Genomic DNA, 143,744 nt, shown 5'->3' on the forward strand with positions numbered 1-143,744 from the left:
TGGGGGGTGGGACAAGGGGGCTATCTGAGGCATGTTGAGCAGGACTAGGGGCTCCGCAGTAAAATAAAACAATGAGAGCTGCGCTGCCCTAAACAACAGTATACAAGGCATAGAGCAATCACAGGTGTTGATTGGGAGAGCTAAGACAACGGGTGAGACAACAAGTAAATGGCAATGAATGGGCAGAGAGGGTCAGTTAGCTACACACAGGGCCTGAAATGCTTTGCAATTGTCCATTTTTATATATACAATTATAGGTAATTTAGTAGATGCTCTTATCACACCATAGTGCCAAGACATTCTGATACCATGGCAGAGTGAGAGGGGGCCAGTTGTGAACCACTAAAAATAAATGGTAAAGAAAAGTATTTATTTTGAAAGTATAAATTCACATATACCTACAGCTCTCTAAAGTATCTTGTTACAAAATACATTTGAGTTTAGTTCAGCCCAGTGTACTACAAATGACAAAATACTCAGAATTGAAATTCGTATTTCAAATACAGAAATTTTGCAAATCTCTGCCCCTTCCTTTGGAAAGTGCAAGTCCTGACAAGTACACCTGACTGCAGTGTGCATTTCAGGGCCGGTCTCAATGTGACCCCGCCCACCTTTTTTAGTCCAGCTGAGGTTTGACAGTCACACACTGAATACAAACACGCAAGTTTGCACAAGGCACGCGTTGAATACAAACGTATTTCATTTTTGAAGATGTAAGAAATAATTATACAAAGTGGTACTAGATGTGTTGTAACACGTTTTGCTTCATGCTATACTTTAGACAAGCTACTGATATTGTTGCAGTGAACAGACTTGTTATGTCATGTACTCTTAATTGTGTTGATAAATGTTAACTTTATATTATTTCATTGAGCATACACACACATACAGTTACTACCTACCCTGATGTATAATGCTATTTACTTTCCCAATGAGAATGGAGACAGACTAAACTATATAGTAGATATACTGAATAGCTGAAGGTGCTTTGTACATTAAGTTATACCAGCTCCAGTACAGAGATCAGAGACTCGGGTGACTTCTATGTCATCTTTACTAAACAACATAACACAATTAACAATTGAAACAGCAGACAAAAACAAGGTTTTACTACTCCTCAAAAATGGCTTCACTCCTTCTCCTCAAAAGAGGCAAAGACAGTAATGTTCTTGTTGTCAACTGCCTCCACATAGAACATCTCATCATCTCTCTGGAACATGAATGGTTCCTTGAGGAGAATATTTTCCTCTTCATCCTGGCCATCATACAACCGTAGTTCTTTAAGGATTGTAATGCGGTCTTCCCCGTCCATCCCAATTACACTAGGGAGGGAAACAGTGCCTTTAAATGTTCGCTGCCTCTAGGGTGTCCCTTAGAAGAACATCTGCTTCCTTGAAGAAAAAGGAAGAATAAATATTAAGAGTATTGGCTCATCAAGTCAAATTACACCCTACTTTCACAATACCACCTTGCAAACAAAAGCCACTATTACTAAATGGGTTTTCAATGATATCTATAACTACTCATCAAGTCATCACAACTATTATATCTTGCCATGCATCAAGCCTTCAGCATTACACACAGTAGACTAAATACCCAGTTCACAGTTCGTCGTGTTTTGTTTTCAGTATCGTCTAGAAAGAAAATAAAACAGATTGTGGTCATTAAGTAATGCAAGGGAACCTCTAGGAATGTGTGTACAATAATGCACCTTAATTTAGCTAATAGCCTATACAGTACCTGATCCTGCAGAGCTGGATGCTGATGTGACATGCTGTGACTTCTTGGGGGGGGCGTCTTCTACATCCTCCTGAAATATATTGGGGGGGGACAGTTTGAGTCTTTAAACATTGGTTTAAGACTATACCACTCATCATATCACACCTCCCTGTAGTGTGTTTTGTTTTCACCACCTTTTTCGATCTTTCAACCTCTCTTCTTCAGACCTTAGTGACTGAATGACATGCATTCAATATGAACATGTACTCAGGTCAGTCTGCCTACAGTGAACCAAGTGATTTTAAGGATGCAAATGAAAAGTTTGTATAATGTTCAAGGTTTACGGCATGGGAAAGTTGTGCAGGAGAACTAGGCACCACCGCCGCCTAATTTGCTGCATGTTTTCCTTTGAAAAAGAAAATCACACAATCGGATGAGTCTCCCAAAAAACATTATATACACTAGTGATGAGAATTTCATAATTCATACATACCTCAGTGAAATCACACTGTGCTTCCATTGCAATGTACAGAGCGTACTGTAAATTAAGAAAGAGTAGGTTGTTACGTTTGATAGTTATAACAAATCATAAAAAAAGTAAAGAAAAATAACAATTCAACAGCTTTTTATACTTCAGCATGCATAACAGTTTTGAACACAGTTGGAACTGAATTAGCCAAAGTATTTTTCACAACGTGTATGTATGTTGCTGGACCAGAAAATTTATTTTCGACTGCAAACACACCATTTCTCACATCAATGCACTCACATGCCAAAAATCTTTCCTTGGACACTGTTTCAAAGCAATGTGTATGCTTTCTTCATAAATGGGTTTAAGTTTTTCTTATTTAACTTCAGTTTGCTGTGTGAACAAGTTAGAATGACTTTTCTTGACTTGCCATGCATTTTGGGACCAGGTGATTTAATTATTGTATGTAACTTTACTATGTGTAACTAAGGGAATTGCATCAATCTTACACATTTAGAGGCAGCCAATCACAACAAGGCATACATACAGAAAATCACGATCAAATCAATTACATAACTGTACATGTAAACCGAGTAGGTTTCCTTCATTGTGGGCAATTAGCTAGCTCACGTGCTAATTAACGCTATGCTAACATCAGTGCGGTTGTTGGTAATATAAAAATATACCACTGCACTGGTATAACATGAATATTACAAAGTACATTATGCATAATGACAGTCTCACTTACTTCCATGGTCTATATTTTTATCCATGTTGGCTAGGCTCAATTAAGGTTTGCTTTCGTTGACGTTGTGCCTCAATTTGGGTGACGTTGAAGGAGACGGGAAGCGTTCGGGTTAAACGCGTTTGACTCCGCCTACATTGGGCCCGGCCCGAAATTGCACACTGCCGTCAGGGGTTTCTCAATCCCGATGTGACACACTTTCAACAGTCTCCCAGCAGCGCAATCCCATTTCTAACACCAGTACAGCAATTTTGGGGGGTAGCCCAACTGAGTTCACCCTCTCTCAAACACCATATTCTTTTCATCCTGGTAGTGTTTGTCTTTGTTGAGTTTGAATCGCGTTTGTCTCCAGAGCTGACTTCAAATACATGTGTAGGACTATTTTATTATTTGCTATTTAGATACCTATTTTCTGTGTATTTGAGCATTCTCAAATAATCTGGCCGAAATCAACTACTTCTATCGGAAGTATCCTATAAAAAAGCCTACTTATTTGAACGTATTTCAAATACTTATTTCCAAATACATTATATCAAATACCAAACAGACCTGGATTCAAATGACCAAAAGTATTTATTTATATTTGAAAATGCACTGTCTATTTGAGTATTGTCAAGTATGCCAATACTTTCCAAGTGTATTTACAAATGCATTTCAATATTCAACTACTTGTGTTTTCATTTTTACATTTTTTTAATTCTTACTTTCAAATGTAATTGAAGCGTTCTTAATTGAAATACCCTTAAATAGTATTTTAACTCAGCTCTGTTTTTTCAAATGTGTCCCAATCCACATTTAAGCTGCTCCTCACGAAGCCTCACTTGTCCTACTTTAGGGGCTCATCAAATAGTCACCTTTTCAATCACTGTGTCCCAAGACAGTGACTCATGTTGCACAAACCTGAGCCATGGGCCTTTAGCCTTAATTTTGCAATGTCAGTGGACTTATTGCAGCTAATCAATTGGCATTGGAGGTTTTGATGGCTGCAACTTCAAATGCAGAATCATGCCTTGTGACAGGTTTGTCAATTGGCATGTAACTTGAGAAAATATATGTATAATACTGGTGTATTCCAGTAGAGACTCAGAGACCTTCTCATGAAATGCCCCAAATTACTTTGATTATTGTTGTGTTTTATTTGTTTGATGTTTCATGCAATATTCCAGTAGCTCCACTGCAATCATTACATGAGGTATAATGTAATGGCACAATGAAGTATCACAAAACCCCAAGCCAGTAACTGATAAAGACAATTTATTTACCAAACTCTTAACATGGATTACACATTTGTGTGTAAAGCGCTCCCTCTTGGGGCAAAAGTAGGCCTACATTTCATGATTAAAATCCACCACTTGGTGGTGTCTGTACTTTATGTGTGTAGAATTCACACGAAGATTTCAAATGACAATGTCGTGTGTGGACGGACCAATAATGTATATAAACCTTGGTTTGCTGATGCTGTGTATTGGGCTTTGAAGCCACCAGTCGGCCATATTTTCACTCCCCAGAGGGAGCAGTCCTCCATAGGAATGAATGAAATTCTACAGTATTTCAATTAAATGTTTCAAGGACACAATTACATGTATTTAAGTAGTTTTGTTATAGTGGGGACAGTAACATTAGAAATTTCTCAAAATCACACTTTAAAGAAAATGTTTTTATATATCTTTTCATTTTTAAATGTTTAGCTCACTTAAATATAATTTACAAGTATTCATTAAGGTGTCTGTAATAGAATACAAGTGGCAAAAACAAATGTAGACATTAAGCAAACCAGACGGCACCATTTTTGTATTATTTTTTTATTGACGGATATCTAAGGGCACACTCCAACACATCATTTACAAACAAAGCATTTGTGTTTAGTGAGTCCGCCAGATCAGAGGCAGTAGGAATGACCAGGGATGTTCTCTTGATAAGTGTGTGAATTCAACCATTTTCCTGTAAAAATGTAAGGAGTACTTTTGGGTGTCATGGAAAATGTAAGGAGTAAAAAGTACATAATTTTCTTTAGGAATGTAGTGAAGTAAAAGTCAAAGTTGTCAAAAATATAAATAGTAAAGTACAGAAACCCCCCAAAAACGACTTAAGTAGTACTTTAAAGTGTTTTTACACCACTGAATAGAGTTCACACTGTGGCCTAGCTGAACCCTTAAAAATACAACTATAGTGATAGAATACGCCAAAGACTTTGTGCTTTTCAGTAGTCTGCCTATTATTTGGTCCAAAGTTCCTGGTTTGCTGCTGCAATGCTCTGATTCACATGATCTTACCCAAATTTCAGCCTGCCATTTAATAGTCAAAGCTATTGACAACCTTTGATCTGTATAGTCAAATACAATATGAGGTCCAACTTGAGTGTTGCCAAATAAATTTAGAGATGAGACACCAATATTTTTGTATTTGTATTTATTATGGATCCTCATTAGTTCCTGCCAAGGCAGCGGCTACTCTACCTCGGGTCCAGACACTTTAAGGCTCATCACAAAATAAATAAACCAAACTAAATAAAATAGTACATCATATAACATCACCACACCACTATATATCTACAACACAAACATGTACAATACCACCATACAACAATAGTAAAATGTATATGTGTATAGAGAGTGTGTGCTAGTGTGTGTGTGAGTATGCGTGTGTGTGTCCCTGTGTATCTCTTCACGGTCCATGTTGTTCCATAAGGTGTAGTTTTATCTGTTTTGGTTATTTAATTTCACTGCTTGCATGAGTTACTTGATGTGGAATAGAGTTCCATGTGATCATGGCTCTGTGTAGTAATGTGCGTTTCCCAGAGTCTGGTCTGGACTTGGGGACTGTGAAGAGACCCCTGGTGGCATGTCTATTGGGGTATGCATGGATGTCTGAGTTTGAACAGACACCTCAGTACTTCCAACATGTCAATCCCTCTCACAAAGACAAGTAGGAATGCAATCAATCTCTTCTCTACTTTGAGCATGTCATTGATGTTAGCTCTCTGTGTACATTTAAGGGCCAGCCGTGCTGCTCTGTTCTGAGCCAACTGTAATTTGCATATGTCCCTCTTTGTGGCACTTGACCATATGACTGGACAGTAGTCTACGACCCGTAGAACTTGTTTTGTTGATAGCCTAGTTAAGAAAGCAGAGCAACGCTTCATTATGGACAGACCTCTCCCCATTTTAGCTACCATTGCATCAATATGTTTTGACCATGACAGTTTACAATCCAGGGTTATACCAAGCAGTTTAGTCTCTAAACTTGCTACATTTACACATGATTTATTACAATATATATATTTTTTAGGGTTTAGTGAATGATTTGTCCCATATACAATGCTTTTAGCTTTTGAAATATTTAGTTCTAGCCTATTACTTTCCACCCATTATAAATATGACTGCAGCCCTTTGTTAAGGGTTGCAGTGATTTCACTTGCTGTGGTAGCTGTGGTAGCCCTCTGTGTTATTTTAGACAGGTAACTCTTGATCCACAATATAGCAAGGGATGTGAAGCCATAACACACGTTTTTCCAGCAGCAGATTATGATCGATAATGTCAAAAGCTGCACTGAAGTCTAACCAAACAGCTCCCAAAATAATCTCACTGTAATTAACACAAGTCACCTCAACTGTAAATTGAAATGCCTCTTAATGAGTGAAGAACTGACAAACAGGAATGGAAGCCAAGATCACACAGCATATGTAAATATGAAAGTTATATAGTCTTTAAAACAGGTACTGGATTTTTCATCATCCATACATTAAAATTAAATGATGTCCTCTGAACTCAGAGGGGATTTTTTTTACATTGAAATGTTTTGCATGTTAACACACTAGTACTGTACATACCAACATACCAATTTTTATATATACACTGCTCAAAAAATAAAGGGAACACTAAAATAACACATCCTAGATCTGAATGAATGAAATATTCTTATTAAATACTTTTTTCTTTACATAGTTGAATGTGCTGACAACAAAATCACACAAAAATTATCAATGGAAATCAAATTTATCAACCCATGGAGGTCAATGGAAATCAAATTTATCAACCCACTACAGGCTGATCCAACTTTGATGTAATGTCCTTAAAACAAGTCAAAATGAGGCTCAGTAGTGTGTGTGGCCTCCACGTGCCTGTATGACCTCCCTACAACGCCTGGGCATGCTGCTGATGAGGTGGCGGATGGTCTCCTGAGGGATCTCCTCCCAGACCTGGACTAAAGCATCCGCCAACTCCTGGACAGTCTGTGGTGCAAGTGGCGTTGGTGGATGGAGCGAGACATGATGTGCTCAATTGGATTCAGGTCTGGGGAACGGGCGGGCCAGTTCATAGCATCAATGCCTTCCTCTTGCAGGAACTGCTGACACACTCCAGCCACATGAGGTCTAGCATTGTCTTGCATTAGGAGGAACCCAGGGCCAACCGCACCAGCATATGGTCTCACAAGGGGTCTGAGGATCTCATCTCGGTACCTAATGGCAGTCAGGCTACCTCTGGCAAGCACATGGAGGGCTGTGCGGCCCCCTAAAGAAATGCCACCCCACACCATGACTGACCCACCGCCAAACCGGTCATGCTGGAGGATGTTGCAGGCAGCAGAACGTTCTCCACGGCGTCTCCAGACTCTGTCACGTCTGTCACATGTGCTCAGTGTGAACCTGCTTTCATCTGTGAAGAGCACAGGGCGCCAGTGGCGAATTTGCGTATCTTGGTGTTCTCTGGCAAATGCCAAACGTCCTGCACGGTGTTGGGCTGTAAGCACAACCCCCACCTGTGGACGTCGGGCCCTCATACCACCCTCATGGAGTCTGTTTCTGACCGTTTGAGCAGACACATGCACATTTGTGGCCTGCTGGAGGTCATTTTGCAGGGCTCTGGCAGTGCTCCTCCTGCTCCTCCTTGCACAAAGGCGGAGGTAGCGGTCCTGCTGCTGGGTTGTTGCCCTCCTACGGCCTCCTCCACATCTCCTGATGTACTGGCCTGTCTCCTGGTAGCGCCTCCATGCTCTGGACACTACACTGACAGACACAGCAAACCTTCTTGCCACAGCTCACATTGATGTGCCATCCTGGATGAGCGGCACTACCTGAGCCACTTGTGTGGGTTGTAGACTCCGTCTCATGCTACCACTAGAGTGAAAGCACCGCCAGCATTCAAAAGTGACCAAAATATCAGCCAGGAAGAATAGGAACTGAGAAGTGGTCTGTGGTCACCACCTGCAGAACCACTCCTCTATTGGGGGTGTCTTGCTAATTGCCTATCGTTTCCACCTGTTGTCTATTCCATTTACACAACAGCATGTGACATTTATTGTCAATCAGTGTTGCTTCCTAAGTGGACAGTTTGATTTCACAGAAGTGTGATTGACTTGGAGTTACATTGTGTTTTTTAAGTGTTCCCTTTATTTTTTTTAAGCAGTGTATATATAATAAAAAATATATACATATATTTTTTAAATGGTATGTATATATACAGTTGAAGTCGGAAGTTACATACACCTTAACCAAATACATTTAAACTTCAGTTTTTCACAATTTCTGATATTTCATCCTAGTAAAAATGTGATATCTTAGGTCAGTTAGGATCACCATTTTATGGTGTGAAACGTCAGAATGTGAAATGTCAGAATAATAGTAGAGAGAATGATTTATTTCAGCTTTTATTTCCTTCATCACATTCCCAGTGGATCAGAAGTTTACATACACTCAATTAGTATTTGGTAGCATTGCCTTTAAATTGATTAATTTGGGTCAAATGTTTCGGGTAGCCTTCCACAAGTTTTCCACAATAAGTTGGGTGAATTTTGGCCCATTCCTCCTGACAGAGCTGGTGTAACGGAGTCAGGTTTCTAGGCCTCCTTGCACTTTTTCAGTTCTGCCACAAATTGTCTATAGAATTGAGGTCAGGGCTTTGTGATGGCCACTCCAATACCTTGACTTTGTTGTCCTTTAGCCATTTTGCCACAACTTTGGAAGTATGCTTGGGGTCATTGTCCAATTGGTTGACCCATTTGCGACCAAGCTTTAACTTCCTGACTGATGTCTTGAGATTTTGCTTCAATATATCCACATAATTTCCCCACATCATGATGCCATCTATTTTGTGAAGTGCACCAGTCTCTCCTGCAGCAAAGCACCCCCACAACATGATGCCGCCATCCCCGTGCTTCACGGTTGGGATGGTGTTCTTCGGCTTGCAAGCCTCCCCCTTTTTCTTCCAAACATAACGATGGTCATTATGGCCAAACTATTCTATTTTTGTTTCATCAAACCAGATGACATTTCTCCAAAAAGTACGATCTTTGTCCCCATGTGCAGTTGCAAACCGTAGTTTGGCTTTTTTTATGGCAGTTTTCGAGCAGTGGCTTCTTCCTTGCTGAGCGGCCTTTCAGGTCATGTCGATATAGTACTTGTTTTACTGTGTATATAGATACTTTTGTACCTGTTTCCTCCAGCATCTTCACAAGGTCCTTCGCTGTTGTTCTGGGATTGATTTGCACTTTTCGCACCAAAGTACGTTCATCTCTAGGAGACAGAACGTGTCTCCTTCCTGAGAGGTATGACGGCTGCGTGGTCCCATGGTGCTTATACTTGCATGCTATTGTTTGTACAGATGAAGGTGGTACCTTCAGGCGTTTGGAAATTGCTCCCAAGGATGAACTTGTGGAGGTCTACACTTTTTTGTGGAGGTCTACAATCATGGCTGATTCTTTTTGTTGATTTTCCCATGATGTCAAGCAAAGAGGCACTGAGTTTGAAGGTAGGCCTTGAAATACATCCACAGGTACACCTCCAATTGACTGAAATTATGTAAATTATCCTAACAGAAGCTTCTAAACATAATTTTCTGGAATTTCCCAAGCTGTTTAAAGGCACAGCCAACTTAGTGTATGTAAACTTCTGGCCCCCTGGAATTGTGATACAGTGAATTATAAGTGAAATAATCTGTCTGCAAACAATTGTTGGAAAAATTACTTGTGTCATGCACAAAGTAGATGTCCTAACCGACTTGGCAAAACTATAGTTTGTTAACAAGAAATGTGTGCAGTATATATATATACATACATATGTATATACATACATACATACAGTGCCTTGCGAAAGTATTCGGCCCCCTTGAACTTTGCGACCTTTTGCCACATTTCAGGCTTCAAACATAAAGATATAAAACTATAAATCAACAACAAGTGGGACACAATCATGAAGTGGAACGACATTTATTGGATATTTCTAACTTTTTTAACAAATCAAAAACTGAAAAATTGGGCGTGCAAAATTATTCAGCCCCTTTACTTTCAGTGCAGCAAACTCTCTCCAGAAGTTCAGTGAGGATCTCTGAATGATCCAATGTTGACCTAAATGACTAATGATGATAAATACAATCCACCTGTGTGTAATCAAGTCTCCGTATAAATGCACCTGCACTGTGATAGTCTCAGAGATCCGTTAAAAGCGCAGAGAGCATCATGAAGAACAAGGAACACACCAGGCAGGTCCGAGATACTGTTGTGAAGAAGTTTAAAGCCGGATTTGGATACAAAAAGATTTCCCAAGCTTTAAACATCCCAAGCAGCACTGTGCAAGTGATAATATTGAAATGGAAGGAGTATCAGACCACTGCAAATCTACCAAGACCTGGCCGTCCCTCTAAACTTTCAGCTCATACAAGGAGAAGACTGATCAGAGATGCAGCCAAGAGGCCCATGATCACTCTGGATGAACTGCAGAGATCTACAGCTGAGGTGGGAGACTCTGTCCATAGGACAACAATCAGTCGTATATTGCACAAATCTGGCCTTTATGGAAGAGTGGCAAGAAGAAAGACATTTCTTAAAGATATCCATAAAAAGTGTTTAAAGTTTGCCACAAGCCACCTGGGAGACACACCAAACATGTGGAAGAAGGTGCTCTGGTCAGATGAAACCAAAATGGAACTTTTGGCAACAATGCAAAACGTTATGTTTGGCGTAAAAGCAACACAGCTGAACACACCATCCCCACTGTCAAACATGGTGGTGGCAGCATCATGGTTTGGGCCTGCTTTTCTTCAGCAGGGACAGGGAAGATGGTTAAAATTGATGGGAAGATGGATGGAGCCAAATGCAGGACCATTCTGGAAGAAAACCTGATGGAGTCTGCAAAAGACCTGAGACTGGGACGGAGATTTGTCTTCCAACAAGACAATGATCCAAAACATTAGAATGGCCAAGTCAAAGTCCAGACCTGAATCCAATCGAGAATCTGTGGAAAGAACTGAAAACTGCTGTTCACAAATGCTCTCCATCCAACCTCACTGAGCTCGAGCTGTTTTGCAAGGAGGAATGGGAAAAAATGTCAGTCTCTCGATGTGCAAAACTGATAGAGACATACCCCAAGCGACTTACAGCTGTAATCGCAGCAAAAGTTGGCGCTACAAAGTATTAACTTAAGGGGGCTGAATAATTTTGCACGCCCAATTTTTCAGTTTTTGATTTGTTAAAAAAGTTTGAAATATCCAATAAATGTCGGTCCACTTCATGATTGTGTCCCACTTGTTGTTGATTCTTCACAAAAAAATACAGTTTTATATCTTTATGTTTGAAGCCTGAAATGTGGCAAAAGGTCGCAAAGTTCAAGGGGGCCGAATACTTTCGCAAGGCACTGTATATACATACACACACACACACTACCGTTCAAAGGTTTGGGGTCACTTAGAAATGTCCTTGTTTTTGAAAGAAAATAATATATTTTGTCCATTAAAATAACATAAAATTGATCATAAATACAGTGTAGACATTGTTAATGTTGTAAATTACTATTGTAACTGGAAACGGCAGATTTTTTAATGGAATATCTACATAGGCATAGAGGCCCATTATCAGCAACCATCACTCCTGTGTTCCAATGGCACGTTGTGTTAGCTAATCCAAGTTTTTAATTTTAAAAGGCTAATTAATCATTAGAAAACTCTTTTGCAATTATGTTCGCACAGCTGAAAACTGGTGTTCTAATTTCAAGAAGCAATAAAACTGGCCTTCTTTAGACTAATTGAGTATCTGGAGCATCAGCATTTGTGGGTTCGATTACAGGCTCAAAATGGCCAGAAACAAATAACTTCATTCTGAAACTCATCAGTCTATTCTTGTACTGAGAAATGAAGCCTATTCCATGGGAGAAATTGCCAAGAAACTGAAGATCTCATACAATGCTGTGTACTACTCCCTTCACAGAACAGCGCAAACTGGCCCTAACCAGAATGGAAACAGGAGTGGGAGGCCCCGGTGCTCAACTGAGCAAGAGGACAAGTATATTAGAGTGTCTAGTTTGAGAAATAGTACCCGCAAAACACCCGTCCCAACGTCAATAGTGAAGAGGCGACTCCAGGATGCTGGCCTTCTAGGCAGAGTTGCAAAGAACAAGCCATATCTCAGACTGGCCAATAAAAATAAAAGATTAAGATGGGCAAAATAACACAGACACTGGACAGAGGAACTCTGCCTCGAAGGCCAGCGTCCCGGAGTCGCCTCTTCACTGTTGAAGTGTTTGACAGTGTTTTGACTAAAGGGGGCACTGTTTTGAAGCTAGAGCGCCTCCATCATGGCACTCTGTGAAACATATTTAGGAAGCTATAGAAATGCATTTGTTAATATAAGGAATTTGAAATGGTTAATACTTTGACTTTTGACCCTTAAGTACATTTGAGCAATTCCATTTACTTTTGATAGTTAACTATATTTAAAACCAAATACTTTTAGACTTTTACTCAAGTAGTATTTTGCTGGGTGACTTTTACTTAAGTCATTTTCTATTAATTAAGGTATCTTTACTTTTACTCAAGTATGACAATTGAGTACTTTTTTCACTACCGACTCTAATCCATGCACATAGCCTGGCAAACAGATGGCAATGTTGAAGAGAACAGATAAGAACTTGTGAAACTAAATGTAGGAACATTTTCTTTGTGAGGAAGAGATGCACCTGATTTAGCTTGCCTGACATTTTGTGACTGTTGGTTCAGTGTTTTGCACTGGCAGAAAACGAAATAATGCCGAGTTCAAGAACAACTGGGTACTGAGAAATCTCCGACTTACAACTTCAGTGCGTTCAAAACAACTGGGAACTCGTAAAAAAACAAGCTTCCGAATGGGAAAATCTTTTGAACGGTCATCCAACTCGGAATTCCAAGTCGGAAACCTGGGCATCTTTCTACAGCTCCGACCTGAAGCTCACTGACTTCATGATTTGATCTGGTTGTTTTTTCGAGTTCCCAGTTCAAAACAACTGGGAACTCGGAAAAATACGAGGTCAAATCATGACGTCAGTGATCTTCAGGTCTAGACTGAGGCCAGAGTTCTCGAGTTGGAATTCCGAGTTGGATGACCATTCAAATAGATTTTTCCCAGTCTGAGCTCGTTTTTTTCTGAGTTCCCAGTTGTCTTGAATACACTGAAGTCGGAAGTCTGATAATTCCGATTTCCCAGTACGGAGTTCCCAGGTGTTTTGAACATATTACCCGAACTCCGCCCACAATGATGCCTTGTTCAAGGCGCCAGGGAACTCGGAATTCTCTGACTTCAGTGTGTTCAAGACAAATGGGGACTCGGAAAAGAAATGTGCCCCCGAGATGGGGAAATTTGTTTGAACGGTCATTCAACTTGAAATTACAAGTCGAGAACTTGAGCTCTTACGTTCCGAACTGAAGATCACCGAAGTCATGACTTGACCTCGGTTATTTCCAAGTTCCCCGTTGTCTGGAAAGCATCAAAGCTCACACGCCTCCTGGTAAAAACAACAGCAAATGGGCAACGATGCCTGTTTATTGGATATTCAAATAGGAGGAGTGGTCACCTTCATCGACTTCATGAAACCAACACAGGAAACAAGGCTACCTGAGGAAGAGTATATACAACAAACTACATGTTTTAAATGTGTTATATTTGTATAGTCTAGTCATTCAACTGTACGAGAAATAAAAAGTGGTTGCAATCTATAATGGATCCTAACGATTTCAACAGTGGTGGGCGATCATCAACTTTATCCGACAATGGACAACAGTCACCTGGTCATGGCCACTCGCTTGTTAGAAAATCGGTCTCCGAGGCATCCATGAAAAGGCAAGCGGTGAAGAGACATCATCATAAACACAATCTGAAGCATCGGTATGAATTTCTTGAAACTCTTGGAAAAGGGACTTACGGAAAAGTGAAGAAAGCAATCGAGAGATCCGGTAGAATGGTACGTTTTTTTTTTAATGCTTATTCTCATTTTCAAATGTGTAATGAGTAGCCTTTTTAAATATTTCATGATTTTTCATTACAGTTTCATAAAATGTTTAAGGTTTAGGCCTTTAATTAATCTGTTGGCCTACTTTGTTGGTTTAATTATGTAGACTGTTGTATTATTTGTACATTATACCTATAGCCTACATTCTGCGATAAACTACAAAACCAAAAGTATGTGGACACCTGCTCCTCGAACATCTCATTACAAAATCATAGGCATTAAAATGGAGTTGGTCCCCCCCTTCGCTGATATAATAACATTGACTCTTCTGGGAAGGCTTTCCACTAGATGTTGGAACATTGCTGCTGGGACTTGCTTCCTTTCAGCTTCAAGAGCATTAGTGAGGGTGGGCACTGATGTTGGGCGAGTAGGCCTGGCTTGCATTCAGCGTTCCAATTCATCCCAAGGTGTTCGATGGGGTTGAGGTCAGGGGTCTGTGCAGGCCAGTCAAGTTCTTCCACACCGATCTCGACTAACCATTTCTGTATGGACCTCCCTTTGTGCACGGGGGCATTGTCATGCTGAAACAAGAAAAGGCCTTCCCCAAACTGTTGCCACAAAGTTGGAAGCACAGAATCTTCTAGAATGTCATTGTATGCTGTAGCATTAAGATTTCCCTTTACTGGAACTAAGGGGCCTAGCCAGAACTATGAAAAACAGCCCCAGAGCATTATTCCTTCTGCACCAAACTTTACAGTTGGCACTATGCATTGGGGCAGGTAGCGTTCTCCTGGCATCCACCAAACCAAGGTATGTCCGTCGGGCTGCCAGATGGTGAAGCGTGATTCATCACTCCAGAGAAAGCTTTTCCAGTACTCCAGAGTCCAATGGCGGCAAGCTTCACATCACTCTAGCCGACGCTTGACATTGTTCATGGTGATTTTAGGCTTGTGTGAGGCTGCTTGGCCATGGAAACCCATTTCATGAAGCTCCAGACTAACAGTTCTTGTGCTGACGTTGCTTCAAGAGGCAATTTCGAACTTGGTAGTGAGTGTTGCAACTGAGGACAGACAATTTTTACGCAATACACTCTTCAGCACTCGGAGGTCCCGTTCTGTGAGCTTGTGTGGCCTATCACTTCGCAGTTGAGTGGTTGCTCCTTGACATTTCCACTTCACAATTACATCACTTACAGTTGACCAGGGCAGAAATTTTACAAACTGACTTGTTGGAAAGGTGGCATCCTATGACGGTGCCATGTTGAAAGTCACTGAGCTCTTCAGTAAGGCCATTCTACTGCCAATGTTTGTCTATGGAAATTGTATGGCTGTGTGCTCCATTTTATACACCTGTCAGCAACTGGTGTGGCTGAAATTGCAGAATCCACTCATTTAAAGGGATGTCCACATACTTCTGTGTATATAGTGTATCTGATGCCATGTCAGACCAAATTGTTGTGTTGAACAGAGGAGACTGAAGCAAGCACACGTAATTGTGTATGTTCTGTCATGACTCACTCAAACTACAATGACACAAAACAATGACACACTGTGAGTGGTTCACCAGGAGCTTGAATAGACTTTCCTTTTAAAAACAAAAACAGGTATTTCCATTAGCACACCCATATCGCCTTTACACTGTAGAAACTCCTAAAGGTGGGTGTTCGCCTGCTGGTGTTTATAGGCCTGTGTTATTTCACCCATACCATTAGCTGTGTGCAGCCTACATTAGAAAGAGAAACATGTTTTGATGAGACTTTATAAACCGGTAGGCTACAAAATCGGCAATAGATTCATTCTGTGATCTTTTCCACACTGTGACCTACCCTTGTTTGGTTGGATCTACTTAGACTAAACATGTCCAGGCTATTGAGCACCCAACATGTCAGAACAAAGAGGCACCAAACTGGCCTGTAGCCTATTCTGCAATGCCTGCCTGGCAGTGAATAGCTCTGTGGGCAGACAGTTGGCAATTTGACACTGGTATCAGAGGTTTCTGGGAAGGCACGCCACTTTCTATTTACCCTCAGTTTTGGAATGTGTTGAGTAAAGATTTAGACAAATGTATGTTTGAGTAAGAGTTCAACGGTTAAGACAACAGGACATGCTCTGGGATGGTTCAGTACAGTCCAATATACCTCCCACATATCCAGACCATAACAATGTATGTGCACTTCTTATCTGTCCTAAAGAACATCTCCAAACAGTCTGAGCTCATTCACCTCTTGGGTACGTTGTATACAAGAATGAGTTATAATGACCGACTACTTGGCAATAGATGCCAATGACTATGAATGACCAGTACTGACAATTGAGAGCCATACTGGAAAAACACATTGTTATTGAAGTTTCAAACAGGGCATTAAAAGTGTAGTTCTCATCTAATCAAGCACAAGACTGAAATGTGCGTAACATGTTCCTGTGTCAAGGGCAACCCACCTCCAAATACAATTTAGTGATCCATCAAAATCATCTTTAGACTTGACTGGGGCAGTTACATACATTTAATGCAGGGGATTTGAAATGCAGGAGTTGGGTGGATAACAACCACTACCTTGTAGTTTACTGACATGTGGGTTAGCAAAGTGGAAGTCCATGTCCCAAAATCTCAACACTTTTCAAGTCCCACATAATCCTGTCCTCATGGTATTTATTATGTGTAAAATGTGACACCGAGGTGTAATCTGTAACCCAGATTTGTCCTTGGAAAGGACACTGGAGTTTTGGTGTCTCCTGATGGGGTGGTAGTTGGTCATCCTAAAATGGCTCTCTAATCTAGGCCTACCTCTCAGGTATGGAGAAGGGACAGCTGGGTAAATTCCCACCTGGCTGAGGTGCATTCCTGTCCTGTAGCCTAGGGGGAAAAAGGGAGGGGGATGGGAGAATGAGGTTTAAAAAACAACAACATTTACTTGTGATTATTCACAATTTGTTTGCTGACAAACATCAAACATTCAGTATGTAATTTGTATGTTCAAAACAAATAATATATTTGTCAGTATTAACCTCGGTGAACAGTTGCAGCAGTTTTGTAGCCAAAACTAGGCAACATTGGGTCAGAACACGATGCCTCTATGGTGTAACCTTGGACTTCTGTCATATTGATCAGAAGGAGGGGCTTAGAGTGGGAGAGAGGAGGGCAATAGTCTTAGCTAAAGAAAGTTAATTTATTTGTCTCGGAGAGATTAATGGACTGCAACCCTGCATCCTGACCAGTAACGGTGATGTTAAACATCAATATTCAGTTTCACATTTCATTACACTATTCATCATTTACCATTAGGGAAGAAGGAAACACAATTTGTAGGAAAGAACACGAGGGGTTTTTATTTTGGGGTTTCCTTTGATGTGGTCATAGTAAAGGATTGTTCCGTAAGGACATGTATATATTTCCCTTTAGGGCAGTTCCACGGTAACAGACAGATGCTCACACCCCTCTTGACTGTGGACATGCACAAGCACAAAGATGCAGTATATCACTCATTATATTTTGAGATCGAAGCAGGGAGAAAACAACAGTTGAACATTCTATGCTGACCTTCAAAACATGCATGTGCTGTGGTGTCTAAAAATAAGTTTGGTTTATTTGTCCATGAAAGTCCATGCTAAATCAGCTGGGGTTGGGCCCTTTCCAAGCAGTGTGCTGTTAAAGGTTGGGGAAACATCCTGAGAAAATTGAAGAAAGTGACGATTGGAATTCCCCTCCCAAAACTTCTGTATAGACTTGGAAGATAAAAGTGTCGTGTCTGCATACCTGGCTGGGCTGGCTGTATCATCACACACGGCTTGTTCCATCTCTTCCAGTCTAATGGCACAGCGATGTATAACTCAATGCTGGGAGTGACCTTTTCATACAATGGAGGGCATCATTTTGAACTACAGGCTCTATTATCATTGTGTTCTGCTGCTCCTATCCCTTTGTGAAATCCTGTATGTTTCATATTACATAATCAAAGGAGCTTCATCTTCAGGGGTAGGCCTTCATTGTAAATAAGAATTTGTTCTTAAACTGACTTCCCTAGTTAGATAAATAAATACAATTGGTCCTTGCCACAGTGTTTTACAGAGCCAGTATTTGGTGGCTATACTCCACCTGTATTGAGGAATAACACACTAACATGACGTTAACACTGGCTCAGTGTGACTTGAGCATTAGTTTGGCCATGAATCCAGTCAAGACACAACAACCTCAGGATTCATCCTGAGGTAAGTAACATTGATAGGAGAAGACGTATCCAGACTATGACTCATAGGAAGAGGCTGTGAGTGTGAAGGTCTTGTCTGGTATTCCTCCTCCTGTCAGGGAGTGTTTCTGTGGTCTTTATTAGGGTGAATGTGAAGGGCTGAAGAAGACCACATTCTCTAACCATCGGCTGCCCCTCATCACCCCCTCTTCTCTCCTTTTGATATACTTTTACGCACTCTGAGTCGGTGTGGAATCCCATACATCTAAACAAGCCTGCATCACATGGGCTAAGACGCATGCACACTCCTTCATGTACACATGGATAGAGTGCAATCTATTATACATACAACAATATAAAAGGCATATAGGTAAACATTAGCACCAATCACAGATAGCATCTCAACACACATGTTTCACACAGGCAACCATATACACACAGATATGCTGACATTTAGTCCCACCCTGATGCATGTGTGCATTTAAACTCTGTCACTTCTATTCAAATGATCTAATTCTGTGGGCCTCACTGACGTCATACGAGACAATGCATTTCATCACAGCAGCCAGTACACTGTCCCTCCTTCTACTGCCCTGTCACAGTAGCACTATGGTGTTTTCAGTTAACACTTTCAGCCCAGTAATCCTCAGGCTATGGAAGGGTAAAGCTAAACTACGTTTCTGATTGCTCCTTTCATTTGAATAAATTGTTTCTAATCTACATGTTGCCTAACCTCTTCCCCAGGCTACATGTTGCCTAACACACTTGACTAAGTTTTTAAAAAAACAAACAATTACTCACTTTGTTTTAGTTTGGTATTTTCTTTGTAAACTCGGCAAAGAAAGAAACGTCCCTTTTTCAGGACCCTTTCTTTCAAAGATAATTAGTCAAAATCCAAATAACTTCACTGATCATCTTTGTAAAGGGTTTAAACATTGTTTCCCATGCTTGTTCAATGAACCATAAACAATTAATGAACATGCACCTGTGGAACGGTCATTAAGACACTAACAGCTTACAGTCGGTAGGCAATTAAGGTCACAGTTATGAAAAGTTAGGACACTAAAGAGGCCTTTCTACTGACTCTGAAAAACACCAAAAGAAAGATGCCCAGGGTCCCTGCTCATCTGCGTGAACGTGCCTTAGGCATGCTGCAAGGAGGCATGAGGACTGCAGATGTGGCCAGGGCAATAAATTGCCATGTCCGTACTGTGAGACGCCTAAGACAGCGCTACAGGACGGACAGCTGATTGTCCTCGCAGTGGCAGACCACGTGAAACAACACGTGCACAGGATCGGTACATCCGAACATCACACCTGCAGGACAGGTACAGGATGGCAACAAGTACTGCCCGACCTACACCAGGAACACACAATCCCTCCATCAGTGCTCAGACTGTCTGCAATAGGCTGAGAGAGGCTGGACTGAGGGCCTGTTGTAAGGCAGGTCCTCACCAGACATCATCGGCAACAATGTCTCCTATGGGACCGTCGCTGGAGGGACCGTCGCTGGACCAGACAGGCCTGGCAAAAAGTGCTCTTCACTGACAAGTTGTGGTTATGTCTCCCCAGGGGTGATGGTCGGATTCATGTTTATCGTCGAAAGAATGAGCGTTACATCGAGGCGTGTACTCTGGAGCGGGATCGATTTGGGGGTGGAGGGTCCCATGGTCTAGGGTGGTGTGTCACAGTATCATCGGCCTGAGCTTGTTGTCATTGCAGGCATTCTTAACACTGTGCGTTACAGGTGAAGACATCCTCCTCTTTTCTCTGCATAGATCAATGATGTCGCTCTTGCTGCGGGTGACTATCTGATCCAACTCTACGCAGACGACACCATTCTGTATACTTCTGGCCCTTCTTTGGACACTGTGTTAACAATCCTCCAAACAAGCCTCAATGCCATACAACACTCCAACTGCTCTTAAATGCTAGTAAAACTAAATGCATGCTCTTCAACCGATCGCTACCCGCCCGCCTAGCATCACTACTCTCGACGGTTCTGACTTAGAATATAACTATAAATAGCTAGGTGTCTGGTTAGACTGTGAACTCTTGTCCAGACTCACATCAAACATCTCCAATCCAGAATTAAATCTAAAATCGGCTTCCCATTTTGCAAGAAAGCCTCCTTCAGTCATGCTGCCAAACATACCCTTGTAAAACTGACTATCCTACCAATCCTTGACTTTGGCAATGTCATTTACAAACCAACACTCTCTACTCAGACTGCATCCAATTTGCTATCACAGTGCCATCCGTTTTGTCACCAAAGCCCCATATACTACCCACCATTGTGACCTGTATGCTCTCTTTGGCTGGTCCTCGCTACATATTCGTCGCCAAACCCAATGCCTCCAGGTCATCTATAAGTCTTTGCTAGGTAACGCTCCGCCTTATCTCAGCTCACTGGTCACCATAGCAACACCCACCCGTAGCACGCGCTCCAGCAGGTATATTTCACTGGTCATCCCCAAAGCAAACACTTCCTTTGGTCGCCTTTCCTTCCAGTTCTCTGCTGCCAATGACTGGAAAGAATTGCAAAAATCACTAAAGCTGGAGACTTCTATCTACCTCACTAACTTCAAGCATCGGCTGTCAGAGCAGTTTACCGATCGCTGCACCTGTAAATAGCCCATCTGTAAATAGCCCATCCAACCAACTACCTACCTCATCCCCATATTTGTTTTTGTTTTTCTGCTCTTTTGCCACCAGCATTTTAACTTGCACATCCTCATCTGCACATACAGTTGAAGTCAGAAGTTTACATACACCTTAGCCAAATACATTTAAACTCAGTTTTTCACAATTCCCTGACATTTAATCCTAGTAAAAATTGTCTTAGCTCAGTTTGGATCACCAATTTATTTTAAGAAGGTGAAACGTCAGAATAATAGTAGAGTTTATTTATTTCATCACATTCCCATTGCGTCAGAAGTTTACATGCACTCAATTAGTATTTGGCAGCATAAATTGTTTAACTTGAATCAAACGTTTCTGACAGAGCTGGTGTAACGGAGTCAGGTTTCTAGGCCTCCTTGCTTGCACATGCTTTTTCAGGTTTGCCCACAAATTGTCTATAGGATTGAGGTCAGGGCTTTGTGATGGCCACTCCAATACCTTGACTTGATTGTCCTTTAGCCATTTTGCCACAACTTTGGAAGTATGCTTGGGGTCTTGTCCATTTGGAAGACCCATTTGCGACCAAGCTTGAACTTCCTGACTGATGTCTTGAGATGTTGCTTCAATATATCCACATACTTTTCATGCCTCATGATGCCATCTATTTTGTGAAGTGCACCAGTCCCTCCTGCAGCAAAGCACCCCCACAGCATGATGTTGCCACCCCCGTGCTTCATGGTTGGGATGGTGTTCTTCAGCTTGCAAGCATTCCCCTTTTTCTTCCAAATATAATGATGGTCATTATGGCCAAACAGTTCTATTTTTGTTTCATCAGACCAGAGGACATTTCTCCAAAAAGTACGATCTTTGTCTCCATGTGCAGTTGTAAACCGTAGTCTGGCTTTTTATGGTGGTTTTGGTGCAGTGGTTTCTTCTTTGCTGAGCGGCCTTTCAGGTCATGTCGATTTTATAGAACTAATTTTACTGGGAAGTTAGGCCTTGAAATACATCCACAGGTACACCTCCAACAGGCTAATTGACATAATTTGAGTCAATCAGAAGCTTCTAAAGCCAGGACATCATTTTCTGGAATTTTCCAAGCTGTTTAAAGGCACAGTCAACTTAGTGTATGTGAACTTTTGACCTACTGGAATTGTGATAGTGAAATAATCTGTCTGCAAACAATTGTTGGAAAAATGACTTGTGTCATGCACAAAGTAGATGTCCTGACCGGCTTGCCAAAACTATATTTTGTTTTCAAGACATTTTTTGAGTGGTTGAAAAACAAGTTGTATTGACTCCAATCTAAGTGTATATAAACTTCTGATTTCGACTTTAACATCTACTTGATTAACTGTCTTTATATTGTGCTGTTTGGTTTCTGTGACATTCCCTTGGCAGGACTTGCTACAATATTTAGTATATTGATCGTCTTTGAGAATAAACAGATTAATGTTTAACCTGTCAGTGATGGTGGATGCTTTATATCAGGCGTGTCAAACTCATTCCATGGAGGGTCTAGTGCAGGGATCCTCAACTAGATTTAGACGTGGGAGGATTTTGTTATTTATAACTTTTTTTCAGAGCGGATGGTCGAGGTAATAAGTCCCTGTTCTGATGCATGACACAACCCTAAGACATGGTATATTGACCAAATACCACAAACCCCTGAGGTGCCTTATTACTATTATAAGTGGGTTACCAGTGTAATTAGAGCAATAAAAAGAATTGTTTTGTCATAGCCATGACAACCGTATACCACGGATATCAGACAATCAGCATTCAGGGCTCTAACCACCCAGTTTTTTTTTATTGTATTTTTTATTTCAAGTCATTTGTAGATTGCAAATTGACTGCAAGAAGGCCAAACACGTTTGACTAAAACAATCATTTCAAATCTCGCTTACATTTGTATACGATCATGTGTCTGTTATTTGTGGGAATACTTGGGAAAAGATTTCTGAGAGAACCCAAATGTACAGCCTTTTATGTCCAGCAATAATACAATTTTGCTCAGAAAACTTGGGGGGGAAATCCGTCTCGCCAGTTGAAAACCCTGGCCTGGTGTCTGCTGGTTTAAGTTTTTTTCCTTTCAACTAAGACCAAGACAACCAGGGGAGGGGGAGTTCCTTACTAAACAGTGACCTTAATTCTTAATGTTCTTAATTCCAGTCCTTTACTTTTTAGATTTGAGTGTATTGTTCGATATTACTGCACTGTTGGAGATGGGAGCAAAAGCATTTTGCTACACCTGCAATAACATCTGCTAAATATGTGTATCGGACCAATAAAATGTGGGAGGAGCGAAACCCTGCAGACACTACGCCCTCTGTGGAATGAGTTTGACGTGTGCAATTTAAAGTAAACACAGTTTGTTCTAATGCATACCTTTCACAAAGCCTTATTTTATTGTTCTTCTCTTTACGTTTACCCAGGTTGCCATTAAGTCCATCAGAAAGGAGAAGATCCAGGATGAGCAGGACCTAGTGCACATTCGCAGAGAGATTGAGATCATGTCCTCACTCAATCACCCCTACATCATCACCATATATGAAGGTACATACGTCTGTGTCTCAAATCCCAATGAGGCATTTTTTATTTAATTTGCCCTTTTATTTAGACAGGGAAGTCACATTGAGACCCAGGATGTGGTCAGCCCTGTTGATTTTACAATAGTCACGCACAGATACAGTACTAAAACTTATCGGGAACAAAACAATGAGATGTGATCAAATTGCATATGTGATGAAACGTGACACCTGAATAAGATGTTTCACACTGAACTCTGTGGAGCAGAGTCTGGTCACGGAAGACTTTATTTGACATTGAGCCGTTATTGGTTACATAACCCGCTGCAGTGCCATCCGAGCTTCACAGTTCCCCATCACCACTGACGTGTTTTCCCTGTAACAACCCATCCCGCCTACGTTGCCGTGTACCTTTTGTTTGACTGTTTTCCTGTGTGTGGCCTCGCAGTGTTCGAGAACAAGGACAAGATTGTGATTGTGATGGAGTATGCTAGCCGAGGTGACCTTTACGACTACATCTCTGAAAAGCAGAGGATCTCAGAACGCGAGGCCAGACACTTCTTCAGACAAATCGTGTCAGCTGTACACTACTGCCACAGGGTAAGGCATTGCATCTCTATTAGTCTGTCTTGACAGAGTATGTGATTTGGTTCTGAGATTAGCCTACATCTCTGTACACTTGTTTCGTATTTACCAATAGAGTGGTCTCATATATAATTACAGCCATCTTGTTTTTCTTAAATCAGCTGAAACAAAGAACAGACCACTGTTAAATCTCCATCAGTGCCCACAACATGCTGTACCTCATGGGCATATTTGTGACTGGGCACACATGGACAGTAAGTAGGCAGGGAACCCCACTAGCCTGCCCACTCATCAGCCTCCTCCCTAGAGTGCTGGCAAAGCCACCCTGGCAGTTACATAATGGGCATCATTCACCGTCGGCCAGCTCTGTAGGGTGAAATGAACCGTTAGGTTTATGGCGAGCCAGCGTCAGGGCCAAAGGCCATTCGTCTCAACACAATCACACATACACACCCTCTCTCTGTCTCTCTCTAATGAGGATGCGAGGGAACAGACAGGCTCTGTGAACACACATGCACACACAAATCTACTCGTTACTCCCCCAAGGCCCAAAGTAGTGTTGCAAACAATCACTGTCTCTAGAGTACTTGGTGTAATAGTATACTGTTTTTCTGTACATTACAGTAAGAACCACTTAGGCCTGTTCTCTGTGAGGTAGGAAGAGTTTAGTACCATATAAAACCGACCTGAGTTGACAAAGTGGAGGAAATGGGCCGGTAAAGGCTCTCTCTCTGCTATCCAGCTGTCTATTCTGTTTGTCTTTTGTCAGACATGTCAATATTTGAGGTACTTTATTGCTGTTTGAACTGTATGAAATTGCTCTTAGGCTGGTTGTTTCGTGGTAGAATATTGTTGGTCCAATAGAATGTGGTCCCTCATTAAGTCAACTATTTTGTATTATCAATTTGATGTACAGTACATTTAGAAACAAATGTATATCAAATCAATAAGTAGTGTGTTCTGAACCCTTTTACAGTTACTAAAAGCATTATTCTATGTTCACTGGCTCTTGTATGTTTTCTTTACCTCAAAGCAACATCAAATTAAAATGGAAATTCCGCATAGTTCAAATTTTTGCCCATTTTTGAGTGATTGTAACAGGAGTTGCAAGACAAATAGTTTGACCTGCATTTCTTGAAGTTGAACTAAATTTAAGCTCTTGCTCCACGCCTGTCAGAGGCATGCCCCCCTGTAGAGTGGAGGACAATGGCGCATAGCTGACATTCCAGAACAATCTTCTGTTGGAACAACTGCTGTTCTGACCCAAATGTTGAGGGCTTCACTCTTTAAAAAAAAGTGTTTAAACACATTGTGGGCAAATAGCAAAGACTCATATCTGCCATCTTAGGTGTCAACTGTGTCAACATGAAGACTTTAATAGTTTATCTTCTTCCCATCACACAGAATGGGATAGTACATCGGGACTTGAAGCTGGAGAACATTTTACTAGATGGAAAGGGCAATATTAAGGTATGGACAAAGGGCTACTGTGTCTCAGCACCTGTGACAATCTACAATCTTTATCATGTGCGCACCTGAGGCATTCACACGTAGGTCACTCTCATACCTGCACAGTTCACACTGCAATGTTGCTTGGAGAATTTACACATGAACAACTCACATATTGGTGGAAAATGATTCCCGCCATCCACTCCAATTTGGTTCTCTCTACTTTCACTTGTTTGTAGTTCCTAGTGTTCATTGAATAGTGATTGTATCTAATGGCAAACTTCTATTTGATTGTTGTTCCAGATTGCTGACTTTGGGCTGTCCAACCTGTACCGTGGTGATGAGTACCTGCAGACGTTTTGTGGCAGCCCTCTGTATGCTTCTCCAGAGATCGTTAACGGGCGGCCGTACAAAGGGCCCGAGGTGGACACCTGGTCGCTGGGTGTTCTGCTCTACACCCTGGTCCATGGTGCCATGCCCTTCGATGGGCAAAACTACAAGAACCTGGTCCAGCAGATTAGCACTGGAAACTACCGCAAACCCACCAACCCTTCAGGTGAGAGTATTGCTTCTCCTAACTGGGATGTAGTTCTGCCATGTAGTGGTGTGTGTGTGTGTGTGTTTTAGTTATATCTTATTGTAGCCCAGCAGAGATGTATCAGTTGTAAATACTGCTGTATGTTCTTCCTCCCTGTCTCAGATGCCTGTGGGCTGATTCGTTGGATGCTAATGGTAAATCCTGAGCGCAGAGCTACCATAGAGGAGATCGCTGGACACTGGTGGCTCAACTGGGGTTACCAGAAACCCCTACTGGCCGAGGGTGAGAATGCGACATTGCTACAACCAAGTGAGAAGACCACTGCATCCACACAGCAGCCTGGAGGCCTTGCCAGCATTGCCAGTTGGCTGCGTCGAAACTCCCGGCCCTTACTGGAGAACAGCTCCAAGGTGCGCTGTCTGCTGCGGTCCCACGGGAGCGGTGGAGGGGATGTGGTGCGTCAGCGGTCCCTACGGAGGTCACGCAAGGAGAACAACGTGTCCCAGACCATGAATGATGGGGCCACCGCTCGGCCCTCCAAGGGCATACTGAAGAGACGAGGTAGCCTGAAGCAGAAGGCCCTCAGCGATGCTACAACCTCAGTGATGGAGGAACCAGTGAGGGACTATGAACTCTCCACCCCGGCCCAGCCCCTGCCTGTTGCATCACTGCCCCGCAAAGGCATCTTGAAGAAACCAGTCGAGCGAGAGTCTGGCTACTACTCTTCCTCCCCAGACAGCAGTGACTCTGCCCAGACAACCCAGGCCCAGCTCTGCCCCTCAGCACCGCCCCACCGAAAGGGAATCCTGAAGCGCCACGGTAAGTTCTCTTCAGGCCTACTGCAGGAGTTTGGGTCTCTGGACCAGCTGGCGGCCTCCCTGCCAAGGGGGGGCACGAGAGCACGACCCAGCGGGGCAATCAGCGAGGACAGCATCCTCTCCTCTGAGTCCTTTGACCAGCTGGATCTGCCTGACCGCGTGGGGCCAGCGGCACCCAGCGAACGCCCAGCCAAGGGCACCATGAGGGGCTGCGTGTCCGCTGACAACCTCCTGGACATCCGAGAAGAGGGGCTTGGGCAAGACCTGCTGAGGCAGAGAGGACCCTGGGACATGGCCTGTTACCAGTCTGGGGTGGCTGACAGCGCTTTCTCCATCACAGACTGTGAGAACGTGACAGAAGCCTACAAGCATGCCATGGTGATCGGAGGAGCTGCAGCCAGCTGAGGACCAGCAAGTGTCCCAGGACAGTATAATACAGCATTCTCAAAGGACTGAGGCAGTTGTTTAAAGTTGGCTGATAGCTGAACACATTTGTGGTAATGTGTGACTTGATAGCCAAAGTGGTATAGGAGAAGTGCGAAGCTACAGTAGCCACTCGTGATGTGACATTGTTTTGATGCAGTACTATAAGAACTTTACCAAAAACAGATTCTAGCAAAGGGAGAAAGAATCTAGGCTCATATCAGACTTATTGTTAGTTTAGACAAACATTGTAAAATAAATGCCTTTCAATTAGTTAACTAGATCAGAGGTTTGAGTTATTCCTTTTTTTTGTTTCTTTGCCAGGGATATCCAGACTTCAATACAATATTTTCTTTCAGGGACTAAATGTGTTTTTCAAAAATATTGGTAGCTGTTAATTGTGACATTTTGTCTGGACCAAGTTCCAATTGACTTTGGGGGGTTTTCAATGTTTACTTTTGGATTTTGATTTCAAAATGTAGCATTTTTGTTCAGGGTTTGAGGGAATTGACAGTTTAATACCAAAGCTAAAATGTGAAAACATGTAGAGCACTATTTTGTTCTCTGTCCAATCACCATGTTAATAAGACAGATTCATCTGGGCCTACAGAGTCTACTACTGACTGTTATGGTTAAACTTTTAGAACTGGAATTGATTTACACATGGAAAGATGACTCACAATAATAAGTAATGGTAATAATGACATCCATTAAAGGGGCAATCTGCAGTTGGTACATCCATTATTAAACATTTAAATGAATGATGAATATAACTTATAGATAGATGCCTCATCAGCTTAGTTCAACTGTCGTACCCCATCAGAACCCAAAATATGAGCTTGTTATACTCCTTTTGTTTTAAACAATGTAAACTGAAACTAATCTTGAAATCATGGATGGTCAGTCCCTTTATACATAGCTCTGTACATTTTGAGTGGTTACATTTTCCAGCCCCACCCCTCAGCTGTTTACCGGGTTACCGCTTTATTGTTCAAACTGCAGATTGCCCCTTTAAGCCCTGAGGCACACTAGCACGAACTTGTCGAACCTGCTACTATTCTATTCAGCCTAAGTTTACTCTGTGTATAGTGCATTTCAGATGAAAACAGGGGTTTACAGTAAATGTTCCTCAGTCTTTTGGCGGGTTAAGTATTGTAGCAGTATTCCAGTTGTTCTCTGGAATTAAACCATGATCTTTAGCATGTGTGGTAACTAGTTAATGTGTAACTTCCCCAGAGTGAACTGAAGAACTAGTTCAGACCGATACGTGACATTTTTATGAGTTAATTAATTTACAAGGACGGGTCTAAAGGTGCATTTCGGTTTCCCAGTAACAGCATGTGGCCAAAGACTGGTATTTGCAACTTTGATGTGCCCTCTGGGCATTTCATGATTATGACTAGGATCGATTCAATTTATTCTGTTTTAACACCTAAACATGATTAATACTATGAAAAATTGTGCCTAGGAGCTGCTCAGACTATTGAAATCTGATAATTATATAAAATGTTTCAGGGTTCACTTGAATGTGGAACAAACTGCACACAAAGCTTTGCACATGGGGCTACAACATCAAGTTGCTGTTCAATGACTGGAATGTGGTGATTTCTTATTGTTGGTTATTAATAGGTTGATTTTATATTTAACACTGTAGGGATAAAGGGAAATATAACTATTTTTAGTAGTATACAAGAGCGATCAACAAAGGAGGTTAAAACACAAAGATATTCACACTTTGATGCTCAAACAGATTCAGGTGATAATTTTTTTCCCCCCCTCAGTATTATACAGGAACTACAAAATGTTCATACAGTTCCATTAAGTGACCTATCAATTGTTAGCCAACTCGTGTCAACACAACCATAATATGTTGCCATGTTAATAAATACAGATAAATCTAAGCAATTTATGTTTTTCATGAGTTGGACATGATCCATGTTTGCCAAAGTGCCTGGCTTATCTGTTGTCGACTTGGCCCAGTAAATCATTAAAAAAAAATTTAAATTAACTGTTCCCATATGAATGATTCCTTTATTGTCTTTGAACTCGTTTGTGACATTTATGGTAGTTGTGGCTTTACTATTGATTTAGTAGGCTGATTATGGTAAAACGCTGATACCAGGAAACAATGCATGGCATTGTTTGTGCTTATCAAATTCTGCTGGCATTAGCCAAGATATAGAGGTGTATTGTAACCGTCCTGAGTGAGTGACTGTTCGCAGGATGAGAGAGATGTCAGAAGGGGTATTTAATACAACGCCATAAAAAGCATCATTTTTTTTAATAATTCATAATGTATTCACAGAGAACACCACTCAGCAAACTCACACAGTGCAAACATTGAAATGGAAATTCAGTAATACTTCTGGCAATATCACAAATAGCATGTTTTAAGTTAAAAATATACCCCTCCGTGGTGAGAGCAGTGAGAAACTGTGTTCCCTGAAGCTAGCGACAGTAACTTAAGTTTTAAAACGTCCTTAAAATAACCTTAACAGCATAGCAACGACAAAGAACTCAAATACACTGAAATGTAATGTAAACAGAAAAAAACCTTGACATCAAAAAGATCTCCACAATTCATGTGTGAACACAGTAATGCTTATAAGACATGTATTTTCTTACCACATACATTTGTTTTAGTGACTCCCAAAAATAGTCTTACGGGGTAGTTAAGACACCTGCCTCATTATGGTATAAATAAGCTCCAGTCATTGTTAAGTGATTGTCTGCTTGGTGTCATCTCTAGCCCAGTGGTGACAGGTGTACGTCCTGGATGTCAGTGGGGGTGTAGCTGACCTCTGGGCCAGGCGTCCCTGAACGGCAAGCCCCTGGTGTCTGGGGGCAGGGGGGCAGGCTGAGCTCCAGCACACCCTCCAACTGGTCAGAGCAGCAGCAGAGAGACTCCTGTTTGGGGACAGAGCAGTAAAGAAAGAGTTTAAGATTGGTGAAATTAAAATCTGAAACATCAAACTCCAGTCCTCACCAACCAAGGCCCAGAGAAAACAATGACATTTGTACTATTAGTTTAAAAACCAGTTTGCTTGCTTCTTTAAATAAAGGAGGCCTTTTTTCTGCACCTTGTAGAGTAGGAGGAGCCAGACAAACAAGGAGGAGTCAGACAAACAAGAAAAATACAGGCATTTGCTTGAAGAGGAAGCAGACAAGGTTAAAAGGAGCAGCAGGTTTCTAGTTAAATATTCGCCTCACCAGATCAATGGCCAAGATGTTAGCTAGCAACTGCATAAGTGAATCATTGGATAGAGCTCCTTCCAGGAGCTTCAGTCTGCGAATGGCAGCGCCCACACTGGCACAGGCAATAGTGGAAGGCAGGAACACAGAGAACTTAAACTCTAAAAGCAGGGAGATAAACAAGAGATCAGCGGAAATGTAATACCTATAGGTTTGACAAGTCTGTTATACTAATCTGTTTAGATGACAGAGCAATTGTCAGACCCACTTTGTGGACAAGGAACGTAATACCAGATGTGCAACAGAAAACAATTTCTTAACAATTGTGAGTTAGTGGTTTGGAGCAGACATCATTGATCGCTGGGGCAGGATGCCATAGGAGTAGAGGAATGCTGCGATTATAGACCCGCCCTGACAGACAGACAATAGGAAGTGCTTAAAGACGAGACAATGAATCAATCTCAGGCAATCCTTTCACCCATACCTCATAGAATAGGTTTCAAAGTCCGGAATGGTCCAAATCCAGATACAATAAAACAGCCTATTCAAAATGACCATGACTGTATCCCAGTGACTGGTTGCCTCGGGCAACCTCGTGGGAGATTTGTGGGAAATCAGGCCGTTGAATGGACGGGCATGGGTCTTTCACACCGCACAATACAGGATTACACAAACTCACCCCCACCCCCAAATGAACCGCTGACACATCGTAATCAAAGTTATGGCTGCTGTGTGCCCTTTGTTTGCCTCACACAGAGCCACTTGATTTCTTGAAACACAAGCTATTATCATCATTAATCAAAGAAGTGCCACGCACATAGAATAACACGCACATAGAATAACAAAGTGATGTTTGTTTTTCTATGATACTTGACTTGAAGGCCTAAATGTTTCTGCATTGCTAGAAGCAACAATCACACATCACCATGAGTTACCCAATGCCTGCCTCTACCTGTGGCTGCCAGTGCAATGTAGGAGTGGACATGCCTGCGCAAGGCATGGAGGTTGTGAGGGATTATGGGTATGCCGTGAAGAATTTGCTCCAGGAAGTCAGAGGGTAACACAGAAGCCAGGTCCCACTCTAACCCTGCCACCACCACAAGTTCCCACTGCTGCAAAACAGACACACACACAATACATTAAATCCGCATAAGCTCCAACTGCTGCATAACATAAATACATACAGTGGGGCAAAAAAGTATTTAATCAGCCACCAAGTGTGCAAGTTTTCCCACTTAAAAAGATGAGAGAGGCCTGTAATTTATCATAAGTACACTTCAATTATGATGGACAAAATGTGAAAAAAAATCCAGAAAATCACATTGTAGGATTTTTAATGAATTGATTTGCAAATTATGGTGGAAATAAGTATTTGGTCACCTACAAACAAGCAAGATTTCTGGCTCTCACAGACCTGTAACTTCTCTTTTAAGAGGCTCCTCTGTCCTCCACTCGTTACCTGTATTAATGGCACCTGTTTGAACTTGTTATCAGTATAAAAGACACCTGTCCACAACCTCAAACAGTCACACTCCAAACTCCACTATGGCCAAGACCAAAGAGCTGTCAAAGGACACCAGAAACAAAATTGTAGACCTGCACCAGGCTGGGAAGACTGAATCTGCAATAGGTAAGCAGCTTGGTTTGAAGAAATCAACTGTGGGAACAATTATTAGGAAATGGAAGACATACAAGACCACTGATAATCTCCCTCGATCTGGGGCTCCGCGCAAGATCTCACCCCGTGGGGTCAAAATGATCACAAGAACGGTGAGCAAAAATCCCAGAACCACACCTAGTGAATGACCTGCAGAGAGCTGGGACCAAAGTAACAAAGCCTACCATCATTAACACACTACGCCGCCAGGGACTCAAATCCTGCAGTGCCAGACGTGTCCCCCTGCTTAAGCCTGTACATGTCCAGGCCCGTCTGAAGTTTGGATGATCCAGAAGAAGATTGGGAGAATGTCATATGGTCAGATGTAACCAAAATATAACTTTTCGGTAAAAACTAAACTCGTTGTGTTTGGAGGACAAAGAATACCTGAGTTGCATCCAAAGAACACCATACCTACTGTGAAGCATGGGGGTGGAAACATCATGCTTTGGGGCTGTTTTTCTGCAAAGGGACCAGGACGACTGATCCGTGTAAAGGAAGGAAAGAATGAATGGGGCTATACATCGTGAGATTTTGAGTGAAAACCTCCTTCCATCAGCAAGGGCATTGAAGATGAAATGTGGCTGGGTCTTTCAGCATGACAATGATCCCAAACACACCGCCCGGGCAACGAAGGAGTGGCTTCGTAAGAAGCATTTCAAGGTCCTGGAGTGGCCTAGCCAGTCCCCAGATCTCAACCCCATAGAAAATCTTTGGAGGGAGTTGAAAGTCCGTGTTACCCAGCAACAGCCCCAAAACATCACTGCTCTAGAGGAGATCTGCATGGAGGAATGGGCCAAAATACCAGCAACAGTGTGTGAAAACCTTGTGAAGACTTACAGAAAACATTTGACCTCTGTCATTTCCAACAAAGGGTATATAACAAAGTATTGAGATAAACTTTTGTTATTGACCAAATACTTATTTTCCACCATAATTTGCAAATAAATTCATAAAAAATCCTACAATGTGATTTTCTGGATTTTTTTCTTCTCATTTTGTCTGTCATAGTTGAAGTGTACCTATGATGAAAATTACAGGCCTCATCTTTTTAAGTGGGAGAACTTGCACAATTGGTGGCTGACTAAATACTTTTTTGCCCCAATGTGTAGGCTATTACAATAACATAAAATAGGCTCCCACTGACAAAAGCAGAACAGAGAACTGAAAGTGCATTCAACCTGCTATTACGAAGGAATAACACACTTATTGATGAGTCAAAGCTCATTAAATTCATCAGCCATTTTATTATGCTTATGGCAAAAGCACATGGAACTTGTAAACAGATCTTGTGTTTACCAGGAGCTCTGACACTGTAATGGCATTGTCAGTGTAGATGCAGAGCTTGCTGGCACTCAGGGGTACTGTCTCACGCAGTTTTGAGGCCAGGAACATGCAAACAGCACCTAAAAGCTGCAGGTTGGACCTTTGAACAGGGAAGCAACTCATGTAACGGTCCAGATAGTGGATGGCCAAAGGAAACACCTCTTCCTCACACTTCTGCTCCTCGCAAACCTGTTGGAAGAAAGAAGTTTGTTAAACAATGTTAAGTAAGGACTTTATTGGTTTCAGGGATAGATTTGTTTCTATACACATGCATGTTTTCTTGTACTCCTGTCCTCCAATGTCTCTCTCGTTTGGCGATAGTATTTTACAGGGGAGCAACTTTGGTTTTAGAAGTGGGGGGGGACATCATTATTTTTGTTTTTTTTATCCAGTCGGATACACTCTCCAAACAGCCTATCAGACCACGCAGAATTGTCCACATGGTCCTAAAGCACACCGTTGCCTTGTTTTGTATCACATTGCAATGATAAAACTGGGGGGGACAAAAATGCAATTTCAGAATGTGGGGGCCACATGTCCCCCATTCCCAGTGAAAGTTGCGCCCCTGGTATTTTACCCAATCAGTCCAAGCGAGTCCCTCTTACTTTCGGGTGCAATGCAGGCTGATGAGTGCATTAGCTCCATAAGAAAGCAAACTGAGACAATTAACGTTAATATTGGATGACGATGGTCAGTTAAAGAATTACATCCGATTTGACAGCAAAACGTATCAAAATCAACACTAACCGTGACCTGAATGTCTTTCACTTTGGATATTTTGTCATACATTACCTGTAGCATCCATACTGCCAATATTCTCCGCATATATGGCTGAATGTCTGTCTGAATCGTGCCGAAGTATGATGGTGAGGCCCGACTGGTCTTTTCCAGTGACAGAAGGTTCTGCAATGCTCGACGGTCCCGTGTCAGGGTCGGGTCAGAGCTGGCCCGAAGAGCAGCGGAATTCATATATTCGGTGGTGCTTTCTGAGGCGGCTTGGAATCGTCCATCCTCGTGACACAACAACTCCATTAGAGGGTTGTTTAGACAACTTTAGTAGGGTCTCTCTCAGTTAGCTAGCTTAGCTAACAAACACAATACGTTAATTGGCGTTAGCAAAGTTTTCTACCTCTGCCTCCGTCTCAGCTATTATAGCTAGCTAACAGAGCAGAAATGTTCTGGATTTTCTGAAAATTCAGAATGTCATTTGTCGTCAAATAGTAGGCCGGGTTCCTTTCCTCTCATTCACATGACTTTAATTCGCTAATGTTATATATGTGAAATCTAACGTGTAGAAGCGAGAGGCAGCTACGAGTTCTAGCTAGATGCGAAACGCTATGCCCCCTAGCACCATGGGAATTTCAAACGCAGCTCGAGCTGTCACACCTTGGAGTCATCTGGTAGGCCAGGCCAGGGTACCAGTCAGGGGGGGATTCTGGCCTTTTTTGTGGATGGTAGCAATACAACTTAAAAGACATTTTACTTTTTAAAAAGCCAAACAATTTATTTTAAAAAAACATGTCGACATTTTTTTGGAAAGGCATGGCGGATTCCAGATCACGGGACCGAGTTCTGCAGCTCCCGACGGATCTCTGCAGAAATCTGGGGGGTGTCTGCAATTTGAGCAGCTCCAGCAGAGCATCCCAATGTTCCGAGGCCCTGGCCTTGTAGTGGTGAGCAGACTTTGGTGCCACTGCGGAAGAACAGGAAGTGGCCGACCAGGGCATCCAGAACACGGAAGGGCAGGGCGTATTTCTTGTCCAGTAAGAGTCGCAGGAAGATGATCCATTGTACTCAATCGCTGCCAGTTTGAGCATGGCAGCACTGCAAAAAAAATAATAATAATTTGTTTCCTGCATTATTTCCACAGAGGACAAGTGGTGGCAAGCCCTGCAGTTCTACTACCTTCAATACTGTACCATACATTCACATTAATTACCATTTTAATCAGCGATAGTCAAGCTGCCACGCCAGGTTAAACACTAAGTCCCTAACCAGAACGGCAAGCCGAGCAATTACGTTAGGGCATCGTAGAGCATACAAAATTGCACACATAACTCAGGTAAAAGTGTGTCTCTTACCCGGAATGCACTACAGGGATTCAGCACTTTGTGAATATGCTGCCAATGATGATAGCCTCTCTGAGAGTGCATGTTGGAAATTCACAGCTCGGGATCAGGATGCCTGAGTGAGAAAGCGAGCCAATGTGTGAACACACATCCAGTGACACATGAAACATGCTGTTTAGAGTTAGTCGTTAGTTGAACATGTTAAATAGATCATAGATAATCATTGTTATTTACCTTGAGATAAACACTCAACCTAAGGTAAAAATGTTTTAGTTTATTGGTTAGCATCATAGCTTTTCTGACCACTCAAATCCTTGCTTTCTTTACTAAGGAACCAAAATAAATCTGGTCGAGTTTATGATCTGATTAAACAATACTGCCACCTAGTGGCAGTGACTGTAAAATGCACACAGAACTAAATCCAGTATACAGATAGAGAAGTCCACAAATGTTGAATGCCTGACAGCAAAATGTGTATTATCTTAATTACTTTCATTCCACATTATTACATCCTGGAAACCTTACATCTGATTATCAACCACGTTTTCAGATGATCTACCTGACTATATCTCTCCCCTTTGATACAGGTTCTTGATTTGTCTCACCTTTGAACCATGCCCCTGGCTTGAAAAAAGCCTTCTTCAGGGCCATGTGCAAGTTTTTTAAATTTTATACTCTGTAATGTCCTCTCGTATCCTTGGCAGTAGCACCATGTTGTAGAACCGTTGGGCCATTCGCTCCTTCAAATTGGCTGCTTTGCGTGATGATGTATTGTTGTCTTTACCTTCTTGACATTGCAGCTGTTGTCTGTGCCAAATAATGTTTGGACCATGTTTTGTGCTGCTACCATGTTGTGGTGCTACCATGTTGTTGTCATGTGTTGCTGCCTTGCTATGTTGTAGTCTTAGGTCTCTCTTGATGTAGTGTTGTGTTGTCTCTCTTGTTGTGATGTGTATTTTGTCCTATATTTATATATACAGTGCCTTGCGAAAGTATTCGGCCCTCTTGAACTTTGCGACCTTTTGCCACATTTCAGGCTTCAAACATAAAGATATAAAACTGTATTTTTTTGTGAAGAATCGACAACAAGTGGGACACAATCATGAAGTGGAACGACATTTATTGGATATTTCAAACTTTTTTAACAAATCAAAAACTGAAAGATTGGGCGTGCAAAATTATTCAGCCCCTTTACTTTCAGTGCAGCAAACTCTCTCCAGAAGTTCAGTGAGGATCTCTGAATGATCCAATGTTGACCTAAATGACTAATGATGATAAATACAATCCACCTGTGTGTAATCAAGTCTACGTATAAATGCACCTGCACTGTGATAGTCTCAGAGGTCCGTTAAAAGCGCAGAGAGCATCATGAAGAACAAGGAACACACCAGGCAGGTCCGAGATACTGTTGTGAAGAAGTTTAAAGCCGGATTTGGATACAAAAAGATTTCCCAAGCTTTAAACATCCCAAGGAGCACTGTGCAAGCGATAATATTGACATGGAAGGAGTATCAGACCACTGCAAATCTACCAAGATCTGGCCGTCCCTCTAAACTTTCAGCTCATACAAGGAGAAGACTGATCAGAGATGCAGCCAAGAGGCCCATGATCACTCTGGATGAACTGCAGAGATCTACAGCTGAGGTGGGAGACTCTGTCCATAGGACAACAATCAGTCGTATATTGCACAAATCTGGCCTTTATGGAAGAGTGGCAAGAAGAAAGACATTTCTTAAAGATATCCATAAAAAGTGTTGTTTAAAGTTTGCCACAAGCCACCTGGGAGACACACCAAACATGTGGAAGAAGGTGCTCTGGTCAGATGAAACCAAAATTGAACTTTTTGGCAACAATGCAAGACGTTATGTTTGGCGTAAAAGCAACACAGCTCATCACCTTGAACACACCATCCCCACTGTCAAACATGGTGGTGGCAGCATCATGGTTTGGGCCTGCTTTTCTTCAGCAGGGACAGGGAAGATGGTTAAAATTGATGGGAAGATGGATGGAGCCAAATACAGGACCATTCTGGAAGAAATCCTGATGGAGTCTGCAAAAGACCTGAGACTGGGACGGAGATTTGTCTTCCAACAAGACAATGATCCAAAACATAAAGCAAAATCTACAATGGAATGGTTCAAAAATAAACATATCCAGGTGTTAGAATGGCCAAGTCAAAGTCCAGACCTGAATCCAATCGAGAATCTGTGGAAAGAACTGAAAACTGCTGTTCACAAATGCTCTCCATCCAACATCACTGAGCTCGAGCTGTTTTGCAAGGAGGAATGGGAAAAAATGTCAGTCTCTCGATGTGCAAAACTGATAGAGACATACCCCAAGCGACTTACAGCTGTAATCGCAGCAAAAGGTGGCGCTACAAAGTATTAACTTAAGGGGGCTGAATAATTTTGCACGCCCAATTTTTCAGTTTTTGATTTGTTAAAAAAGTTTGAAATATCCAATAAATGTCATTCCACTTCATGATTGTGTCCCACTTGTTGTTGATTCTTCACAAAAAATACAGTTTTATATCTTTATGTTTGAAGCCTGAAATGTGTCAAAAGGTCGCAAAGTTCAAGGGGGCCGAATACTTTCGCAAGGCACTGTATATAAAATATAGTTTTTTTAAATCCCAGCCCTCGTCCCCGCAGGAGGCCTTTTGCCTTTTGGTAGACCATCATTGTAAATAAGAATTTGTTCTTAACAAATCAGATGGATCAACACCCTCCCTTTCTTTCTGTAGTCTCTCCAACACCTTTAGATCAACTACTGGAGGCAGGAGTAGCCATGGTTGATTTACAGGAATAGCTACTGTTGGACTAAACTCCCATCTCCCAGTCCCATCTCCTTCGCCTGGGTATTACCCACCCAAAGCTTGTGTTCTGTCTTCGCTCATGTTCCCAGCATGCCTGTAAAATCCCTTTCACAGGATGAGACACCCCACGTTCCTGTAGGTTGACCCAATAATTAATTGCCAGCTGCTGTCTCCTAATCTGCAATGGCATATCCCCCATCTCCACCTGTATTGCATCCAATTGGGGTGTCCGAAACGCCCCACTACATATTCAGAGTCCTTTCCAATGAGGTCCGGCCTGCCGAACCATACACTATACTGCCATAGTCTATTACAGATCAGATCAATGCAACATACATGGTCCTCACTGAGGAACGACCCCCGCTCCTTCCCTGTCAGACAGCGCATCACATTTATCCCCTTCTTACACTTTCCCACCACTCTCTCAATGTGTTCTGCCCAGGTTAGTCTAGTGCCAAAATATACCCCAAGGAACCTGAAGGCCCCGACTCTCTTCAAGTTTCTCACATAGAAACTCAAGCATACCTCATCTCCCACCTTCTTCCTGGTAACGAACACTGAGTTCTCTACAGAACCTAAATCACCACATTAATACCCACTGCTCTACCTCATCAATTGCTTCCTGTACCTTCCTGACTATTATGGAACATCTCTTCCCCTCTCCATAAGGCCCCATCATCTGCAAATAACGACCTCCAAATATCCGTCTGTACCTGAGAATAAACATCATTGATCATGATTGAGAACAACAGAGGACTAATCATGCTCCCCTGTTGGTGTACCGTTATCCACCAGGTAGCTGCCTGAAATGATGGGGAAGTCTCTATCCAGTTGAACGTTCTTCCTTCTACCCCCATAATATCAAGCTTGATTAAATCAATGGGGGTGACTTGGTGAGATCTATTGTTAGTTTTGGTTGCTTTCTTATAAAACTCATGAAATATCAGTTGTTAGCTAGCTACAACTTCTCACACCTGGTCTCTTACATGGTCCAAGATCCCATGTGGATCAACCAGTGATTTATAAATGCAGGATTGCTGATGCTACTGTATATACTGGCCATTGAGAACACAGTTTCTAAACATACTGTACAGTCTTTGATGAGATCCTTTGAATCCACCAGTTGGCCATGTTGGCAGTCCTCCATAGGAAGTCATTGAATTCTACAGTATTTAAATTAAATGCTTCCAGGAAAAAATTACATGTATTTAAGTATATTTTTTTTGTTATAGTGGGGACAGTAATATTAGCAATCTCTAAAAAATTATACTTAAAAAAAAAATTATATATGTTTATGTTTAGCTCACATAATATAATGTAAAAGTAAGTATGCATGCATAAATGTGTCTGTAATAGAATAAACGTGGTAAAAACAAATGTAACCTTAATAAATGCATTTCTATAGCTTCCTAAAATACTTTACAACGGTGGGGGAGTGCCAAAATGAAGGCACTGTGGCTTCAACAGAAAGCCCCCAATTAGTCATCTAGTGTATATCTAAATCTTCGGGATCAACATGCAACAATGCACAATTAAATTACTTGTCACCTGGTTGATTTCTTCCAAGCATGCTCTCAACTTTCATCACCATTCAGATCTGACATTGTTCAATATCAGATTTTTAATGCTGAACAATATCTTAATGTTATTAAAATTTTTACTCTGTGTGCTGTATCCAATGCTTAGTGTGTGTCAGATGCCTTTATCTGAGGGAAAGAGTGTGCAACAGACAATATCAATTCTGCACAAGAAGTTGGAGCAGTTAGGCGCTGTGAAGCAGGAAGATTTACTGTGGACTGTGAGACTTACCATGCCACAGGAAATGCCAGGGGTAACTAAAGTTGCACTGCAAATCTATGACATAAACTAAATTATCTGTCATGTAATTCATCAGACTACATCCTTCAACTACCCACAACAGCCACCTAATCTTTATTTTCTCCCTCTTTGTCTCTGTTTGTCACAGGCCAGCCCACCAAATTCCTGTATAGGATGCATAACTCAGAAACAACCCTGAGCTGCTTAGCCCTGTTTGAAGGGGGTCCCTGCCTGACATGCTCATGGCTAAGTTGAAGAGCCACTTCCAGAACGCCAAGAGGCACAAGGTAGAGAGCCGTGGCTATCACCACCGCTATTATGATTTCCTGATAAAAGTTGGTGCGGTAATCAAATCAAATTTTAATCAGTGTCCAGGGGCATTTCAGTAGAGGTGAGTGATCTGTACAGTGAATGAATACAAAGGAGGGTAAAGGGGATGTTCAATCTGTCTCACTTTTTCTAAACTGACGTCCATTATCGAATCTCTGTGTGTTTGTTTTGGTAGTGTACTGTCACGACTTCCGCCGAAGTTGGCTCCCCTGCCTGTTCGGGAGGTGCTCGTCGGTCGTCGTCACCGGCCTACTAGAAGTTGGCTCCCCTGCCTGTTCGGGAGGTGCTCGTCGGTCGTCGTCACCGGCCTACTAGAAGTTGGCTCCCCTGCCTGTTCGGGAGGTGCTCGTCGGTCGTCGTCACCGGCCTACTAGAAGTTGGCTCCCCTGCCTGTTCGGGAGGTGCTCGTCGGTCGTCGTCACCGGCCTACTAGAAGTTGGCTCCCCTGCCTGTTCGGGAGGTGCTCGGTGGTCGTCGTCACCGGCCTACTAGAAGTTGGCTCCCCTGCCTGTTCGGGAGGTGCTCGGTGGTCGTCGTCACCGGCCTACTAGAAGTTGGCTCCCCTGCCTGTTCGGGAGGTGCTCGGTGGTCGTCGTCACCGGCCTACTAGAAGTTGGCTCCCCTGCCTGTTCGGGAGGTGCTCGGCGGTCGTCGTCACCGGCCTACTAGCCGCAACGATCCCTTTTTCGTTGTCTGTTTGTTTTGTCTTATTAGTTTCACCTGTGTCTTGTTGTATGTGCTTAATGAGCTTCCTTATTTGAAGTATGTGTACCCGTTACGTGTGTGCGTTAGGTAGAGGTGTTTACATTTCTGGACTTGGCACGCTGTGTTTTGGGTAGTCACATTTACTGTCTGCGCCCTGTATTTTGGGCTTGTTTATTTTTGTGCCATATTAAAGAGCATCTTTTCCCAGTGGAACTCTCTGCGCCTGATTCCTTCCTCACCCACCTAGTCCCGCGTGATATGTACTGCAACTGTATGGTCCCTGGGGACTGCTGGAACCTGATGAAAGAGTTAATGCAAAGCTTCCTGGGCCCCAGCATCGTGGAGCTGCCTTCTGTGTGCCACCATGCTTGAGGGACCCAATACCTGAAGATGTTCAGCAAAGTGTGCAAACAGCAGGTGCTCCCAGGGACCACACTCTGTCACATGCTTCATAGACATCAGGTGTAGAGTAACTATGAAATACTTACTTAAGGGTCCTTTTCCAACAATGCAGAGCTAAAGATAAGATTAAAATAAAAAATATAACATAAATAGTGACACAGTGAATAACAAATAAAAATAACGGATAAAAATAACATGGCTATACCCTGAGTGTACAAAACATTATTTCTACCTCAATTACCTTGTACCCCTGCACATCGACTCGGTACTGGTACTCCCTATATATAAGGAGTACCAGTACTGAGTCCATGTGGAGGGGTACAGAGTAATTGAGGTAGCTATGTACAGTACCGTACATATCGGTAGGGGTAAAGTACTAGCAGCAGCATATCTCACTGGTCATCCCCAAAGCCAACACCTCCTTTGGCCGCCTTTCCGCTGGAGATTTATATTTACCTCACTAACTTTAAACATCAGCTAACTGAGCAGCTAACCGATTGCTGCAGCTGTACATAGCCCATCTGTAAATAGCACACCCAATCTACCTACTTCATCCCCATATTGTTTTTATTTACTTTTCTGCTCTTTTGTACACCAGTATCACTACTTGCACATCATCATCTGCTCATCTATCACTCCAGTGGTAATCTGCTAAATTGTAATTACTTCGCTAATATGGCCTATTTATTGCCTTACCTCCTCATGCCATTTACACACACTGTTCTATTGTGTTATTGACTGTACGCTTGTTAATTCCATGTGCAACTCTGTGTTGTTGTTTGTGTCGCACTGCTTTGCTTTATCTTGGACAGGTCGCAGTTGTAAATGAGAACTTGTTCTCAACTAGCTTACCTGGTTAAATAAAGGTGAAATAAAAATAAATAAAAAATATGTGGTGAGTATGAAAGTGTGTGAGTGTGGTGTCAGTATGTACATGTTATGTGTGGGGTGGTAGGTAACCTAATGGTTAAGAGCGTTGGATCAGTAACCGAAAGGTCTCTGGTTTGAATCCCTGAGCCGACTAGGTACACAATCTGTCAAAGTGGCCTTGAGCAAGGCACTTCACCCTAATTGTTTCTGTCTACTAAAGTGTGGGTAGAGTCTAGTGTGTGCATAGTCAGAGTTAGAGCAAAAAAGGGCCAGTCCAGGTAGCCATTTGATTTGCTATTTAGCAGTCTTGTTTAGAAGTCTTATGGCTTGGGGTAGAAGCTCTTCAGGGCCCTGTTGGTCTCAGACTTAGTGCATTGGTACCACTTTCCCTGCGGTAGAAGAGAGAACAGTCTGTGGCTGGAGTCTTTGACAATTTTTTGGGCCTTCCTCTGACACCGCCTGGTATAGAGGTCCATGGTGGCAGGGAGCTTGACCCAAGTGATGTATGGGACTGTAAGCACTACCCTCTGTAGCTCTTTGCGGTTGAATGCCAAGCAGTTGTCATGCCAAGCGGTGATGCAGCCATTCACCACCTGGGGGCGGCCTGTCAGGAAATCCAGGATCCAGTTGCGAGGGAGGTGTTCAGTCTCAGGGGCCTTAGCTTAGTGACTTTAAAAAACTTTTGCAAAGAGTAAATACAAAACTTAGTCCACTCTGTTCATAACATATTCTAGTTTTGGGAACAGAAAACTGTATTGAGATCAAATGTTTAATCGATGAGAAAATGTGCAGAATGTCGACCAAAATGAATCTCGTTCATCTTCTCCCACTGCCGGCAGTGGGCTCCCTCTTACTAACATAATTGGTAGTGAGTGGAAACGCCAACCCGGTGCTTCACATTTATACATACAGTGAAATATCAGTTAGTGATGCGCTTTGAGGGCACTATGGTGTTGAACGCTGAGCTGTAGTCAATGAACAGCATTCTCACCCAAGTGTTCCATTTGTCCAAGTGGGGAAGGGCAGTGTGGAGTGCAATAGATTGCATCATCTGTGGATTTGTTGGAGTGGGTCGGGGTGATGGTGTTGATGTGAGCCATGACCAGCTTTTCAAAGCATTAATGGCTAAAGCTGTTTGTGCTACAAGCGGTAGTCATGTACAGGAAATTCTTTATGGCAGCAGGAAATGTATGTACTGAGCATTAGTACAGCAACTCAAACTGTTCAAAGGCTTTCACAACCACTGCAAGGAATATCTCATGCTAAAAATTAGATTAGATCAAAACCGTATTGAAGTCTGACCTCTTGACAGAATAATTCTGTCCCAAATGTCTTGTGGATTGTCTTTATGAGTAATCGATTTGAAGAACCTTCTAACGTTGTATCTGGAGTGTATTCATTAGATACTAACGTTGTATCTGGGGTGTATTCATTAGACGAATTCCGTTGCAAAACATTTGGTATGTTGTAAAACGTTTTGCAACGGAAACCGTTTACTCTAGGAACCCAAAGGGAACAAACAGAACGAAACTGGGAGGGCCCTACATGGATTTGACTAATACAAACTATCGTTTTCGTTTGGAGTGAACGGTTTCTGTTGCGAAACTTTTGCAACAGAATCGGCGTAATGAATGCACCCCTGGGCTTTATGGTTCTACTTATAGTTGGTAATTTTCATAAAAAATGTCTGACAAAACACTAAATAAACATTTTTGTAAATGTCAAATTGATTATGTTCCTCATTAACCATATACATATTTTGTGTATATTGTCGCTGGTCTTTTTCACCAACTACAGTCAGTCATGAATGGTTTATTGGTGACTATTTAAGCTGTTATGAATGGGAAAAGCATGCCATACTAATGAATTGAAATAAATCAATGATTGTGCTAATAATAATTAATCAGTCTCCAGGTGAAAAGCCATATATATGCCTTGTAAAAACGGCATTGGGTTTACCAACTGAGCTCAAATAATGTGGACTGCGGTGGGTTTACTGCTCACATCTTTTCACGACCAATTTAATGAATGCCACCTCTTGTACCAATGAAAGCTCAAGCTCAACGGAAGAGTGATCAGCTCAATCCAATCAGAATGAGTTGATTCCAGGACTGATATGGTTCGGTTGTCTCGAGGTTTGTGACAGCTTTCGCGTATAGACGATGGCGGTAAATAGAAGCATTTTTTTTTACTAATACATCAAACCGTTCTTCTTTTTTTTTTAGATCAAGTAGCTAGCTACTGACATTGTCAACCTCAGAATTGTAGGGGTTCATAACGTTAGCTAGCTATATTGTATGTTTTCTCAGAATGTGTGACTTTATTCTAGGTTGACCTCCCGGTGTTTTGTTTGAAGATGTACTCAAAAGTTGATATCAGACACAGTTATCTTTGTTTACATTGCGGCTCGGTGGATGCTAGCTATTTAACAGGCAAAACGTCAGTGATTTTTTTCTTTTCTTTTTTCCGTCGTTGTCAATCACATCAACCCGAATTTTCGCAAGAAAGTGGGTTTCAGACCAGTCTTTGTTCTGATAGCAAGCCGAGCTAGTAATGCTAGCTAGCCACCAAGCTATTGATTGTGTTTTTGTCTTAAATTGAAGAAAGTACACTCCAGTATAGGGACACAATTATGAGGCGAATGACATTTTCTTTGTCATCAAATAATGTGCCTATTGTATCATTAGCCGAATGATTATCAAGAAATACAGTGCATAATGGGTAACTTGGCTAGCTAACGTTACCAACAAGTAGCTAACTAGCTATCTGTATTGCCAATAGTATTGGCGAGCAAGCTGGCTTTATAACCAAACAGGCAACAATGAGTTCGAGCTTGCTACTTCATTAAATGAACAAGAACACACTCTAACCCGCTTCGGGTGGATTGAGTAACTAACGGTGGCTACATTTTCATTGTGTTACAAGCCGAGTGGCCACGTTATGGCAAAACTGGTGCCATTTGGCAAGCCATGTACCAGGCGCTAGCTAGCATATAGCACAGTTTGATATCGAGTCCATTGATTGGTCGCCAACCCAACGCATGTTGGCCAGTGAAGCAAACTTTAGAAAAATTGTTAAATACAGTTGGATCCCTTTTTTTGTAATCATGGATAAATCGATTAGTTATTTGTCAGACTTGCTAACTAGTCAACGTGTTACCGGCTAAACTCAATTGCGTAACATAATTCTTTGTTTATAAGCAGTGTTACATTCTCCTATGAAACTGAACAGCAGAATTTAACACTGACTGTAAAATGCCACAGCTAGCAAGTTTATATGCTTTAATTGGTTAGAAACATTTGTTTTGCTACAAAATGTGCCTCTTTACCTGTAAATGTAAAGAGCTAGCTATATAAGCACCATTTCTTTTCCTGCTTTGTATACTCTGTTTATTCAGGATTCGGAATCAGACATGAGTGAAGCTGACTGAATGCATCTGGGAAGGGCCCTTTTCATATGTCGAAGGAACACTGACTTACATCAGCACACAGTGTTTTTACAGTAAGTAAAACAAGCCTACATGGTGAACAAGTTCATGTTCTTGGGCCTTAAAATCCTTTCTGCATGCTACACCATTTTAATTTCATATAGAGAACACATTTTTGCATTTGGCATATCTAAAATGAAGTGGTTGAATTATGTGATGTGATGTACTGAAGTGTATCTGTTTCCCTCCTGTAGGATGAATTGCTGCTTGGCACAGGGGCTTGTGTCCTGACGCTGTGGGCAGGCACATGTGCATCTGGAGAGATGGACCGCTGTAAACATGTGGGACGCCTTCGCCTGGGTCACGACCACTCCATCCTCAATCCACAGAAATGGCGCTGCGTGGACTGCTGCACCACCGAGTCTGTGTGGGCTTGCCTCAAGTGCTCCCACGTGGCCTGTGGCCGCTTCATGGAAGAGCACTCCCTCAAACACTTCCAGGAGTCACGTCACCCCCTGGCCATGGAAGTGCGGGAGCTGGACATCTTCTGCTTTGCCTGTGGGGACTATGTGCTCAATGACAACGCTGAGGGAGACCTCAAGCTCCTGCGTGGGGCACTGTCCACTGTGCGCAGCTCTGGCAGGCGCTCCCTGCGCTCCTCTGCAGGGGGGGACTGCACTCCCTGGGTGGGCGAGGGCGGGCCTCAACCAGCCATGCAAACAGCCCTGTGGCACCGCAGGAAGGTGCTGCTGGGGAAGATGCTGCGCCACTGGAGGAGCCGGCAGCAGGAGGAACAGAACCAGCGGGAGGAGAAACTTGAGCAGGAGAAGGAGGAGGTCCGGCGCCAGAAAAACGAGGTGAAGAGGAGACTCATGGGAGAGTTTGACAATTTGCAGCCGAGGAAGAGTGCCAGGCTGCTCACCCAGGCTCCTCGCTCAACCATCACACTTATCCCCCTGAAGTTCCGCGACCCTCCGGAGCGTCTGCCTCCACCCAAGAAGCCCTCCCTTCTATCCCTGAAACCCTCTAGCAATGGCAGGACTCGTAAACTCAGAGTGCGGAGGTACTACTCCCATAAGGCAACCCATCGGAGACTGGCCCCGGGGGTCACAGGGCTACGCAACCTTGGGAACACGTGCTACATGAACTCTATCTTACAGGTGCTGAGCCACCTGCAGAAATTCAGGGAGTGCTTCCTCACATTGGACATGTGTGAGACTGAGGATCTGCTGGCCAAGACCAACCAGGGTGTGGCAGGGGCTGTGGTTGGTGGTGGTAGTGTAGCCACACCAGGCTGCCCTCTGGGACGTGGCATGGAAAAGACAGGCATAGGGGGTCTGCCCACGGGCAGCAAGCAGAGCTCGCCCCCCTGCCTAAATGCAGCAGAACTGGTACAGCCCAAAGAGCCGCGCTCCTCCACCCGCCAGCAGATGTCACTGTGCCATGAGCTGCACACTCTGTTCAGGGTCATGTGGTCAGGCCGCTGGTCGCTGGTGTCGCCCTTTGCCATGCTGCACTCTGTGTGGAACCTGATCCCAGCGTTCCGTGGCTATGACCAGCAGGACGCACAGGAGTTTCTGTGTGAGTTGCTGGACAAGGTGCAGCAGGAGCTGGAATCAGAGGGCAGCAAGCGCAGGATCGTCATCCCCATCACCCAGAGGAAGCTCTCCAAGCAAGTGCTCAAGGTCCTCAACACCATCTTTCACGGGCAGCTACTCAGCCAGGTAAAGGTCTCTACTCATTGACATGGCAATTGTACATAACACATTAATTTAGGTTTGACCTTCGGCACCCTATCATGGCTAAAGGTAAATCACAAGGATGTTTAAGCTCTTTCTACTCTATAGCATTCCCACTTTAGACCAGGTTTTCTCCACTCTTATACTAGTTGTTTGCTGGATTTCACTCCAGGTGAGCATTCTTTTTTAAAGAGATACCTATTGCTTGTTACACAGCCTTTTTTTTATATACGTCTCAAGTCAAGCAGGACAATAGTTGCTCTCCAGCACCAGGACTAAGGCATGTCGGCTCTGTCAGATTTGAACTAATAAGCCCTTGGTAAAATGTTTGCTTGGTTATCCCTGCATCTGTCCAGGTGACGTGTCTGTCCTGTAAGCACAAGTCGAACACGGTGGAGCCGTTCTGGGACCTGTCCCTGGAGTTCCCAGAGCGCTACCACAGCACGGAGAAGGGCTCGGCTGCGTCTCTGGCCTACCAGCGCAGCTGCTCCCTCACTGAGATGCTGGCCAAGTTCACTGAGACAGAGGCCCTGGAGGGCAGCATCTATGCCTGCAACCACTGCAACAGTTAGTACTGGGACAGAAACAAATCTGTCTGTTTGTGGAATAGACAAATCTTCCTGTACTGTGTTTTTCTATAGTTCTTATTTGGCTATTTGACCAGAGTCATGAAATCGAATAATTGTTTTTGTCACACGCTCTCATAAACAACAGGTGTAGACTAATCATGGTTAAGGAATTAGGCCTATTGTGTGTTTCTTTCATTTTGGGCCAGATTTTATTTGACAAACTAGTCAATTGGTGGATAATTAAAGTGAAACTTAGTTTGTGTTTTCGGGTAATCACAATATAGTTCTGCATTTTCTGGGTGATCCCACCCTATACCTCCGTCACACGTCTGTGATATGTATGTTTTATAATTGTCAGGGAAAAGACGAAAGACGTCCCACAAGCCCCTGGTTCTGTCAGAGGCATGTAAGCAGCTGCTTATCTACCGCCTACCTCAGGTTCTACGGCTGCACCTCAAACGCTTCAGGTTAGCCCCTGAACTTTAGTCCGTTTTGGTCATTCAGAGCATTTATTACATCTGCAGGAAGCCTTTCTTTTCACACACCCAGTTGGTCTACTGAATTTGAAGACTTTGTCTGCTTACACAGTCAAGATTTACACCCACACTTTCTGTTAGTTTCTTAAATGTATGTTGCATGTTAAAGTACAATGTAATCTTGTGGTTTAGTTGGTATGATAGATTTTGTTCTGCAAAGGGATGTCTTGTAACAGTGACAACCGTAAGATAACCAATCCATGTTGTGACAGATGGTCAGGCCGGAACCACCGGGAGAAGATCGGCGTCCATGTGGCTTTTGACCAGGTTTTGAACATAGAGCCCTACTGCTGCACAGACTCTGGCCAGTCGGTCAACAGAGAGGGCTACACCTACGACCTGTCTGCTGTAGTCATGCACCATGGAAAAGGCTTTGGCTCAGGGCATTACACCGCATACTGCTACAACACAGAGGGAGGTGAGTGGGACCAAGATACCAGAAACTGGCATCAAAGCTAACAACTCTGGCATAGAATAGCCTAACTGGTACATTTTAGGTTGATTTTTGTCATGTGGACATTTCAGATTTTGAAAACATTGGGTTTTGTATAGTACAGTTGGTTCTCATAAACAATTGGCTCTGAATATAACCTGATACTGTGAGATTACATTAGTTTCTGTTGACTGTAGGTGGCACAGTTTGCCAAACTGTAACCAGCCCTGTGTGTGTTTCCAGGTTTCTGGGTCCACTGTAATGACTCCGAGATGAACGTGTGCAGCGTGGAGGAGGTGTGCAACACTCAGGCCTACATTCTGTTCTATACCCAGAGGTCTGCCTAGACCCATCTCCCTCCCACATTTACACCCTACACCAGGGTGTACTGTCTGCCTGGAGTCAACAACCAGGCCCATCTGCCAAGGCCTGGCCTGTGGGACCGAAACCCACATCTGAGTTTGTTTCCTAGAGGTCTGCTTGGTCATGTTACACTCCCATCTACTAGCTGTAAACCAGGATGTAGCCTAGTTGTGTGTCCAGGCTTGAAACAACTCAGCCCACATTAGTTGAGTCTGGTAGGTTAACAGCCATGTGAGAGCTACTGAACGTTGTAACACAGGGGAAGGCGATGTTGATCTTGGAATGTGGCAGTGTCAGCAATGTTTTTTGCTCTATCCAGCCTCAAGACCAGCTTTTGATGATAATGATGAATTGCATATATGGTTAGTTATATTTTTCACCTGATGTCAAAGTGCTTTACATTGTATAGGAGGTAACTTACCTCGTCCTCCAATGTTTATCTCCCCCCTGGGTTGATGAACAGCAGCCATTTGGAGTGGAATCGGAATCCTCCTGTGGCTCAACTAATGGAGTTTTTCATTGTGGCTCAGCAGCGGAGATGATTGCTTGCGTCAGGTGTTTCAGAGCCTGGGTGGATTACGAGCCTGCAGATACTATCAGACACTCCAGAACCAATGTTGCCTAGCCTACCTCTGTTCTGTATTCTCAACCACAATGAGATGTCAGCCAAAAGCATTTGTCTCTAACCCAGTTGTCATCTGTATCTCACTATGACCTCTTGTTAATACACATTCTGCTGTGGATATCTCAGGCTTAAAGGCCTTGGTCTGGGCCAACGGAATGAACAGGGATAGATGGTGTGTAGATATTCCTGTGTGTACTCGGTTTCCCTACGTTGAATGGCGGTATTGGGTTGTGTGGCAGGCATCCACTTTGAAGATGGATGGAAACTATTGAGCCAACTGGCGTCATGCTGCACCTTTATGGAGGAGGGGCTTAGCTTATTGATCCAATGATCAATTGGCTTCTGATCTTTTAATGACTTCTGTATCCTGTGGCAGCTCTCTTCTCCTACCTTAATTGTAGAGGCTAGTTTGGGCTCTGGTTGGAGTTCGATGTATTGTATCTCTCTCTATTCATGGATAGAAATAGATGGAAGAGTGAACAAAGGACTGAGAAATTGAAGAGTGTGTTGTTGTGATAGGAGGGGTACCCATTTCACGAGTGGATCACATGCAAGCAATATACGTGTGACATCATGACATGAAATCAAGATAAAATCAGGAATTCTTCAGCTTTGTAATACAATGTATTTTTTTCTTCTACTCTGCTGTTTCTATTTGGGGTCTTTTTAAGTTAAATTTTCACTGGGCAGTTACTTTAAGTTATACTGAACAAAAATAGAAACGCGACATGTAAAGTGTTGGTTCAATCTTTCATGATCTGAAATAAAAGATCCCAGAAATTTTCCATAAGTGCAAAATACATATTTCTCTCAAATGTGGTTCCCAAATTTGTTTACATCCCTGCTAGTGAGCATTTCAACTGTGCCAAGATAATTCATTCACCTGATGTGTGGCATATCAAGAAGCTGATTAAACAGCATGGTTATTACACAGGTGCACCTTGTGCTGGGGTCAATGAAAGACCGTTCTAAAATGTGCAGTTTTGTCACACAACACAATGCTACAGATGTCTCAAGTTTTGAGGGAGTGTGCAATTGGCATGCTGATTGCAGGAATGTCCACCAGAGCTGTTGCCAGAGACTTGAATGTTCATTTCTCTACTGTAAACTGCCTCTGTTATTTTAGAGGATTTGGCAGTACGTCCAACAGGCCTCACAACTGCAGACCAAGTGTAACCATGCCAGCCAAGGACCTCAACATCCAGCTTCTTCACCTGTGGGATCGTCTGGGACTAGCCAACCGCACAGCTGATGAAACCGAAGAATTTTTGCACAAACGTTCAGAAACCGTCTCAGGGAAGCTTATCTGCTGGCTCATCGTCCTCACCAGGGTCTTGACCTGACTGCAGTTCGGCATCGTTACTGACTTCAGTGGGCAAATGCTCACCTTCGATGGCCACTGGCACAATGGAGAAGTGCAGTCCTTTTTTAATTTTTTTTATAAGTATCTGTGACCAACGGCAGCATATCTGTATTCCCAGTGGTGAAATATATAGATTAGGGACTAATTTATTTTTCAATTGACTGATTTCCTTTATGAACTGTACTCAGTAAAATCTTTGAAATTGTTGCATGTTTCTTTTTATTTTTGTGTAATATTCTGTTAACTCCTATCCAAATAATGTTGACCCATTCTATACTTGTATTAAGAGTTTCTAAACTCAGAGGCTCAACATCACGAGACGTCCGGGAACGCTTGCGAAACAGACCAGACCAGGTCGTGGTTTTGAGAAGCCAAATGAGAGAAGTGAAAAATTATTCCATGTTTGCACAACCTAGATTCTATACAAATGTCTTAAGTAGTTGAACATGTTATTACTCCTACCTTCTGAAAGTGACAAACTGATGTTTTCATTTTTATCAAAAGACTTTATATCGAAGGAGTGCCTTTGATTTGACGGACTGCAAATACGCAGTTCAGCGCGAGATGACCGTTAGACCCGATTACATGTTTCTACGCATGAGCTATGCGAGCCGACATCGCCTACAAGTGTAATCGGGGATTTCTATTGGGAAAGCAGTTTTTTTTGCATATCTTCATACTGTACTGTCTTAGTTTGTATCTCAAACAGACCGTTTAAAAAATGTCCTCATAGAACATGTAATCTCCCTGAGGTGGATGAGCTGGCCAATCAGCGGTCCACTTAATGACTGGTATACGCCCACACCATTCTGTTGTTGGGTTCCGTCCACACCTTTCCAACAGAAAAGCTGCTTTTTAACACTTAATTCGATTTTTTTAGAAGGACATTTATTTTACTCATATTGTAAGTATAGGTCATATTTCATAGAAATGCTGCGCAGTTACTTTAATAGTTTGCCAGGTAATGAAGAAATATGGGACTGCTGGTCTTGATATGAATCAAATAAAAAATTAATTTGTGAACTGTTTCAACTTTTACAATCTAATGACGATGAATGTCTTACTTTGAGGTCAGGTATGGCCTTTCCATTGGCCTGTCATGATCTCTTGGGTTCAGTCCTGTATTGTAAAAGCACCTGTTATCAATGTAATAATCAAATGGGGTTTTGCCGGACAATACTGATTAAAAAAAAAAAAGAAATGACATACATTTTTAGTGTGTTATTTGCATGTATTTTGTCCATGTACTACCTGCTTCAACCTCTTACATTGGTGGACTGTCTTAATTTCTAAGCTGGGGGGGGGGGGGGGTATATAAGATACCATGGATCATTTAGCTATTTGATTTAGAATTTTAAGGACCCTTTTAGGTATCATTATTTGATAAAATATTGAATTTGGCCTTTACTACAGTAATAGCCCAGAGAAATGCATTGAATAACACATTCATAAATGGCAAAAAAGACAATCATAAGGAATAAGGTTTTAAATTGTCTGTCCTAGTTCTGTGCCAACAAAAATAAAGACTTAAATATGTCCCAAAAAAAACAAATATTTCCTGAGCTTTCTTACATCTCCTAGAGATTTCTCTCCTAGAGAAAGCTCAGGAAATATTTAAGCCTTTATTTTTGTTGGCACAGAACTAACTCCATACTTACATTCCCATTTGTATGGTTTATCTTCAGATGAGTCCAAGACTTTGTGGGGATCGTAGAGTTAAACGGAGAACACCATAGTGTTTGTGAGAGTTGCCCTTTTCCATAGTGGGGTCATTAGTTTGTAGCCCAAACAGTTCGGACACTACAGACAGAATTTGGCACATCAGCAGTACCGACGTCAGACGAGTCTATCATGTTCATGAGTCTCATCTTTCCTTATTAGTTTTGGACACTTTCGTGAGAAGACAGATTTTTTGGGATGTCTCATGGTCTGACAAACACTGTTGTAGCTCAGCCATCTTCCACCACAGATGCGGAAGGCTGACATAGGAGGAGGCGGTGAATTGAGACGCAGCCAATGCAAAAAAACACATCTCTAGTTTATACTGACCGATTATGATGGGGATCTTTTTCATTGAGTTAATTCGATTGACACATGGGATTTAAACTATGTCTGTGTTTCTCACAATATTAGTTTGTGTTTCTCGAGAGAACGGTGCCACTGTCAACACTCATTTTTCAGGTTCAGTCAAGTTCTTGATTTTGGCGCAGTGAAGACTTCCCTTTTACTGTCCACAAAATAAAAAATATACATATTTTCCACTAGGAGGTGCCTTTGTGCTGCTGAAACTTACTATGTGATTGTGACTATTTTACAAGACATACATTGTGTGTACAAAACATTAGGAACATCTGCTCTTTCCATGACAGACTGACCAATTGAATCCATGTGAAAGCTATGATCCCTTATTGATGTCACCTGTTAAATCCACGTCAATCAGTGTAGATGAAGGGGAGGAAACCGGTTAAAGAAGGATTTTTATGCCTTGAGACAATTGAGAGAAGGATTGTAAATGTGTGCCATTGAGGGTGAATGGGCAAGACAAAATATATAAATGCCTTTGAATGTGGTGTGGTAGTTGATACTAGGCGCACCGGTTTGAGTGTGTCAAGAACTGCAACACTGCTGGGTTTTTTCACACTCAACAGTTTCCCAGACCCACTACCTAAAGAACATCCAGCCAACTTTACACAACTGTGGGAAGCATTGGAGTAAATGTGGGCCATCCCTGTGGGATGCTTTTGACACCTTGTAGAGTCTATGCCCTGATGAATTGAGGTTGTTCTGAGGGCAAAGGGGGGTGTACAATACTAATGTTTTGTACACAGTGTATTTTAGCATACTTCAGGGTCTGTCTGATGGTTGAAGCCTTTCCAAAGAAATCCTCACTAAAAACCTATAGCCCTCTTTACTACATCTGACAACCTTGACAACTCTTCATTTTTTTAGGGCTCAGTCTTAGCCTTTGAGAGTTCCATAGTTTATTTAGTAGTGTTGGTAAGAACAGTAAACTATTACATTTTGGCAACAGAACCAACCTAAACGTGTATTCCTTCAAGCATTTGAAATGCAGTTGTGCAGAGTTGGTAACCTCTCACCCAATCACATATGAGGATTAGCAGTTTTACTGAGCCAGTGAATAAAAGTGAGAGGGGGGGCAGTTAAGTGTAAATAATGCTGTAATCCACAGGATTAGTGGGTGAATATTCAGTTGGGCTGGAACTGAATACATTTTTAGACATATATAACACATTTTTTAGCCCCCCCTGACTGAAATGATGGACACAAGATATGTCATAACTTGATATAAAAACAACCTTTAGCTTGAACCAGGCTAGAATAAAATGTTGAAGGGGGGTTACATTGGGATTTTATAGGTTGTGGAACTCTATTTGACATTTGTAGTAATTGTTTCATAATGAAGACCCAACTATCACAGATTACTTACCATATTATATTCTACTCCACTCTCAGTACTGTTAGATATACATAGTTGCATGCAAAATGATCCTACTTTCCAATATCATGCAACATTAGCATATAGTTTAAAATGTATTTATTAAGAATGCAACAGAGTTGTGATGGATTTCGCAAACTGGATAGAAATATGGAAGCAATGGTCTAACATGCCTATGAATCTGACACTACATATATTATTAGCTGCTCTACAACAACAGTGGTTATAAAATAGCATTGATGCTCAGAATAGATTATAGATAATTTAGTAGTTTTGATTATCCATCTCACCAGATTACTTTCTGGCCCTCAAATTCTTCTTTACATCACACATAAGACACTAAAATGACTGATACACCAAAAAAGGTGTAGTTTTAAACACCAGAAGAGATTGAGTTGACTGTTTTAAAAATAATATGGAGATGAAAGTAAAAAAACATTTAGGTAGAAACTGTCTACAGACAACAGAATGTTATTAAGTCCAAAGAGTATTTCTGTTGGTGTTGGAATGCTACTCATGCCAAGTGCATCACACAGGTATAAATGCACGTGAGGACATGCATGAGTAGTACATACCCTAACATTGAGCAAAAAAACAATCCTTTTGCTTGGCCTTGTCCTCCAAATATACAATTGGCTCAACAAAAGGGTAACAGCAAACATGGTTTAGCAAAGACAAAGTATAATTTGTTCTTTTATCCATTTTCATTTTTAAGTGTAGACCTATACTAACATTAGAAAAATGTGTCAAAGAATTTCAACATGAATTCTCGAATTGTAATTAGGTCATAGTGACTACAGTACAATGGCGAGTTGACACCACTAGATTGGTCATGAGAAAGAGCAAATGCTTGAGTTGCCAAGCGACCAGGCAGATAGTTCCTCAGGTTCCTTGTCATGGTAATCACCATAAAACACCCAACACTCTTCCTTAAATGTCTCTCTCTCGACCATCAGTCAACCAGAAATGCCCCCCCCCCCCCCCCCCCCCCCCCCCCCCTCCGAAGGAAGTCTTCACCAGTTGCTTTGTAAAGACATTTTTTGACCTTTCAACCCTCTTAAGTACGACTCTCTGAGCATAAATCCTATCAAAAAAGTGCACTGGTTCTCTTTCAGAAATATGAGTTTTGTATTCAAGCTCTCTGAGTTTCAGACTGTTAGAGTGTCTAGGGCAGCTCAGTGAATCACTCTGGTCCCTCTGTCCACATCCTGGTCACTCAGACACAAGGGCGTGGGTGATTGGCTGTAGGAAACTCAGCTGGGCATTATCCACAGCTCCAGGAAGTCCCAGTGCTTCCAAAGGATGAACAGAAACAGGGCCAGCATGACGGTGGTTGCCACCCGCGCTCTGGTTTTCATGAGTGGGGTGATGAAGTTGGCCAGGGTGGAGACGAACACCAGCACTACGGCCATGAGTGCCAGGATGATGTTGATGAGTTTGCCCAGCAGGGCGCGGGCGTTGGCGTTCTCCACACCCTCCAACTGCACCACCTGCTGCTGCTGCTGCTGGAGCTCCAACTTAGTGATGCGGGTCAGGCACGACTCCACCGCTTCCTGCAATGTTACAACTGAATTAGGGGAACAAGGCTCATTTCTGGAGTCATACTTGTTTATCTACAGGAAAAGCATCATAAACTGTAAATCCAGGTCTCTATCTCTCTACCTGTATGTCTCTGGCTCTCTCATAGGACTGGTAGGCCACTTTCTCCTCCATGCTGGCCAGCTCTTGTTTCAGATTAGTCATTTCGTTTTGGTGCAGCTCTGTCAAGTCATTCAGCTGCTCTTCCAGTCGCTCATACCTAAACAGAAAGAGATTTTTTTTAATGTATAAGGCAGAGCCGGTATAATTTAGACCAGCGGAGTAAAGACCAATTCAACTAATTAGAGAAAGATTTGACATATTTATGCAATTTTCAAGGCGTCACTCCGTTTAATTTAAGAAACAGTTTTATACATTAAAACAACTACTTCTGATCTTGACAAAACTTGAAATGTACAAAATCTGTAAAAGTTCCCTTGACCTTTTTAATTATCCTCATGAATATCATTCAGCATAAATCATGTAGTGTAAAAACACTGAACATAATTTACACTGCTGTACTGAAACAAGCTAAAAGCAAAGCAGCTTGTTTCAGCAGTTAGTGTGAGATTGATGTATACTACCAACTCTCATTCGATGCTCTGTGTATTGGCCTAGGTGTTGGTCTGCACCTGTATCTCTCCTCCTGCAGGCACTGGTTCATGTAGGAGTAGTCACTCTGCAGCTGACTCTTCATGTCCTCGATGGCATCCTCCATGTGGGCCTGGCTGGCCTTGATCTCCTGCAGGCCTTCCAGCAAGGCGTCCCAGGAGCTGTGAATGTGGTGGTGGTGGTGGTGGTGGTGCCCATCCAGTCTGGGGCTCCCCAGGCCAGCCTGCCCTTGCCCCGACATCCCACCTCCTACCCCAGCCCCGCCTGAGTGACTGCCTGCCACTGAGCCAGAGGTGGCACTGGAGCACTCGTCGTCGCTACCGTACTTGGGGCTGGAGACAAGGGTGGCACTGCCACTCAGGGCTCGTTGAGCGGGTGCGTCCTCCGAGTGCCCTCCCACCCCATCCTCTATGAGGTGGGAGATGTTGTCTGCACTGCCAAATTTGTTGCGGATCAAGCTGGCGAACTCCCGTGGCTTAGACACCACAGCTCCTTTGACCCCTTCTACCCCTCCTTTGACCCCATCCACCATACCCCCGCCAAAGCCATGGAACCCGGCTCGTACATTGGCCCCCATGTCCTTCAGCCCCTGTTGCATTTCCCGCAGAACATCCTTAGGCTGACGGGCTGGACCATTCTATAAGGAGGGTAGAGGGAGGACAGGGGATGGAAGATGAGAGGGAGAAACAAAAAAAAATTGGATAGATTGACAGGGTGTAAAGGAGTAGCAGATGCATGGGTGGATAAGTGGTGAGAGAGGGATGGAAATTAAAGTGGAATGGTGGAGGTGACACAACAGAGCAGGGAGATAGGAGAATATAAACATACTTTATCAATAAGAGGGCATAGTCAGAACAGAACCCTCAGATAATGTACCTAGGAATAGGGTTGGGCAGGTTTATGATAGCACCTATACCAAGGAATTTTGAAATACAGGAGACATTATTTCCAATAATGTGGAAACAGTTTCTTTAAAATGTCAATATTTGTACTTTTTAAATAAATGAATGTGTGTATTAGTTGAAAGATAAAGCTAACCATTCTTATTTGCTTTTCTACAACAACAAAACATCTTTAGATAGTAAGTGAGTGACATCTCATGTCATGTTCTACAAAGCCAGGTATTGAAATAGGTATTTTCAACAATCCTTTGTTAAAGGGAAATTCCACCAAAAAATGATCTTTTGATATTTGTTTCATTAGTTCATTGTTGACATAGTCCCAAAAATGTTTTGCTTGTCAGCACTGAAGTGTTAAAGATATGTAACTTTCAAAATACATAAATACTCCAGGGATGATTTCTATATTTAATTCATAGGGTAATGTGGATATGGCCCAACCCTACTTATAAAGTGACAACATGTATCATAACGTCAGTGGAGGCTGCTGAGGGGAGAACAGCTCATAATAATGGAATGGCATCAAACACCTGGAAACAATGTGTTTAATGTATTTTATAGCATTCCACTGACTCCACTCCAGTCATTACCAAAAGCCTTTCTCCCCAATTAAGGTGCCACCAACCTCCTGTGCATCACCTCAGAAAGCAGCAGTCAGGGTAAAACATTCAAGTGAGACAAACACATTACATTCCAAATGTCCCTTAGGAACAACTGAGCCATGGAGAGGAGTCATCATCAGTCATGAGATGGAACCAGTGTGGCAGGAACCAACAAACACACACACACACACACACACACACACACACACACACACACACACACACACACACACACACACACACACACACACACACACACACACACACACACACACATACACACACACACACACACACACACACACACACACACACACACTCACCTGCTCTGTCTCCTTCAGCTTCTTGTGGTAGTGCTCTAGCTTTTTGTGCAGGTGGGCGATGGTCTGTGCAGACTTCTGGTTCTTCTTCTCAAACACCTGTTTTATGCGCGAGGCTTGCTGCTTGTCTGCGTTGTGGGCCAGCTTCAAGTACTCGGCTACGTTGTCATCTCTTGCCTCCTGTTCTATCCGAATCTGCTCAGTTATCTTCAGGATCTTCTGCTGCAGGTGCTCCAGAGCGACCCGCGTTCGCTGAGGCTCAGAGACCCCTTCAGCCCCTCCAGCCACAGTCCCCAACCCGGCCACTGCCCCCGCCCCCACACCCACCCCAGCCCCATCCAAGCTGATGTTACCGTCAGAGCCGCCATGGCTGGCTGAGGGGGGCAGGCCCAATGTTGTCACTTCGCTTTTATCCAGCTAAGCAGGGACAGGGGATGGGGGAGGCAGAGGTGACAGAGTGCGCGGACAGGGAGAAAGTGGTTGCCATGATTGATGTGAAGTCAGCATCGCAAGGTAAACATGATCTTTAAAGCAGAACACCCATTACAATGACAGATCTAGTGACTGTTCTCTTTTCACAGACTTTCCCCCAGATCCTTGGCATAAGACTCAGACAAAGTTACTGTGTTACGCCTTAAAAAACAGATTTTACATCAAGTGTTTTCACAGTGCATACTGCTAAACTGTGAAAAACTATTTTGGCACATGAATACCCGATGAATGTGATGGTGATAATAATGATGGTGATAATGATGGTTAGGCCTAAGACAACGATGAATACTGTGATTATTAGTTCAGAAATCTGCACTATCAATGTATCATTCTATCCCTTTTAAACTTGTGTAATGTATGATCTAGTGGTGTGATGCTGCATGACATAAACATGGGGGAGTACCCTCCCACTTCTGCAACGTGGCAGGCAGCTCAACAAACAATGGAGGTCTAATCTCCCTCAGTGTGAATTCTTAACATCTCACTGAAAGACACAACCATCTGTGGACTGTTTAAAAAGGGTAGAAAACATCTAGTTGTTTCTGGGAGTGGGAATTGTTGTGTTTTAATTATTACCCCATGTCACCCGGGCAGACATCACAACACTACTGTCACCAACCCCAGCAGACAGGAACCAGGGCAGACACCACACATATCTCTGCCCTAATTCATCTAGTCAGGCCACTGAGGCTTTATTAGGATTGTATTAGCATGTAAACGAGGTCTCAGAGGAGCCACAGTGCCCTGCACTATTTCCCAACAGATCCACTGACAAGCAGGCGACAATTTTAGAAAGTAGGTTACAATCAGGTAGCTGCATTGAAATGGAGGCATGTGATTTTAATGGACGAATGACTGCAGGCACTACAATACCAGGCTATTCATCTATTCCTTTTATTTCAATGAGAGAAAATGGAAAGCTTATTATGTTACAGACTGGATGAAGGGAAGAAATACACAATGTTCCTTCCTCTCTGGATGGATGGGAAAAAATACAACAAAAACAACACACACACAGATCCAACAGTGTGTGTGAAAACACAGGGTTAGGTCCACGGTGGGTGAGGCTCCTGGAGACAAGAGCAGAAGCAGGGAGATAATCATAACAGACGGCTATGGCGTGAAAAAAAGGGTCTTCACATGAGGAGTATACACGCACTGCGACATGGGTGAAATGAGTGATGGGTGTCAATGAGAATGGAAGTAAACACTAGAGGATGATGAGACAAAACCAGTGCAGTGACAGATTAATTTGGGAACGTTACCATACTGTTTAATCCAGGATTGGCAGTGCCACTGCAGGTCTGTGTTCGAGGCCCATCCTTCTCCTCCACTTCCTCCTTCTCCTCCTTCCTCCCCCCTGTGGTCACACGAGACCCTCTTTCCTCAATGTCTCTCCCCTACCCAATATCTGCCTATCGCCTTACCAGAGCTTCATGCTCCATTGTTGATAACAAAGATGTCTGCAGCCTCCCTGTCTTCCTCCATCTCTCTCTCTCTCTCGGTGTCTCTGCTGTTGCTCTCTTTCTCCCCCTTTGTATCTTACGCTTGCTCTGTCTGTCTCTTTCTTTCGCTCCCTCACTCTCTCTCTTTCCCCTTCTCGCTGTCTGAGTGCAAATACTAGCGGTCCTGCTCTATCAAGGCTGTGTGAGCAGAGGCACAGATGATGGAGGGAGAAGGGAGGGGGGATGGGGAGAATTTAGCGCACGCGCGCAGGTGCCTATATGTGCTGAAGCCAGGGAAGCGGAGAGGGGGAGGGAGGGGGGACGGTAGTACAGCAGGGCTTGTGTCAGGGCCTATTGCAGCCATTTCATCCCTTAAACCCTGAATATACACCGCCTCACGCATGTTAATGGAGGGCTGCTGCAGTGGTTCACAAAGAATGTGGATCTACGGCCAGGCTTATAAAGGAGTGCCCTATCTTCTCTGTCCCACAGTGCAGCATTATATAGGCAGATGCAAAATGAAAGCCATTTTCATAAAAAAAAGTTGAATAGAAATAGGCCTACACACACTGGTTATAGGAATGCTTGGTGAGGGTTTCCAAAACAGAGAACTAATAATAGTCTCTTTGTGATGGACGGGTTCATATTTGATGCCCTTATTTATTACATATGTTTATTTTTCTCTTGGTTCTCTCTAATGTGTTGGGAGGTTGTTGGGTCTGTAGGGATTTGGAGGGTTGCCATGAGCTCTCCTCAGACTTCCTAGGGGAAAAGCTCCACAGATACATTATGTCTCACACAGCCATGCTTCCATGCTCAGCTGTATTTATGACAGAAGGAATTTTTATTGTGGGTTATTTATGAATAAGCAACATAAATATTTTTCTATCAACATTTGTATTTATTTTCAATAATAGACAATGCACACATACTGGAGGGTCCAATCACAGATATCAGCAATCATGACAATCCACACAAAACAAAATTAAGTTTCAAGAACGATATAACTATATGCAAACTGTCAAGAGTTTACGCCATAGTTACAGAGTACACAACGTTATGATCTTCCAGGGAGAAGTAGGAGTTAACAAAACAATTTCATCATGGTATATTACTGTAGAAGAAAATGTACCCCACCCTCTCCCTTACAAAGTAGGTGAATAAATGTTTTAATTGAAAGCATTGTTAAGATCTTTTGGAGTTTGTCACAGTCCATCACACACTTCAACTGTGGTGGCCCAAGCTTTGTTTATCACAGCCATTGACCGCTCTATACGAGCAATTTCTTGAAAATATGATTATTGTGGATGTGATAACCACCATAAAGCTTTTGAACTTATCACAGAATAGAATTGTTGATGATTGATTTCGCCCAATCTAGACACACCTGGGTTCCGTAGAGGTCTTAGTCTACATCGCCATTCCTAGTTGCAAGTTAATCATTGATCAGAAGTGAGGCGAGGAGCAGAGGCATAAGAGCACCTCACACAACAAGAAAATGCATTTTGAGACACAACATTAGAACCATGAGCAACACAAAGCAGGAGGTCATTGCTCTTGCAGCTCCTGCAAACACAACGGATGAAAAGAACAGCTGCCCCCCCAACATCTGGACTGAACTCCTGGCTGCCAGAGACATGGTAGTGGAGCAAAGCTTGGAGCTGAGTAACACAGATGCCAAGTTGAGAGCCACCAAGGGTGTGGTGGAGAAACTCACCATAGTTAATGAAGGTACAGTAAGAGATCAACTCAACTACTGTCTTTGGTTGGTTTTATTTAATAAATATCCTTCAACATTATTTCTGTCATTATAGCCATGGAGGCCAGGCTGAAAGTCAGTGAGGGCTTGGTAGCGGGGCTGAAGAAAGAAATGTCTGGTACTGTAATGCACAAAGCAACATTTTGATAATCATTCCCTTTTGGTACTTTTTGGTAAGGGTCCCTGCCCTGTGTCCACAGAGAGGTCAGCGGTGGTGTTCTCTTCTGCACTGGGGAGCACCATAGGGCCTTATAACAATCACACCACTGTGGTCTTCAAACGAGTCTACACCAACATCGGTGGGGCTTTTGATTCCTCTACTGGTATGTATAGTATATGTGTTTATGTGTCTGGGTTCGCATATGTCAAATGATGCATGCGATAAGTTGTAACAGTGGGCATGCACTGTACATCTTAATCTCAAGTAAAAAGTACATGTTATACAACGGGTGGGTCTAATCCTGGATGCTGATTGGTTAAAACCGCATTCCAGCCATTGTCTATTACACAAGTTACCACCTGGTAAATCTATGACGTTGAAATGCCTGTTTACTCTGTTCCATCTTTCACGGACCCTCCTCTGAATTGCAGGGGCGGTTCCTCCTGCAGGCAGAGGAGGGTCGTTAGTGATTGGAGTCACCTGGGCTCAGGGTATTTATACTGCTTCATTAACCACTCTTGTCTCTCTCTCTGCTCCTCCAGGTATGATCTGGTTTTGTTTGTTCCTTTGTAGTTTTACGTAGTTTTCACTCAGTCATATTCACACACACAGATTCACGCATCCCTGCACTTTACATACACTCTACATTATGATACTTTCACACCTCATTCCTTTTTCTTTGTTTAAAGTTAATAGTTTTGTTTATAATAAAGAACCTTTTTGATTGGCCTATACCTGTTGTTCGGGTCCCCTCATTTTTGCCACAGGCTATGAGCTGGCCTGTGACACATCTGACTGCACAATCCACTGTCTCATCAACTAAATCACTAATATCTTAATGCTTATATTTAGGTTGGGGAGAATGTGTATGCTCAACTCAGGAGTGGAGCAGTTGCCCTTGATGATCCCGATGTTGTCACTACTTTCAGTGGTCATCTTCTGTTTCCAAGGTGAAAAATGGGCACAGGAGTGGAGGATTGACCAAGGTGAGGCCTCTGACAACCACAATGGGCTCTGTCAACTATTAATAGCAGTAACATAATTACAAATCCTATTTTTATTCTAGCTCTCGACATGATAGTATTCGTAATCATTATGCTATAAATACAAAAATACTAGGGATTTAGTTTTTAATCTTCGTTTATGCAAATAATTTATATTTGATGAGCTAACTTTCACAGTTTTCAGAATATGATGAGCATGATTAAAAAGAGTTCATGATGTGGTAATGATGTATAATGTACAGAGGTACTTAGAAATGTAATCAAACGTACGCTTGGCCCCGTCTTCATCCTTAATGAAGATTTTCCTGAGTTACAGTTCCTATAAGGAAATCAGTCATTTGAAATAAATTCATTAGGCCCTAATCTATGGCTTTCACATGACTGGGAATGCAGATATGGATCTATTGGTCACAGATACTTAAAAAAATTATTACACTTCTCCATTGTGCCGAAGGTGAGCATTTTCCCACTGAAATCGGTTACGATGCCGAACTGCAGTCAGGTCAAGAGCCTGGTGATGACGATAAGCATGCAGATAAGCTTCCATGAGATGGTTTCTGACAGTTTATGTAGAACTTCTTCGGTTCTGCAAACCCACAGTTTCATCAGCTGTCTGGAATGCTGGTCTCAGATGATCACAAAAATGAAGAAGCAGGATGTGGAGGTCCTGAGCTAGCATGGTTACACGTGGTCTGCAGTTTTGAGGCCGGTTGGACGTACTGCCAAACAACGTTGGAGGTGGATTATGGTAGAGAAATGAACATTAAATTCTCTGGCAACAGCTCTGGTGGACTTTCCTGCAGTAGTCAGCATGACAATTACATGCTCCCTCAAAACTTGAGACATCTGTGGCATTGTGTTGTGTGACAAAACTGCACATTTTAGAGTGTCCTTTTATTGTCCCCAGCACAAGGCTCACCTGTGTAATGATCATGCTGTTTAATCAGCTTCTTGATATGCCACACCTATCAGGTGGATGGATTATCTTGGCAAAGGAGAAATGCTCACTAGCAGGGATCTAAACACATTTGTGCACAAAATCTGAGAGAATTAATTTCAGCTCATGAAACGTGGAACCAGCACTTTTACATGTTGCATTGATATTTTTGTTCAATATAAATATGGTTCCATAGAACTACGATCTGTATTACATAAATATTTTGTTCGATTTCAGAATCGATGCCTGACTGAGGTGGAGAGAAACATTTTTATAAATATTGTTTACTTATCTTCAGGTCAAAAGATTTTCATGACACCCAAAGGTGAAACAATAAATGTACTTCAGGATAATATATACATACTGTATTTATTTAAAAAATAATAATCTAATAACCAATTACACATATCTACCTTATTTCACAATAAATAATATTTTAGTTGTAGCTTTGAACATACAGTGCCTTGCGAAAGTATTCGGCCCCCTTGAACTTTGCGACCTTTTGCCACATTTCAGGCTTCAAACATAAAGATATAAAACTGTATTGTTTTGTGAAGAATCAACAAGTGGGACACAATCATGAAGTGGAACGACATTTATTGGATATTTCAAACTTTTTTAACAAATCAAAAACTGAAAGATTGGGCGTGCAAAATTATTCAGCCCCTTTACTTTCAGTGCAGCAAACTCTCTCCAGAAGTTCAGTGAGGATCTCTGAATGATCCAATGTTGACCTAAATGACTAATGATGATAAATACAATCCACCTGTGTGTAATCAAGTCTCCGTATAAATGCACCTGCACTGTGATAGTCTCAGAGGTCCGTTAAAAGCGCAGAGAGCATCATGAAGAACAAGGAACACACCAGGCAGGTCCGAGATACTGTTGTGAAGAAGTTTAAAGCCGGATTTGGATACAAAAAGATTTCCCAAGCTTTAAACATCCCAAGGAGCACTGTGCAAGCGATAATATTGACATGGAAGGAGTATCAGACCACTGCAAATCTACCAAGACCTGGCCGTCCCTCTAAACTTTCAGCTCATACAAGGAGAAGACTGATCAGAGATGCAGCCAAGAGGCCCATGATCACTCTGGATGAACTGCAGAGATCTACAGCTGAGGTGGGAGACTCTGTCCATAGGACAACAATCAGTCGTATATTGCACAAATCTGGCCTTTATGGAAGAGTGGCAAGAAGTAAGACATTTCTTAAAGATATCCATAAAAAGTGTTGTTTAAAGTTTGCCACAAGCCACCTGGGAGACACACCAAACATGTGGAAGAAGGTGCTCTGGTCAGATGAAACCAAAATTGAACTTTTTGGCAACAATGCAAAACGTTATGTTTGGCGTAAAAGCAACACAGCTGAACACACCATCCCCAGAGTCAAACATGGTGGTGGCAGCATCATGGTTTGGGCCTGCTTTTCTTCAGCAGGGACAGGGAAGATGGTTAAAATTGATGGGAAGATGGATGGAGCCAAATACAGGACCATTCTGGAAGAACCTGATGGAGTCTGCAAAAGACCTGAGACTGGGACGGATATTTGTCTTCCAACAAGACAATGATCCAAAACATAAAGCAAAATCTACAATGGAATGGTTCAAAAATAAACATATCCAGGTGTTAGAATGGCCAAGTCAAAGTCCAGACCTGAATCCAATCGAGAATCTGTGGAAAGAACTGAAAACTGCTGTTCACAAATGCTCTCCATCCAACCTCACTGAGCTCGAGCTGTTTTGCAAGGAGGAATGGGAAAAAATTTCAGTCTCTCGATGTGCAAAACTGATAGAGACATACCCCAAGCGACTTACAGGTGTAATCTCAGCAAAAGGTGGCGCTACAAAGTATTAACTTAAGGGGGCTGAATAATTTTGCACGCCCAATTTTTCAGTTTTTGATTTGTTAAAAAAGTTTGAAATATCCAATAAATGTCGTTCCACTTCATGATTGTGTCCCACTTGTTGTTGATTCTTCACAAAAAAATACAGTTTTATATCTTTATGTTTGAAGCCTTAAATGTGGAAAAGGTCGCAAAGTTCAAGGGGGCCGAATACTTTCGCAAGGCACTGTAAACCCTATGTAGGACTTGTGCACCAACATCTATAAAACAAATGCATGTTTTGGTGTAATGCATGTTATTAGCAGAATATCAGGGTCTGTGAAGCTATTAGTTTAGTTTGGAAGAATTGTCATGACAGAGACGTGTCTAACCCCCATTCAAATGACCAATAGCAGAAGGATCAGCCATCATAACATAAAATAACCGTGGTCCGTGATGGACCTTAGTTTGAGGCAGATAAAAACACTTAATGTGTATTTTACTGCACTTACACTTGGCTGTAGCTTACTCTAAAATAGCTACGTGTTTTTGAGGAATCAATTTCCCTGTTTTAGATTAAAATACCATACATGCACTTGACTAATTTGAGTCCCTTGATGCACCTGCTGTGGGCTAAATTAAAAATATTGAGCAATACTGAAAGAAAACATACATCTCTGATACTATTCAAAGGAAACTTTCATGTCTGGCCTTGTGTTCAGAAAAGCATGAAAGAGTATTGGGGAGGTACCCATCAACAAATTCCCAGGAGTATTATAGCAAAATGCCCTAGTTAGATAGAAGGTGGAGGACATTGCTGACATTTCCTATATAGGAATTTGCATTATAAGCATAACAGTCTTATTCATTACAGTACTCTTCCACTAGTTTCCTATAAGTACATGTTGAGATTTCACAAATTTACACAATATGTACAAAAATACATACTTTGGGCAGGAAGTGCTTGCAAAAGACAGACAATAACATGATTCTGGCGCTCTTCACAAGAAATACAGCATAATGAAAAAACATGAAATAAAATAACATCAATCAATACATTTGGACATATGAACCAGAAATACTTTGTAAAAAGCTATTGTGTTGTTGGGGTCATTCCTCTCAATGTGACAGTATATTGTAGTAGATTCAACCTCTACCATAAACAGTATGTTTTCATAATTTCAAGATGTCATCAAGACAAGAGGGGTTAAGGGTAGACCCAGAGGCAGGGCTTTGATTGGTCCATTTCAGTGCTGTGGAATGTCATACAGGAACTTACCTGTCCAGACAGTGAGCTCTTATAGCAAAAGTCCCCTTTACAACAAAAGGTCATAGGGTTTTAGAGGATGTCCTTACATGACTCACAAATGAACATGGATGCATCATTTGTACCGCTTGAATGTCCCTCCCTTACCACAGGAAGAACACAAGCCCCCTTACATTGAAATCATTAGTACATCGGTTAACCATACATGGATCTCATGTATTTATTTTTACAGTATGCATTGGTAATGGATGCAATAAAAGAGGTTGTTTAATTTCCCCCTGCATTTGTCTAGAGTATTGGTTATGTATTCCTCCAGGTAAGTATCCACTCTGTGTCCAGTGTCTGTGCAGTGTGTGGGTTCCTGCGAGAAGTAGTGTTTGCTGTGGTTCTGTCCCGAATGTTGGCTCCCTGGCAGCTGTGACTGTGTGCCCTGAAATCACTGGCCTGACTTACACTGCGTACCCACCACTCTCTTCTTGGCTTGGTAGAAATCTGCAGAGACAGAAACCAATAGAGGCCTTGTCAGCATTGGACTTCGTATTCAAAACGGAATTTTAAAGTAAACCAGCAGTTCAACCCTACCAACTTATAACCCATCCCCAAAAACCAACCCCTACATCCACACACGAGACAAATGCTCCTGCCTGTGAGGTTGGTCTGTTTAGTCTTCGGTCTGTTTCGTGGTCAGTCTGTGTTCATTGTGGTTGGTGTTCTCCTTCTTGTCTGGTGTTTTCTCCAGATTCTGGTGGTTGGCTACGCACTTCTCAGGGGTGCAAGGGATATTCTCCTTGCCACGGTGCAAAGGCCCTGCCCTGACCCTCCCTGTGATGGCCACCAGGCCTCCCTCCATCTGTGCCTCCCCCTGACCCAAAAGGCAGGGTTGGTAGAGGAGAGGCAGCTTGGTGCTTAGAACCCCCTCCCACTGGAAGTCTCCCCCAGCCAGAGGCTTCTCTGACAGGAAGTCAAAGCCCCAGCGGTGGCAGGCGTCCTCCAGGTCTCTGCGCAAGGCATTCTGGTACTCCTGCTGCAGCTGCTCATGGTCCACTGGGCCAAACAGGTTCCGTCTGGCAGGACCTTTCCCCAGGGAGCTCAGAATCCACTTAGAACTGGCCATGGTTGTTCTGGTTCTACACTGCAGGGGACAAAGGGAGAGAACAGCATGGTTATTTAAGTATACGGATATCTACTTTTTATTTTAATTTTTTACCTTTATTTAACTAGGCAAGTCAGTTAAGAACAAATTCTTATTTTCAATGACAGCCTAGGAACAGTGGGTTAACTGCCTGTTCAGGGGCAGAACAACAGCTTTGTACCTTGTCAGCTCGGGGGTTTGAACTTGCAACCTTTTGGTTACTAGTCCAATACTCTAACCACTAGGCACAGCAAGAGCAAACAGTAATGTCATCAATAAGATCATGAAAAAAGATCTCATGTCAAACCTGATCTACACTACATGACCATTATTTACACTACATTTACACTACATGGCCATTATTTACACTACATTTACACTACATGGCCATTATTTACACTACATTTACACTACAAGGCCAAAAGCTCGTCCAACATCTACCCTTCTTTGCTGCTATAACAGCCTCAACTCTTCTGGGAAGGCTTTCCACAAGATGTTGGAGCACTGCTGCAGGGACTTGCTTCCATTCAGCCACAAGAGCATTAGTGAGGTCGGGCACTGCAGTCAGTGTTCCAATTCATCACAAAGGTGTTCGATGAGGTTGAGGTTGGGGCTCTGTGCTTCAGCACTCGGTGGTCCCGTTCTGTGAGCTTGCTGCTGAGCCTTGTTGCTCCCACCTTTCCGTTTCCACCTCACAATAGCACTACTAGTGTAACAGCCCGGGCGCGAACCAGGGACCCTCTGCAAACATCAACAACTGACACCCACGAAGCATCGTTACCCATCGCTCCACAAAAGCCGCGACCCCTGCAGAGCAGGGTCTCAGAGCAAGTGACGTCACCTATTTAGCGCGAACACCGCTAACTAGCTAGCCAATTCACATCCGTTGTTGACCTCCTCCTTTTCCTTACCCATCGCTCCACAAAAGCCGCGGCCCCTGCAGAGCAAGGGGAAAAAACTAATACTTCAAGGTCTCAGAGCAAGTGACGTCACCGATTGAAACGCTATTTAGCGCGAACACCGCTAACTAGCTAGCCATTTCACATCCGTTACACTTGCAGGGCAGAAATTTTACAAACTGACTTGTTGGAAAGGTGGCATCCTATGACGATGCCACGTTGAAAGTCAGGGAGCCCCTACAGTAAGGCCATTCCACTGCCAATGTTTGTCTATGGAGATTGCATGGCTGTGTGCTCGATTTTATACACCTGTCAGAAACGGGTGTGGCTAAAATAGCCGAATCCACTCATTTGAAGGGGTGTACATATACTTTTGTAAATATAGTGTACATTGTTTGAGTTGACAGTTTGTTGAAATATCCTTAGTATGTGCCACAAGTCCATTTCTTGTGTCTTCTACTCTATAGAATAGCAAATCTAAAAGTGCTTAAGTTAGATTTTGTTTTAATGTTTCACTTCAATCAGATGCCTCTGAACTTGTGAACAAAGGTAAATATGATAGATTATTGCTATGTAAGACCAAGACTGTTTCTCTCAGATTTAAACATCAACAACTAAGGTAGCAACCCAATTAAATTATCTTAAATCGGCCTATCATATCACCAACAATCAAACTGAAACAAATGTTAGTAAATGGCATCAATAAATCAGATATTCCAATAACAACCAAATATCACACCATAATCACTGAAACACTACTAGCTAATGCAACAAGATGTAAGAAGTTGTATAGCTAGCCTTCCCCAACCAATAAAGAACTTACCATTTATGCACAAGTAAATCTCTCTCAAAATCCCAACTGTACACTTCATCAGTGTAAAGGAGGAACTGGACTGTGTGTTCAGGATGCTGCAGTTCTATTTAACTGCTTGCCATCAGACTATGATTCATAAAGCCCTCCTACTGTCCTGATCTAGTACAGTACATGCCTGGGCAAACCTCTACAGCGACATGTAAAGACAAGTCCTGGACGTCAACTCTTGTGGCTGTAGTACTACATATAATCACTAGGTGCCAGTGTTAACCCATAACTTTCGTTTTTGACAAACAAAATACAGAGATCCACAAGCACTTTTTGATTGTGCAAAATGCACATTCCACAGTTGTAAATGTTTCTGAACATTTGCTCACACATCGTTCTATATTTGTTAAAATGTTCGCTTTATTTGTGAGCTATATTGAATACATATACAGATCAAGGTTTAATTGGTGAAATATTTTTACACATTTACAGATCCTATTTTATTTACTAAATATATTCATAGATCATAGTTTCATTTGTGAATCATGTTGAATATACGCACAGATAATGATAGACATTTACAGATTAAATATAAAAATTAAAAATAAATCTCACTCCAAACTAGCTTTGTGAAAACTTGTCTGATGTCAGGCAACAATACAAACAGAGTTAACTACTGTAAATGAATAGAGGCTGAAATTGGGTAAATCTATGTCACGTGTCAAACTCATTCCACAGAGGGCCGAGCGTCTTCGGGTTGTCGCTCCTCCCCTGTACTTGACTGATGAATTACGGTCACTAATTAATAAGGAACTCCCCTCTCCTGGTTGTCTAGGTCGAAAGATCATCGGTTGAGAAGATGGTTGGAAACTGAGGTTTGTTTGTTTGAAACTGCTAGTGAGTCGGGTGAAGCTAATAATACAGAAAGTGAGAATACTGGGTTACAGTGGCGAAGAAAAAGGGAAACAAGAGAAGTAAAGCAGTATTGGAAAATAGGAAACCACGAGAGGGTTTGGGGTTTTGGGATCAATACTTACTTAGGAAATCCGTTTAACGTCTCCAGGAAAATGTGGAATGTGTTGGAGGAAAGTGTGGAGTCGGTGAGTCACAAGAAGTGATCTTAGATTGTTTGTGTCTGCGGAGGAGAAGAAGCGTGTTTTAAGACTCAAAGATATTGTTGTGGAATGCTTCCTGTGTGGATTTTCGTAGCAGGGTGCTATCTAGGGGGTGATTTATAGGGTGGCGCAAGAAATAAAGGCAGAGAATATAACTGAAGACATCGATGGAGTGGTTGGTGCAAATCGACTGACGTGTATGGAGAAAATAAATTCAATTCATCCATGCTACTGTTCTTTGAGTCTCCCTTCTCATACGAAGTTAGGATTCATGAGATACCCTGTAAGAGCTTTTGTGCACAAACCCCTTCAGTGTCATAAATGTAAAATATTTGGTAATGTGTCAAGTGTGTGCAGAAGGGAAGAGTATCTTATGCCAGATAAATGCTGCAACTGTGGAGGTGAACATGCACCTGCATTTCTGGAGTGCCCTGTTAGGGTGGATGAGAATGAGGTGGCAAGGGTAAGGAGTGTCCAGTGCGTCTCCCATTTGGAGGCGGTGAGAAAATTGGAAGCTATGGAAGGAACGAGTAGCGGGGAAGAAACAACGGCAGTAGAGCCACCAAGACCAGTGAAGGTTTCTCATCAACCAAGGGATAGAGAAATGCTGCATGTTAAAAAGGTGGACTTTGTATTATTTATTGCAATGGTCATAAACTACAGCACAAGCGGAGAACAAGTCTAATCAAACTGGTATTGTGAATGCTGCTGAATGTTTTTTGGGTCTATGTGATTTCACAGCCAAGGCCGTGCAAGAAATCCTGATGTGAATGTACCGCCATGTCAGGCCCCTGAGCCTGTGTAGGGGTGTATTTTAGAGTGGACTGGGATTGAAGAAGTGGGATGGGTTTTCTTAGTTAACATGTTTTATTTGAATATGATGTAGTTTTCCCCCCTTTTCTGCACTGTTCTTTTAGTTTCTTATTCAATATCCCGTCCAGCTGGTGGTGGTAATGCAACATTCTCGCTCTGTCGCCAACCACCGTTAACCCCATCGAAGACGAAGAGAAGATGGTTGTCGGTTTTAATTGAACGGAAAAACCAAAAACTCAAGAGACATCACAACGGGAACCTGGATGCAGCAAGGACACGTGCAGAGAGAAGTTGCACCGCATTCCTATGAGATCCAAACGGCGCATGGATCACAACTTAGAGGAAACCGAGTGGCTTCAGCCGTTTACTCAAGGGACTGAGGATCATCAGGAGGACACTACTTAAGTGTCAAATGCCTTCAGCATTGGACAAAAGTCAGAACACTGACAATGAATGCTGTTCAACTGCTTCAATAAGTGCTTCAGCAGAACCAAAAAGGACTGCCAAAGCCTCAAAGGCTAATTGAGAATTGCAACAAAACAAATAACCTGGACTGAATGTTTGTGGAAACAAAGAGCCACAATAGAGTATTGTTGGACAGAGACTGTATTTATTTGGGGAAAACAAATTAACTCAAGATGTTTGCCTCCTTAAGTGATGAATGAGTCAAGCAGACCACCATAGTCCCTGGGCCCAAGAACACCATGGTAACCTACCTAAATGACTACCGATCTGTAGCACTCACGTCTGTAGCTGGTCATGTATGGCGTGGAGAGGTTGGACCCAGGTGCAGAGAAGAGACCAGATGAGGAATTAGTGGATAAGGATGAACAATAATACTTCACTGAGAAACAGTAGAAGCAGGATCACAGTACACTAGAAAAATAACAAATACTAAGCCTCAAACTCACTCAGGAAACGAACACACAGGGTAAACAAGTCAAGCTTCTACAAAGGACCACAGAAAATGTACCTTTTTCAACAGGGACACAATCATGAACTAATAAGACACACCTGAGTCCAATAAAAGTCTCTAGGGCGGTTTCTGCCGCCAGGAGGAACCATGACATCATGGCTCATCAACACTTTCATCCCAGAAACCCTCCATCCACTCCAAAGAATGCTGTTCATTGACTACAGCTCAGCGTTCAACACCATAGTGCCCTCAAAGCTCCTCACTAAGCTAAAGCCCCTGGGACTAAACACATCCCTCAGCAACTGGATCCTGGACTTCCTTATGGGCCACCCCCAGGTAGTGAGAGTAGGTAGCAAAACATCTGCCACGCTGATCCTCAAGACTGGAGCCCCTCAGGGGTGCTCAGTCCCCTCCTGTACTCCCTGTTTACCCACAACTGTGTGACCAGGTACGACTCCTACACCATCATTAAGTTTGCAGACGACACAACAGTGGTAGGCCTGATCACCAACAGCAACGAGACAGCCTATAGGGAGGAGGTCAGAGACCTGGCCGGGTGGTTCTAGAAATACAACCTATCCCTCAACGTAACCAAGACTAAGGAGATGATTGTGGACTACAGGAAAAGGAGGACCGAGCAAACCCCATTCTCATCGACAGGGCTGTAGTGGAGCAGGTTGAGAGCTTCAAGTTCCTTGGTGTCCACATCACCAACAAACTAGAATGGTCCAAACACACCAAGACAGTCATAAATAGAGCACGACAAAGCCTATTCCCCTTCAGGAAACTAAAAAGATTTGACATGGGTCCTGAGATCCTCAAAAGGTCCTACAGCTGCAGCATCGAGAGCATGGTTGCATCACTGCCTGGTATGGTAACTGCTCGGCCTCCCACCGCAAGGCACTACAGAGGGTAGTGCAAACAGCCCAGTACATTACTGGGGCAAAGCTGCCTGCCATCCAGGACCTCTACACCAGGCGGTATCAGAGGAAGGCCCTACAAATTGTCAAAGACCACACCCACCCCAGTCTTAGACTGTTCTCTCTACTACCGCATGGCAAGTGGTACCGGAGCGCCAAGTCTAGGACCAAAAGGCTTCTCAACAGCTTTTACCCCCAAGACTCCTGAACAGGTAATTAAATGGCTACCCGGACTATTTGCACTGTGTGTGTGTGCCAACCCCTCTTTTACGCTGCTGCTACTCTCTGTTTATCATCTATGCATAGTCACTTTAACTATACATTCATGTACCAACTACCTCAATTAGCCCAACTAACCGGTGCCCCCGCACATTGGCTACCAGGACTATCTGCATTGTGTCCCGCCTCCCACCAACCCCTCTTTTACACTACTGCTATTCTCTGTTTATCATATATGTATAGTCACTTTAACCATATCTACATGTACATACTACCTCAATCAGCCCGACTAACCGGTGTCTGTATGCAGCCTCGCTACTGTATATAGCCTCGCTACTGTATATAGCCTCGCTACTGTATATAGCCTCGCTACTGTATATAGCCTCGCTACTGTTATTCACTGTTTTGTTTTACTGTTGTTTTTATTTCCTTACTTTATCTATTGTTCACCTAATACCTATTTTTCTACTTAAAAATTGCACTGTTGGTTAGGGCCTGTAAGTAAGCATTTCACTGTAAGGTCCTACACCTGTTGTATTCGGGGGACGTGACAAATAAACTTTGATTTGATAATGATTCAACCTTTCCTTTGTTCAGTTGTATGAAATAACACATTTCAATAAGCCTATAGTCTGACGAGGCTTTTCTGAGTTACCATTATTTCAATGTACATAAAAAGTAGCATGCATAGATATTTGAAGATTTTACATACATTGAAACTGCAATCCAAACATCAGGAAAAGTTCCCTTTCTCGGTTTCAGGTTACTCTTTGAAAATAAAATGAAAGAAATTACGGTTTACTTTAAGTAAACTTTTGCTTTGAATATCAGTTTTCTAAAAACTATGTTTTACTAAATGCCTGAGGCACAACTAAAGCAACTCACTGATGTCTTCTCTTTGCTTGATACTTTCTCAAAGTGTACTGTTCTGGCAGAGTGGCGGTTAAGCAGAAGCCGACTTCCATAAACTCTGGGGGGCGTGATGAATTTTCTCTGATGCAAAGGCTGAGTTAAGCATGTGTATTTCGTCCAGTAAACATCCATGTGTACACACATTCAAACTCTCCCAAGTTTTTCCGGTATGAGTAAATTCCAGTCCAGACCAATTTCTTCACGTGGCTTAGACTTCTTGTAGGTTGGCCTGATTATTCAAGTGACATTGCAGAGAGTAGACTTCTCCCACCCACAGTTCACACAGTTGTGCCCTTTCTATTTTGGGCTACATGCCTACATTGTAATATGTCTCTGGATTATGCTATTTCTTTTACTCACATATGGTATTTAGGCCTATGTACAATACTGTAATAGTTGTTTGTATTAGTGACTTCCCTGGACCTTGAATAAAAGTCTGTGTAGGCCTATATATGTCATGAAGTGAGTTGCAGAGGCACTTGAGTCACTCTGGTGTAAAAACAAAAGAATTACAGAATACCAAACAATAGAATACCAGAAGCACATGTTCAGGGCCGCAGGTCAAAGGCCTATGTCTACTGTAGTGTATTTAAAGGGGTAATCCTTAGTTGAAACAATAACAAAGCGGGCACCCTGCTTCAGTTTTGGTATAAATGGGACTGAGTTTTTTAAATTTATGACCTTTACCTGATGCTTTTATCCAAAGCGACTTACAGCCAATGCGTGTATAAAATGCAACCACTCTGAAATGTATAGACTGTGCTATGCAACGACAAACTGACCATCCAAGATATTACATTTAGTTTTAAGAATGTTTTGTGGCTATACAGTGTTTTGGGGGTTTGACAGTTGAACTAAGCTTATGAGGTATTTATACATTATATACCCATTGATTCTTTAAGAATATAGCATTCATTTATTTGTCAAAAAATGGATGTAGCAACTACAGATGGACCCTTTTTAAGGACCCACAACTCCACATGGTGTGGATCAATCTTGTGCTGAAATTTGAGCTAGCTCCAACTGATCTACCTGTTCTCGAAGTCAGGCTTGCTTGTGTCAGCCAAAACATCAGGCTGCCACACTATCTCCATTCTATTCCACAGATCGCCCCAGCCAACCTCATTCCTGCTGGCATCCTGCCCGGTTTCTTCCCACTGCAGCCACAAATAAAAGACCCCTGACAGTTGACCTACTCTCATGAAAGAGTGTTTAATGACCAGAAACTCAGCCTCATGGGACAGTAACCCATTTGTTTAGCAATGCAGGAGGTTAACAGGGGCTCTTGGTTCCTTTGCAAGTTATGACATTTTAAACGAAGGTACACTCCCCTCCAGATAAATTTGGACAGTGAATCTGCAATCTAAATTTGCCTCTATACTCCACTATTTTGGATTTGAGATGAAATGTTTCATATGAGAAGACAGTACAGTGTCACCTTTTATTTGAGGGTATTACAGTCAGGTCCCAAATGATTGGCTCCCCTGACAAAGATAAGCAAAAAAGACTGTATAAAACAAATAATGCACATACTGAACTAAATTGTATTCTCACAAAAATGGGAAAATTATATTATTTTATACTAATACAATTGCTCAGAGATAGAGGTTTAGTCAAACAAGTAATTTAAAAAAACATCTAAAAAAGATAGGGATCAAAATGATTAATACTCCAGCAGCCTCCCCTTGCAAGGATAATGACACTGAGCCTTCCTCTAAAATGTTTTATGAGATTAGAGTACACATTGGGAGGAATCTTAGACCATTCCTCCATACAGAATCTTCCCAGGTCCTTGGTATCCTGCCTCTGCGCTTATGGATTGGCCTCTTCAATTCAAACAGATTTTCAACGAGGTCAATTCCTTTACCAGGCCATGATGCAACTGGTCAGGATGCTCTCGATGGTGCAGCAGTAGTATTTGGAGAGGACCGGGGTGACATGCTGAATTTCTTCAGCCGCCTTAGAAAGTAGAAACGCTGTTGCACCCTCTTGACAAGAGTGGTGGTGTTGTCGGTCTATGTCGGTCTATGTCCAGGATCCAGTTGCAGAGGGTGGTGTCCAGACGCAGAGCTTTCACATACACCCAGAAAGACTGGAATATACTTTGGTAATAATGGAGGGAATTCAACAGGGAACTTTGACAGTCACCACCCTTTTAAAATGTAAGTTATGTAAAGCTGTCTTGTGACATTACAATTAACTTGAACTTTTTATAGTACTTTCATGAGGACGAGGGGCTCCCGAGTGGCGCAGCGGTCTAAGGCACTGCATTGGGGAGGCAGTGTAGCCTAGTGGTTAGAGCGTTGGACTAGTAACCAAAAGGTTGCAAGTTCAAATCCCCGAGCTGACAAGTTACAAATCTGTCGTTCTGCCCCTGAACAGGCACTGTTTCTAGGCCATCATTGAAAATAAGAATTTGTTCTTAACTGACTTGCCTAGTTAAATAAAGGTTTAAAAAAATTGCAGCGCAAGAGGTGTCACTACAGTCCCTGGTTCAAATCCAGGCTGTATCACATCTGGCCGTGATTGGTAGTCCCATAGGGAAGTGCACAATTGGCCCAGCGTGGTCTGGGTTTTGCCGGGGTAGGCCATCATTGTAACTTACCTAGTTAAATAAAAATAATTTTCAATCACTAATTTACGAATTGGCCAACCTCCCCTCTTATCCACCAGTTGTAGTCAATTATAGGATTTTGTTTACTATTCTAGAATTGTGATGTCCAGGTTTGACTTCTTAAAACCATTGTCATTGGTACATTTACACCTATGATATGCCATACATTTTATAAATGTAACACATACTTATCCAAAGTAGCTTACCCTATTATGAGCTGAGGGCATTCAGATGGAGGATATTCATATGATCATAGGAGATGAGTTTAAGTTTATGAATATGAAGCCGAAGACAAAGCTATTTTGACAGTAAAATTTGTTTTGTGATATTATTGAAACTAAATTGTCATTCAGTCACAGACTGAAGGGATATTAGATGTGGATCATAGCACCTAATGTATAACTGACCTCGTCTCCCCTTTTTGGAACCTAATGGCAGAACTAACTTACAGTAGCGGTGCGTGAGTAAAATCCCTGGGGAAGCCAGAAAAAATCTACATATTACAACTTATGTGTTGTGATAATTGCATTGTTTGCTCTATAACCTGTTAGTTCATATAACTTGACACCGTGATATATATACAGTGCCTTGCGAAAGTATTCGGCCCCCTTGAACTTTCCGACCTTTTGCCACATTTCAGGCTTCAAACATAAAGATATAAAACTGTATTTTTTTGTGAAGAATCAACAACAAGTGGGACACAATCATGAAGTGGAACGACATTTATTGGATATTTCAAACTTTTTTAACAAATCAAAAACTAAAAAATTGGGCGTGCAAAATTATTCAGCCCCTTTACTTTCAGTGCAGCAAACTCTCTCCAGAAGTTCAGTGAGGATCTCTGAATGATCCAATGTTGACCTAAATGACTAATGATGATAAATACAATCCACCTGTGTGTAATCAAGTCTCCGTATAAATGCACCTGCACTGTGATAGTCTCAGAGGTCCGTTAAAAGCGCAGAGAGCATCATGAAGAACAAGGAACACACCAGGCAGGTCCGAGATACTGTTGTGAAGAAGTTTAAAGCCGGATTTGGATACAAAAAGATTTCCCAAGCTTTAAACATCCCAAGGAGCACTGTGCAAGCGATTATTGAAATGGAAGGAGTATCAGACCACTGCAAATCTACCAAGACCTGGCCGTCCCTCTAAACTTTCAGCTCATACAAGGAGAAGACTGATCAGAGATGCAGCCAAGAGGCCCATGATCACTCTGGATGAACTGCAGAGATCTACAGCTGAGGTGGGAGACTCTGTCCATAGGACAACAATCAGTCATATATTGCACAAATCTGGCCTTTATGGAAGAGTGGCAAGAAGAAAGCCATTTCTTAAAGATATCCATAAAAAGTTTGCCACAAGCCACCTGGGAGACGCACCAAACATGTGGAAGAAGGTGCTCTGGTCAGATGAAACCAAAATTGAACTTTTTGGCAACAATGCAAAACGTTATGTTTGGCGTAAAAGCAACACAGCTCATCACACTGAACATACCATCCCCACTGTCAAACATGGTGGTGGCAGCATCATGGCTTGGGCCTGCTTTTCTTCAGCAGGGCCAGGGAGGATGGTTAAAATTGATGGGAAGATGGATGGAGCCAAATACAGGACCATTCTGGAAGAAAACCTGATGGAGTCTGCAAAAGACCTGAGACTGGGACGGAGATTTGTCTTCCAACAAGACAATGATCCAAAACATAAAGCAACATCTACAATGGAATGGTTCAAAAATAAACATATCCAGGTGTTAGAATGGCCAAGTCAAAGTCCAGACCTGAATCCAATCGAGAATCTGTGGAAAGAACTGAAAACTGCTGTTCACAAATGCTCTCCATCCAACCTCACTGAGCTCGAGCTGTTTTGCAAGGAGGAATGGGAAAAAATGTCAGTCTCTCGATGTGCAAAACTGATAGAGACATACCCCAAGCGACTTACAGCTGTAATCGCAGCAAAAGGTGGCGCTACAAAGTATTAATTTAAGGGGGCTGAATAATTTTGCACGCCCAATCTTTCAGTTTTTGATTTGTTAAAAAAGTTTGAAATATCCAATAAATGTCGTTCCACTTCATGATTGTGTCCCACTTGTTGTTGATTCTTCACAAAAAAATACAGTTTTATATCTTTATGTTTGAAGCCTGAAATGTGGCAAAAGGTCGCAAAGTTCAAGGGGGCCGAATACTTTCGCAAGGCACTGTACGCCTAAGGTCGAGACAATAAGATGTAGTGGCAGGATAAATTCCACCACACCTTTGTTTCATTACTAAACTGGAGAACAACCTCTGTCCGGTGAAGTCCAAAAAGCATATTGCAAGTTGCAAAGAAAACAGGAGCTGCCTCCACTATTCCAGCACCATTTCAACATCGACTAAAAGATACCAAAAACAATCAACGTAAGGTAAATATGTGGCTGTCTGTGGTTCTGATTTGTGTGTGTGTGTGCGTGCAAGTATAAAAAAACATATTGACTCACCCTACTTGTGGAGAGACGCCAATGCCATCCCCCTTTCTTTCATGATGACGAAGCAGTCTATGGCTGTCATACAGTACAATCTTTTATTTTAATCTGGCTAAAATTATTGCTTGCTAGCCTAACTTCCTTTTATATAGGCAACGTTAGCTAGTTAACATTATTCTTCTACATCTAGCTACATGTTGAACTTCCATCCTCTTGAGTCCAATGTATAAATGTATGGTTGGATCAGAATCGCCGTTATAATCATTGGCCAGTACAGAGAATAAAGTAAAACCACAAGTCCAAATCCCTATCTCCATCCATGGCTAATTTAGGAAAGGGACCATTTTAGCTAGCTAGCCAGCCACAAGAGGGCAACAGCACAATGAAATGCAACAATTCAAGTTGTTTATGTCAATTATGTATTTCTCTTGAGGTAATAGAAATGAAGCCAAATCCAAACAAGCTTTTTTTGGTGCTCCAGGACCATTCACAGTTCAGCTCACTCAGTTTAGCTCAACGCTCATTGAGGCCAATTGCTCGCTGGCTTCCCTTGCATTCAATGCTATGGGAGGCAACAATGTCATACTCTTTATGACCAGACAGAATCAGATAGATGGCCTACAAATACAAAGGGGCGCTGTTTCGCTCACTTGGATGCTTTCTTCGGTGAGATACATTCAGCCTCTTACGAATTGAAGGACAATGATACTGAACAAAAATATAAACACAACATGCAACAATTACAAAAACTTTTCTGTTACAGTTCATATAAGGAAATCAGTCAATTTAAATAAAGTAGGCCTTAATCTATCGATTTCACATGGGTAGGGGCGGCCATGGGTTGGTCTTGGAGGGCATAGGCCCACCCACTTGGGAGCCAGGCCCAGCCAATCACAGTGCCAATTGTTTGTAATCAATGGTTGTGCAAACATACTGAACAAAAATATCAACTTAACATGCAACAATTTATTGATTTTACTGACAGTTCATATGAAGAAATCAGTCAATTTAAATTAATGAATTAGGCCTTAATATATGGATTTCACATGACTGGGCAGGGTGCAGACATGGGTGGGCCTAGACCCACCCATTTGGGAGCCTGGCCTAGCCAATCAGAATGAGTTTTCCCCCACAAAAGGGCTTCAATACAGACAGAAATACTCCTCAGCAGCATTCCCACTCCAAAATGACATTGGAGGCAGCTTATGGTAAAGGAATGAACATTCAATTATCTGGCAACAGCTCTGATGGACATTCCTGCAGTCAGCATGCCAATTGCACACTCCCTCAAAACTTCACATCCGTGGCAGTAACAAAACTGCACATTGTAGTGGCATTTTGTCCCCAGCACCAGGTGCATCTGTGTAATGATCATGCCATTTAATCAGCTACGTCTTGTGGTGAATCTGAAAACAAACAAAACAGTATCGAGTGCGCCAATTTGAAGAATAAAGAGCAAACTTTTGTTCTGACCTATTAAAAGTGTTTGCTCAAATCAAAGCAATACATTTTCTAACCTCTTGTTGGAAATCCGCTGTGTGCCTCAATACCAAAGAAAACATATGCATTGTTTGTCATCATGAAGCCCAGCACTTCCCTGTTGATTTGTGATGAGGCATAGTTGGATCGTTTCTAGTTCCATATCGATGAATCTACATCCAATGGTCTGTAGACAGTTTAATATTTGATATCTCCCCACAAAATGGTAACAGAAGACTTTTCTACAACCAGTTTTTAATTCAGAGAACATTACAAATAGTACAAAGGAAAAGAAAATGGAATATTGTAGAGCCAAAATTGAGATAATTGTATTCAGTACTTTGCATCTTTTTTTTCTCAAATCGATTCCAATATCCCGAATAAGGGTGCCATTATTCCCATTGACAAATATTTACCAACAGGAACTGGAAGAACAGCGAAAATCCTATTGATCAACTAGACAACAAGATACATATATTAATCAACATAGAATAGATGACCATAGCCTTTTACCACCTCCAGACAAATCTCGTTGACATGGAAACATGACGTGAGCACTAGACTATTTAAAACAGGGCCTTTCCTTGACCTGGTACTTTTAGACATACAGAGACCCAAACACTCAAGTCATGCCGAAATCTTGTACACAAATCTCACAAGTCTGTTTTGGACGATACGGACTTTATATGTACCTACTTGCATTTTTATTGTCAATTTTGGCACTGGAATAAATGTTTGACTAACATCGATGTCTTATATGCTATTTTTAATGAGAAGTTGGTTCTCGAGTTCAGCCCTTTCAGTAACGTATTACACCTGCATACCCACTTATTTACAAAATACAGAGGAAATAGATACCTTGAAAGTCACAAAGAAGCAAATACTAAACATTTGATTGTTAAAAATAAAAATAATGACAAATGACCAGAGGTCATTTAAAGTCCATCACATGAAACAACTCGCTAGAGGGATGGCTGTATTTGTTCATCCATCGATTGCCGTGAATCTTCTTACTTTCTCTCAGTAGATCTGGAGCGGCTGTGAGAAGGGGAAAAACAGTTAAGCAAGAACGTTAATTAAAACTTTACCCGGAGCATTCATGCACTCTCAGAACAATGTTACAGCCATGGTCTGTTAAAGAGTTACATACTAACACAAGAGGTTTCATTGTTATATTAAGACGAGATATAAGATCCTTGCTCTGTCTCATAAAATCTCCCCTGCTTACCTCCTTGATCGAGAGAATGATCTTGAGGGTTTATGGTTTCTGTCCCGGGACAGAGATCTCTCCCTCTTCCTGTCTCTGGAGAGAGACCTGCATACAGAAGGAACCACAGAATTAACCAAAGCAACCTGCATCTTACTGAGGCCTCTGTTGACAAGAGGATGTCATCATTGGCAAGTTTGTCAGTTACCCTCTGGAAAGCTGTGTTATAAAATATATATATATATATAATTATTTTTTTGATTCAAAATTGAGTCCTTAAGTCCATGCTTCCATGACCAATAATCTGTTTTGATCTCAGTTGCCCACAGTATAGCTGTTCAATTTTACAATAACGCTTTTGTCAACATACCTGCTTCGGCTGCGGCTGAAGCTCCTCCTTCGTGGAGATCTGGTGGTGGTGGGGGTGACAGGGTGTCAAAAGCAGAGCACAATACATTGGTGACCCATTGATACCAAACCCATCCGACCCACAAATTACCTGTACTCCCTTGAAGTAAACCCTACGGCTCCCACTGAAAACTGACCCTCAGTGGGCACAAAGTTATAGGCTACACCCCTCCTAAGGGATGAGAATGGGTGACCTCTGATAAGGCATTTGTAATCTGAAATTCAGTCATCACCTCCCCTAAAAGGTCATGGTTAGTTAATACTGCCAGCTGAGAGAATGACAAAAAGGTGCATTTATACCAAATGGAAAGGGGTAAGAAAATAAAGGGCTGTAACATAACTAATGGTAAAACATTGGGTTTTAACATTGGCCTCTTAAAGCTGCAGTAAAATCAAGGTTACATATTATGCACAACCACAAAGTACACACAAGATAGGGCCACTGCGACCTAAACCAGGGAGGGACCTACACTTTGGAAGGGGAAGCACTGATCAGAATAGCTCCTTCGAACATTTAGAAAGTCACAATTTAATAATTCACATCTCAAAATGTCAGGGTCCTAGACTCACTGGATGCAGAGCCATGCCCCAACAGATTACAGTAATGAGTGAGAAATACCAACGCTATTTGATTCAAATAAGGAGAACCTTTTTTTAAAAGCAGCTTTCTCTTCACTTTTAAATTTGTAATCAGCAGTGTACTGTATGAAGCAGGAAAAACTTACTAGTCTTTTGGTTTTCAACAAGCTAGAAATGACGAAGGGGAGGCAGACTGTCGGCCGGGTAGGCAGATTTGGCTGAAAAGGACTGGCCAGATGCTGCGAGGTGATTAGTTGGCTGGCGGATGGGGGCTGGCTGTGGATTTTTCCTGCTTTTATTGGTTAGCCGAAGGCTGTTGCTGGTAGGTTGTAGTAGTGTAGACATTTGGGGACGTAAAACGCTGATTGGTCGGGAATGTGAGGTGGGCCGCTGCCGATTTGGTTAAGGTTGGAGGAGGAGGCTGAGAACTGCATGCGCAGGAACCAATGGGCTGGTGCAACCTGACGACTGGCCATGCCTGGGTCATGTGACACGACACCAGCCAAGCTGATTGGTGCACGCTGGTCAGAGGTCACATGCTGCTGAAAGAGGACTAGTTGACTGACTCAGAGGGTGGTGAGAAGAGGCATGGTGATGACTCTGTAACGGGGGTTCATTTTTATTAATATAAATGGTAAATAAAAAGGCAACCTCAATTTGTAACAAAAACAACCAATCTAGCATCATTAGGCTTCCCTCCCACCCCACCGGGATCATAGATAAGTACTGCTTTGTAATACGAATCACCTACTTAAAAAGCTAGCTGCAATTTTTACACTTTGTCAAATCTTAAAATAATCTTGCACGTGCGTGCACGCACACGGTATAGAACAGTTCCAAAACACATTCAGTGCTTTAGGCAACAGTGAAAAGCTTGCAATCCAAATTTAGAGAAAATGTGGCAGCAGTAAATGCAAATGTACCTAACTTGGCATAAAAAGCAGCACACTTCATTTCACACTGTAGCACCCCCTGGATCTAAAGTTCCCTGGAACTCGTTAAATTGATCAATGATAATGAAGATGAAAACAGCACGTTTTCAGCACCACATCACAGTAACCACTGTAGACTACCATGGAAGCAAGGGTTATCAAACAGTCAGAGCTGAACTATCAACATGGTGCAGAAAAACAGGAGACGCATTTTGGAAAGACACAGGAACAAACAAAAAAAGTTTAAACAGGAAAAGGGGAAGGAAGGGATTTGTAGTCTGTTGGGCATTGCTATCATAAAGCCCTGTACGGGAGACGGGTTACCTGCGCCTGGCGGGCGGGCTACCACGACGCCCGCGATGGTCATCTCGAGGACGTCTGCTCCATGAGGGAGGAGGACCCCGGTTGCGGGTGCGTTTCTCACCATTGGACAGCTCCACTCGCACACGAGAACCACTTAGCGTCCTGTGCAGATCAATAAGGATGTTACCATGGGTATACTGTTTAAAGGTCACCAAAACATTATGGTATACATGGACTTGTTTCGCCACCTGTCGGGTAGTTAAATGGAGGCCAGTGGCAACTGAAATTAATATGTAGTCCTTCCAAATATCAGAGTAAGTGCATTGCTTGGAAACAAGGATCTCCAAGCAAACTAGGCTCTGTCATTTAGTTATCTTATAAAGTGAAAAGAACACAGAGAAAATGTGCGTTCATATAGCAAAAACAGAAATGCTACTTCAAACAGTTCTGGAATGCCTCTAATTTCTTTGGTCAAACAGTAAATCTGTAAAGTATATTGGCATGCAAGGAACAAAAACTTTAGTGATTGCCTCTCATTTCAACAGTCTTCAATTTCCCGATTCTATCATTTAGTTATTTTTTTTATACCAGAAACTTGTTCTTAGGCTTTACCTTCCATCAAGCTCCCTCACTGCGTCTGTTGCGTCCCTTGGATCTTCAAATTCCACAAAAGCAAAGCCTGGGGGGTTCCTTGCTACCCAGACACTGCGAAGTGGCCCATAATAGCCAAAGGACCTCTCCAGCTCTGTCTTGTTGCCATTATTTCCCAGGTTTCCCACATAGACCTTGCAGTCAAGAGGGCAATCTCGGTGCATGGCTGGATCTGTAAAAAATATTAAGCAAAATGAATACAATTCATCAGGTTCTACTCACTCTTTGGTATTAGAGTTGATGGTTCACAGTATCTGACTAGTTTTGCATATATATATATATATATATATATAAACCAGAAAAGCTACATCAAGCAGTTCTGGAACACACACACAACTCTAATTATTTGAAATTCTTGTGTCAAACAGTCAATCTGTCAAGTGTACTGGCATGCAAGGAACAAAAACTTTTGTAATTACCTGCCATTTCAACAGGTCTCAATTTTCAAAACAAAAATTGATACTCCGCAAACGTGAATGAGAAACTGAAAGAAGAATTGTCCATTTAGATTTTCACGTAGTACACATTTTCCACACAATTTATATTCAAGTAGGACTGTACTATAGTCTATGTTCATAACACGCAGATTTACAAATTTCCCTACACACACAATTTACAAAGCCACATTCAACTAGCCAGGTGTGTTTATAACACGCAATCAGATGTTTTGCGTCGTTCTGGCTGAATTTGAGGTAGGCAACAAAGTGCCAGAAATTAATACAGGGCATAAAGCAAGTGGTGTGGAAATGCATAGCACATGGAAATGCATTGCGGTAATTCTTCTAATATATAATTGCCGTGAAAGATGAACAGGTTCTGCATTACAGCTACAAAGTAATACGTTTGTTAGAACAAGCTTGTTTTCTGATCCAACGTTGGTCAAAATCGCCCACAGCCCCTTTGCATCGTTCACTAAGGTTACTAACTACCTGCCCGTATGTAGTTATGCAAAATGGCAGAAGCCCGGGCTGGGGCCTTGACGAGATAGAACCCTCACGACATTTGCTTGGCTTGCTCCCTCCTAGTTCACTTTTTTTGTTTACGTGCCATGGGCTACGTGTGAGGCCAGAGTATAGCTGCAAATTCACTTAAACATTTGTCAATACAATTACATGATGTAGTACCGTTGGTTTAACCATTTCAGTTAACTAACTGCGAAAATACTGAAAATGGAAAACGTTACTAGCTAGCTCTTCGGTGGGCTAACTAACGTTAGCTAGATAGTATAAATGAAAGAGTCAGTAAATATAAAATAAACATGAATTGGAAAATGAAATACATATCACACTTTGCATTATTTAGGTATGTGTTATTTACCGTATTGTAAAACCAACACTAATATTCGATCCGTTTGCAGTCTTCCGTCGAAACGCCTGTCTGTAGCTGCGACATGAGCTGCAAGCTATAATAAAATGGAGACCAGAAATCTTCTTCTGTGGGTTTTATATGGCGGTTGGCAACCAACTTTAAACTGCATTACCGCCGCCAACTGGACTGGAGTGTGGACCAGAGACAGTGAAGGTCGAAATCTTACCCAACATTCTCCTCTCCCTAAGGAAACGAAATACATATTTAAATACTACATCCCCTGAAGATTTCCCCAGCAGTTCACTTAGTCCTGGCTGTTCAACCTCATTGCTCCTCAAATCTAATAACAATCACTCCCTTTCCTCCCATATTTCTGGCACTGAAATCAAATCAAATCATCAAATCAAATGTTATTTGTCACATACACATGGTTAGCAGATGTTAATGCGAGTGTAGCGAAATGCTTGTGCTTCTAGTTCCGACAATGCAGTAATAACCAACAAGTAATCTAACTAACAATTCCAAAACCACTGTCTTATACACACAAGTGTAAGGGGATAAAGAATGTGTACATAAAGATATATGAATGAGTGATGGTACAGAGCGGCATAGGCAAGATACAGTAGATGGTATCAAGTACAGTATATACATATGAGATGAGTATATAAACAAAGTGGCATAGTTATAGTGGCTAGTGATACATGTATTACATAAAGATGCAGTAGATGATATAGAGTACAGTATATACATATACATATGAGATTAATAATGTAGGGTATGTAAACATTATATTAGGTAGCATTGTTTAAAGTGGCTAGTGATATATTTTACATCATTTCCCATCAATTCCCATTATTAAAGTGGCTGGAGTTGAGTCAGTGTGTTGGCAGCAGCCACTCAATGTTAGTGGTGGCTGTTTAACAGTCTGATGGCCTTGAGATAGAAGCTGTTTTTCAGTCTCTCGGTCCCAACTTTGATGTGCCTGTACTGACCTCGCCTTCTGGACGATAGCGGGGTGAACAGGCAGTGGCTCGGGTGGTTGTTGTCCTTGATGATCTTTATGGCCTTCCTGTAACATCGGGTGGTGTAGGTGTCCTGGAGGGCAGGTAGTTTAGTTTGTATAAGTTTGTGAGTGCTTTTGGTGACAAGTCGAATTTCTTCAGCCTCCTGAGGTTGAAGAGGCGCTGCTGCGCCTTCTTCACGATGCTGTCTGTGTGGGTGGACCAATTCAGTTTGTCTGTGATGTGTACGCCGAGGAACTTAAAACTTGCTACCCTCTCCACTACTGTTCCATCAATGTGGATAGGGGGGTGTTCCCTCTGCTGTTTCCTGAAGTCCACAATCATCTCCTTAGTTTTGTTGACGTTGAGTGTGAGGTTATTTTCCTGACACCACACTCCGAGGGCCCTCACCTCCTCCCTGTAGGCCGTCTCGTCGTTGTTGGTAATCAAGCCTACCACTGTTGTGTCGTCCGCAAACTTGATGATTGAGTTGGAGGCGTGCGTGGCCACGCAGTCGTGGGTGAACAGGGAGTACAGGAGAGGGCTCAGAACGCACTCTTGTGGGGCCCCAGTGTTGAGGATCAGCGGGGTGGAGATGTTGTTGCCTACCCTCACCACCTGGGGGCGGCCCGTCAGGATGTCCAGTACCTAGTTGCACAGGGCGGGGTCGAGACCCAGGGTCTCGAGCTTGATGACGAGCTTGGAGGGTACTATGGTGTTAAATGCCGAGCTGTAGTCGATGATCAGCATTCTCACATAGGTATTCCTCTTGTCCAGATGGGTTAGGGCAGTGTGCAGTGTGGTTGAGATTGCATCGTCTGTGGACCTATTTGGGCGGTAAGCAAATTGAAGTGGGTCTAGGGCACATATGTCAGAGTCAAGGCCCGCGGGCCACATCCGGCCCGCAAGAAGGTTTTTTACGGCCCCTGGGATGATCTTGATTTATTATTAGAACCGGCCCGCAGCAAGCCGGCAGCCCGCAGATCTTTTACACGCACCAATACTACATTTCCCACAATGCAAAGGTGACGCACCGAGCAGTAGGCTGCTTCATTTCAATATTTATTGGCACAGCAGTCGTCAGCATCACAGTAAAATTAACTTTCAGATACCCATCAAAAATGGCAAAACGGAAGGTGGATACTGAGAACCGGGGGTTTCAAACAAGGTGGGAGTCGGAGTATATGTTCACGAAGGTAGCTGGAAAACCTGTGTGTCTTCTGTGTGGAGAAAGTGTGGCGGTACTGAAAGAGTATAATCTGAGACGACATTATGAAACGAAACACGCGGACACACACGCGGACGCAACTGTCAAGGCCAGTTTTATTTTGGCAGAAGAGATCGCTAAATCAGCCCGGCCATTTACGGAGGGGGATTTCATCAAAAACTGCATGATTAAAGTTTGTGACGAAGTTTGCCCAGAAAAAAGGCAACTCTTTTTAAATGTGAGTCTGAGCAGAAACACCATTGCCGAGAGAGTAGACCAGTTGTCCATCAATCTAAAAGAGCAGCTTGTGAAAAAGGGAAAAGATTTTATTGCATATTCCTTGGCTGTGGATGAGAGCACCGACATTTCTGACATTGCCCAGTTGTCAATTTTCATCCACGGAGTGGACTCCAACCTAAGCGTGACAGAGGAGTTTTTGGCTTTACGTCCTATGCATGGCACAACTACGGGGCATGATTTGTATGAAGAGGTGTCAAGATGTGTAAATGAGATGGAGCTGCCTTGGGAAAAACTCGTGGGTTTGACAACCGACGGAGCACCTGCGATGTGTGGACACAGGAGCGGACTGGTGGCGAAGATACGGGAAAAGATGCAAGAGGAAAACGCGACAGGTGAGCTGACAGCTTATCATTGTATCATACACCAGGAAGCGTTGTGCGGTAAAGCCTTGAAAATGGAGCATGTAATGAGCATCATCACGCGCACAGTTAACTTTATCAGAGCCAAAGGTTTGAATCACCGCCAGTTCAAGGCATTTCTGACGGAGTTAGAAACGGAGCATGGTGATTTGCCTTATCACACAGAGGTGCGATGGCTAAGCCAGGGAAAGGTGCTTCAAAGATGTTTCGAGCTTCGTGAGGAGATTTGTCTGTTCTTGGACAGCAAAGGGAAAGACACAACACAACTCCGAGACGAAATGTTTCTGTGTGAAATGGCTTTTCTGTGTGACATTACGAGTCATCTGAATGCAATAAACTTGCAGCTGCAGGGTCGGGATCGTGTCATCTCTGATATGTACAGTACAGTGAAGGCATTTAAAACCAAACTGACTCTGTGGGAGACGCAGATGCGGAAAGAAAATTTGAGCCACTTTCCCAGCTGCCAGACCATGAAAGAGAAGCTCTCTACCAGTGCGTTCCCGAGCACACAGTTGGCTGATAAAATAGGTATGCTTGCCGCTGACTTTCGACGCCGATTTGCTGACTTTGAAGCACAAAAAAGCAGGTTGGAACTGCTCGGTAACCCATTTGCTGTTGACGTGGAAAGCTCACCACCAAACCTCCAAATGGAGTTGATTGACCTCCAATGCAATGATGCACTGAGGGCAAAATATGCAGCAGTGGGTGCTGCGGAGTTCGCCCGTTTCCTCCCCGGCACAATGCCCCAGCTGCGCATCCAGGCTGCTCAAACGTTGTCTATGTTTGGCAGCACATACCTGTGTGAACAACTGTTTTCTTTGATGAACCTGAACAAAACATCACACAGAAGTCGACTTACTGCTGAACACCTCCACTCAATTCTGAGGATTTCTTCAGCTCAGAGCCTTACCCCGAACATTGATGAACTTGTGGAAAAGATGGGACACCACCAAGTATCACCCTCAACCTCAAACAAGTGAACATTACTGTGCAATCACATATTTAGAGTTTTTACTCAGTTCAAGTTTAAAAGTTAAAATTTAATATTTGTTTTCACTGCATGTTACTTCTCCTTAAACAAAGTGTTGTTTTTGATTAATAGATTTTTGCACTTTATTTTTTTGTATTTCAATCCAATTATATTTTAAAAATATTTCAGTTGAGTGGATGATAGAAAATTGCTATTATTGTTTTTTCTTTGAAGTAAATTTAGCCCACTTTTGCTAAAATAGAAAATATAGTCTACTGATGGTGCCTTGAATACCGGTTTCTTTCATTTAATGTTCATGTTATGGGGATATTTATATAAAGGAAATTTGTCTTTTGTGTCTGTTGAAAATTAAAGATTACTGACAGAGCCATAAGAAAATATTGCTTTATTTATCTGATCATATTGTAATATATTTGTTAGGTTTTCAGTAGGTTCAATTAGGTTCACTAGACTATATGCGTCATTTAAAATTTTTTCAATGAACATTCGAACAGTCCGGCCCTCGTCTTGTAGCTGATTTTTTTATTTGGCCCTCCGTCCATTTGACTTTGACACCCCTGGTCTAGGGTGTCAGGTAGGGTGGAGGTGATATGGTCCTTGACTAGTCTCTCAAAGCACTTCATGGTGACGGAAGTGAGTGCTACGGGGCGGTAGTCATTTAGCTCAGTTACCTTAGCTTTCTTGGGAACAGGAACAATGGTGGCCCTCTTGAAGCATGTGGGAACAGCAGACTGGGATAGGGATTGATTGAATATGTCCGTAAACACACCAGCCAGCTGGTCTGCGTATGCTCTGAGGGCACGGCTGGGGATGCCGTCTGGGCCTGCAGCCTTGCGAGGGTTAACACGTTTAAACGTTTTACTCACCTCGGCGGCAGTGAAGGAGAGGCCGCATGTTTTGGTTGCAGGCCGTGTCAGTGGCACTGTATTGTCCTTAAAGCGGGCAAAAAAGTTAGTTAGTCTGCCTGGGAGCAAGACATCCTGGTCCGTGACGGGGCTGGTTTTCTTTTTTGTAATCCGTGATTGACTGTAGACCCTGCCACATACCTCTTGTGTCTGAGCCGTTGAATTGAGCTTCTACTTTGTCTCTATACTGACGCTTAGCTTGTCTGATTGCCTTGCGGAGGGAATAGCTACACTGTTTGTATTCGGTCATGTTTCCGGTCACCTTGCCCTGATTAAAAGCAGTGGTTCGTGCTTTCAGTTTCACGCGAATGCTGCCATCAATCCACGGTTTCTGGTTTGGGAATGTTTTAATCGTTGCTATGGGAACGACATCTTCAACGCACGTTCTAATGAACTCGCACACCGAATCAGCGTATTCGTCAATGTTGTTGTCTGACGCAATACGAAACATATCCCAGTCCACGTGATGGAAGCAGAAAATAGAACATGTCCGAGCTGGTCACGGGTGCACCTCAGCCACGCTCAAGGTACTAAACAGTATCATAACCGCCATCGATAAAAGACAGTACTGTGCAGCCGTCTTCATCGACCTGGCCAAGGCTTTCGACTCTGTCAATCACCGTATTCTTATTGGCAGACTCAATAGCCTTGTTTTCTCAAATTACTGCCTCGCCTGGTTCACCAACTACTTCTCAGATAGAGTTCAGTGTGTCAAATCGGAGGGCCTGTTGTCCGGACATCTGGCGGTCTTCATGGGGGTACCACAGGGTTAAATTCTCGGGCCGACTCTTTTCTCTGTATATATCAATGATGTCGCTCTTGCTGCTGTTGATTCTCTGATCCACCTCTACGCAGACGACACCATTCTGTAGGTCGCAATTGTAAATGAGAACTTGTTCTCAACTTGCCTACCTGGTTAAATAAAGGTGAAATAAATAAATTAAATAAAAAATACTGGTGTGCAAAAGGGCAGAAAAGGAAATAAAAACAATATGGGGATGAGGTAGGTAGATTGGGTAGGCTATTTACAGATGGACTATCTACAGCTGCAGCAATCGGTAAGCTACTCAGATAGGTGATGTTTAAAGTTAGTGAGGGAAATATAAGTCTCCATCCAGCTTCAGTGATTTTTGCAATTCGTTCCAGTCACTGGCAGGAGAGAACTGGAAGGAAAGGCGGCAAAGTAGGTGTTGGCCTTGAGGATGACCAGTGAGATATACTGTACCCGCTGGAGCGCGTGCTATGGGTGGGTGTTGTTATCGTGACCAGTGAACTGAGGCAGAGCTTTACATAGCATAGACTTATAGATAACCTGGAGCCAGTGGGTCTGGCAACGAATATGTAGCGAGGGCCAGCTGACTAGAGCATACAGGTCGCAGTGGTGGGTGGTATAAGGGGCTTTGGTAACAAAATGGATGGCACTGTGATAGACTGCATCCAGTTTGCTGAGTAGAGTATTGGAAGCTATTTTGTAGATGACATCGCCGAAGTTGAGCATCGGTAGGATAGTCAGTTTTACGAGGCTATGTTTGGCAGCATGAGTGAAGGATGCTTTGTTGCGAAATAGGAAGCCAATTCTCGATTTAACTTTGGATTGGAGATGTTTGATTTGAGTCTGGAAGGAGAGTTTACAGTCTAGCCAGACACCTAGGTATTTGTAGTTGTCCACATATTCTAAGTCAGAACTGTCCAGAGTAGTGATGCTGGACAGGCGGGCAGGTGCAGGCAGCGATTGGTTGAAGAGCATGCATTTAGTTTTACTAGCATTTAAGAGCAGTTGGAGGCCACGGAAGGAGTGTTGTATGACATTGAAGCTCGTTTGGAGGTTTGTTAACACAGTGTCTATTTACTCAATATGTCATGGTTAGCTGTTGTCTTCTCAATGTTAACGGCATTTCTCCCAACTCTACCTGCATCCTGCCACCAGGGAGGTCCTGAGTACTCCACAACATATTTTTAGGGCTTGGGACTGGACTACATCCAGCTTTTTAAAAATGTCTGAGCAGCTGATCTATATGCTACAATTCTATAATCCAATGATGACCTTAACAGCGTTAGATATAGAATGGCATTGAAAATGTTATCTGCCACCCACTCCGTTAAAATTTGATTTCTATGTTTTTAATTTTACCTATATTTAACTAGGCAAGTCATTCCTGACAATCAATGCATCACATTCAATATTTTCCTTTTTTGGGAACACCCCCCTATCCTGTTAATATGTGCCGCCAATGTAATTTGAGTGTCAAACCAGACTTTTATTTTATATTTTATTTAACCTTCATTTAAACCATACCAGACCCCCAGGAACCTAAACCCTCCTACCCTTTCGAGATTCCTTCCAAACAACTTCAAGTATATTTCCTCACCAACCTTCCTTCTCGAAAAAAACAGCCTGTGTTTTATCAACTGAAAACTTGAAGCCCTACCTGAGGGACCATTGCTCAACTTCACTAATCGCTTCTTGAACTCTTCTGGCTGTATGGGTAATATTTCTCCCTCTCTTCCACAGTACCCCATCATCTGCAAACAATGACCTCCCAGGGAGAATACATTGTCAATCTAAATGGAGAAAAACAGAGCTCCCCACCCTCACTTATTGATAGCCCAAAAATAAAATCCTTTATCCAGTTAACACCTTCCCTCCAACCCCCATGTTATCCAGCTTGATAAGTAGGCCTTCCTTCCACATCATAAGCCTTCTCTACATCAAAGAAAAGCGGCTACCACCACCTCCTTATCTGCCTGTGACTTCCGTATGACTGACTCAAGGAAAAATACAGGATCCATTGTTCCCCTGCCTTTCTGAACCCACTTTGATCTGGTGACATTAGTCCTCTTCTCTCCAGAAAGTAAGTAAGCCTTTCCGTTATCATCCTTTCCATACATGAGATGTCAACGCTATCGGCCTATCGCTTGAAGGACATGTAGGGTCTTTCCCAGGTTCCCGTATCGGCGCCACTACAGCCTGCTTCCAACTTCCAGGCAGTTTCCCTTCCTGCCACACCTTATTGTAAAGACCCAATAGGTAGGTAGGGGCGAGGAGAGGGATGGAAGCTATACTGTTACACAAACGTTGGAGTAACATCTCCTGGGAAGGATGAGCCATCATGACTCATCCTTCCCAGGAGATGTTACTCCAACGTTTGTGTAACAGTATAGCTTCCATCCCTCTCCTCGCCCCTACCTGGGCTCGAACCAGGGACCCTCTGCATACATCAACAACTGCTTCCCACGAAGCATCGTTACCGATCGCACCACAAAAGCAGAGCAAGGGGAACAACTACAACTACTTCAAGGTCTTAGAGCGAGTGACGTCACTGATTGAAACGCTATTAGCGCGCACCCCGCTAACTAGCTAGCCATTTCACTTCAGTTACATTAGCTAATGCTCTCTTCATCTCAGCCAACATAAAAGGGGCATTACATGTATCCCCACCATCTCTCTCTGATCCAGGACCCCATATGCTCTCAATCCTACAGTACACATGATAGGATAGTGATAGCTACCCCTTGTAGATTTCTCCAAAACCTCCCAACTTCATCTGCCTGCCACTGAACTTGAGATCTAAGTAAGATCCAGAGCAGATTAATTTCCAGTTAATGGGTCAGTCCTGGTTTCCCGTCCATCATTAAGACCCACAAGCCCTTTCTCATCCAGTAGTTACACCAACACGTGTTCATTTACATCAGTCTATAACCTTCCCCAGAGCATACTATGTGCATGAAAATCCCGACACATTACCAGTTTCTATCTTGACCTTCTACATTCCCAAGGGTAGTCTCTTTTACATTCCCAACTCTAGTCTCTTACACAGGTTGTAATAGTTCACTAATACGTTAACCCCCCTCCCAACCACACATCTACCACTACATACTCCTGTTCAACTCCCTCTCCCACACACCTATATGGATCACCCTCCTTATAAAGGTAGCACAACCTCCTCCTCCCCCTTCCACCCTATCACTACAGACTGCAACATAAACTTGTAATACAAAATCTAGAGTAGGTTTAAGCCATGTCTCCTGGAGACATATCACATCAGGTTTGGCTGGTAACTCCTCAATAAACTGTTTGAACTCTTGTCCATTAGCCATCAAACTTCTGGCATTCCATTGAAGGATTAACACCATTATGAAAATTAACCAATACATGATTCCTGGCTGGACTGATTCTCAATCTTATTGAGGTCATCCTGTACATTTTCCCATGTCAGTCCTGTGATCCCAAGACACCTCACTGCTCGCTCCACTATGATCTGTATCTTCCTAGTCTTTGATTGTAATTCTTCTGCGAAACTGATTGCTGCTGTCACAAACGTAACAACCTATATCATGTCTACTACCATTCTTGTGCTCTCCCCCATTCTGCTCCATACATCACACTTAACCTGCATCCCAATCTGCCCGGGAATTCTAGGTCATAATCAAATCAAATGTTATTGGTCACATACACATATTTAGCAGATGTTATTGCTTGGTTTTCCTAGCTCCAATCGTGCAGTAGAATCAACAAATTCACAACAATACACACAAATATAAAAGTAAAAGAACAGAATTAAGAAATATATAAATATTAGGATGGGCAATGTCGGAGTGGCATTGACTAAAATACAGTATTTACATATGAATTAGCAAAGCAGTATGTAAACACTATTAAAGTGACCAGTGATTCCATGTCTATGTTCATAGGGCAGCAGCCTCTGAGGTGTAGGGTTGAGTAACCGGGTGGTAGCCAGCTATTGATGGCTATTTAACAGTCTGATGGCCTTGAGATAAAAGCTGTTTTTCAGTCTCTTGGTCCCAGCTTATATGCACCTGTTCTGACCATGCCTTATGGATGATAGCGGGGTGAACAGTCCATGGCTCGGGTGGTGATGTCCTTGATCTTTTTTGCCTTACTGTGACATCTAGTGCTGTAAGTGTCCTGTGGGACCCTGTGTTGCGGATCAGCGTAGTGGAGGTGTTGTTTCCTACCTTCACCAACTGGTGGCGGCCCACCAGAAAATCCAGGACCCAGTTGCACAGGGCGGGATTAGACCCAGGGCCCGAGCTTAATGATGAGCTTGGGGGGTACTATGATGTTGAAGGCTGAGCTATAGTCAATGAACAGCATTCTTACGTAGGTATTCCTCTCTCCAGATGGGATAGGGCAGTGTGATGGCGATTGCATGGTCTGTGGATCTATTGGGGTGGTATGCAAATTAAAGTGTGTCTCGGGTGTCAGGTGAGGTGGAGCTGATATGGTCTTCCACCTCTCTTTTCATAACTGAACAACCCCCACACGCCACACTATGGACCGGAAATCCTTAAGGAGTGTGTGACGTACGTACAGAGAGACGAGAGGAGGGAGGCTTTGTGCTGCGATTAAAAGCAGAAGGAGCCTTTATTAGATCTAGGAAAAAATGGATTGAGGAGGGAGAACAGAATTCATCCTAATTCTTTAGATTTGAGAAATTTCACTCTACAAATAACACTATCCATAAGTTAAACATTGGTGTTATTAAAGATGACCAAAAATGTATCGCTACATACTGTAGCAATTTTTACAGAAAGTTGTATAGCTCTAAGTAATGTCAGGAATCCACAGATATGGTTTTTGACTCACTGAATAATGTTCACTCTATCAGTGATATAGAATCTAAACAGTGAGATGAACCCATCAAAGTTGAAGAGATTATAGTCTGTCAAACATCTAAAGAACAATAAATCACCAGTTGTTGGAATTACATCAGAGTTGTACAAATTATTTTCTGAACAAGTAGCTCCCTTCCTATTTGAAGTCTTTTTTAGAGAGTATTAAAAACAATGTTCTCCCTCCAACAATGAGACAGGGGATAATAACACTGATACCTAAGCCTAAAAAATAAGTGCTGCTCATCGATAACCATTCATCCAATTTGTCTTCTTAATAATGACTATAAGATATTAGCCTTACTACTTGCAAAAATAATTAAAGAAGTCCTGGATGCAATCATTGACGAAACACAGTCAGGCTTTATGAGGAACAGACATACAGTGCCTTGCGAAAGTATTCGGCCCCCTTGAACTTTGCGACCTTTTGCCACATTTCAGGCTTCAAACATAAAGATATAAAACTGTATTTTTTTGTGAAGAATCAACAACAAGTGGGACACAATCATGAAGTGGAACGACATTTATTGGATATTTCAAACTTTTTTAACAAATCAAAAACTGAAAAATTGGGCGTGCAAAATTATTCAGCCCCTTTACTTTCAGTGCAGCAAACTCTCTCCAGAAGTTCAGTGAGGATCTCTGAATGATCCAATGTTGACCTAAATGACTAATGATGATAAATACAATCCACCTGTGTGTAATCAAGTCTCTGTATAAATGCACCTGCACTGTGATAGTCTCAGAGGTCCGTTAAAAGCGCAGAGAGCATCATGAAGAACAAGGAACACACCAGGCAGGTCCGAGATACTGTTGTGAAGAAGTTTAAAGCCGGATTTGGATACAAAAAGATTTCCCAAGCTTTAAACATCCCAAGGAGCACTGTGCAAGCAATAATATTGAAATGGAAGGAGTATCAGACCACTGCAAATCTACCAAGACCTGGCCGTCCCTCTAAACTTTCAGCTCATACAAGGAGAAGACTGATCAGAGATGCAGCCAAGAGGCCCATGATCACTCTGGATGAACTGCAGAGATCTACAGCTGAGGTGGGAGACTCTGTCCATAGGACAACAATCAGTCGTATATTGCACAAATCTGGCCTTTATGGAAGAGTGGCAAGAAGAAAGCCATTTCTTAAAGATATCCATAAAAAGTTTGCCACAAGCCACCTGGGAGACACACCAAACATGTGGAAGAAGGTGCTCTGGTCAGATGAAACCAAAATTGAACTTTTTGGCAACAATGCAAAACGTTATGTTTGGCGTAAAAGCAACACAGCTGAACACACCATCCCCACTGTCAAACATGGTGGTGGCAGCATCATGGTTTGGGCCTGCTTTTCTTCAGCAGGGACAGGGAAGATGGTTAAAATTGATGGGAAGATGGATGGAGCCAAATACAGGATCATTCTGGAAGAAAACCTGATGGAGTCTGCAAAAGACCTGAGACTGGGACGGAGATTTGTCTTCCAACAAGACAATGATCCAAAACATAAAGCAAAATCTACAATGGAATGGTTCAAAAATAAACATATCCAGGTGTTAGAATGGCCAAGTCAAAGTCCAGACCTGAATCCAATCGAGAATCTGTGGAAAGAACTGAAAACTGCTGTTAACAAATGCTCTCCATCCAACCTCACTGAGCTCGAGCTGTTTTGCAAGGAGGAATGGGAAAAAATTTCAGTCTCTCGATGTGCAAAGCTGATAGAGACATACCCCAAGCGACTTACAGCTGTAATCGCAGCAAAAGGTGGCGCTACAAAGTATTAACTTAAGGGGGCTGAATAATTTTGCACGCCCAATTTTTCAGTTTTTGATTTGTTAAAAAAGTTTGAAATATCCAATAAATGTCGTTCCACTTCATGATTGTGTCCCACTTGTTGTTGATTCTTCACAAAAAAATACAATTTTATATCTTTATGTTTGAAGCCTGAAATGTGGCAAAAGGTCGCAAAGTTCAAGGGGGCCGAATACTTTCGCAAGGCACTGTATTTCTAACAATATCAGACTAGTATTAGACATGCTTGACTACTCAGACCTAATAACCGAGGATAGCTTCATATTATTTTTAGATTTTTATAAAGCATTTGACACAGTAGAGCATCCGTTCCTCTTCCACTCCCTTGCGAGACTTGGCTTTGGGGATTATTTCTGTAAGGCTATTAAGCTTTTTGTGACTCCTCTCTTTGGCTGGGATAATGGCTGTGTTTTTCTGTGGCTTGGTGGTGACCTAACATAATCGTTTGTGGTGCTTTCGCCGTAAATCCTATTTGAAATCGGACACTGTGGTGGGATTAACAACAAGACTACCTTTAAAACAGTATAAGATACATGTATGTTTGAGGAATTTTAATTATGAGATTTCTGTTGTTTTAAATTTGGCGCCCTGCACTTTCACTGGCTGTTGTCATATCATCCCGTTAACGGGATTGCAGCCCAAAGACGTTTTAAGACTCTCTATACAAATGGTAACAGCTCTATCAAATTGAAATATGGCACCTCACCGAGATTTGAGTTAAAGAGAGGAATTAGGCAAGGATGTCCTATCTCTCCATACCGGTTTTTAGTAATCACCCAACTTCTTACAAATTCTTTAAATAATAGTCCTGTACAAGGTATTTCCATAGCTGGTGAAGAAATTATTATTAACCAGCTGGCTGGCACTTTTTCTGAAAGACGCTAACCAAATTCCCATATCGATCAATGTGATACAATCCTTTTCCAAAGCATCTGGTCTATATCTTAACATTAATAAATGTGAACTCATAGCTGTCAAAGATTTTGTGACACCAACATATTATGATATTCCAGTAAAAGAAGAACGTACATATTTAGGCATAACCATTACAAAGGATCAGAAGTCTAGAGGCTTACTAAATTTGAACCCTCTTATTAAAAAACCCCAGAAGAAGCTAAATCAATGGCTACAGAGGGACTTATCTTTAAAAGGTAGAGTCCCCTAATAACCAAGGCTGAAGGTATCTCTAGACTAACATATGGCGCTCTATCTTTATATCGTGACGGTAAAATAAACAAGGAGATAGACCAGATGCTTTTCAACTTTCTATGGAGAAACCGTACCCATTACATTAGGAAAACTGTTGCAATGAACACTTGAGAACGGTGGGCTGAATCTTCTGGACTTTACTACCTTAAATAATAGTTTTAAGATCAATTGGATAAAATAATTCCTAAGAAGACCCACTTCTATGTGGAATTCTATTTCTCACGTCTTCTCTACTTTTGGTGGCCTTAACTTCATGTTGGTTTGCAATTATAATATTGACAAAGTTCCAGTGACACTTTCTGCTTTTCATTGGCAGGTTTTCTTGTCATGGACCTTAATTTATAAGCATAACTTTTCTCCACACAGATATTGTATATGGAATAATTGGGATATATTGTATAAAAATACTTCTTTGTTTTTAGAATATTGGTTCCAAAATAATATTCTATTGGTGAGCCAACTGGTAAATGCAGAGGGTCTTTTACTTAGTCATAAGGAATTCTTATTACTTTACAAGGTCCCTGTAACACCTAAAGATTTTGCAATCTCGGATGAAATCCGAGCAAGGGTAGCATTCCAGAGGGACATCAGGGACTGTAACGTTCTTTGCTTCACGGAAACATGGCTCACTCGAGAAACGCTATCGGAGTCGGTGCAGCCAGCTGGTTTCTCCATGCATCGCGCCGACAGAAACAAACATATTTCTGGTAAGAAGAGGGGTGGGGGCGTATGCTTTATGGTTAACGAGATGTGGTGTGGTCACAACAACATACAGGAACTCAAGTCCTTCTGTTCACCTGATTGAGAATTCCTCACAATCAAATGTCGACCGCATTATCTACCAAGGGAATTCTCTTCGATTATAATCACAGCCGTATATATTCCCCCCCAAGCAGACACATCGATGGCTCTGAACAAACTTTATTTGACTCTTTTCAAACTGGAATCCACACATCCTGAGGCTGCATTCATTGTAGCTGGGGATTTTAACAAGGCTAATCTGAAAACAAGACTCCCTAAATTGTATCAGCATATCGATTGCGCAACCAGGGCTGGTAAAACCTTGGATCATTGCTATTCTAACTTCCACGATGCATATAAGGCCCTCCCCCGCCCTCCTTTCGGAAAAGCTGACCACGACTCCATTTTGTTGCTCCCTGCCTACAGACAGAAGCTAAAACAAGAAGCTCCCACGCTGAGGTCTGTTCAACACTGGTCCGACCAATCTGATTCCACGCTCCAAGTCTGCTTCCATCACGTGGACTGGGATATGTTTCGTATTACGTCAAACATCAACATTGACGAATACGCTGATTCGGTGAGCGAGTTCCTTAGAACGTGCGTTGAAGATGTCATTCCCATAGCAACGATTAAAACATTCCCAAACCAGAAACCGTGGATTGATGGCAGCATTCGCGTGAAACTGAAAGCCCGAACCACTGCTTTTAATCAGGGCAAGGTGACCGGAGTCATGACCGAATACAAACAGTGTAACTATTCCCTCCGCAAGGCAATCAAACAAGCTAAGCGTCAGTATAGAGACAAAGTAGAATCGCAATTCAACGGCTCAGACACAAGGGGTATGTGGCAGGGTCTACAGTCAATCACGGATTACAAAAAGAAAGCCAGCCCAGTCACGGACCAGGATGCCTTGCTCCCAGGCAGACTAAATCACTTTTTAACAATACAGTGCCACTGACACGGCCCGCAACCAAAACATGCGGACTCTCCTTCACTGCAGCCGAGGTGAGTAAAACATTTAAACGTGTTAACCCTCGCAAGGCTGCAGGCCCAGACGGCATCCCCAGCCGCGCCCTCAGAGCATGCGCAGACCAGCTGGCTGGTCCTTATCCCAGTCTGCTGTTCCCACATGCTTCAAGAGGGCCACCATTGTTCCTGTTCCCAAGAAAGCTAAGGTAACTCAGCTAAACGACTACCGCCCCGTAACACTCACTTCCATCATCATGAAGTGCTTTGAGAGACTAGTCAAGGACCATATCACCTCCACCCTACCTGACACCCTAGACCCACTCCAATTTGCTTACCGCCCAAATAGGTCCACAGACGATGCAATCTCAACCACACTGCACACTGCCCTAACCCATCTGGACAAGAGGAATACCTATGTGAGAATGCTGATCATCGACTACAGCTCGGCATTTAACACCATAGTACCCTCCAAGCTCGTCATCAAGCTCGAGACCCTACCCCGCCCTGTGCAACTGGGTACTGGACATCCTGACGGGCCGCCCCCAGGTGGTGAGGGTAGGCAACAACATCTCCACCCCGCTGATCCTCAACACTGGGGCCCCACAAGGGTGCGTTCTGAGCCCTCTCCTGTACTCCCTGTTCACCCACGACTGCGTGGCCACGCACGCCTCCAACTCAATCATCAAGTTTGCGGACGACACAACAGTGGTAGGCTTGATTACCAACAGCGACGAGACGGCCTACAGGGAGGAGGTGAGGGCCCTCGGAGTGTGGTGTCAGGAAAATAACCTCACACTCAACGTCAACAAAACTAAGGAGATTATTGTGGACTTCAGGAAACAGCAGAGGGAACACCCCCCTATCCACATCGATGGAACAGTAGTGGAGAGGGTAGTAAGTTTTAAGTTCCTCGGCGTACACATCACAGACAAACTGAATTGGTCCACCCACACAGACAGCATCGTGAAGAAGGCGCAGCAGCGCCTCTTCAACCTCAGGAGGCTAAAGAAATTTGGCTTGTCACCAAAAGCACTCACAAACTTCTACAGATGCACAATCGAGAGCATCCTGTCGGGCTGTATCACCACCTGGTACGGCAACTGCTCCGCCCACAACCGTAAGGCTCTCCAGAGGGTAGTGAGGTCTGCACAACGCATCACCGGGGGCAAACTACCTGCCCTCCCGGACACCGACAACACCCGAGCCACTGCCTGTTCACCCCACTATCATCCAGAAGGCGAGGTCAGTACAGGTGCATCAAAGCTGGGACCGAGAGACTGAAAAACAGCTTCTATCTCAAGGCCATCAGACTGTTAAACAGCCACCACTAACATTGAGTGGCTGCTGCCAACACACTGACTCAACTCCAGCCACTTTAATAATGGGAATTGATGTAAAATATATCACTAGCCACTTTAAACAATGCTACTTAATATAATGTTTACATACCCTACATTATTTATCTCATATGTCTATGTATATACTGTACTCTATATCATCTACTGCATCTTTATGTAATACATGTATCACTAGCCACTTTAAACTATGCCACTTTGTTTACATACTCATCTCATATGTATATACTGTACTCGATACCATCTACTGCATCTTGCCTATGCCGCTCTGTACCATCACTCATTCATATATCTTTATGTACATATTCTTTATCCCTTTACACTTGTGTGTATAAGGTAGTAGTTTTGGAATTGTTAGCTAGATTACTCGTTGGTTATTACTACATTGTCGGAACTAGAAGCACAAGCATTTCGCTACACTCGCATTAACATCTGCTAACCATGTGTATGTGACAAATAAAATTGGATTTGATAGATGCCATTCCCTCAGGTGTTGCTTTATTATTCAGGAACGTGTCAAGACCTGACCCTCAGAACTTACCTTCCATTGACACTGTTGACTCATCAGTTGGAAAGATTTGTTTCACTTTTGGTCCATTCAACAACAGAGCGATACAAACCTTGTTTCAGCAGGATGTTGTATCTATATATACATTATGTCATTTCTTATTGGGATGTATTTATTGATAATATCAGTTGGAAAAAAGTTTGGATGTTGCCACACACATACCTACTTGTTAACAAAATTAAGGAAGTTTCCTTTAAAATTATTCATAAATATTATCCTGCCAACCACTATATGAAGAAGTTTAAAGAAAACATCAACTCAAATTGTTCCTTTTGTAAGGACCACCCAGAAACAGTGTTGTATCTTGTTTGGCATTGTATTGATGTAAGAAAACTGTGGCAAGACATAAGTAGATTTATAATTGAACACATTTATGAAGATCTTACACTATTGTGGAGATGTATTGCTTGGATTCTTTACCTACGACAGAAATAAGCTGAAACATTTTATGTAATTGATATAATTATTCTTTTGGCCAAATTTCGTATTCACAAAAGTCAATTTACAAACAAAACACCACATTTTCTAACCTTAAAGGCTTTGTGCTGCGTTCACTCACATTTTCTAACCTTATAAAAGGCTTTGTGCTGCATTCACGTCCTATTCGGAACTAGGAAACAAATTTCAGAATTGCTAACTAGTTGAACACGGCACGTGTATAACTACAACCAATTATCAAGTCGGACATTTCGGAGTTGCCTAGTTCCGACTGGCAGACAAACGCGGCAATTGACTCGCGCCAATAGTATTACCAAAGCCATGAAGATAGGCTAAAACTGCTTCTCCAATATAAATCCCTGATCACGCTTGTAGGCGAGTCATGGCGACGTTGGCTCGCTAAGCTCATGCGCAGAGACACGTCATCGGGTCTAAGGGTCGTCTTGCGCCGAAATGCGCACGCCGTCAAATCAAAGTAATAACATGTTCAACAACTTAAGAAATCGTTTCGAATCGAAGCCTTTAGATTTCGAGAAAATGAAAAACTCAGGAAGAATGTTTTAAATGGTTCACTTCTCAACCCCAAAACCCTGGCCTGGTTTGTCGCGCGCGTTCACGGAAATCTCGCGATGTTGCGCTTTTGTTATTTATTTAGTATTATTCATAATACAAAAATCAACTTACATTGCTACATCAAACATGTCTAGCAAACCAAACACAGGTATTAACAATGCTCAAACATACAAAAAATATAAATAAAATACAAAAAAGAAACAATTTTAAGTGCAATTATATTCACCCTGAAAATATCTTATTATAATGATTCATGGCGATGTTGCGCCTCCGGGTTTAGAAACTTATTCTTCGAACGTCATTGAACACGTGATAATGTTACATGGTGCTTTGAATACTGCATCGGAGCTTCAATATCAATCATCCCATCACTAAAAATGCTACAGTTGTCCCTCCCTTATGAAAAATCACCAGTGTCCCGATGCGACAACTGTGGTGCTGTAGGCTACTCCATAAAGCCATCAGTTCCCGAGACCTTGGCCAAAACTTTCAGTGCACAAGTAGACAATGGTAGACAATGGACCTGATCGGACAGCTCAGAGCCTCTGCTCTTTTCTGTCCATAAGAAACAATTGGATTGGTGGAAGAGGCAGGGCAGGCCAGGAACAAGCTTCACCTCCCTCTCGCCTGATACTACACAACGCGCATGCGCATATACATCGTGGGTTGGAGAAGAAGACGCTTGTTGTTGGTGGTAGTTTTTCATACAAGTGCCATTTTGTCTACATGTCGAGAGCGCCGTGATTGGATTTTGTGTGTGGGTATTGGAGCCAATCAGAGAAACCGGGCGGCGGACAAACGGTGAGAGGTTGCACGGCTGAGGAGGAATGTGATCCGGTAGCAGGGGATTGGTGTGTCATTGACCAACCAAATTACTAACTCCACTAGTTAAATGCAAGAATTAAAAGCTAGCTGGTTAGCTAAAATATAACTAAACCTTAACTCACTAATCACCATGGCTCATTGTTAGCTGGCTGGCTAGCTAGCTCTGTAAGATAACTAACGTTAACTAGTTATGTGTGGTGGCACAGTGACAAATGCCTGGTTGGGTGAGAGACAACAATGACCAATGTCTCATAATATAGCTAGCTAGAATGCCAGATGAAAATGTAAAACAATATTCGAGGAGGTGCGTGACTCGTGAGCTAGCTAACGTTACTTAACTGGTCTACTGACTATTGGGCTGCTGCATACTCAGTTGAAAAATTTGACTAAAACCGTCAGTCACTAGACTAGTAGCCTGTGATCAAAGTTGACATACCAGTTGTCTAGGACAATATTGTGATTTGGCATATATTTTCGCAATTTGTCTTAAGTGGCAAGAAGAGTAGCCTATTTCTTGACCACCAAACAAACCATGTCCCTGGGCTCTGTCCAATTTATCTGAAAGAGCTGACCAGGTGAAAGCCTGCCTAATGATGAGATGTTTTTCCTGTCAACAAGTATTTCCAATCGGAGCAGATCAAGGGAAGGAGAGGACAGATGTTTTTGACAACTGAAAATGAGTCCAAGAGAGTCATTTGTGAAGGCAGTCATATTCATCATGGTACTTCCATGTGATTGTAGTATTTATTGGCACGATTATTATGAGCCTTAGCGAATATGCCCTTACAAATTATAATAATAATTTGATAAGATATGACGTCCTGTTACATTTGTTCCCCCACCTTACTGTAAATGTGTTAACCTGTTGCTGAAATGCCTCATAATTTCACCTTCTTAAGTAAGAATGTATCTTACTATCTAATCGAGGATAGTCATCTCATGCAGTTATGTGCCCCTCACATCTGTAGCAGTAGACTGAATTGAGGCCTTTCAGAGTTCATTGACCATGGAGCAGTACACTACCGCCACCACATCTACTGGGGAACAGATAGTGGTTCAGACTGCCGCTGGGCAGATCCAACAACAGGTAAGAAGGAAGGGTTTGTTCATATCTGTTATGTATGGTGTGTTTGTGTATTGGAAGGGGGTTAGGAGAAATGTACCTACGGAAGAATGTTACTGCCAAGAGTTTGGGCTAGGTTGTAGCTTTACTCATTGTGTGGTGAAAGTTCCTGGGCATTGGCCACAGTAGCTGTGTGTTAACCCATTCATTGAAGCTAACTACCTTTAGCGCCTATTGTATCAACGTCAACAAAACAAAGGAGATGATCGTGGACTTCAAGAAACAGCAGAGGGAGCACCCCCCTATCCACATCGACGGGACAGTAATGGAGAGGGTAGTAAGTTTTAAGTTCCTCGGCGTACACATCACGGACAAACTGAATTGGTCCACCCACACAGACAGCGTTGTGAAGAAGGCGCAGCAGCGAGGCTGAAGAAATTCTGCTAGTCACCAAAAGCACTCAAACTTTTACAGATGCACAATCGAGAGCATCCTGTCGGGCTGTATCACCGCCTGGTACGGCAACTGCTCCGCCCACAACCGTAAGGCTCTCCAGAGGGTAGTGAGGTCTGCACAACGCATCACCGGGGGCAAACTACCTGCCCTCCAGGACACCCACACCACCCGATATCACAGGAAGGCCATAAAGATCATCAAGGACAACAACCACCCGAGCCACTGCCTGTTCACCCCACTATCATCCAGAAGGCGAGGTCAGTACAGGTGCATCAAAGCAGGGACCGAGAGACTGAAAAACAGCTTCCATCTCAAGGCCATCAGACTGTTAAACAGCCATCACTAACATTGAGTGGCTGCTGCCAACATACTGACTCAACTCCAGCCACTTTAATAATGGAAATTGATGTAATTTTTTTTTAATCACTAGCCACTTTAAACAATGCCACTTAATATAATGTTTACATACCCTACATTACTCATCTCATATGTATATACTGTACTCGATACCATCTACTGCATCTTGCCTATGCCGTTCTGTACCATCATTCATTCATATACCTTTATGTACATATTCTTTATCCCTTTACACTTGTGTGTGTATAAGGTAGCAGTTGTGGAATTGTTAGGTTAAATTACTCGTTGGTTACTACTGCATTGTCGGAACTAGAAGCACATGCATTTCGCTACACTCGCATTAACATTTGCTAACCATGTGTATGTGACAAATAACATTTCATTTGATTTATTGAAGATTGTAATCTTCTGGCCAGTGGAGTTTTGTTAAGAGCCCCGACGACGCTCGTTCTGAATGTTAAAACGCATCGCTTGCAGTATGGTTTTGGAAACATAAGGAACGTTTCTTCCATATCAGCAAGAAGAAAAAAATGGTTAAATTAGTACACACCTTTTATAGGTTTAGTGTTCCCACGTGGCCATATCTCCATGTTACAGCTCTTGTTTACGGAATACAGACAGAAGACAGGAGACCTGTTCGTATTAGCTATCGAGCGTGCTCCGAACACCTGTGTGTAAGCGGTTCGTCAATTTGAGGCACACACAGCATATGAATCTGTGTAAAACTGTTACAGTAAGTGTATATTTTTTATTTGAAAGAATATTTATTGCTGATATGAAAGATAATGGGCACATCATAATGTTTCTAAAACCGTTTCCCAAGCTATGATTATTGACATTTTTAAACGGTGTCGGAATTGTTGTTCACACGCAGACAACCGTGGGCGAAGCTAACTGCTGAAAACCATACGGAGAACACTGATCTCTGGCACAGTGACTGCGGTTCAGTTGCAAGCTGAGCCCCAGGCAGCCACCGGCTGAGGCCAACTTGTTCAGACACTCCTATTAGTGGTGGGACCGCCGAGATCCTACCATGTCTCTACCCCATTTACAGTGCCTTGCGAAAGTATTCGGCCCCCTTGAACTTTGCGACCTTTTGCCACATTTCAGGCTTCAAACATAAAGATATAAAACTGTATTTTTTTGTGAAGAATCAACAACAAGTGGGACACAATCATGAAGTGGAACGACATTTATTGGATATTTCAAACTTTTTTAACAAATCAAAAACTGAAAAATTGGGCGTGCAAAATTATTCAGCCCCCTTAAATTAATACTTTGTAGCGCCACCTTTTGCTGCGATTACAGCTGTAAGTCGCTTGGGGTATGTCTCTATCAGTTTTGCACATCGAGAGGCTGAAATGTTTTCCCATTCCTCCTTGCAAAACAGCTCGAACTCGGTGAGGTTGGATGGAGAGCATTTGTGAACAGCAGTTTTCAGTTCTTTCCACAGATTCTCGATTGGATTCAGGTCTGGACTTTGACTTGGCCATTCTAACACCTGGATATGTTTATTTTTTAACCATTCCATTGTAGATTTTGCTTTATGTTTTGGATCATTGTCTTGTTGGAAGACAAATCTCCATCCCAGTCTCAGTTATTTTGCAGACTCCATCAGGTTTTCTTCCAGAATGGTCCTGTATTTGGCTCCATCCATCTTCCCATCAATTTTAACCATCTTCCCTGTCCCTGCTGAAGAAAAGCAGGCCCAAACCATGATGCTGCCACCACCATGTTTGACAGTGGGGATGGTGTGTTCAGCTGTGTTGCTTTTACGCCAAACATAACGTTTTGCATTGCTGCCAAAAAGTTCAATTTTGGTTTCATCTGACCAGAGCACCTTCTTCCACATGTTTGGTGTGTCTCCCAGGTGGCTTGTGGCAAACTTTAAACAACACTTTTTATGGATATCTTTAAGAAATGGCTTTCTTCTTGCCACTCTTTCATAAAGGCCAGATTTGTGCAATATACGACTGATTGTTGTCCTATGGACAGAGTCTCCCACCTCAGCTGTAGATCTCTGCAGTTCATCCAGAGTGATCATGGGCCTCTTGGCTGCATCTCTGATCAGTCTTCTCCTTGTATGAGCTGAAAGTTTAGAGGGACGGCCAGGTCTTGGTAGATTTGCAGTGGTCTGATACCCCTTCCATTTCAATATTATCGCGTGCACAGTGCTCCTTGGGATGTTTAAAGCTTGGGAAATCTTTTTGTATCCAAATCCGGCTTTAAACTTCTTCACAACAGTATCTCGGACCTGCCTGGTGTGTTCCTTGTTCTTCATGATGCTCTCTGCGCTTTTAACGGACCTCTGAGACTATCACAGTGAAGGTGCATTTATACGGAGACTTGATTACACAGGTGGATTGTATTTATCATCATTAGTCATTTAGGTCAACATTGGATCATTCAGAGATCCTCACTGAACTTCTGGAGAGAGTTTGCTGCACTGAAAGTAAAGGGGCTGAATAATTTTGCACGCCCAATTTTTCAGTTTTTGATTTGTTAAAAAAGTTTGAAATATCCAATAAATGTCGTTCCACTTCATGATTGTGTCCCACTTGTTGTTGATTCTTCACAAAAAAATACAGTTTTATATCTTTATGTATGAAGCCTGAAATGTGGCAAAAGGTCGCAAAGTTCAAGGGGGCCGAATACTTTCGCAATGCACTGTACCTAGTTTGTCTCCCTGCTGGCAATGCTTTGAGTCATAATCTACAGTCCCCGCGGTTATATCCACAAGGCGGGTGGGTTTAGGGTCAGGTTGAATAAAGAGAAAACACCTTAAATGTATAATTATTGTGCAATGTATTATGTATAGGCTACATTGAGGTTTTTCATTCATTATTTTAGGTTATCTGTTATTATCTGGACACTGACTGTAGGTCTATAACTTCTCACAGCCTTACTATTAACTGCTGCAGAATTAAGCATTTCTTGCAGTAAAATTATACACCAAATGTAGGCTACATTTCGACATGGGAACATGAGTGGAGAAATATTATTTAATTATTTCAGCATCTTGAGAGAATGCGATTGTGCAGTTAGATACTGTCTGTGGAGTGCTATCTTTATCAGCATCAAAAAAGCTGATATTATTTCAACCACATAAAATATGCATCCAAGCCAAACTGAAATCTATTTCCTTACAACAGGTCAAACTGGTGTCATTTGGACATTTTGTACAGAAAATCTTTTCAGTTGAAAAAAATAAAAATTTCATTTTCTCTCCGGTCCATAAACGTCTTTGCTCCACGAAAGAAGCAGATATGACAGAGAACTTTACCGATTGAAGCATACATTCTATCGATTTATGACAGTATTCTGGTGAGCAAGGGTCTTCTAAGGCAACTCATAATGACAGAAGAAAAGCTGCATTATAATTATAGACAAGATGACTAACAAATAGCCTACCAAAATGTCAGAAATTAAAATCAGAAATATATCTAAATCAGGCAACAACAAAAAATCCTGAACCCCCATCAAAAAAATAGTTCTGCAGTTTCTGACTGTAGCCTACAGAGCATTTTTGTATTAGTGGGTTAAGGTCTGGTGCGAACTGCAGATTTTCACCTTATCACATATAGTTGGGCGAATTGGTTATTCGCCAAATGCGAGCGAGTGTGGGTGAATAAACCGCGTAACACTGCTCCCTACATGTCGCCTCATCATATCCTCTGGGACTCACTGCTACACTGTTGTGTACAGATGCATGTCAACATTTCTGACACTACAGCCGCCTGTGATCGTAGTGTTGTCATGAGTTGCTGTCAGCCAGGCTGAAAAACTACATGCATGTCCCTCTCCAATATCAATCTTGCTATCTGTATTGTCTTCAGTCTGAGATTGTCAATTGTGTTATTCTCACATTGTCCAACAGGTGGTACAGTTATACCACGATCAAGTCATGAATCTATAGATATATGTGTATTTTGTAACCTACAACAATATTCTGAGTGGCATAAAATGCTCTCCTTGCTGAGTTTAAGATTGACCAGACTCTTACATTGCCTTTTCAAATCTCAAGTAAATATCCCGGTGAATATAGCATACACTGAAATTACAGTACACTCGGACCCTATTATGATTCCCTTCTTGTCATTTGTGTTTTCGTGTGCGCTCATTCAGCATCTTGTGGAGATCAAACTAACTCCAAGAAAAGGTGCATTGACTATCACAGCACCATGTTTATCTGTTTGCCGCCCTCTGGCCTGTTTTGTTCTGTTTTGTCTTTCTGTGGTCAACATGTGCTGCATGGAAGCTCTGCTGTGATGTAGAATGGTTGTTATGCATGGTTGCAGTTCCATTAGAGATATCTTGAATTAACCTCACTCTCCTTTCCTTTCCACGTCTCTTTTACAATCTCCCACCTTTTTTCTATCTCTTTCACTCCTTCCTTCCCCCCTCTCTCCTAGGTGCAGGGGCAGCCTCTGATGGTGCAGGTGAGCGGTGGTCAGCTCATCACCTCGTCGGGCCAGCCCATTATGGTCATGGGGGGGCAGGGAGGGCAGGGGCAGACCATCATGCAGGTGCCCATGTCTGGAGCTCAGGGGCTCCAACAGGTGACTGAACTGTTGTACAACTGTACACCACACCTATCTGAAACCTAGCAAATATGTCTCTCTAACAAGATATTACTGAACGAGATATGATAAAGCAGACTGGCTGATTAAGATTGTCCTGCTCTCTGCTGTAGATCCAGCTGGTGCAGCCAGGTCAGATCCAGCTCCAGGGGGGACAGACTCTACAGGTACAGGGTCAGCAAGGCCAGACCCAGCAGTTCATCATTCAGCAGCCCCAAACTGCTGTGACCGCAGGACAGAACCAGGTATAGACACTAACACACTCTTTATACAATATTTTGGTCTGTAATAGAACACATACTCATAGTTTCCATTGTTCAGAAGAGGCCCACTTGTAATTTTTTATGTAAATAACTGTAATGCATAAAACATATTATGGACACCATAGAAACCCACCACATTGTGTGGTGTATAACTGGGTGGTAATGAGTTGATGTTTGTTTCTCAGGGCCAGCAGCAGATTACATTACAGCCGGGGCAGCAAGTGGCTCAGACTGCAGACGGCCAGACCATTGTGTACCAGCCAGTCAATGCTGATGGGTCCATTCTACAGCAAGGTAACACGTTCACACTCATAGCTGGGATCCCTACTGTGTGTTGATGGATGCTTAGTGTGCTGGCTATTGTCCCCTTCTTTTGATTATCAGCTGATTTAGAACTGAATCAGTGGCTGTATGCAAAGTGGTTCACACTCCACACTTCTGGATCACTAATCTATGATAGCTGATATTAACTTAACCCTTTTGCGGTTCCCCCAGGTATGATTACCATCCCTGCCTCTAGTCTGGCTGGTGCTCAGATCGTTCAGGCAGGCAACAGCTCCAACACAACAAACAGTAGTCAGGGTACAGTGACCGTCACACTGCCTGGCAACATGGTCAACGCAGGTGGCATGGTCATGGTAAGGTCCCTAATGACATTAATACAGACTTGTTGGCATGTGTGTATGCTATGCATCAGTTTGACCAGTGTGTGTATGTGTTAGATGGTTCCGGGTGGCGGTGGCAGTGTTCCCACCATGCAGCGTATCCCCCTGCCGGGGGCGGAGATGCTGGAGGAGGAGCCTCTGTATGTCAACGCTAAGCAGTACCACCGCATCCTGAAGAGACGGCAGGCCCGCGCCAAGCTGGAGGCAGAGGGAAAGATCCCCAAGGAGAGGAGGGTGAGTGTCTGTGATGTATATATGTGTGGTTGTTGTTTTTATGAAGACAGAGAACTACTGGGAGTGTGTTTAGACACAGAATATTTGTCTATAAGATTCTATGTGAGTTTGAGAGGGGGAATATTCCAGGATGACAGTTTTAGGATGAGGAAATGGTGTGGGCAGTAAAGGATGTGTTTATGTGCTTGTCTGTGAATGTGGTTTTACTTGTCCCTCAGAAATACCTGCACGAGTCTCGTCACAAGCACGCCATGGCAAGGAAGAGGGGTGATGGCGGACGCTTTTTCTCGCCAAAGGAGAGGGAGGAGATGGCTCTGGCCATGCAGGTGAGGAGGGCTCAGGGTGCCCTCAAACAAGAGGACGTGTTTGGAGGTGTTGAACTCAACTCTAATTGGCAACCTACTTCTGTTGCCTCCCTCAGCTAACCAACAAGTAGCAGCCATTTCCACCCCTCACTCTGTCACATGTCCACCGCAGCCACTCATTTCCCCTGCACTCTTAAAATGGTCATCATTGCTGTCTTTGTATGTTTTTATTATATTGGTTACCTTGTAGTTTTGTATCAAAGAATAGTATAGTTTTTTACAAGTTATGTTTTTTTTGTACTTGCTTGTTTTTTGAGTATATAGACGGGGGTGCTTTTAGATGTGGGCATATTTTTTGTGTGTACCTTCTGTTGTTCTTTTGATGTATTCCAGCCACTTGATCCCTAACCATGTCTCTGGCAAACCGCACTGAGTTCAAAAGCTCGTTCTTTCACATAGAGCTCTACATACTGACCACAGGAGGCTGCTGAGGGGAGAACACCTCATAATAATGTCCAGAACAGAAACGGAGCAGATGGAATGGCATCAAACACCTGGAAACCATGTGTTTTGATGTATTTGTTACCATTCCAATTATTCTGCTCCGGTCATTATCACAAGCCCATCCGCCCCATTTAAGGTGCCACCAACCTCCTTTGATACTGACTCAGTAAAATGTTCTCCAATGTCATTTGAAATGCGTCTTGGCTTTGTTTGAGCTCTTGTTGCAAGCTGAAGAATGTTGGAATGTTAATGTTGCTGTTTTTGTCCAGTGTTGCTTCCTTGCTGTTGTGTTTCCTTGTTAAACTTGTACCATGTTGTAGTGTAAACATCTCTGCTAACACCTGTGTTCATTTAACAGTTGCAGGGCTAGGATGGGAGTGGTGTAAAGGTACTGTATGAATTTAACACAAGATCACTATAAAACAAATATTTACTTTCCTAACCTTTGTCAATGCTGCTTCATATTATGAATGTCTTGGGTCAGACCCACCCCTCAATGTAGGTTGATTTATCCTAATTTTAAATATTAAACATGGTGCTATACATCCAACCATCCTTGGAGAAAGAGCAATAAACACCAATGCTGAACATACAGTAATTATACACACATTAAGCCTGAATTTGCAGCAATTTTATTTATGCCCACGCAAGGTTTATTGAGAAGTTGGTAATGGCGAACCACATGTAACAGATTAAGAATGAGGCTGTGTGTTTTCTGTGTATAATGTTTGTGTATGATTTCTGTTTTCTATTAGTTTTTATGATTGCTGACATTTTTCTGCGACTGCCACCTGTCTCATTGTCTATCATTCACATTTGTGACGTGTGTGTGTGTGTGTGTGTGTGTATGTATACAAATAAACATGTCTCTTTCTGTTGGTATTGTTTTTAATATGAATAAAGACTTGGTTTTCAATCTTTTCTATTTTTTTTACATGATGAAAAATCTGTGTCCACTAAACTAAAAATACTATTCAAAACAATTAAGATGTTTGAAAATGATGGATTTGATAAATCAATAAAATATTTACCAGTTTCTTGTAACGGCACATAAATGAATCCCTATCTAATACATTCAGCTGTGTAGCTCCTTTTGGTATGATGGAAAAATGCATGTTGACCAATAACATAGTATCACCTCCCAGACCAAATCCTAACAAAAACATTAGTGAGCATTTAGATTAAGGTATAGTCTGATTGAAATCTAACCCCCAGACTGGATTATACTTTGACACTTTAGCTGCTTATACCTGGGAGAGATTCATGTTGTTGTGGCATGGTCATTACGCAGGCTGACCAACCGCTCCTCTTCCTCCAGGTACAGGCGGCCCAACCACATGCTAGAGAAGAGGCAGTCGGGCAGGTGATCCGTGTGTCATAACCTCTAGAAGACCTGTGAGGTGTGTGTGTGTGCTCATGTGTTTGTCTCTGTGAGAATGGTTGCGGAGGAGTTGAGATCAGATGTCCCACACATCAATCAACCAGTGCTTTCCAACCAGTCCCAAGCTGCCCAAGTCCCGTGTCTGGTAGAGAGCAGGACAGACTGGGTGAAGAGATTGCTAGCACACAGAGATACTGCACATACAGATATACTGTAACCATGGTAACACTGGAGAACAATTGGGCCTTCTGGAGGAAATGTATTTTAAGAAACAGCACAAGTTCTACAAGAAAGTTTCTTCCAAAGCAACCTTGACTTGTTTCATGTCAGTTACTTTTATCTCTGGATGTGCCACAAGAACTTGATCAATAAACACACCATCCTATAGGCCACAAGTCCAAAGTGGTTGTTATGATAGCCCTCTTCCTTTCCTGATGCTCTTCAGAAATATGAAATAGTTTTTATTTTGTACAGATAAGTTGTGTCTTCTGGTTCATGATAATATGTAACTATCATCACTTATTTTAAGGCTTTTCAGACTTTAAAAAAATGATTTCCTGGTTATTCTATTTGAAAGGAGCAATAATCAAATGCCTAATTACCTGCATCAGTTTTTTATATTGTGTTGTAACAGTCTTGTAAGAGTGTAGATGCTTTTTAAAAGCGTTTTAGCAACTTTTTAATTGCATAAATAAAAGGAAACAGCATTATCAAATGTTCTGTATGTGTTTAGAATGCCTCTGAAAATACAATTAATACATTTTCCAACTTCCAACATATTTTGTTTTGGAATTAATATTACCAGAACTGTACTGTACACATACTGTATGTACACTGCATGATTTGACCAAATGCCCATGTCGCCTATACCTAAATCCGCCACTGGGGAGTAGGCTGGGAAGCTGATTCTCAATCAATGTTTTTAGAGCAACCTCAACAACGAGATGCTTGAGCAAACGAAGGCAGAGGAGGCTCGCATCCCCCGCCCACAATTTCAGGTGACAGCTAGGCAAAACAGGCCGTTCACAACTTGCTGCACGCCAAGGAACTGCGCAGGCAACGAACCGTTTTATGACAGCAATTACTACACTGTAGTTTGTAAATATAGAATTACCAACTGATACACCAAACGGCTGTTAATTAATTGTTTCTAAATCGTGTGAATTGCAGTCCAGCTGCACAAAAAAAATCCCTCTTCCGCAATATACCGAACAGTGGGGAGAAACTCGAATCCTGTAGCTAACTTAACTAACGTTAGCTATACCACGGGCTAACTAATTTGTTGTACGTTTTAATTATTTATCGAAATGTCAGACACTCCGGGGGACGGAAAGTTGGAGCTGAAACAAGCCAGCAAAGAAGTAAAGGAGAGCGAGAATGTGGCTGAAAAATACTCAGCCATGACCGTGAGCAAGAACAGCGAAATTACCATGGGTGAACTGTCAGTGTCGTCTGCTGCGTTCAGTGCGGTCCCTATTCACAAACCCGTTAAAAAGGTAAGACACATTCATTACGTAGCTAGCTAGTGAACAACTTGCTACTTATGAGTTTGGTTTATTTTATTGTCTGGGTGGTCATCACATCATGTCCCATTTCAGGATGTCCCTACTAAGCATAACGTAATTCACATATGTTCACTTCGTTAGCAGCTTCTGAAGTCCAACCATTCATTTTCAATGCATGTACTATTTATTGTATGTGAACGCTGTTGGTACAGTACGTCATCCACCCCCATATACCCAGAGTAGGGCACAGTGTTACATTAATTAGATTTGTTGGTCACAGGTTGTCAGCTACAGTTAGGCCTAGTATTCATTTAAAGTGGAGAAACTTCACACAAACAAACAAATCTGCACACTTAATTCAACTTCAGGATCCCATTGAAAAGGCAGTGCTTATTAGCAGTCTGGGGGCGATTCCTCAAGAAAGTAGAGCAAAAAAGGAACGTGACTTTTTTGGGATTGTCACAAAATGTAATTCATAAAATGGTCCTTTGGAGGAATGCGTATTGACATATATTTGACATTTATATTTTAAAGCATATTGAGAAATAATGAATCAAAGTTGGCCTATTTAAGACAATTTGACCCTACCCAGGAGCATTGCAAGACACCATTACTGTTGAACTTAATGTTGTCATTTGAAACATCAATATGTTCTAAAATCAGTAATACATTTCATTATGCAAGATCTAAATGTACATTTTATTATATGGTTTTGAAAATTATGTACATTTATATCACATTTATATTCAATGTATTGTATTTTGTTGTTTTTTGGGTACTTTTTACCCCTTTTTCTCCACAATTTTGTGATATTCAATTGGTAGTTAGTAGATGTCGACCGATTATGATTTTTCAAAGCCGATACCGATTATTGGAGGACCAAAAAAAGCCAATACCAATTAATCGGCCATTAAAAAAAAAAAAAAAAATGTATTTGTAATAATGACAATTACAACAATACTGAATAAACACTTGTTTTAACTTAATATAATACATAAATAAAATCAATTTAGTCTCAAATAAATAATGAAACATGTTCAATTTGGTTTAAATAATGCAAAAACAAAGTGTTGGAGAAGAATGTAAAAGTGCAATATGTGCCATGTAAGAAAGCTAACGTTTAAGTTCCTTGCTCATGACATGAGAACATATGAAAGCTGGTGGTTCCTTTTAACCTCCTGGAACTACCCATCCTGGGTTCCGGGAGAATTGCCATCAACTACACTAATTAGCAGAGCGCAACGGTCAAAAAATATTACTAGACAATATTAATTTTCATGAAATCACAAGTGAAATATAGTGAAACACAGCTTAGCCTTTGCTTAATCACCCTGTCATCTCAGATTTTGAAATTATGCTTTACAGCCAAAGCAAGACAAGCGTTTGTGTAAGTTTATCGATAGCCTAACATAGCATTATGTCCAGCTAGCAGCAGGAAGCTTGGTCACGAGAATCAGAAAAGCAATCAAATTAACCGTTTACCTTTGATGATCTTCAAATGTTTTCACTGACGAGACTCCCAGTTAGACAGCAAATGTTCCTTTTATTCCATAAAGATTATTTTTATACCCAAAATACCTCAGTTTGTTTGTCACGTTATGTTGAGAAATCCACCGGAAATACCAGTCACGACAACGGCGGAAAAAAAATCCAAATTATATCCATAATATCAACAAATATGGCAAACGTTTTTCTATAATCAATCCTCAAGGTGTTTTTGAAATATCTATTCGATAATATATCAACCGGGACAATTGGCTTTTCAGTAGGAGAGAGAGGAAAAATGACTACCTCTGTCTTTTACGCAAGAATCACTCAGAGCCCTCAGCTGGCCACTTACGCAATGTAGTCGTTTACGCTCATTCTTCAACATAAAGGCGTGAAACTACGTCAAAATGCTGTAGACACCTTAGGGAATACGTAGAAAAAGGAATCTGGTTGATATCCCTTTCAATGGCCAATAGGGGTGCATAGGAACACAACGGTTTCAAAATAAGAGGCACTTCCTGATTGGATTTTCCTCAGTGTTTCGCCTGCAATATCAGTTCTGTTATACTCACAGACAATATTTTGACAGTTTTGGAAACTTTAGAGTGTTTTCTATCATAAGCTGTCAATTATATGCATATTCTAGCATCTGGTCCTGAGAAATAGGCGGTTTACTTTGGGAATGTTATTTTTCCAAAAATGAAAATAGTGCCCCCTAATTGATTAGGTGAGGTTGATGAAATGCTTATGTATGTTATGTTGTGAATTTGAACATGAATTATGTGCCTATTTAAGATTACTCTGTTTTTCGTACGATGTACCCAATGATTAATGAGAACTTGCTATGTCCTCATTGTGGTTTTACAGATTTGTTTAATACGTCTTTTTTATTCACTTTTGTAATATTTATGAAATGCATATTGTTATACTGTATTTGGCAGCACTTGTTTTTCCTTTGCCTCCAACCCCTTTCGATGTGTGGAATGGATGTGGGTGGGGCTAGGTCAACATAAGGGTGCAAAAAATGTTTTTAATTCACAAAAGCTCTGACGAAGGCAGTGAGGCCGATACGTAAGCTTATTAAATATCAGTGATAATATCAAGAGCAGTGTGCGGTTTCCTTTTTCCTTCATCTTGTTCAACTGTTGCCATGCAAAAAAGATTGCTAAGATGTGGGAGTGCCTTTTGAATTTTGCTATACTCGTATTAACATCTGCTGACCATGTGTATGTGACAAGTAAAATTTGATTTGATGCTTGGGGTCATAGTCCATTTGGAGGACCCATTTGCGACCAAGCTTTAACTTCCTGACTGATGTCTTGAGATGTTGCTTCAATATATCCACAATTTTCCTATCTCATGATACTATCTATTTTGTGAAGTGCACCAGTCCCTCCTGCAGCAAAGCACCCCCACAACATGATGCTGTTGTGGGGGTGCTTCACGGTTGGGATGGTGTTTTTCGGCTTGCAAGCCTCCCCCTTTTTCCTCAACATAGAGATGGTCATTATCGCCAAACAGTTCTATTTTTGTTTCATCAGACCAGAGAACATTTATCCAAAAAGTAGTCTGGCTTTTTTATGGAGGTTTTGGAGCAGTAGCTTCTTTCTTGCTGAGCGGCCTTTCAGGTCATGTCGATATCGGACTCGTTTTACTGTGCATATAGATACTTTTGTACCCGTTTCCTCCAGAATCTTCACACGGTCCTTTGCGGTTGCTCTGGGATTGATTTGTACTTTTCGCACCAAAGAATGTTCATCTCTAGGAGACCTGAGCGGTATGAAGGCTGCGTGGTCCCTTGGTGTTTATACTTGCGTACTATTGTTTGTACAGATGAAGGTGGTACCTTCAGGTGTTTGGAAATTGCTCCCAAGGATGAACCAGACTTGTGGAGGTCTACAAGCCAGGACATCATTTTCTGGAATTTTAGTCAACTTAGTGTATGTAATCTTCTGACCCACTGGAATTGTGATAGTGAATTCTAAGTGAAATAATATGTCTGTAAACAATTGTTGGAAAAAATACTTGTCATACACAAAGTAGATGTCCTAACCGACTTGCCAAAACTATACTTAGTTAATTAACAAGAAATTGGTGGAGTGTTTGAAAAACGAGTTTTAATGACTCCAACCTAAGTGTATGTAAACTTCCGACTTCAACTGTATATCTGTTCCAGAGCTTGTAATGTTTACAACAAGAAAGTGGGTGGGGTTGATCATCTTGACTAACTGAGGAGCTATTACAATGTTGTGCACACAGGCAGAAAATGGTTGAAGTATGTGTTTTGGGGGATGCTCAACATCATAGGTACACTTCAACTATGACAGACAAAATGAGAAAAAAAAATCCAGAAAATCACATTGTAGGATTTTTAATGAATTACTTGCAAATTATGGTGGAAAATAAGTATTTGGTCACCTACAAACAAGCAAGATTTCTGGCTCTCACAGACATGTAACTTCTTCTTTAAGAGGCTCCTCTGTCCTCCACTCGTTACCTGTATTAATGGAACCTGTTTGAACTTGTTATCAGTATAAAAGACACCTGTCCACAACCTCAAACAGTCACACTCCAAACTCCACTATGGCCAAGACCAAAGAGCTGTCAAAGGACACCAGAAACAAAATTGTAGACCTGCACCAGGCTGGGAAGACTGAATCTGCAATAGGTAAGCAGCTTGGTTTGAAGAAATCAATTGTGGGAGCAATTATTAGGAAATGGAAGACATACAAGACCACTGATAATCTCCCTCGATCTGGGGCTCCACGCAAGATCTCACCCCGTGGGGTCAAAATGATCACAAGAACGGTGAGCAAAAATCCCAGAACCACACGAGGGGACCTAGTGAATGACCTGCAGAGAACAGGGACCAAAGTATCACAGCCTACCATCAGTAACACACCAAGCCGCCAGGGACTCAAATCCTGCAGTGCCAGACGTGTCCCCTGCTTAAGCCAGTACATGTCCAGGCCCGTCTGAAGTTTGCTAGATAGCATTTGGATGATCCAGAAGAAGATTGGGAGAATGTCATATGGTCAGATAAAACCAAAATATAACTTTTTGGTAAAAACTAAACTCGTCGTGTTTGGAGGACAAAGAATGCTGAGTTGCATCCAAAGAACACCATACCTACTGTGAAGCATGGGAGTGGAAACATCATGCTTTGGGGCTGTTTTTCTGCAAAGGGACCAGGACGACTGATCCGTGTAAAGGAAAGAATGAATGGGGCCATGTATCGTGAGATTTTGAGTGAAAACCTCCTTCCATCAGCAAGGGCATTGAAGATGAAATGTGGCTGGGTCTTTCAGCATGACAATGATCCCAAACACACCGCCCGGGCAACGAAGGAGTGGCTTCGTAAGAAGCATTTCAAGGTCCTGGAGTGGCCTAGCCAGTCTCCAGATCTCAACCCCATAGAAAATCTTTGGAGGGAGTTGAAAGTCCGTGTTGCCCAGCAACAGCCCCAAAACATCACTGCTCTAGAGGAGATCTGCATGGAGGAATGGGCCAAAATACCAGCAACAGTGTGTGAACCTTGTGAAGACTTACAGAAAACATTTGACCTCTGTCATTGCCAACAAAGGGTATATAACAAAGTATTGAGATACACTTTTGTTATTGACCAAATACTTATTTAATTAATTTGGAAATAAATTCATTAAAAATCCTACAATGTGATTTTCTGGATATTTTTTTTTCTCATTTTGTCTGTCATAGTTGAAGTGTACCTATGATGAAAATTACAGGCCTCTCATCTGTTTATGTGGGAGAACTTGCACAATTGGTGGCTGACTAAATACTTTTTTGCCCCACTGTATGTGTTTTATACGTTGCCTTTGGAAAGTGTTTAAACCCTTTGACTTTTTCCACATTTTGTTACATTACAGCCTTATTCTAAAATGGCCTTTAAAAAATCCTCAGCAATCTACACACAACACACGATACCCCATAATGACACATTTTTGGAAATGTGTGTGTATATATATATATAAAAACATTCATTATTTACATAAGTATTCAGACCCTTTCTGCAGCATTGAAGGTCCCCAATAACACAGTGGCCTCCATTTCTTAAATTGAAGAAGTTTGGAACCAGCAAGACTCTTCCTAGAGCTGGCCGCCCGGCCAAACTGAGCAATTGGGGGGAGAAGGGCCTTGGTCAGGGAGGTGATCAAGCGAAAGGTGATCCGGCGAATGGTCACTGACCGAGCTCCAGAGTTCATCTGTGGAGATGGGAGAACCTTCCAGAAGGACAACCATCTCTGCAGCACTCCACCAATCAGGTCTTTATGGTAGAGTGACCAGACATAAGCCACTCCTCAATAAAAGGCACATAACAGCCCTCTTGGGGTTTGCCAAAAGGTACCTAAAGGACTCTCAGACCATGAGAAACAAGATTCTCTGGTCTGATGAAAACCATATTCAACTCTTTGGCCTGAATGCCAAGCATCATGTCTGGAGGAAACCTTGCACTATCGGTACGGGGAATCATGGTGGTGGCAGCATCATGCTCTGGGGATGTTTTTCAGTGGCAGGGACTGGGAGACGAGTCAGGGTCGTGGGAAAGATGAACGGAGCAAAGTACAGAGAGATCCTTGATGAAAACCTGCTCTGGAGTGCTCATGTCATCAGACTGGGGTGAAGGTTCACCTTCCAACATGACAACGACCCTAAGCACACAGCCAAGACAACGCAGGAGTGGTTTCGGGACAAGTCTCAATGTCCTTGAGTGGCCCAGACTTGAACCAAAGCGAACATCTCTGTAGAGACCTGAAAATAGCTGTGCAGCGACACTCCCTATCCGACCTGACAGAGCTTGAGAGAATCTACAGAGAAGAATGGGAGATACTCCCAAAATACAGGTGTGCCAAGCTTGTAGCATCATACCTAAGAAGACTGGAGGCTGTAATCACTGCCAAAGGTGCTTCCACAAAGTACTGAGTAAAGGGTCTGAATACTTATGTAAATGTGATTTAAAAAAACAAAATCATATACATTTGCAAACATTTCTTAATCTGTTTTTGCTTTGTCATTGTGAGGTAAAAATGTGTTAAGTGTTAATCGTTTTGATAGTGTCTACACAATGGAAGAATAAAGGAGTGTTATTCCTGTTGACCTGAATGAGGTGTCATTATAGAAAATGTTGTGCTCTTTAAAACCTAAGTTAACTTGTAATTGTCATGTGTGAGAGAATTAGCTTTATCTTGAAAATTCTCAGTAATCTACAGCAGCGTTCTAGACTTCTATTGGGGTCTAAAGTGTTAACAACCCGTGCTAGTTGTTGCTTTAGATCGTCCCTCTTTCTAAATTTCAAAAGCATATTTTCATATCTGTCATGAAAGTGCTCTCATTTGTTGTGTGCTTTGGAGAACAGTGTTTTCCTGCTAATTTCATTTTGGAACATTTGCGCTTATAGCTACTGCCGTGTGCGCATTTCTGTGCTTATAATGTGAAGAAATAGCCTAATAGTTTATTAACATTTTAAGCTAAACGCCTCATTGCTTTGAAAAGTTTTTTTTTGATGTTCAGTGGTTGTAATAATTTGGGATCTATCATCCCAAAAATATTTGTTTCTTGCGCAGAACGACAAGCTGACCAATCGAATAGGTCAACTTCTGTACTTCGGGGGATAGTAAGTTGACATAGGCTAGTGCTTTTTCTGTTCATTACTCATCTCGTTAGCTGACAAAGTAAATGTGGACAGTTCTTCTAACATCTCCCCGTCTTCTCTAGTAGCCTACTTCGGCGCTGTGAGGCCTGTGAGAAGGACCTGATTGCATGACAGGCATTGTCTATTAAGAATAGAGAGATCTGAGAGGGCAATGTGAGTGAGCGGTGCTTCGGTGCAGGGCGATTGGCAGCCGGGAGAAGGGAATTATGATGACTATATTCAGCCCAAGGGCACAACGGCCACTTTGGCCATCAGGCATGGATTGCAGCCACACAAGGGGGCCATGGCTGTTGATGCATGATGACAAGACCGAGTTTTCTCAATGTTCATTGTCTCTCAAACCATCAAGGAAGGAGGACGTTGGCCTTTGGAATTTTTAAATCAGTCTGCTCCCTTCTTGAAACAGTTGGTTAGAGTTTGTGTATATATTATGATGACATTTTGTCCCTTCTGTAAGGGTTTTTTCGGCTGTTCGGGCACACTCCATTTTTTTCCCCCGGGGCCAGCCGAAGTTTGGGAGTCGAAGGGGCGTGATTTTCTTGTTTTTCAAGCGAAGGTCTTTTAAGGGAGTATGTGAGCACACTCGTTCTGTTTGCCTATAAGCAAACTGTGTCTGCAAGTCTATCAAAAAGGGGAATACATGCACTGCAATTAATCCCAATTCGTAAGAGCCTTCACGATCCCTGCAATAAATCTTAGGGGTTGTAATTCACGACTCCGTTATGTGAGAGTCTGAGAGGGTTGAGTCTATCCTATGTACTGTGGGGGAGACAAGCTGAGAAACTGGAAATGGTACTCCCTCTTACTGGTCAGGAACGAATAGGATTGTTTTTGGGTTTTCCAACTCATGCCCTGCTGTAACATCTGCTACATTAGTAACACCTGCGCAACATCCCTGTGCAGCTCTATAAACCTCACTGGCTCTGCCAAGAACCAGTGACTTAACAAAAAGTGCCCTAGTAGCTACTAAAACCTCTTGGCTTATAGGTTTGTTTATGCACGGATATTATAGAAATGATTGGAGGCCGTCAACGCTTTTTAACAGTCCTTATTACAAAAATATTGTCGGTTTCAGATGCAAGGATTAAATGCAAAGTTCATAGTGCATAAATATATTTTTTTAACCTTTTTTATATTTTTGCATTGACTCAGTTTTCATTTTTTTCCCCTCTTTTTCAACAGTGTGTAGATCTCTCTCTTTCATTTTGCATTGATGTCATTGAAATAATCTTCCCGAAAACAGTAATAATTAGCTTGGATCTCATTAGAGAGAATTTTCTCTGCCTCTGAATAAACATTAGCTTGGAGCTCTCTCCTGCGTTAGCTCCCAGGAGCAGCCTGTCATATTACGCAAGCCGGTGGTGTAATGTTACACTCAAATGCATGTGTACACACATACGCACACTCACAAAAAAACACAGACACACACACTTTGTGGGCGTTATGCAATGCTGGTCCAGCAGGAAATGAAACCTTCTGGGCTCTTCAGAGAGCGGGCGTAATAAAAATCGACATACAGTTTGAGTGGGCAGCTGACATAATGTGAGTTTTTGTTACGTTTACATGTATTGGCCTACTTGAAATGATAATTCCAGTGAAGTGTATATATTATTCATTTTTAGGGAACTGAAAGAAAGACAGACCAGGAACTGTGGGTGACCAGTGATGCTGGGACTTGACCTTAGCTGTGTGTGGGTGTACTTTTAGCTCTAGCTCACTCTGTGTTAGTGTTCAGTTGAAGTAATACAACACAACTGAGCCAATGTTGCATTTGTTTAAAGAGAAAAGAGAATACAGCCACACATTACTCTTAAAAGCCACGCACTACTCCTGTCAGCCCGTCTGTTCCCCTCCCTGCTCTACCGCACCAAATGTCACTGATTTCTCCCCCCCCGAAACCCATTTCCTCCCACCTAAATCTGGCTAGTCTGTGGTCTAATCCACTATGAAAGCTTACAGCTGCTGATTCTCCCTTCTGTCGTACGGTTGGAAAATACATTTTTGTATTTGTTAGACCTCATCATGCCACCTACCTGTATCTTTTTCCATTCCTCAATCAGGGATTTTTCTGACATTGAAATTGTTAAGGCAGGCCGCTTAAGCGTTTTTCGGGATGCCTAAATCCAAACAGTAACTTTTTTGGGGGAAAAAAACTATGAAGTATGTAGAAAAGATCATGGACGTATATACACTGCTCAAAAAAATAAAGGGAGCACTAAAATAACACATCCTAGATCTGAATGAATGAAATATTCTTATTAAATACTTTTTTCTTTACATAGTTGAATGTGCTGACAACAAAATCACACAAAAATTATCAAAGGGAATCAAATTTATCAACCCATGGAGGTCTGGATATGGAGTCACACTCAAAATTAAAGTGGAAAACCACACTACAGGCTGATCCAACTTTGACGTAATGTCCTTAAAACAAGTCAAAATGAGGCTCAGTAGTGTGTGTGGCCTCCATGTGCCTGTATGACCTCCCTACAACGCCTGGGCATGCTCCTGATGAGGTGGCGGATGGTCTCCTGAGGGATCTCCTCCCAGACCTGGCCTAAAGCATCCGCCAACTCCTGGACAGTCTGTGGTGCAATGTGGCGTTGGTGGATGGAGCGAGACATGATGTCCCAGATGCGCTCAATTGGATTCAGATCTGGGGAACGGGCGGGCCAGTCCATAGCATCAATGCCTTCCTCATGCAGGAACTGCTGACACACTCCAGCCACATGAGGTCTAGCATTGTCTTGCATTAGGAGGAACCCAGGGCCAACCGCACCAGCATATGGTCTCACAAGGGGTCTGAGGATCTCATCTCGGTACCTAATGGCAGTCAGGCTACCTCTGGCGAGCACATGGCGGGCAGTGCGGCCCCCCAAAGAAATGCCACCCCACACCATGACTGACCCACTGCCAAACCGGTCATGCTGGAGGATGTTGCAGGCAGCAGAACGTTCTCCACGGCGTCTCCAGACTCTGTCACGTGCTCAGTGTGAACATGCTTTCATCTGTGAAGAGCACAGGGCGCCAGTGGCAAATTTGCCAATCTTGGTGTTCTCTGGCAAATGACAAACGTCCTGCACGGTGTTGGGCTGTAAGCACAACCCCCACCTGTGGACGTCGGGCCCTCATACCACCCTCATGGAGTCTGTTTCTGACCGTTTGAGCAGACACATGCACATTTGTGGCCTGCTGGATGTCATTTTGCAAGGCTCTGGCAGTGCTCCTCCTTGCACAAAGACGGAGGTAGCGGTCCTGCTGCTGGGTTGTAGCCCTCCTACGGCCTCCTCCACGTCTCCTGATGTACTGGCCTGTCTCCTGGTAGCGCCTCCATGCTCTGGACACTACGCTGACAGACACAGCAAACCTTCTTGCCACAGCTCACATTAATGTGCCAATCTGGATGAGCTGCACTACCTGAGCCACTTGTGTGGGTTGTAGACTCCGTCTCATGCTACCACTAGAGTGAAAGCACCGCCAGCATTCAAAAGTGACCAAAACATCAGCCAGGAAACATAGGAACTGAGAAGTGGTCTGTGGTCCCCACCTGCAGAACCACTCCTTTATTGGGGGTGTCTTGCTAATTGCCTATAATTTCCACCTGTTCCTATTCCATTTGCACAACAGCATGTGACATTTATTGTCAATCAGTGTTGCTTCCTAAGTGGACGGTTTGATTTCACAGAAGTGTGATTGACTTGGAGTTACATTGTGTTGTTTAAGTGTTCCCTTTATTTTTTTGAGCAGTGTATTTTAAAATCATAACCTTTGTTAAATCTCAATCACAAATAAAAGCTAGACAGTCGGAGTGAATTGAAAATTCCATAAACAATTAATTTAGCAGTATTGATTTAGTTTTTATGTTTGAGCAAAAGAACACGGCATAAGCCATGGGAATGCATTGAATTGCAGGAAGTTAGCTTTAAAACTGCAATATTTTCTCTCAGATCCATGAAGAAAGGTGTTTAATTGCATGAAATTGGCTTAAAAATGCAAAGATTTCTATACACCGCCAGGATGGGGGAAATGTTCTTTTAAATTCAGCCTCGCTGACCAGAGGATGAAAACAGAGTGGAGCGAGGAGGGGATTTAAAAAATGTTAGCCTCTGCCTTCTCTCTCGCTCCAATTTCTCTCTGGTACTGCTCAGCTGCAAGCAGTACCAGACAGGTGTATAAAATGGAGCACACAGCCATTGCAATCTCCAAAGACCAAACATTGGCAGTAGAATAGCCTCACTGAAGAGCTCAGTGACTTTCAACGTGGCACCGTCATAAAATTCAGTAAAAGAGATGTCCCTTTTTCAGCACCCTGTCTTACAAAAATAATTGGTAAAAATCCAAATAACTTCACAGATCTTCATTGTAAAGGGTTTAAACACGGTTTCCCATGCTTGTTCAATTAACCATAAACAATTAATGAACATGCACCTGTGGAACGGTCCCTAAGACACTAACAGCTTACAGAAGGTAGGCAATTAAGGTCACAGTTATGAAAACGTAGTACACTAAAGATGCCTTTCTACTGACTCTGAAAAACACCAAAAGAAAGATGCCCAGGGTCCATGCTCATCTGCGTGAACGTGCCTTAGGCATGCTGCAAAGCGGCATGAGGACTGCAGATGTGTCCAGGGCAATAATTGCTATGTCCGTACTGTGAGACACCTAAGATGGCGCTACAGGGAGACGGGATGGACAGCTGATAGTCCTCACAGTGGCAGACCACGTGTAACAACACCTGCACAGGATCGGAACATACCTGCGGGACAGGTACAGGATGGCAACAACTACTGCCCGACCTACACCAGGACCGCACAATCCCTCCATCAGTGCTCAGACTGTCCGCAGAAGGCTGAGAGAGGCTGGACTGAGGGCTTGTAGGCAACTACGTCGCCTATGGGCACAAACCCATCGCCGCTGGACCGGACAGGAATGGCAAAAAGTGTTCTTTAACGACTAGCATTTTTGTCTCACCAGGGGGTATGATTGGATTTGCGTTTATCGTCGAAGGAATGAGCGTTACACTGAGGCCTGTACTCTGGAGTGGGATCGATTTGGGTCTGTCATGGTCTAGGGAGGTGTGTCACAGCATCATCAGACTGAGCTTGTTGTCATTGCAGGCGATCTCAAAGCTGTGTGTTACAGGGAAGACATCCTCTTCCCTCATATGGTACCCTTTCTGCAGACTCATCCTGACATGACCCTCCAGCATGACAATGCCACCACGCACAGAACGAGCAGTATGGCTGATTTCCTGCAAGGCAGGAATGTCAGTTTTCTGCCATGGCCACGTCTGGGACCTGTTGGATCGGAGGGTGAGGGCTAGGGCCAATTCCCCCAGAAATGTCCGGGAACTTGCAGGTGCCTTCGTGGAAGAGTGGGGTTACCTCACAGCAAGATCTGGGAAATCTGGTGCAGTGCATGATGAGGAGATGCACTGCAGTACTTAATGCAGCTGGTGGCCATACCAGATACTGTTACTTTTGATTTTGACCCCCCTCCTTTTGTTCAGGGACACATTCAATATCTGTTAGTCGCATGTCTGTGGAACTTGTTCAGTTTGTCTGTTGAATCTTATTATGTTCATACAAATATTTACACACGTTAAGTTTGCTGAAAATAAATGCAGTTGACAGTGAGATGATGTTACTTTTTTTGCTGAGTTTAGAATGCCACCTTTCCAACAAGTCAGTTCTTCAAATTTCTGCCCTGCTAGAGCTGCCCCGGTCAACGAAGTGCTTTTATTGTGAAGTGGAAACACTGGTTGCACATTGGTTGCAACACTCACTACCGAGTTCCAAACTACCTCTGGATTAACGTCAGCACAAGAACTGTTCGTCGGGATCTTCATGAAATGGGTTTCCATGGCCGAGCAGCCGCACACAACCATAAGATCACCATGCACAATTCCAAGTGTCGGCTGGAGTGGTGTAAAGCTTACCGCCATTGGACTCTGGAACAGTGGAAACGCTTTCTCTGTAGTGATGAATCATGCTTCACCATCTGGCAATCCTACGGACAAATCTGTGCCCGAATGCATAGTGCCAACTGTAAAATTTTTGTGAGGAGGAATAATGGTCTGGGGCTGTTTTTTCATGGTTCGGACTAGGCTCCTTAGTTCCAATAAAGAGATCTTAATGCTACAGCATATAATGACATTCTAGATGATTCTGTGCTTCCAACTTTGTGGCAACAGTTTGGGGAAGGCCCTTTCCTGTTTCAGCATGACAATGCCCCTGTTCACAAAGTCGAGGTCCATACAGAAATGGTTTGTCGAGATCGTTGTGGAAGAACTTGACTGGCCTGCACAGAGCCCTTACCTCAACCCCATCGAACAACATTGGGATTAATTGGAACTTCGACTGCAAGCCAGTCCGAATCGCCAAACATCAGTGCCCAACCTCACTAATGCTCTTGTGGCTGAATGGAAGCAAATCCCTGCAGCAGTGCTCCAACATCTTATGGAAAACCTTCCCAGAAGAGTTGAGGCTGTTATAGCAGCAGAGGGGGGGCAACTCTATATTAATGATCATGATTTTGGAATGAGATGTTTGATGAGCAGGTGTCCACATACTTTTGGTCATGTGGTGTACCATTTGGATAGGATGCCTAAATTGACTAACAATGGAGAGATTATAAGCAACTGGGATTTCCTTTACTTTATGTGCACAGGTGAAGTCACTATTTCAACATTCTTCTTGATCCAGTGACTTCTTTAGCTTCTCGACTCTTACCCTCTGGTGACTTGTTGGCGACATAGAAACGTTATTACTCATCCTTGCCAGAGTTGATACTGACAACTTCATCTGTCTTCTGTTAATTTGGGATTTCCTTCAAGAACCAGAGATTTTGGTCTTGAGATCTTGTTTGTTTCTGCCTCTTGGAACGCTGGTCAGTGTTATCCAGTTACAGGTGTGCGCAGTATACCAACTGAGCCTTGTTACTTGCTTTTGGGGGAGGGTTTTGTTTTGTGTATCTGTGTTGTTCCCATACATCGTCAGTCGTGAGTGCAGCATCAGCTTGTTTCCCAGAACACTCTGCAGACAAATTGTCTGGAGATTAATTCAGGTAGGCGTCATGGAATCTATCATGGAGACGGCAGCCTGACCTCACTACTCAGTGGAAAGGAACACCTGTCCATCAAATGTGACAGGACGTAGTGTGAGCTAAATCCAGAAGGCAACCCTAGAGGATGACCTTGGCTCACCCACAGTGAAGTCCCCTGACTGACCAGGGTTAAATACAGCTCATCACTGACTGATGCTAATTCCCCTTATCTAGCCTACCTAGAAGCTTGTTCTCAGAAGCCTGTTCTTAGAAGCTTTCTTTCAGAATCATCATATCCGAGTGATATTGATCAAACTTTGTGGTGAAATACTCACGACCTAGCACTTTTGGCATTTTGATACTTGTCTTCAAAAACCTAATTGATGGATATTACCCAGGGAAGCGTGAAGCGTGCTTAAATAAAAGCTCCCTTTTCTGCAGCAGTGCGTTTTAGTATGGTTTATAATGTAATGAGGTCACTACTGATCCTCATCGTAGCATAGAGGAGCATGCTGACTTATTGGTCATTGGCTTGGCGGGTATTAGTATTAGCCGTGGGGAATTAAATGTCTAATGACTGACTGCTCATTCTAAAACCAATACTCTGGTGTGTACCACTACATCCTACACCCCATTTTAGTGTGTTTGTGTGAGTGTGTAAATAAGGTAAGATGGGTCAGAATAGTATTATTTTTTAGGCTGGACCAGATCTGTGGGCCTGGTCAGATCTGCTGGAGTGATTTTAGGCTAATGGAAACAGGCTTTAATTCCCTTTACATCATTTTTATTAGCCATCAACCTCAAGCTATCTATTAGCAAGCAGCCACTGCCAGGATTACATTTGATGGAAAGGGTCACGATACTCCCCAAATTAGTGTTTTTTTCTGGTTATGGGTGTGGCAAGGGGCGCGTCTACATTTTAGAGGATTTTAGAGACAGTGTAGACTTTTTTTTACATTTTTAAGCCAATTTCCCTCAATCCTACCTTTTTTTCTCCTTGGACCTAAGATGCATTTGTGCAGTTTTAAAGCTAATGTCCTTCAATTATACATATTCTGCCATGGAGCTGAGAGAGAATGTTGCAGTTTTAAAGATAGTTTCCTGCAATTCTATGCATTTTGCTATGGCTAATGCTGTGTTCTTTTGCTCAAACATAATAAAATCAATATAGCTAAATAGATTTTGGGGGGAATTTTCAATTCTCTTTGGTTATAAAAAAATATATATATAGTTCCATTATCGTTTTTACATACTTTATATCTGATTTGAGCCATTTACGTTTACACTGAAAGAGTCATTCCATTCCCGAAAATGTATTGCAAAAAATATAAGTATACATATTTTTAGACTGTTTGGACTTAGGCGACCCAAAAACAAATGCTTAGGCTGCCAGCCCAAGGATTACAATGGCAGAAAAATCCATGGAATAGAACATTAGCAGAGAGACGGTGAGAGGGAAAGACACCGAGACGATACTGCAAACAGCAGAAAACGACTCAAGTAAAGCACAGAAAAAAAGAGGGAAGATCATTTGTCAGGTGGCTGCTGGTGGGGGCTATGGCACGGCCCTCTTTTGCCCTCCTGGTGTGGAGATTTCCATGATAACAGGCGCTGTACGTAACAACCAGGAGAAGAGCTTGAGCACTGGTAAGGGATGAACATGGAACCTGTACGGCAAGTGGGAGGCATGGAGCTGCAAGCAGGAGCCATGGCACAGGCACACAAACACAGGGTGAGTGAGATTGGCCAGAGAGGGTGAGAGGATGGTTGAGAACCGCTCCATAGAAACCCTCTATGACTGCTCTGCAGCCTGACCTTGCTAAGGAAGATTATTTGAATTTAGTGTCATTTTTTGAGCCTTTTTTTGTTCTTCTTAGTTTATTGTTGGGAGAGATTGGGAGCTTTCAACACCCTTAAGGTGATATAAGTCTTATTGTAGAAAAGTTACAATGCAGCCAGCCATTTAATGAGGACTTTCTCAATTATGGTGGTTAAGGTAGAGAGCGACAATCTCTCGTAAGCATATGCTGTCAAATGTTCTTGTTTGTTTGCAGTTGATAGAGGTCAGCTTTCTGAAAGAGGATTATGGGTGTGTACTGAATTATTCTGTTGTGCTGTCCCAGTTCTTTACACAAATGCAGTGGATAATTGACTGAATGCAATAGAACGTAGTAAGGCTGAGTCCCTCTTGCCTGTAGTCTGGAATGGAAACCCTCATTTTTATTCATAGCATAAAGGGAAATAGAATAGGCCAACTGAAGAATCTAGAGAAACAGTGAAAAAATGTGTGTTAGAGTCTTGCCATGGACTCAAGTTGAGCCTCAGTTAAAGGAAATATAGGGAATGGAGGGAGCATATCCTGTGTATGCCAAGTAGTAGAAGAGACACATACTTACCTCTGCATCCCACACAATAAAATGCTCTTACACATACTGTATACCTTTACAACAACACATGAACCAAGAAAACAATCTTAATCTCTTTGTACTACTCGTGCTTTGGCAGAGTGCCTCTGGACTTTGAGCCCTTGTTCTTTTTAACACAGAGTCTGTTCTGTCTCTGTTGTTGCTGAATTTTAAGAAAGGATTGGGCTTGTGCACTTTGCAAGAATGAAAATAATTGCATTCCAAAGACAGTTTGTGGAGAAACCTCCCAATCCATCCCTCCCTGCCTCGACTTAGGGAGGAGGATAGAGTTACAGCTGCTGATGTGCAAGGTATTCATCTCAAATCTCAGGTTTGGTGGATTTAAAGCATGCAGAGATCACTGGCTCTTTCTAAAAAATAATAATATATATTTTTTAAAGGCTGTTTGTTTGGGAACCAGTGTCCTGCAGGCATACAATGTGATACAAGCACAAAATGCGCTGACAGTGGTAGATACAATCCAAACATAAACATGTCCATTGTTGATTCTCTGTATCCTGTCACTACCCAACCAGGTCCGCACCTGCATGTGGAGGTATGCACATTCAACCAGGACTGTGTGACCCCGACTCAACCTCCAGGGATAGGTTGCTACCCCGGGAATCTCTGGGACTCTGCAACTTGGCACTTGTCATGCCTCGACTAGACAGCAAAAACAAAACCTAAGATATTAATACTCGCTATTATACTGTTTGTTTCAGACACACTGAGTAATCTGTGGGCTGCAATCATGAGGATGATCTGAATCTGTGTAGGCATATGTGTGTGTGCGTCTGGGACTCTGTGCATGCCTTGGGGTTCAGTCTCTGGAGTTTACAATGATCTGAGAAAAGGGACCTATGAAATAGGATGCATTTTAAATTAGTTTCCACCATTGTCAACTCAGTCTTAACCTTGAATAGAGATTTATTGATTGGATTCACATGATTGCGTTTTGTCATTTTGCTATTGGTGCTTTATCCTTTATACAGACTCAATTGTTTGTGCAATGTTCTGGTGCAAAATGTGAAGTTGGTTAATTTATGGTCCCACTGCCTTCAATCTGTGTAAAGACCCACTGGCATGCTAACACCATATCCGGTGTTCCCCTCTGGCCTCCAGCCCGTTTAATATGCTTATGTTCTCACTGGATTCTTCGAATAATGGGGCGATTATCCCACCCACATTCACCTCTGGCTCTGTTTAGACCTCCCCAGTAACCACACGCAGGACATAGAGTGGGTTAGCAAAGCATGCAGTGGCTATGCAAGGGGTTATAGTTGCGTAATACCGTCATAGACCTTATCTGCTTACTACAGACTGCTAATGAGAGATACAAATATTCCACTCAAAACGTTGGTAGTTACCAAAGAACGAAGAAGCTGTAGGACCTTCTTGCTAAGAGAAGAAACCCTGTTCATAATGTCATTGTATAGGATTGTATAATGCTTTTAAAGCACCTTGGTTTGAAAGAGGTGTTTTATCTCAAGCCTGTCTTAGCATTGTTGTGTTGCGTGACTTCATGACACTACCTGTATTTGTATGAAACCTCTGAAACACGTCAGAAGGTGAATCTGTAAGAATGTGGGCAGTGGACGTGAGCAGGAAGTAGTTTTGACACATTTCCCTTTAGGGAGCTAGTTCTGAGAGCTGTAAATAGGCCTGGACTTCAGATGTGGTTCTCTGTACATTGGAGAGATGATTTGTTGTTTTTAAACTGGGCTCCATTGCAGCACAAAAACATTGTGACATCGCAAATTAAGACCATAGCCATTTGTACATTTGTACCATTTGTATCATGTTCCTCGATAACCATAATACTGTCCTACTGGACAGACCATGGAAATTGCACTTGGAATAGCCTTGCTAGTTCAGTGGAACTCTGGTCGACTGATTAATCGGAATGGCCGATTTAATTTATTTATTAATTTTGAGCGCCAATTATTTTATATCCATTTTTTAATTAATTAAAAGGCTTCTTTTTTTTTTTTATAAAATAAAAATGGTTATACCTTTTATTTAACTAGGCAAGTCAGTTAAGAACACATTCTTATTTTCAATGACGGCCTAGGAACGGTGGGTTAACTGCCTTGTTCAGGGGCAGAACGACAGATTTTCACCTTGTCAGCTCGGGGGATCTAATCTTGCAACTTTACAGTTAACTAGTCCAACGCAAATAACGACCTGCCTCTCTCTCGTTGCACTCCACAAGGAGACTGCCTGTTACGCGAATGCAGTAAGCCAAGGTAAGTTGCTAGCTAGCATTAAACTTATCTTATAAAAAAACAATCAATCATAATCACTAGTTAACTACACATGGTTGATGATATTACTAGATATTATCTAGCGTGTCCTGCGTTGCATATAATCTGCATACAAGCATACTTTGATACTTGTATCTGACTGAGCGGTGGTAGGCAGAAGCAGGCACGTAAACATTCATTCAAACAGCACTTTTGTGCGTTTTGACAGCGCCTCTTCGTTGTGCGTCAAGCTTTGCGCTGTTTATGACTTCAAGCTTATCAACTCCCGAGATGAGGCTCGTGTAACCAAAGTGAAATGGCTAGCTGGTTAGCACGCGCTAATTGCCGTTAGTTTGCTGGTTCATGCCCAGGGAGGAGCGAGGAGAGGGACGGAAGCTATACTGTTACACTGGCAATACTAAAGTGCCTATAAGAACATCCAATAGTCAAATCAAATGTATTTGTCTCATACACATGGTTAGCAGATGCGAGTGTAGAGAAATGCTTGTGTTTCTAGTTCCGACAATGCAGTAATAACCAACGAGTAATCTAACCTAACTATTCCAAAACTACTATCTTATACACACACACACACAAGTGTAAAGGGATGAAGAATATGTACATAAAGATATATGAATGAGTGATGGTACAGAACGGCATAGGCAAGATGCAGTAGATGGTATCGAGTACAGTATATACATATGAGATGAGTAATGTAGGGTATGTAAACATTATATTAAGTGGCATTGTTTAAAGTGGCTAGTGATACATTTTTTTTACATCAATTTCCATTATTAAAGTGGCTGGAGTTGAGTCAGTATGTTGGCAGCAGCCACTCAATGTTAGTGATGGCTGTTTAACAGTCTGATGGCCTTGAGATGGAAGCTGTTTTTCAGTCTCTCGGTCCCTGCTTTGATGCACCTGTACTGACCTCGCCTTCTGGATGATAGTGGGGTGAACAGGCAGTGGCTCGGGTGGTTGTTGTCCTTGATGATCTTTACGGCCTTCCTGTGACATCGGGTGGTGTGGGTGTCCTGGAGGGCAGGTAGTTTGCCCCCGGTGATGCGTTGTGCAGACCTCACTACCCTCTGGAGAGCCTTACGGTTGTGGGTGGAGCAGTTGCCGTACCAGGCGGTGATACAGCCCGACAGGATGCTCTCGATTGTGCATCTGTAGAAGTTTGAGTGCTCTTGGTGACAATCCAAATGTATTCAGGCTCCTGAGGTTGAAGTGGCGCTGCTGCGCCTTCTTCACGATGCTGTCTGTGTGGGTGGACCAATTCAGTTTGTCCGTGATGTGTACGCCGAGGAACTTAAAACTTACTACCCTCTCCATTACTGTCCTGTCGATGTGGATAGGGGGGTGCTCCCTCTGCTGTTTCTTGAAGTCCACAATCATCTCCTTTGTTTTGTTGACATTGAGTGTGAGGTTATTTTCCTGACACCACACTCCGAGGGCCCTCACCTCCTCCCTGTAGGCCGTCTAGTCGTTGTTGGTAATCAAGCCTACCACTGTAGTGTCGTCCGCAAACTTGATGATTGAGTTGGAGGTGTGCGTGGCCACGCAGTCGTGGGTGAACAGGGAGTACAGGAGAGGGCTCAGAACGCACCCTAGTGGGGCCCCAGTGTTGAGGATCAGCGGGGTGGAGATGTTGTTACCTACCCTCACCACCTGGTGGCAGCCCGTCAGGAAGTCCAGTACCCAGTTGCACAGGGTGGGGTCGAGACCCAGGGTCTCGAGCTTGATGACGAGTTTGGAGGGTACTATGGTGTTAAATGCTGAGCTGTCGTCGATGAACAGCATTCTCACATAGGTATTCCTCTTGTCCAGATGGGTTAGGGCAGTGTGGTTGAGATTGCATCGTCTGTGGACCTATTTGGGCGGTAAACAAATTGGAGCGGGTCTAGGGTGTCAGGTAAGGTGGAGGTGATATGGTCCTTGACTAGTCTCTCAAAGCACTTCATGATGACGGAAGTGAGTGCTACGGGGCGGTAGTCGTTTAGCTCAGTTACCTTAGCTTTCTTGGGAACAGGGACAATGGTGGCCCTCTTGAAGCATGTGGGAACAGCAGACTCGGATAAGGATTGATTGAATATGTCCGTAAACACACGAGCCAGCTGGGGGGGAAAATATACGGCTGTGATTATAATCAAAGATAATTGCCTTGGTAGATAATGCGGACGACATTTGATTGTGAGGAATTCTAAGTCAGGTGAACAGAAGGACTTAGTCAAAGGTTAATGAAATACAAATGGTATAGAGGGAAATAGTCCTATAATAACTACAACCTAAAACGTCTTACCTGGGAATATTGAAGACTCATGTTAAAAGGAACCACCAGCTTTCATATGTTCTCATGTTCTGAGCAAGGAACTGAAACGTTAGCTTTCTTACATAGCAACATATTGCACTTTTACTTTATTCTCCAACACTTTGTTTTTGCATTATTTAGACCAAATTGAACATGTTTCATTATTTACTTGAGGCTAAATTGATTTTATTGATGTATTATATTAAGTTAAAATAAGTGTTCATTCAGTATTGTTGTAATTGTCATTCTTACAAATACGTTTTTTTTTTAATTCGGCCGATCAATCGGTATCGGCTTTTTTGGTCCTCCAATAATCGGTATCGGCGTTGAAAAATCATAATCGGTCAACTTCTAATCCACACCACAGCTCAGTATTTCAAGCCTCAGCAAAAGTGAGTCGTCACTTCACTAAAGATGGCTAAAGATGGCTTTTGACCTCGAGTGACGACACTTCTCAATGAACTGACACATCTCAGTGAACTGACGTCTGTTGGCTAACACACATAAAACGTATATTTTGGATTCTGCATTAAAAATAAAGCTCAACATTTCAGGATAGTATTATCCTGATGTGTGTAAATGTATTTAGGCTATACTACACACTCTCTAGGCCACAAACGCATACCTGATTCAACTCCAAAACCACAACACAGTGGTTTTTCTGAGAAGGCATTCAAAATTCAAGTGCTCTCTTAGAAGTGAACAGAGTCCTTATGATATCACAAAGCTTAATGTGAATATATCCCCTTGCATACATATCCATTCACAATTTATGAATTTAGACTACTTTTACATGAAAAGTAATATACCAAAACCAATTATCTCATCAAGTTGCAATACAATGTTTTGTCTTATGCCTCAGTATGTTTGTTTCATCACAGCTCTGATCACACATACTGTAGCTTTGAATTAGTTACAAACCACTATTATAGGTATCGGGTGATTTCTTGCGACCAGATCTTTACATTTTTTGATCCAGGTTTCAAGTGAATTGAAGTTAGGGGATGTCTAAATTAGGGCTGTCCCCAACTAAAAACAATCTTTGTCGACCAAGAGTCGTCTGTTCTTTCGACCAATTTTAAAACGTGTATTTTTCCATAAATAGACACACCCTATGTGTTTTAATCAAATCAGCTATATGCACTGAGCTTGTCTGATGCTACAAGCACACTGTTTAATGGAATAATTAAGACACAAAAATTACTAGAGGGAGTCAGACCGCAGTTGATATGATTGTGCCGGGCCTGGCTCAGACTTGCTGCGCTGTGTTAAAAAAAATGACAGTGAATGACTGACTGTTGTCTCCCTCTCCTCCCTGCTGCAGCGACCACCACAGAACATTAACAGTATCTATCGCTCTGTCCATGTTGCTGAAGCTGCAACATAATTACAGCCATTTCTGACAAAGGTTCTGTTACCGAAATCCCTCATTTGTTTTGGAAATACATTCCCTATTCCCTCAACCCTTGTTCTCTTTACATGACACGTATGCATTGCATGCACATGATCAATAGGGCCTGACCTATAGCATATAATAATCACATCAATAAATTGGTTATATCAAACTTCGAACACCGTAAAAGCCAAATGGATGCAGAGGACATGACAAATAAACTTGAAATTAGGGAATGTTTACTAGTTGCACAGGAGGTAAAGAAGTTGTCAGATGTGTGGAAAAAATTAGACTAGACAAATAAATTAAGGAGCAAGCGCTGCGTGCATATTTTGTGTGCCAAACAGGTGCTGTTAGATTCCAATATCATTTTCTGACCATTTGGAACAATGTAAACAACACAAAATAAATTATAAACGTATCAAAGTTTTTTTTAAAGCCTTTATTACAGCAAAGACGAAAAAGTCACATTCATTTGTGTATACAATTTCCGAAATGGAACGGTTAATTTATTGTTTAGGCTAATTATTCAAGGCTTGCTTTATTTTATTATAAAGCTGAAATGCTTGATTGCACTTCAAATCATGATTTAAAAAAAAATTCACCTATATTTAACCAGGTAGGCCAGTTGAGAACAAGTTCTCATTTACAACTGCGACCTGGCCAAGATAAAGCAAAGCAGTGCGACACAAACAACCACACAGAGTTACACATGGAATAAACAAACGTACAGTCTATAGCACAATAGAAAAGTATATTTACAGTGTGTGCAAATGAGGTAAGATTAGGGAGATAAATAAATAGGGAGAGCAATAAATAGGCCAAAGTGGCGAAATAATTACAATTTCGCAAATAAACACTGGAGTGATAGATGTACAGAAGATGAATGTGCTAGTAGAGATACTGGGGTGCAAAGGATCAAAAATAAATAACAATATGGGGATGAGGTAGTTGGGTGGGTTATTTACTTGAGTTTGACCGATTATGATTTTTCAACGCCAATACCGATTTATAGGAGGACCAAAAAAAGCTGATACCTAATTAATCGTCCGATTTAAAAATGTTTTTAAAAAAAAAGAAAAAATATGTCATTATTACATAAATATATAAAATAAATACAATTAGAACAATACTGAATGAACACTTATTTTAACTTAATATAATACATCAATAAAATCAATTTAGCCACAAATAAATAATGACATGTTCAATTTGGTTTAAATAATGCATAAACAAAGTGTTGGAGAAGAAAGTAAAAGTGCAATGTGTGCCATGTAAGAAAGCTAACGTTTCAGTTCCTTGCTCAAACCACATGAAAGCTGGTGGTTCCTTTTATAAACATGAGTCTTCAATATTCCAAGGTAAGAAGTTTTAGGTTGTAGTTATTATAGGAATATTTATCTCTATACCATTTGTATTTCATATACATATATATTGACTATTGGATGTTCAAATAGGTACTTTAGTATTGCCAGCCTAATCTCGGGAGTTGATAGGCTTGAAATCATAAACAGTGCAATGCTTGAAGCACAGCGAAGAGCTGCTGGCAAAAGCACAAAAGTGCTGTTTGAATGAATGCTTACGAGCCTGCTGCTGCCTACCATCGCTCAGTCCGACTGCTCTATCAAATATCAAACCATAGACTTAATTATAACATAATAACACAAAGAAATGCGAGCCTTAGGTCATTAATATGGTCAAATCTGGAAACTATTTTTTCGAAAACAAAACATTTATTCTTTCAGTGAAATATGGAACTGTTCCTTATTTTATCTAACGGGTGGCATCCATAAGTCTAAATATTCCTGTCACATTGCACAACCTTCAATGTTATGTCATAATTACGTAAAATTCTGACAAATTAGTTCGCAACGAGCCAGGCGGCCCAAACTGTTGCATATACCCTGACTCTGCGTGCAATGAACGCAAGAAGTGACACAATTTCCCTAGTTTAATATTGCCTGCTAACCTGGATTTCTTTTAACTAAATATGCAGGTTTAAAAAAATCTATACTTCTGTGTATTGATTTTAAGAAAGGCATTGATGTTTATGGTTCGGTACATTCGTGCAACGATTGGGCTTTTTTTCTCAAATGCGCTTTTGTTAAAACATCCCTCGTTTGGCAAAGTTGGCTGTCTTTGTTAGGAAGAAATAGTCTTCACAGTTCGCAACAAGCCAGGCGGCCCAAACTGATGCATATACCCTGACTCTGTTGCACAGAACGCAAGAGAAGTGACATAATGTTAGCAGCCAAAATTAACTAAATATGCAGGTTTAAAAATATATACTTGTGTATTGATTTTAAGAAATGCATTGATGTTCATGGTTAGGTACACATTGGTGCAACGACGGTGCTTTTTTTCGCGAATGCGCTTGTTGAATCACCCGTTTGGCAAAGTAGGCTATAATTCAAAGATAAATTAACAGGCACCGTATTGATTATATGCAACGCAGGACACGCTAGATAAACTAGTAATATCATCAACAATGTGTAGTTAACTAGTGATTATGTTTGATTGTTTTTTATAAGATACGTTTAATGCTAGCTTGCACCTTAACTTGGCTCCTTGCTGCACTCACAAAACAGGTAGTCGGCCTGTCACGCAGTCTCCTTGTGGAGTGCAATGTAATCGGCCATGATCGGTGTTCAAAAATGGCAATTAATTGTTATTATTATGAAAACTTTACAGATAGGCTATGCACAGCTGCAATGATCTGTAAGCTGCTCTGACAGTGGATGCTTAAAGTTAGTGAGGGAGATATGAGTCTCCAGCTTCAGCTAATGACTCATATGCTGTGTGATGACATGAACAAATTACAGTAGCCTATATAAGTATTGAAATACAGGCCTAAGTAAGTTGTGGTATTAAGACTAAACAGGATGTGCTCTTAGGCCTACAGCTCAGTAGTGGTTATACAAGGCTGCTATACTAAGCCTACAAATGATAATGACATCAATTATTATTATAATGATGATCATAATAATAATAACAATGATATCAAGAAAATGTATTATAAATATAATTTTTCTGGGAATTTGGAACAGTGTAAATAATACCAGAGCCTTTATTACAGCAAAGCAAAGATTTAAAAACAGCCGAATTTGTGAAATTGTTTATCCAACATGTTGTGGTTGCGTGAGACTTGGTGCTCACGGAATCAGAAGGCAATTAAACAAACACTCAAACAGGCAATATAAACAGAATCTGTCTTATCTCTGTAGATATACACTACCTGTCAAAGGTTTTAGAACACCTACTCGTTCAAGGGTTATCTTAATTTTGACTATTTTCTACATTGTAGAGTAATAGGGAAGACATCAAAACTATGGAATCATGTAGTAACCAAAAAAGTGTTAAACAAATTTTTATATTTTAGATTCTTCAAATAACCACCCTTTGCCTTTATGACAGCTTTGCACTCTCTTGGCATTCTCTCAACCAGCCTCACGTGGAATGCTTTTCCAATAGTC

At 42.2% G+C, this 143,744-nt stretch overlaps 8 protein-coding genes and 1 pseudogene across 19 annotated transcripts in view; 5 read left to right on the top strand and 4 right to left on the bottom strand.

Moving 5' to 3' along the window:
• Window positions 1-13,709: 13,709 nt before the first annotated feature.
• Window positions 13,710-29,280, top strand: LOC139413498 (NUAK family, SNF1-like kinase, 2). The gene is made up of 6 exons (XM_071160966.1): window positions 13,710-14,134; window positions 23,363-23,483; window positions 23,904-24,055; window positions 25,445-25,510; window positions 25,793-26,045; window positions 26,190-29,280. Exons 1-6 carry the CDS (start codon window positions 13,892-13,894, stop codon window positions 27,248-27,250), a joined length of 1,896 nt encoding a protein of 631 aa, XP_071017067.1. The 5' UTR covers window positions 13,710-13,891; the 3' UTR covers window positions 27,251-29,280.
• A 223-nt stretch (window positions 29,281-29,503) lies between these two features.
• On the bottom strand, window positions 29,504-35,138 carry LOC139414336 (cyclin D3). The gene is made up of 5 exons (XM_071162253.1): window positions 34,236-35,138; window positions 33,417-33,632; window positions 31,413-31,572; window positions 30,479-30,621; window positions 29,504-30,175 (listed from the first exon to the last, which is right to left on the bottom strand). Exons 1-5 carry the CDS (start codon window positions 34,473-34,475, stop codon window positions 30,014-30,016), a joined length of 921 nt encoding a protein of 306 aa, XP_071018354.1. The 5' UTR covers window positions 34,476-35,138; the 3' UTR covers window positions 29,504-30,013.
• Window positions 35,139-39,206: 4,068 nt separating this feature from the next.
• Window positions 39,207-41,648, top strand: LOC139412624 (mediator of RNA polymerase II transcription subunit 20-like; annotated as a pseudogene).
• A 2,766-nt stretch (window positions 41,649-44,414) lies between these two features.
• Window positions 44,415-52,711, top strand: LOC139413499 (ubiquitin carboxyl-terminal hydrolase 49-like). 3 transcript variants are annotated; one of them, XM_071160969.1, is made up of 7 exons: window positions 44,415-44,587; window positions 45,850-45,953; window positions 46,134-47,603; window positions 47,975-48,185; window positions 48,546-48,654; window positions 48,936-49,141; window positions 49,400-52,711. In XM_071160969.1, the coding sequence occupies exons 3-7, from the start codon at window positions 46,203-46,205 to the stop codon at window positions 49,501-49,503; spliced, it is 2,031 nt and encodes a 676-aa protein (XP_071017070.1). In that variant the 5' UTR covers window positions 44,415-44,587; window positions 45,850-45,953; window positions 46,134-46,202; the 3' UTR covers window positions 49,504-52,711. The 3 variants fall into 3 exon arrangements, with proteins under 3 accessions (XP_071017070.1, XP_071017068.1, XP_071017069.1); XM_071160967.1 differs by having other exon boundaries at window positions 44,549-44,620; XM_071160968.1 differs by lacking the exon at window positions 44,415-44,587 and having other exon boundaries at window positions 45,678-45,953.
• A 3,281-nt stretch (window positions 52,712-55,992) lies between these two features.
• On the bottom strand, window positions 55,993-61,080 carry LOC139414337 (transmembrane and coiled-coil domains protein 2-like). Its single transcript, XM_071162254.1, has 5 exons — window positions 60,733-61,080; window positions 58,979-59,392; window positions 57,175-57,791; window positions 56,627-56,762; window positions 55,993-56,517 (listed from the first exon to the last, which is right to left on the bottom strand). The coding sequence occupies exons 1-5, from the start codon at window positions 60,733-60,735 to the stop codon at window positions 56,218-56,220; spliced, it is 1,470 nt and encodes a 489-aa protein (XP_071018355.1). The 5' UTR covers window positions 60,736-61,080; the 3' UTR covers window positions 55,993-56,217.
• Window positions 61,081-67,714: 6,634 nt separating this feature from the next.
• On the bottom strand, window positions 67,715-70,797 carry LOC139413501 (cyclin-dependent kinase inhibitor 1-like). 2 transcript variants are annotated; one of them, XM_071160970.1, is made up of 2 exons: window positions 70,716-70,797; window positions 67,715-68,993 (listed from the first exon to the last, which is right to left on the bottom strand). In XM_071160970.1, exons 1-2 carry the CDS (start codon window positions 70,716-70,718, stop codon window positions 68,523-68,525), a joined length of 474 nt encoding a protein of 157 aa, XP_071017071.1. In that variant the 5' UTR covers window positions 70,719-70,797; the 3' UTR covers window positions 67,715-68,522. The 2 variants fall into 2 exon arrangements, with proteins under 2 accessions (XP_071017071.1, XP_071017072.1); XM_071160971.1 differs by lacking the exon at window positions 70,716-70,797 and adding an exon at window positions 69,435-69,555.
• An 11,581-nt stretch (window positions 70,798-82,378) lies between these two features.
• On the bottom strand, window positions 82,379-87,711 carry LOC139413502 (serine/arginine-rich splicing factor 3). 2 transcript variants are annotated; one of them, XM_071160973.1, is made up of 7 exons: window positions 87,538-87,711; window positions 86,640-86,704; window positions 86,182-86,392; window positions 85,591-85,731; window positions 83,718-83,756; window positions 83,369-83,455; window positions 82,379-83,178 (listed from the first exon to the last, which is right to left on the bottom strand). In XM_071160973.1, exons 2-7 carry the CDS (start codon window positions 86,644-86,646, stop codon window positions 83,151-83,153), a joined length of 513 nt encoding a protein of 170 aa, XP_071017074.1. In that variant the 5' UTR covers window positions 86,647-86,704; window positions 87,538-87,711; the 3' UTR covers window positions 82,379-83,150. The 2 variants fall into 2 exon arrangements, with proteins under 2 accessions (XP_071017074.1, XP_071017075.1); XM_071160974.1 differs by lacking the exon at window positions 86,640-86,704 and having other exon boundaries at window positions 87,538-87,655.
• An 18,444-nt stretch (window positions 87,712-106,155) lies between these two features.
• Window positions 106,156-116,986, top strand: LOC139413503 (nuclear transcription factor Y subunit alpha-like). Of its 7 annotated transcripts, XM_071160979.1 has the most exons (10): window positions 106,156-106,379; window positions 107,372-107,490; window positions 112,692-112,838; window positions 112,973-113,104; window positions 113,308-113,416; window positions 113,618-113,760; window positions 113,845-114,021; window positions 114,240-114,347; window positions 115,189-115,218; window positions 116,149-116,986. In XM_071160979.1, the coding sequence occupies exons 2-9, from the start codon at window positions 107,410-107,412 to the stop codon at window positions 115,198-115,200; spliced, it is 909 nt and encodes a 302-aa protein (XP_071017080.1). In that variant the 5' UTR covers window positions 106,156-106,379; window positions 107,372-107,409; the 3' UTR covers window positions 115,201-115,218; window positions 116,149-116,986. The 7 variants fall into 7 exon arrangements, 6 of the variants coding, with proteins under 6 accessions (XP_071017080.1, XP_071017081.1, XP_071017076.1 ...); XM_071160980.1 differs by lacking the exon at window positions 116,149-116,986 and having other exon boundaries at window positions 115,189-115,746; XR_011634807.1 differs by having other exon boundaries at window positions 106,157-106,379; window positions 114,240-115,218.
• A 194-nt stretch (window positions 116,987-117,180) lies between these two features.
• Window positions 117,181-143,744, top strand: part of LOC139413511 (S-adenosylhomocysteine hydrolase-like protein 1) — a 61,922-nt gene continuing 35,358 nt past the window's right edge. The window contains exon 1 of one of the 2 annotated variants that reach the window (XM_071160994.1): window positions 117,181-117,707. In XM_071160994.1, coding sequence (XP_071017095.1) covers window positions 117,519-117,707 — 189 coding nt within the window. In that variant the 5' untranslated portion in view covers window positions 117,181-117,518. Of the gene's footprint in view, window positions 117,708-133,366; window positions 133,652-143,744 lie in introns of those variants that run through there. The other variant, XM_071160995.1, reaches the window with a different exon arrangement.

Source organism: Oncorhynchus clarkii, chromosome 7, assembly GCF_045791955.1.
Source record: "Oncorhynchus clarkii lewisi isolate Uvic-CL-2024 chromosome 7, UVic_Ocla_1.0, whole genome shotgun sequence".
NCBI lineage: Eukaryota > Metazoa > Chordata > Actinopteri > Salmoniformes > Salmonidae > Oncorhynchus > Oncorhynchus clarkii.

What these genes read in the sequence shown, in the direction of transcription:
- LOC139414337 (XM_071162254.1), bottom strand. An exon ending in AGCTGAAGGAGACAGAGCAG is followed by an intron (nt 57,792 to 58,978) that starts GTGAGTGTGTGT and finishes CCCTCCTTATAG; the next exon opens with AATGGTCCAGCCCGTCAGCC. An exon ending in AGAGAGCCAGAGACATACAG is followed by an intron (nt 56,518 to 56,626) that starts GTAGAGAGATAG and finishes GTAACATTGCAG; the next exon opens with GAAGCGGTGGAGTCGTGCCT.
- LOC139413503 (XM_071160975.1), top strand. Translation starts at nt 107,410, where the DNA reads ATGGAGCAGTACACTACCGCCACCACATCTACTGGGGAACAGATAGTG. An exon ending in TGACCGCAGGACAGAACCAG is followed by an intron (nt 113,105 to 113,307) that starts GTATAGACACTA and finishes TTTGTTTCTCAG; the next exon opens with GGCCAGCAGCAGATTACATT. An exon ending in ACGCAGGTGGCATGGTCATG is followed by an intron (nt 113,761 to 113,844) that starts GTAAGGTCCCTA and finishes TGTATGTGTTAG; the next exon opens with ATGGTTCCGGGTGGCGGTGG.
- LOC139413499 (XM_071160969.1), top strand. Translation starts at nt 46,203, where the DNA reads ATGGACCGCTGTAAACATGTGGGACGCCTTCGCCTGGGTCACGACCAC. An exon ending in TGCCTGCAACCACTGCAACA is followed by an intron (nt 48,186 to 48,545) that starts GTTAGTACTGGG and finishes TATAATTGTCAG; the next exon opens with GGAAAAGACGAAAGACGTCC. An exon ending in CTGCTACAACACAGAGGGAG is followed by an intron (nt 49,142 to 49,399) that starts GTGAGTGGGACC and finishes GTGTGTTTCCAG; the next exon opens with GTTTCTGGGTCCACTGTAAT.
- LOC139414336 (XM_071162253.1), bottom strand. Translation starts at nt 34,475, where the DNA reads ATGGAGTTGTTGTGTCACGAGGATGGACGATTCCAAGCCGCCTCAGAA. An exon ending in TTACAGTGTCAGAGCTCCTG is followed by an intron (nt 31,573 to 33,416) that starts GTAAACACAAGA and finishes TCTGTTTTGCAG; the next exon opens with CAGTGGGAACTTGTGGTGGT. An exon ending in CATTGCACTGGCAGCCACAG is followed by an intron (nt 30,622 to 31,412) that starts GTAGAGGCAGGC and finishes CCCTGCTTTTAG; the next exon opens with AGTTTAAGTTCTCTGTGTTC.
- LOC139413498 (XM_071160966.1), top strand. Translation starts at nt 13,892, where the DNA reads ATGGATCCTAACGATTTCAACAGTGGTGGGCGATCATCAACTTTATCC. An exon ending in TCGAGAGATCCGGTAGAATG is followed by an intron (nt 14,135 to 23,362) that starts GTACGTTTTTTT and finishes ACGTTTACCCAG; the next exon opens with GTTGCCATTAAGTCCATCAG. An exon ending in CTGTACACTACTGCCACAGG is followed by an intron (nt 24,056 to 25,444) that starts GTAAGGCATTGC and finishes CCCATCACACAG; the next exon opens with AATGGGATAGTACATCGGGA.
- LOC139413502 (XM_071160973.1), bottom strand. An exon ending in GTGAGGGAGCTTGATGGAAG is followed by an intron (nt 85,732 to 86,181) that starts GTAAAGCCTAAG and finishes TGATCTGCACAG; the next exon opens with GACGCTAAGTGGTTCTCGTG. An exon ending in TCATTCTCTCGATCAAGGAG is followed by an intron (nt 83,179 to 83,368) that starts GTAAGCAGGGGA and finishes CCCTTCTCACAG; the next exon opens with CCGCTCCAGATCTACTGAGA.